Below are 144179 nucleotides of genomic sequence, written 5' to 3' on the forward strand. Positions count from 1 at the left end.
ATTTGCACCCGCCAACGGGACAACGATTGTTGTACAATGCCTCTCGCGGATCATAAAAACTAAAAGCCATAAAAGTGCCTGGCAGGTAAAATCCAACAATAAAAGCTAAGACTGCAAATAAGAACTGGGAACACATAAGAACAAGACCCAAAACGCAGCTTCGCAGAGAATTGCACGTAATTATTCACTGTGTACCTTCATGTGACAGAGCGTCGTTAGCCTGCAAGAATGCGATTTCCAGGGTTGAAGAGATGACAGTCCGCTGCGGACGGACTAAAGTTTTCGTTTGTCATCCACTTCGTGCACCTTGTCGACCTTCGTGGCGGAGTGGTTAACACAGTCAGGGAGTCACGGGTTCGAATTGGGCCCTCGCCATGGATGTTCTTTATATCTCTTCATCAGTTTCATATCACTAATTCTCATCGTCGCGATTAGCCGAAAGCTAAGCCACTATCGTCATCTCTTGAGTGTGTGTGTGTTTTGTGCTGGATGCCACCTTGCAGCCTCACTCTTTTAGTTCTTTGTTTTTTACTGTGTTCTTCATAAGACGTTCATCTCCACAATATTTGTTCCAGTTAAATTCACTGACTTATAGGACAGAACCTTTTATCTTGTTACGGCTTCCGCCAATAAATTATCTATTGCCTGCGCGTGTTGTTGCAGAATATGTTTCGTGTATAGCTGAAGTCTTGAACGCAGTAGCAGTTCGGCATCTTTGACACAACCTCAGAGGAAGCTGACCGGAACCATATCTGGTTTCGAGCCACCACCTGTTTTTCTGTAAAGCCATGTTTTCACTTTTGCCTGCAGTGTTTAGACATCCATTCATTCACTGACAGGTTATACTCCCAAGGTCTTTATATTGTATAAAAAGTAGCACAATACGATAACACAACCTGGCAAAGATAACGCAACCGCAACTTCGTGTTCAAAAATCACTAAAGAATCTGAATTAGCAACATCTCATTTAGTCCACGTGGACTTGACGAAAGCTGTCATTTCTTGGACGAAAGCTATTGGTGGGAAAGGTTTCAAGGGACGATTTATTGGACTCCACATGGACCTGACATGTGGTTGTTAGGGGGAAAACTGATCTTTCGGAACTTTCTTTGAAGTAAAGTGAGGTTGGAATCAGGACGAGGAGTATAAACGTTAGTTCAGGATTAGTTAGAAAGAAGGAGGGGGGGGGGGACAAATAACATCAAAGAATTATCTAAGCCCTTAAGGGCAAATTATTTCTACTCAAGATCAGAAACATTTGCTCCCTGTGTGTCGGTTGCCTTCCCCTCACCTCCGCTGCAAATGTGGCAACAAAATGTTCAAATTCCCCTCCTAGACGGGACGGCGAGCTCTGACTGGGGAGAGAAAGCACGTGCAGTCTCCAGCGTTCCTGTCAGTGGGTAGAAGCGTTCACGTGATGGCTGCCAAGGTCTTCCAGCAGACGTCAGACCACCGAGTGGCGGGAGCGGTGCAAATACATACCTTCTGACGCTAATGGACTTATCACACCGATAGCTCAGTAACTCTATACGAAAGAGACAGATAAATGAATAAATGAACGTCGCAGCTATTTAAGTGACGGCCATTCGGTCGAATGGCTTAAGGGCCATGCTCTCTCGAAATTCAATACGGCCACTTCGGCCGCCCCCGTCGTTGCGAGATTGGATAAAGTGGTTCGGAGTGAATCTTCAATTAGTTCCATTGAGGGGCAAGATACCCTCCGTACCGAATGCTATTGCCGGGGCGGCTGATTAAGAATGTAAATATGGCTCTCCGCTCGGGAGAGGGAGCCGTGAGTACATCACCTGTAACCGAATACGTGATTAAGCTGCTTCGGATTGTCGCTCCGGAATCCTGACGTGTGGGCGTGTTGGCTGAATTATTCGGTGCCACCTAACGAAGTGTCTGCTGAACAGTTTGCATTGTATGGTCAATGGTTTGTTAACGGTTGCGGTCCTGTGTTTGCCTTTTGGACTTGCTTATTATTTCAGTATATGGTGCGAGAAGAGCAAGATTGGCAGAAACAGTAACCGGCCATTCATGGGAGAAAATGGAAAAGAGAGAATACTCAAGTTCTTGCCTATGTGTGCATACGTAGGTAACAGCCGCTAGTCGCTCTCTGTGTGGCGACACCGAAGCAGGAGGGCCTCCCCGATGCCGTAGTGGTAACGTCGTCGCCTTGTAATCAAGGGTCCCAGGTTCGATTCCCGCTGGAGGCACAAGTAATTCGAATCCCAATTTGAACTGTAGATCCGGCCCCGACTAGCCTTGCTGTGCATAAAGTGGACTTAAAACACAAACTCAATAAATCAATCAACCAAAGCAGGAGAAGGCATTTTGTGTCATTGGATTCGAACAGGGGCTGTTGTGACTGTGTCGCAACACTTTCGGACCAAATTCGGCAAGCGTGCACCGCCTAGGAACTGTATTTTGTGTTGGGTGAAGCAGCTCGAATGCATCGCTGGATGAGCTTGCCTCCGTGGCAGCGTGGTTAGACAACATGCTGTGACGCCAGCGTTCCAGGCTTCGAATCTCTGTGTGAGCATGGCTGTTCTTTGTGAGTGCCCTTCATCAATTTAATCATATTATTACTCATCCTCATGGCACGAAAAGGCAGAGATACGTGAAATATGTGAACCTCAATATAATTAAATTTCCTTGTAATCTTTCACATATTTCATTATATTTCTCCGCAGAGTGAATTTTACCCTTATGTGGTAGTTCCGGTTTCGAGTCCCAGTGTATAGTAGTTTGGATCGTATTTAAATATTAGGCCCAGTCCCGCTTAGCCTATTCCAGTATAAAGGGAACTTAAAACTTTTGTCTTTCCGAGATTCGAAGCCAGAGCGTCCGACGCCATAACCCTCTATGCAAACCACCACATCACGAAGGCCGGCCGAAAATTTGTTCATTGGGTTAGGCACTTTTCAGGGCAGTACCTCACACATGATCGACACCGGAGGGAACTGCTGTTCGTGCAGAATCCCTACACGCGAACAATAATCCGCGGAGCTAATCTTGTTCAGCGAGTTCCCTAGAATCTTGACTTCCCTTTCACGTCGTCCTCTAATGAAGTCATTAATGTGATTAATTGTCGGCGGAAACAAAGGAACAGCGCGGAGGATAAAAATAAAGACAACGGATGTCGAGGGTCGGCGCCGGGGGAGGAAGAAAGCTGCGGAAGTTCCTCTCAAAGTTCTTTGAGAGTTTTCGATTTCAGATTGACTCTGGATGGAATTTTCTCTGATGAAGGGGAAGAGCTAGGGAACCACTGTTGCCAACAAATGGATCGCTGAGATCGCCAAATCTCCACGTAAAATACACTAAAATATCCGTTAAACAGATTTCCATGCAAGAAAATATGCTACTCTGCTGGAATTTATTTTCAAGTCAACAAAAATGCTAATCCGGAGTGGATCTGCAGCTTAAAGTGGGATCCGAACCACTGTGCAATGTTCCTCCACCGGTTATCGAACCCGGGACTCAATGATTACAAGGCGACGACGTCAAGAAAATATAAATTGTAATTTTTAAAATACACAAATCAAGATAAAAAAAATCAAACATATCTCCAGAACGCTTGCAGTTAGCTGCTTCATCGGTGAACCTTTTCCCCGCCAAATAATGCTCCAAATACTTAAAAAAGTTGTAGTCGGTTGGGGTGAGATCTGGTGAGTATGGTGTATGCGGAAGAGTCTCATAGTGTAGGGTAATTTTTGCACTCTATTCTGGCCACATGTGGCCTCACGTTGTCGTGTATCACTAAAACTTTATTTCATTTGACCAATCTAGGCTGCTTAAATCGTAATTTTTGATGCATTTACTATATTCAGCAATTTTCACTAAATTATTTTGCTAACTTAGCAAATGTGCGCGATTACTAAAACAAGTTGATTCTGGCTAACAATCCTTTATTTTTTGCCCATTTAAAGAATTATTTTGTTCCGAGAAACTAGTTCTCGGTTGTTCCAAACACACTGTGTTCTCCTGTGTGTTGTGTTTTAAATACAATTTTTTTAAAAAACATATCTAGATACTTACATTTCTGTCTTGTTAATCTCTACGTTGTAGCTTCAAAAAGAAACCAATTAGTATGGCGACAATTAATTTACTTTCGGAAAATTTTAGTTTATTTCAAATAATTACAAAATGATAGATTCTTAGTGGATGATTTCTTGCAAGGTGTTCATGACTTTCAAATTTATTCGAGCCGATATTTTCCTCTGTAAGTTAAGTTGCGAAATTTATTGTCTTCGTATTAAGGAAATCGATCACTCGATACGTGTCTTTATCGAATCCAAAATAGTGGAACAAGTGTGAACTGCCCTTAAGACAGATGATAACATCATTATGAACAGATATAAAAATTCTCAAGATTATTCCGACCTTGTAATCAAGGGATCCCGGGTTCGATACCCGGTGGAGGTACATAGCGCTTCGGATCCGACATGAAACTGTAGCTCAGATCGCCTATTTGTACACAAAGTGAACTTAAAAACTGAAAGCTCCAGATTAGTCTGTAGGAAGCACCTAAAGTAGCAAGTCAGTTCTCTCCTAGTCAACGGGCATTACAGGACCTCCAGATTTAGCGACTCTCGCTTAAGTTGGCAACTGTGTCCGGAACGTGGGATTTCTTGAGCATTTCGCTCAACGGTTGTTTGAGAGGAGGGGTCGTGGATGGTTGGGACTCCACCGAAAATTTCCATTTCATTATATTTTCTTTACATCATCGAAAAGAAAGTGCTTTGAGGGTTCAGGTCAAATAACACTCAAATTTCATTATGGGGTAAGAAATGAGAGAGGAAGAACTTCGATAGATATCTACTTTTTCGTCTCTCCCTCTTCTTTCAGCTTCCTTTGTTAAATTAATTCTCTTCTTTTTGTTTTCTTCGAGCGTTCGGCAATTTGGCCAATTATTCTGTGGCTGTAATTGCATTTGCACCAACTTCTGATGTGATTTCAGGATAATTTGGGAAGAGGAGAAACAGTGATTTTAACATTTGTAAAAGTGTTGGAAAAAACTATTCCTCACTGAACGTAAATGTTTAAAAGTTTTCCTTTTCTTGCTGTATTGGAGAAACATAAACGAATTCTCCAGAAGGAACTTTGCAGTAGTGTGGCTGTCTCCTTCGATTTGCTTGCAACGTCCAGCACTATGTTACGCGTAAAACTGCTCACAGAGGTCACACTAGCAACGTTGTTTGGAAAGACTAAATGCGATGGTTGATTGATATTGATAAGTTCCATTCTAAGGTACAAGGCACGAGATTTGGGAAATCTAGACACTTTTACCGTTTAACATTATTCCCTCCCCTATAAGTAGACAGACAGTGACGGAACACACAGATCTCCCTTTGGAGAAACTGAATGCGAATGGGAATGTGGCGAGCGTTATCATGCTGGAGAAGTATGTCGTTGTTTCCTAACTTGTCTTGATCAAGTGAGAGCCTGATAAATTATTCATTTTTCTTTTGGGGGGTGGAGGGGGGTGGGTGGATGCAAGATTATGCACAAATAGAAGCAATTCTGTTCGGTTATCATCCACAATTTTCCGAGTAATGTAGAAAGATATACATAAAAGCGACATAAAATGACGTCAACAAATACTTTTTGACTCTCAAAAGCAATTTTTGATGTTCCAAGCATAATTATGGGCCTTCAAGTGGTTTCCGAATGTAATATCTTTATGTGGACATTGGACAGATACAGTTTTCTGCTTTTGAACACGTGGATTACCCTAAAGAAGCTTTCAGACCGATGTCAAAAGAGACACGGACTTCATCTTGGGTGTCGAAAACTATTTACTGCACATGCACGACCAACTGATCGAGGTACCCCGCAAGCGACGTGTGCATTATGTCTTGAAAACGTAATATGAAAGATTAATATTCTAGGAATCTTATTGCTTTTGAATTCGGCACAAAAGGTTCCATTTATTTCTGTACGTTCTTTTTCAAGTGGTTGTCAGTCACTTCAGACTTCGTAATACTCTAATTCCACCATATCGATGACTGATAGGTATTTGAAATCCCGCATCTTGTATCGAACTCGTGCCTTATTTCAGCAAGCTCGAGATGCATATTACCGTTGAGTCCTCTCTTTCAGACTGACACCTTGAACTTGTAGAATAACATTAAAACTTTTCTAGTTTGCCAGTTGTGTGAATGGTGCATCGTTTTTCAATTTTGTAATTACGCAAATTCTTTTTAACGTTAGTCAATGTCGTAACTTCGCTGACAAGTGTCGGTAACATAGTTTGTCGTGGTTGTTTGCAGATGTTCATTTCTTTTCAAGATCCCCTTTTCTGAACCGGGCCCCACATTTTATCGAATGTATTGACGTACATTTTCGTTTTTTGTTAGTGAATATTTAAGAGCAGAGGAAGGTATATGTATTGTGTTTGCGAATTTTGGAACTGAAATTAAGCCGAGAAAACTCGAATTCCACCATATCGATGACTGATAGGTATTTGAAATCCCGCATCTGTATGAAAACCGTTAAGATCAGTTTTTCTGAAATATTTCCAAGTTCTCAGTGTTCTGAAATAAGTTACTCTATTGCAAAATCTAAGTTTGTTGTACATTTCTATGTATAATAAATTTCGTGTTCCGTCAAGATGGCCGTCAGCTGTAGAAAGCTGTCGGGTCGCGCTCCGCATAAGATTGGATTTTCTGTGTTCTCAGTTTATTTATCAATTGTGGTACTTTGCACGGGTGTTAAGCTATTGCTATTGAACAGTGCCGACGGTAAAAACATTAACCCGAGTGAGTGGAAATGCAGTGAGAGGTGTTTTGTTGTTCCAGCGGCAGGCGTCCTCCCGACGCTTTTCTCTGCTTCGCCGAGGGAGACACGTGCAACGGACAGCGGCCAAGGTAAGCCCCCGCCTCACCGGCTCTTGAACTTTCTTTTTCTTGTGCTGCTGTGTGGAGACATTAAGTTAAACCCAGGCCCGAGGCCAATGGAAAACAAATTCAGTGCATACTATCATAATGTCCAGAGCATAAAGAATAAATTTTCTGACTGCACTTCGGAATTGGGAGAATTTATGGAGCAGGACTGTATTGCAATAACCGAAACGTGGCTCAATGACAATGTACTGGATTCCGAACTGCCTTTTTCAAAACATTTCAATATGTACAGGAAAGACCGAGGCTCAAGGGGAGGGGGAGTGATGCTTTGCATAAATAACAAATGGAATAGTGTGTTGCGAAGTGACCTGGATCGTGACTGTGAAATTCTGTGGGTTGAGGTGCTTCTCGGCAAGAAAAACAAACTTTTCATCGGTTGTTTTTACAGGCCACACAAAACTTGCCCCGTAGCAGTTCTGGAGGCTTGCTATGATTCTGTGCTGTCGGCATCCTCTATGGGCGACGTAATTCTTTTCGGAGACTTCAATCTCTCAATTTCATGGACAGACCCCACGCATGGCTTTACAAAAGACAAGAACGACACGTACTTCATGGATCATTTCATACATGGCCTCAGACTTCAACAGCACAATATGTTCAATACACGAAAAGACAATAACCTGGACTACATTCTCTCGTCACTCCCTTCAGCGCACATCACCCCTTCGAGAAACCTCATCCCTTCGGACCACGAATCGCTGGACGCTGTATTCTGGCTCCCGGACCACCTGAAGAGTCAACGACCTCCCACCCCTCGACGCCAATACCTTGTTTGGAGCAAAGCACCCTGGGGTGACATCCGTTCGGCGCTGGATTCCATTCCCTGGACAATCCTGGAGAGTGGAAGTGTCGACGAAGCGTGTGACGTGCTGACTGATGTGATTCATGCAGTGATGAAGGATTATGTGCCACTCAAAAAAACGAAATCAAGCAAATACCCTTCCTGGTTCGACTCTGAGCTCTTGCTTGCCCTTGGAAACCGAAAAAAGGCCTGGGATCTCTGGAAACATTTTCCTAATGAATACACACGGAAAACTTTCACCGACTTACGACGTCACTCTAAACAATTGCAGAAGACCAAATACAGGGAACACATCAGTGCTATCACGAACAATATCAAATCAAATCCCAAACGTTTTTGGTCACTAATCAACTCAAGGAGGCAAAATTCCCGAATACCTTTGAAAGTAACACATGACTCAGTATGCGCAGAGGGCCCTGACAAAGCTAATCTTTTTAACTCTTTTTTCTCCATAAATACAACCTCGAATACACCGGCTTCATCCCTTCCCAACCTCCGTCCAGTTTGCTGTCACTCTCTAACTTCTCTCTCCACGTCTCCAGAAGAAGTGCAACACATCTTATCTTCAATGCCTCAAAATCGCGCCAATGGTCCTGATGAAATCCCTTCTATTTTCCTAAAAAACGCTGCTTCCTCTCTCGCTATTCCCTTCTCTATTTTATTAAACAGATGCTTCAATGAGGGTACATTTCCAGATTCATGGAAAAATGCTAACGTGGTGCCATTATATAAATCTGGAGACAAGTGTGCCGTTTCTTCTTATAGGCCTATTTCCCTTCTTTCACCACTTTCTATCGCCTGTGAAAAAATAATAAAGGACCGACTCTACAAATTTACCTCTCCATATATAAATACAGCACAGCACGGCTTCCTACCAGGCAGCTCCTGCTTAACCAACTTAAGCATTTTATTATCTGACGCTGTCAACTCTATATCTGAAAACTCTCAACTGGATGTAATATATCTGGATTTTTTCGAAAGCTTTTGACTCTATAAACCACAATTTCCTGCTTCATAAATTATCCCACCGTTTCAATATTCATGGAAACTTTCTCTCTCTGCTCAAGCACTACCTCCAAAACAGACAACAAAAAGTTGTTATTTCCGGAATGTCTTCTTCTTATCAAGCTGTATCTTCTGGTGTACCTCAAGGCAGTGTTCTTGGACCTCTTCTCTTCATCCTGTACCTTGATGATCTTCCAGAATATCTTTCCGATTCATGCAAAAACCTTCTCTTGTTCGCTGACGATTGCAAAATATATAGTAAAATCTCCAATTTCAGTGACATGACACTTCTGCAAAAGAATTTAGATTCTCTAATAAAGTGGTGTGAATTATGGAACTTAAAACTCAACCCTCAAAAATGTACCATCATGACCTTCTCCTTGAAGAAAAACACATTTAATACTAAATATTTCATAAAAAATAATTGTGTTCAAAGAGTTGCCGCACAAAAGGACCTGGGCGTCATATTTGACGAGAAACTTTCCTTTTCTGAGCACATCTCTACAGTCACAAGGGGTTCAATGCGTATGCTGGGTCTTCTCTATCGTTTCACGGAAATAAACAACTTGACTGCCCTCAGCACCTTTTACAAATCTTTTGTGTCACCTAAAATTGAATACTGTTCTCCGATCTGGTCTATGGCATGCCCCTCAAATTCAGATAGACTAAATTCCGTCCTAAATTTCTTCCTGGCCATTGTTCGACACCGAATTCCGTCCACAAAACACTTGCAAAAGTCCATCCTCCTGCAAATGTTAAATATTCAAACTCCTCAAGAGAGACATAGACTGGCTGACCATATATTTCTACACAAAATAGTGAATGGCAACATCAGAAGTGGCCGTCTTCTTCAGGAAATTTACTTTCGTGTGCCTGCCCGCTCAACAAGAAGCACTCTACTTTTTGCTTCTCAGAAGCCGAGATTGTGCCTCATCCAGCGCTCTCTGTTTCATAGACTGCCCAGTGATTACAATAATCTAGGAAGCGAAATAGACATTTTTGAAAATCTGGACAAATTTAGAAGAAAGTTAGCTAAAAGTATGTAAGTCTCTTAACCACATGTAATTTTTCTGTTATTTTTTTGTTGTATTATGTTATTATTTTTTTTGTCCTTATATTCTATAAAATCGTTCCAATGTAAAATGGCTAACGCTGTATTTGGAATCTTCTATTAAATAAATAAATAAATAAATAAATAAATAGAGGAGGAGTGTTTCTATTGTTTCTCACTTTTTAATGTTCATAATTTCTGAAACTTTCTGCTAAATTTCATTACGGCATTTCTTTAATGCATTCTGACATACGGAGTCGTTAGACAAATAATGAAAGAACCTTTTGGCACTGAAGTATCAATTGAAACTTTAACATCAAGAAAACCAATTGTGGGTCCAACTTTCGTAGATTTCCCCTAAACCTCTGATGTCGCTCACAAATGTCTTCTTTCTCTGTAGCGTTGAGCTTCAGAAACTAATGTTCCTAAATCAAGCACAGCCACCGGTATCGATTTCCGAAGGAAAAAAGGACACAAATCCTCCCACAGCAAGAAGGTAATTAAGACGCTACAAGATACGCCTGCAGTCCCTGCCGGCTTCGCTTTCTGTGATAAGGTCATGTCATTCGGTAAAATCTCGAGGGGATAAGCCTCCGTGGTGGAGTGGTTAGCGTAGCTACTAAGCCTAGGTTCTAATTTTGGCTTAGATGTGGACGTTACACTGTGATTGCAACTTCAGCTATTTCATAAATTAGCCTCGAGATAGCAAAGCGATGTTAATAACAAAAAAGGGGACATCCGTAGCAAGAGAATCCGAGAAATAAAAAAAAATGAACGTTTCCTTTGTAGTTGATATTGTGTCTCATGCACAGTTGTTGGAATTTGTGTATTGAAATATACATTACATTTATACTAAATAGCCTATATTTTCCACATTACTGTTATTTTGAGCAAATATGATCGTTAATGCAAGCAACTTTTCTGAGTAAATGTTTTCTCAATTAATATATTGGTATGAATGGTCGCTTAATTGAAACAGAATCTCTTTCTGGTGGAACGATTGCAGGCACGTTCTGTTTCAGCCGGAAAGTTTGCAGGGAAATTGTATTTCCGGCGGAAAGATTGCAGGAAAATTGTTTCCGTGAAAATTGTGTTTCCGGCGGAAAGGTTGCTGGCAAATTGTGTTTCCAGCCGAAATATTGGAGTCAAATTGTGTTTCCGCCAGAATGTTTACGGGCAAATTCTGTCCGCGGCAAAAAGGTTACGGACAAATTGTGTTTGCGCCGAAAAGGTTACGGGCAAATTGTGTTTGCGGCGGAAATGTTACGGGAGAATTGTGTTCCCTGCGGAAAGGTTACGGACAAATTGTGTTTCCAGCGGAAAGGTTACGGACAAATTGTGTTTCCGGCGGAAAAGTTCCAGGCAAATTGTGTTTGCGGCGGAAAGGTTACGGACAAATTGTGTTTGCGGCGGAAAGGTTACGGGAGAATTGGGTTTCCGGCGGAAAGGTTACGGGCAAATTGTGTTTGCGGTGGAAAGATTACAGGCAAATTGTGTTTGCGGCGGAAAGGTTACGTGCAAATTGTGTTTGCGGCGGAAAGGTTACGGGCAAATTGTGTTTGCGGCGGAAAGGTTACGGGCAAATTATGTTTGCGGCGGAAAAGTTACGGGCAAATTGTGTTTGCGGAGGAAAGGTTACGGGAGAATTGTGTTTGCGGAGGAAAGGTTACGGGAGAATTGTGTTTGCGGAGGAAAGGTTACGGGAGAATTGTGTTTGCGGAGGAAAGGTTACGGGAGAATTGTGTTTGCGGAGGAAAGGTTACGGGAGAATTGTGTTTGCGGCGGAAAGGTTACGGGAGAATTGTGTTTGCGGCGGAAAGGTTACGGGAGAATTGTGTTTGCGGCGGAAAGGTTACGGGAGAATTGTGTTTGCGGCGGAAAGATTACGGCCAAATTGTGTTTGCGGCGGAAGGGTTACGGGCGTATTGTGTTTGCGGCGGAAGGGTTACGGGCGTATTGTGTTTTTGGCGGAAAGGTTACGAGCAAATTGTGTTTGCGGCGGAAAGGTTACGGGAGAATTGTGTTTCCGGCGGAAAAGTTCCAGGCTAATTGTGTTTCCGGCGGAAAAGTTCCAGGCAAATTCGGTTTCCGTCGGAACGATCATAGACCATTGCTGTTTCTCGCAAAACTGCTGCAAGACACAATCTGACCAATGGATATTAGCTGAAGATTTACTGCAACAACCTCATGCCGTTTGTAAGTGATCCTGTGGAACGGTGGTTCCAGAAGTCCTCTCACTGCAGTTACCTCGCTCTCAACCGAGTCGCAGAATACCAGCGTAAATGCATTCGAGGAGAATCCATTGGGGCTGGATGGCACTCAAAGTTCAAATTTCTTAGCCCCCCCCCCCCCCCCAACGTGCGACGTCGTTATGTAAAAGAATCTGTTTAGGAAAAAAATGTTCCCACCGGTGACTTAGTATTCGTATGACGAAGCCGATGGAGCGGGCGGCTTGCCAGCGTGGAACGCAGTTGCTTGCAATATCAAAAGGAATCCAGCGGACTGTGGAATAAATTGGGTGTCCCTCCCCCACCCACTGCCCTTTTTTAGGATCGAACCGGGGAACGCTTTGGTCGACGTGATCAAAGCGCGTTTACGGCGGAGCGAGTGTGGTCGGGTGGACTTCTTTATAGGAAATGCCGGGGAGTATTGCATGTACCGCGCGCGTGACAATCGATTGAGGCGCTCTTCTTTCGGGCGGGGGGAGGGGAGGGGGGCAGATGGGGACGGAATTACACTGTCGGAGAAGCCCCGGAGGAAAAGAAAGAGATAGAAAAAGTAGCTTAATGAATGACGGATGAGGAGTTTTACTTTAGCCAATAAACTCGGAATTTGTTTCAATTTCTTTCAGGCAGTCTCTTCTCTCTCTGACAGAACAAATGAAGTACCGGTCTATTTTTTCCTCCTTGCTCTGGAAATTCCTTTTCTGCAGGCTAACGATACACAGTAAGAGGGAGCAGTCAGTTTCCACTCACTGTTGCAGGGTGCAAGGGATGGCCATTTCTGAAGATACCTAGATGTTACCCGTCTCCCTTCCACGTAGTAACCCTGAACGGCATTTTGCAGACCAACGAGGCACTGGCGTCTGGACTCGCAGCCATTGTGAGGCTCGTGTTGTGTTGTTCACATATGTTTGTGATTGTCCCTTTATCCATTTCATCAACATTCATCCTCATCTTCGCAATTAGTCAAAAGTGATAGAAAAGCGAAGTAAAATAAATAAATCAATAAATCAGTCAATCCACCCACTTAAGGAAAGTTTCCATAAGAGAAAGGGAAATTATTGATATGTTTCCCTCACTCTTGATCTTGACACCAAATATAATTCAGTTTCTTTCTCTCTTGGGAATATTATTGCTGTTAATACAGCAACGTCCAAAAAATTATTACCTCAAAAATTGTCTTCTTACCTCATGAAATTAACCCTGAATGGCTTCAGATTCTTCTCACAAGCTCTAAACCTGCTGCCTCGTCTCACCACGGAGGGCGCTTTCAAACAAGAGTCGCAGAGTTGACGTGACATTAACGTTGCGCGAGATACGAGGGGGTGGGCATTTAACCCCGATGGGCATATTCCCCCGAGTGACTCTACAAGACTAAACTAAACTAAATCTCTATTTAGTACATATCCTGTGTGTGCAAACTCGTAAGGTAATGTAGAGCTTCACACTGGAAGATACTAACCGTCGACGTCACCAATGTTTCAACGCAACAGGTCCCGTTGCGTATCACTGACTATCAGTTTCACATAGGTAAAACATACGAAGCGAGACATCAGGAAAAACCAAGACTGGCTCGGTAGCTCAATTCGTAGAGAAATTGCACGGTATGCCAGACACCTGGGTCCGAGTCCTGAACGAGCATGCATTTTTCGCTTGAACATCTATAAAGTTTGCGCATGCCAAATCATACTATACTCTATTCATTTATTTTACTTCGCATTTCTGCCACTTTTGGCTAATCGCGAAGACGAGGATTGGGGATATGATAAAATTGATGAAGGGACACTCCCAAAGAAAACCCGTCCCCAGGCGGGGATTCGAATCCAGGACCCCTGGCGTCGTAGCGCTCTGTACTAAACCACTCGTCGCGGAGACCGACAAATCATAGAATACAAACCGATACAAACAAGTTCGCATTAAAACAAAAACAAACCAACATTCGTTTGTGCACATTTTATTACATCGATACAATCGCACTGATAAATGGCACCCTTAACTTTCCGGAATAGGACCTCAGAAAATTTTAATATAATTCAATTCTGAATTAGTTCACACACAGTCACTTGATTTTACAAACTTCTCTCTTGTCCTGTCACATCTTGACAGTCTCGATTTTAAACCACTGACCCCATACTATCCACATAGTGTATACGCACTATGTTTCGTTGCCGGACGGATCAATGCCGACGTTTGTGCCGCCCCTTTGTGCGTTTTAATGAAACCCGAGTTCTACTTTGCTGCATACACGCCGACTGGGTTCACCTGTTGCACGGTTTGATTAAGCGAGTGTTTTTATTTCATCAAAAAAGGTTCCCGGAAAAGGGAGTGTCTCTTAGATTAAAGTGCTTTCGCGTACAATTATAGCAGACAAGCTCATGGCTATATTACCCTGCCATTATTCCCCCCATCACACGCTGAGAGGTTTTTTTTGGGTGTTTTGTGTTAATTGAACCTGGTCGTTTTTAGAGAACGAATAGCAAACAACACAAGCACAGATACTTGTTCAAAGTTTGTCCCTTTCACGAAACTAGGTTCAACATCGTTGATGCGCTATAAAAGTCGTTTCTAGCTCGTAGATAAGTACAAAGCATGCGCATTATATATACTGAGAACAGTGTACACCAACACAATGAGCAAGTTTTCAGTAAAATCGTCGTTGTTCCTCAATTCATTTCATGTTTTTTGTTCATATGAAAACACCGGGGAACAAAATTTTTGTTGCATTGATAGCAACACTTGTTCTAACTTAATTTGGATTCGCTGATTTCATATCTGAGTACTTTTGCTCTGTAAGCTCTGTTTTTTATTTTTTTATTTTATCAATTCAACATTTTAATTTTTCAGCTTGATATTCATTTTTCAAAATTCAATTCAACATTTTAAAGTTGGATGCCATCGTGGATACCACCTTGGTGAAGATACTCTTATGTATTCACTAACACGTGGTGTAAGTGCATCACAATATGCATTACAATTGAAAATACGGCAAGATAAAATCACTTTTTGGAGTATTAAATATGTATTCAATGTAATGAAATATGAGTATGAATTTAAGGCCTTTTTTTATATAAATTGACACATATGTCTACATATAGACGGAAGGCAAGGTAAGAAATTTGACATGTAAGGCATGCAAAGTTCAAATAGGTTCTATTCAGGCAAGATTTTTTTGCCTGTAGCTCTTGCTTTGTGGACTTGCTCTGGGCAATCTCGCTGGTAGCAGTAATCTGCCATCATATTATTGTTCCCTCGCCTTTGACATGCTCTCTTATGTCATTATGTTGTTCTCGCTAATGCACTGACTGATAAACGAGCTGATCCATAAACTTTCACTTTGTCCAAGAGAACACACATGATACTATGTTTACAGCTACCGAGAAATAATCGCCATCCTTTGGACCATACGAGGTAAGACCTAATTGGGTGAGAAGACGTGGAATATCATGACAGTAAACTTCTGAAGAGAAGTCCACAAAATTCAGCTCTCACTTTTGGAAATATGACACGTTTGTTTATCAGTGCAGTATAATTTTTTTCTTGCCTGCTTGTCAAAAAATCAACTGCTTTCTAATGTGTAATGATCCGATATGAGAAACCGAAAAAAAAGGGCCTCACCGACGACGCAGTGTGAACGTCGTCGCCTTGTAATCAAGGGGTCCTGGGTTTGATACCCGGTGGAGGCACATAGTGGTCAGATACCACTTTACAGCGGGTCCAGTCTCGATTCGTCTTTCTATACATAAAGTAGACTTAAAACACACTCAGTGAATCAATCAAAGGTGTTTTAGTACGTGGTTAGGGCAAATCTAAGCATCGTTGTCCTCGTATCCCCAATGTAAATACCAATGGGTGTCCTTTTTAGCAAAAGTAAAAATTTCAAATTGCATGATAACTATAGCATATACGGAAAAACCGGTTTCATATTTGAAATCAGTATTGAAATATTATATAGAAACAGTTGAAAAATCAAATGCAACAGAAAATTAGGAAAAAAATGTTTTCCTGTGAAATCGTTCACTCGGGAGCAAGGTCCGGTATGTATGCCACCTTGTGTGCGAACTTATATTACCGTGCAGTGAGCCAGAATCAACGACGATTGACGTTCGCTTGCTTCACGGCAATGCAAGTGCTCACACACAGAGCACGTACAGAAATTTCATACTTTTGGCACAACATCGGTAATTTTTTTTTTTTTAAAAAAAATAGTACACCCAACGGCGAAAGAAACAGTAGGCGAATTGTCCACCACCATTTTCATTCGGTATGAATTACACAATAAGATGACAATGAATTGAAATAATGACTTCAATAAGCAGAGAACAATTGCGTGCTTCGAATTAACTAGTTTCATTCCTTAAAACAACACAGGATGTAGAATAAAAGAGTAATGAAAATAGTGGTGGACAATTTGCCTACCATTATCTTTGCGTTGACTGTACCTTCTTACATGTCCCAATATTATCAGAGTAATTAAGTTAAGAAGTCTTCGGTAGGAGGACAATGCAACAGACACGGGAGAGGAAATAAAGAGTGTGCCGTATCATTGTTGGGAAACCCGATAATAAGATGTCGGTATGAACATCCGATAATTTATTAATCTTAATACGCTGCTTGAATACAGCACACAGTTAACTTCTTTCTCTCCTAGTCTAGTTACTGTAGCTCCTGGAGGGTAACAAGGTTCTCCCGATTGAACTTCAGCGAGGATAATTATTTGTCCGGTAACATATGCCACTTAGAGACACGGCGTTTGACAACACTTGCAAGCAATATTTCCTGCGGGCACCCATACAAACGAGCATCTTTCGCATAATTTTGACAATCTCAAACCTCCCGTAGAGACTGCGAATCTCATAGACGAGTTAGGCATTTCTTTTGCTGCAAATTGGTAATACACCTTTAAAATATAATGCCTAGTTTAGTGCCGCGGGTTAAAATTTTTGTTACTACGAGCACTGTTGCAGGTTTAGAGTGTTTCGTCCTATTTTACCCCTGTTGCCGTATGTGTTGAAGATGAGTGATGATGTGGCAATATGATAGTATACGAGATAGTCATCTTGGTGTACCTTGGAATCAATTCCAGATATTTTCAGTGATTCAGATCCCAAACTGTATAGCAAGCCAGGATTAGCGTATGTGAGCGTGAAGTGGACTTAACAACACACTTTGCTTCCCCTCTTGGTTTTTAGAACAATTACGTACTCTCTCCTACCACCACGTGTCGGTGTAAAAGCTATTCGCGGAAGGGCCAGACACACACACACAAATTTCCTGCACTCGGTGCCCGTTAAATTAGGTCTAGAGTCGCCTTAGGGTGTATCTGTCGTTGCGGTTCGGAATTCAGTGAAGCGATGCTCAAGCCACCTTACTCCGGAAAACAAAAGCTTAAAGGATTTTCCTTTCCTGACGTCGCTAGGAAATCGGATTGAGTAGGTGCGGGAAGCGGGTTGGTATTTTTTTTTTTTTTTTTTTCCTTTCCTCCTCTCTTTCGTGCACGGATGCAGAGGGAACTACTTTCGAGCATTAAGAACCTATTCGATACGCCTGGCAACCGGCGTACTGCGTTAAGTGAAATTCATTATTTACTTCCAGTTTCCTACGTCTGTTAGGATCTTAATAATGCACACGGATCTAAGCTTACGCCACAACATCGATTGTCTATTATTTTGTCGCATTAGCCAGTGTCAAGCGAAGTAAACATCGATTTATAACGGTTAAAAGGCGGAGAAACAGGGTTTCATTCCGTTTTTCTCTCTCTCTGCCTGTCTCCTTACTCGGAATGCGAAGATAATTGCATTTAGACGTTCGTTTAGCAACCTCAAAGGTTTCTGCCACTGTTGGCTATCGGACGAGAAGGAATGATAATTAGGTATCATTGATGATGGGCGCTCACAAACTCCTGTGACCTGGATTCCGACCCGGAACCTTGGGTCTTAGAGTCGACCAATCCACTTGTTTGCCCACTGCAGCGCCATAGCCCAAAAGAAGAGATCCAGTCAGAACAATGTGTGCACGCTGTTACTTAACTTACCCCTAAGGTAAGTGTAAGTAAAGTGAAGGTGCTAGACATCATTTAGTACAGTTACAGTAACCGGTATGTAAAGGTTACGGTTTACCGTGGATTTGATTTTTCTTCGTTCGTGGGAAACGTGTAAAGAATGGTCCGCAATCTTACTTGACTTAGGCGGTTTTACCGACACTATCATTGGCGCAGGAAGGGTTAGGGGGAGGGAGGAACAGAGATACATTGTTCCCCTCTTTAAAAAAAAAAATGACAGACCAAAGGAGATGTCGTTGAAATAATCTCTTTCAGTAGCTCAACGCCAAAAAGTTTCAGTTGGCCACATTTTCTCCCTGTTGTGGTATAATAAGCCCCGCGACAGGTAAAGTTTGCAGCAACTTTTCGCATATATAAACCAAAACGTGCGCGCAGAGTGTAGTTCCGCTGCAATACCGCCGATTTTCTGACTGTCTATGACATGAACAACTCGGCGGTTGACGCAAGACTAGCTCGGAAGATTCTGAGGCCGTATCCGAAAGGTGCAAGACCGTACTTGAAGCGAGCATCCGCTGAGTATGGTCTTACAGTGCGGTCTTCAAGTCGTGGACTGGAAGTGAAGTCCCTCGAATTGCACTTCGACTACAGCGCCAAATACGATCAGGAGATAAAACTGAGTACTCGTTGTTTTCCTCGCGTTTTATACACTTGTTTTGCACCATACAAATCGCATAGCATTTTCAAATGTTCGTACCCATACGTGTCCACACATAGATTTTAAAGAAATGAAAACGAGTGCGGTAATCACGTAACCTAGTCAGCAACCATTTGTACTGCGAGCTGTGCACTTGCGTACCTCTGTACTTGGCGCTTTCGAACTGTACTAGGTGACGTCACTTCCGTCAAGACCGTACTTCAAGTCTGTACTTTGTACCTTTCGGACAGACCCTGAGCGCCGTTCTCGGTGGATTAATACCTGCTGCAAACTTAACCTGTCGCGGGGCTTAGTTACCTCCCTCGACTGTGCTCTATAAGAACTTTATGAGGAAGTGAAAACGGTTTAAAATGAGTTTGAAACTATCGAGTCAGGCCTAGATAGATCTTGGTGTGTCGCAACTGCATATATTTTTAAAACACGTTGAAATCTATCATGAAAATTGACACAAAATTTTATAAAAATAAAAGTGAAAATTGTGTAGAATATTCCTTTTTTATAGGCAGTACAAGGTTATGCGCGAACACGCACACAAATTCTCATTCACTAACACACACACATGTAGGTTGCAGTGGCGGCTCGTGAGAAAAATATTTAGTTGTTCTGCACAAAAAAATATTTAAATACGAATTTTGGTTGTAAGGTATATTCACATCAGAAGTACGTGAACATGCAGTCAGAGGAAGAAAGAAGCAATTTTGATTTTTTTTTTTTAAAAAAAAAGAAGTATTACAAACATACCTTATGGTTTGTAAATGAACTCCATTCGACGTTCCTTTTGCTGAGCAAAATGGTCCGTAACTCTGTAATTGAAGTTACAGATGGCAGATAACACAAAACAAACGGATCACAAACACACTATTTACAAATCCACATACACAAAACATTCAAACAATATACGCACACGCGCCGGACCCTGTGGCCGAGTGGTTAGCACATCGCGCTGCGACGCCAAGGGTCCCGGGTTCGAATCCCGCTCGGGCTTGGTTGTTTGTGAATGTCCATTCATCAGTTTCATCACTCATCCTCATCTTCGCAAATTAGCCAAGAGGCACAAAACGCGAAGTAAAATAAACAAATCGGTGGTACATCTAGTTTCTAGTTTCGTAATTTTACCTCGTTTTTCTATCTATTGAGTTTATCAAGACGATGAATGTGGATAGTAAAAGTAGGTGGTAGAAATTATTTTATTTCGCACCTAAAATATACATTTTCCTTTCCCAGTGGTTGGCAACCCTTTTTTCGTTCTGCAAGCCATGCAGCTAAAAAACTAAAACAAAGCAAGGGAAGCAGCTGGGTAGCCTGATGCGTACAACCAATGATCGAATATCTATAGAGGAAAATCTCTTGCTTCGTGAAATACAAAATAACTAATTTCCTAAGTAAATTATTTTGATAAAAAATATGGTGGTTCTGCATCTCTGCAGTTCTTATTGCAGAGCCTCCCCTGGTAGGTTGTCTCTTTGATCTACACAGAACGAGGTACAAGTAAAGAAGACTTAGAAACAGAGCCGACGAATGTAGTGTCGAAAGTCTTGAGGATAAAATGTAAGCACTTTTCGAACCAACTTGTTGGCTGACGTTTGTAGGTCCCTACTGAAATGTGTGTGTAGTTTCAGCAGTTCACGAGTTATTACAAGAACAGTCGCGGCCGTTACATGAGGTTACTTTGAGAACTCTTGTCTTGTGCAAGTTAATTTGTTCAAGACATTGTCTTCTGTGAAGTTGTAGAGCAGTTGGTGGTCATTCGCTGGTTTACCAGCTGCATTATTTAGCGTTTCCTCGTGAACAGGCTCGTGTTTCAGACGCTAATTAAATTCCAGGAGTGGGTGGATCTAGCTTGCACAAGTTGCACGCAGTGTTTTCGACAGTTGTGCGATTAAGTTTTGCGCCAGTGAGGACACGCTTATGAATCCACTCATAGGACGTTGTCCCTCGTCGTTTCCCCGCACATTCAGGCTTTTATTGCAAAAACGTGTTGATTGCTAACCGTGTTTGTCTTAGTCGAGCTGCGAATCGTGGCTTCGTAGCGAGCTTGTATCGCTTGTAGGCAATTTGTAATAACACGTGGGTTGATACAGTTATGGGACACACCCACTCGCTCTCCTTTTCCTTGTTTAAATATCATTTCAGTGCTGCGGTTCTGTAGGAGGATTCCCATATTAGATATTCGAATGTTAGAGAGAATACAGATAGCCGGCCTAGGGCTAATAGAGTTTAGGATTGTGTGTGGGGGGAGGGGGGTGCTTACTATAGATCGACCACAAGGGAAAAAAACCTTGGGACGAAAAATTCCCGCGCAGCTTTCCCTTCTTCCCTCCTCCTCGGGCCATAAGGAAGCATGCCCCACTCTCTCCCTCCTCTACTTGCGGGAGTACCGCCCACAGGAGTCGCGGGTCTGCGCAGGTCGTTTTGCTCGTGGTTCCACTATAGTCGAGATTCGGATAGCAGGTCCATGACTATTCCGGTAACTGATGTTATATTAGATGAAACTTATTTATTTATTGAGAAAATTTCAGATACAGCACGTAAGCATTTTACACTGAAATCAGTAACAATGAACAGAAGAAAAAAGAACAAAAGTGAAAATAACAAAATAAGACAAAATATTAATATAAATAAGTCAACATATCACAATTAAGTATTATTTAGCAACATATGTTCTGATGGTTGACCTAAAGGCGTACTCTGTGGAAAATGCATCAGCACTTGATGCGAGATCGTTATATTGAGTGGGAAGTCTGTGGAAGAGCGATTTTTTTTTGAATTTCCAGTCTAGGCTTTTTTTGTGTTGTGTGTTGTGCGCATAGGTACGAAGAAAGGATTGGTACCCGGAAAGGATTTGCACGACTTGTATTTTGTTACAAGCATGTTGATCGTTTATCTGCGTATTGTGTTATGGTGGAAAGCACGCCTCTTAGTGAGGTTTCAAACCTAAGCAACAAGAGACAGCAGTGGTTCTTACCAAAGTGACAAGCGACACAGGCCCATTTAGTCTATAAATAAGCATTTACCGCTCAAGGGAAATCAAGTCTCAGGCGGCACAATACACGCCATTGGGAATCTGAGCGACACGTGCAGCTTGTCGTGTCGTTCGGTTCGAAAAATTTCATTTATCACTGAGGATTCACTTTTAAGTGGCACGGAGATTACACCCCGAAGGGACAAGCAACAGCCCCTTTACTCTAAAGGAAACAATTCACCTTGCATACGAGTACAACAGACCGAGGCGACACGTTGCATGGTACTGAGAAAACAACAGTCCAGTCCAAGCGACACGTGCATTTTCTCTTGGTGAATTGGTTCGAAAGGAAGCTTTCAGACTGCAGCGATACGTGTTTCTTGGAAACCAACATTCAAAAATAAACAAAACCTTCCGAATTAAAGCGACACGACAAATTGCAGGTGTCGCTTGGACTGGGCCGTTTTATCAATACCGTGCATTGTGTTGCCCCGGCCTGTTATTTGTGCAAGCGTGACTGGTGAATGGTTTGCTTTAGATCCAATTCTTCTGTGCGAAATCCCTATATCGCTTGTCGCTTCAGTCTGAAAACTCCCTTGTTGTTTGAAGTAAATTCGTGCAAGCGAAAGTGGCATGCCATATCATAGGTTTTCCGTAAATCCCTCAGGCGGAAAGGCGACGTTGAAAGCACATATATTTACTTTAGCATTTGTTATGTGTCATTACTTCTGCAGATTTGTTGGCAAAGATTCACTTCAGCATACTTTATAATATGTATAATAATATCACTAGTTTTATAGAATTATCTTTCCCTCACTTTTCCATTTACAAAATAATTGAATATATCTAAACTTTCGTACGTTTTGAGTTCGTCGTGCGTGTACATGAGATACGTGTATGTAGTCTGCTACACAACTGGCGGCCACAAAGACACGTCATATTTTAATAATGTGCTCTGCAGTTGATCATCCGACGGATTCTAGACGTCCACTCCTTCATAGTAGAACTTGAACAAATACCTTTCTTGACAATCATCGCACAACTGATGAAAACAAGCGCTTATTTCTTACTAAGTTTGCCGGTGAATCTGCACTTGCAACAATGGGGACTGGCCTAAACCGGAAGTTCCTGGGGGGACGTGGCAAGACCTCACCAATGTTTATGTTTACATTTTTAACTGTATAGGAAGAAGCAAGGGTTTTGTTGTCATTTTTCTGAATGGGACTGATGTTAGCTTGCTTCGAAGGGTGAGGAAAGACGCCCTCCGAGAAACATCTATTCAGAAGAATGCAGAGGGGATAAGAAAGGGATTCTCCAGTTTTCTTCAGGAACATGGTGTTGATATTGTCCGGCGCTAGGGCACGGTGAGCTGGGAGAGACACAATAGACTTTTCACTTCATCGGTTGTAGTGGCAAGCTTTGTTAGAGAGGAAGAACAGACTGATCTTACGTTTAGTAACGTTGCAAGGGGGCAGGCGGACAGAAGTTACCGTGGAAATAAGCATTTAAGAGTTCAGCCCTTCGGTCACCTTTCGCACTTTCACTATTGTGTGTAATTTGAAGAGGAATTCTGCTGTTGTTTCTTCTCGAGTTTATTAGACTGAAGAAGTTCTTTGGATTTTCTGGATCGTTGCATTGATATTGTTTATGTATTCTTTGTATTTGTTTCGGAGAAGGTACTTTGAGTGCCGTAGAAGAACAGCGAAAGTATTGTAAGTGTACTCACTCGGGAAGTCCTTCCAAACTTGCCAGGCTCGATTCTTGTTAGCCAGTACATCGCGCACTTCGGAGTCGAACCAACTTGGAAATCGGCGAGATGCTCGCAAGATCGTTCACCGTTGCACGAATGGCAGCTGTAAATAGCTCACCTGTAAATAGCGACTCTTCCATCTTCCAAAAGGCCCCAGGGGAAGCAGTCGAGGGTACGTCTTTTCTCCTCCCACGGCGCCCGGTTCCAAAGTTGGCGATTCTTCTGGATCCAGGGGAGATGACCTCTTTTAGTTGGGGGAGGGATGGAAATGGACACGTCACTATCGTGGTCAGAACTGAGGAGGTTCTTACGCGGCGTAATGTTTATATTCTTCAATGTGGGCACAACATAATCTAGATCACTGTTCTTCCTGGTGTTGAATAAATTATGCTGCCGTAGCTTTAAACCAGAAATGAAAGTTTAAATGAACCATACGTAAGCCATTTGCACACTTCGCGATTCCATGACCAGAGTCTTGCCACTAGACAGGTTAAGTTTCCGAAAAGCGCAACGTCCCCCAGGCCAATTGCTGCTAGGAACGAATCTCGACATTCTTCGAGAAGGTACAGTGAACTATTTTTATTCGGTTTATAGTACGAACCAAGGAGAAGATTTTTTGCATTGGATACTGAAACCTCGACCCACAGTAATTCACAGTTCCGCTTTAGGTCATTGCGTACTTTACTGGGCCATTTTGTGCTAACGCATATCATTAAACCACCACCGCGAGTCGCACGATCTTTCTATACATGTTAAAATGGCTTGCGAATTGTAGTTCACTGTCACTAACATTTTCAATTAATCATGTTTCAGTAAATATCAAGCAATCGTATGTCATTAGTTTGTGAAACGCCCTCCCTTGCCCGGGAAAACAAATGCTACCACTACCTAGATAGAGGCGGCAAAATCACCCTCGGACAAGCGAAATAGCGTTACGGTTCAGGTTAAGTTCGTGTGTAGGAACCGGTGACCAACAGTGCATAGTAATAAGCCATATCGAATAAAAACAAAGACATATATACGTTCAAATTACCACCTCTTTACCTGTAGCCGGGAAGCGGCTAGCTGCATACCTGAAAATCACGGGTAGCGACATGCGTACGAAAATGATATAGCCCAAAATTAACATGAAAATAAAAAGTATATTCTATTCATAACCAACAAAAGATCAGTTTACTACATCTCCCCCTCTTTCACTCTCACTTTCACTCACAGAATCAATCCTCACGGGGTTATCGACACAAAGAATGATACATGACATGTATAGGTGTTATGACGATAAGTCCTAATTATTGCATTCTCAATTAATTTTACCTTACTTTTTGTCTAATCAGGTCATTTGTGATTTTGCTCCAGTGCTACTCAAATCCTAGCCAGCCCTTACTTAAGTTCACCCTTTTTTTTAAAAAGAAACTAGTCGGCGCGGTGACAATACATTATTTGATCAGCATAAACAAAGGCGTCTCAACGGCAATTACATTCACGTGGGCGGACGTTTTCCTTTTACAAGACCTCACGTGGTTCCAAACATAACAAATAACCTCCGTTGAGTGACGCAAACATAAACTCTCTAGCAGGCGGGACTTAAACACTTCGCCGCGACGAGCAATTCATATTACCAGGCAAATACTTTTACCAAATATAACACATGCGGCCTGACATAGCTAGCATTGACACAAAAAATGAACAAACCTCCAGTAAATTAAACAATTAAGTGGGCGGCGCTTTACTCTAATGGTACGCACTTTAAACAAATACAAAGGAGCACAAACAACAATAAATTTAAGACCATTAAAAAAAAATCACAAGGAATAAGAAAAATTGACCTGAGACGAATAGATTACAAATGACAAGCGCGACGGGAGTTTGATATGAAGTTTCGAGTTGTGTGGGCGTTTTCAAAATGTTGACGAATTTCAAGGGCGTTCTCTAAATCAATCGGGCCGTCACGTGCTGACAATCACACAGATGAATACATTACCAACTCTCAGCTTCCGAGGTGCATCCTGGCGTCGTTATGGGCGATTGAAAAACACATAGTATTCACGCGAAAGGTTTCCTTGGTCGCGACGATGAAGATGCGAAAAGTGTTCATACTTCTGGTTCCTCGGTTTCTTCCCTTCGGGATCGGTGAACATCATCGGCGTATCAATAGGGCGGCGTTCGACGTTTCTCTCTCTCTCCATGGCGGCGGATAGGCATCATCGGCGTATCAATAGCTCGGCGTTCGACGTTTCTCTCTCTCTCTCTCCATGGCGGCGGATAGGCATCATCGGCGTATCAATAGGGCGGCGTTCGACGTTCCTCTCTCTCTCCATGGCGGCGGATAGGCATCATCGGCGTATTCTCTTCTGACATCGGGCGAATCGACGTAACGCCCTCATCTCTCTTCTTCCTCTAGCCCGCCATAGTTTCCGGTGTTCCTCGTTTCTCAAAAAAATTATAAACGGCGTAAGGTAATCACAAAAACACGGTCTCGCTTTAACTTCTCCCAGCGGTTGAGGTAGGCGCACTCCTGTAGACTTACTGTCTATCACACACACTGGTGTTCGTAAAACACAACAAAGTCCACTGTACACGCAGAGGTAGCACGGAGCTGCTCTCGCTACAAGGATCGCGGTAAGACTGTGTATCGAAAAACCATGTCCTTCGTTTTATTTAGATTTTGAAAAACGACGCTAAGCGTTCGTTGAAGTGACGCTTCCGAAGGGGTCATTCCACTTTGCTCTATTGTCTCCCAACTGGGACGAGCCGTGCTCGAAGTTGAGTTTCTGCGGATTAAGCCTCAGCCTCGCTGTCGCCCATAGCTCAATTGCAACCGGTGTCCACAAACTGATCAATTACAACAGATTTGATCTGGCGTCCGTAATTGTTGCTTGATCGCGACGAAACCCCACACATCCGTCCTTGCACACATGCCGCTGCGCTGGTATAAGTTTCACGCGAATCTGACCGCTGGAAACCGAGATATTTAAATGTTTGTCACTACGGTCGAATTTCCTAAGCTTTAGACGCATAACGTGACCCTTCAGGTGCTCACCCTTAAGACACGTGAACGTCTCGTTCCTCCCGTCGGCTTGGCAAAATCAAATATGTATTCTTACAACTTAAAACTCTCAACGCTTTGAATCAACACATTTTTTACCGCTATGGACAATAATAATAATAATAATAATAATAATAATAATGACGTCGGTAAATCTGACTGTCACAAGTTCACACCCAAAAGCAGCATAGTCAGTAAGCTTGTTCTTAATGCTCTGTGTATTTTGGTAATGCACAGAGAAATTTGCCAACGTTTTCACAGGTCCCGAATTCACTTGTATGTCCCCACAGATTAAAGCCATGCATAGGAAGTGAAAGTACCGGGCTGGGGTCCCCTTACCTGCCGAGCGCTGCTCCCTGATGCTGGGTGAAGCCATGGCGGAGATACGCATACATGTTGCCGCGAGTGCCGAAAATGAAAAATGTCTCTCTCAGCACATCTCCATCGCAATAGATCGTGAAAATCGTTTGTCATCGGGGAGGAAACACTATAGCGGAGGCACGAGTATAACAGGATTAAAGACAAACTCAGAAAGAACACTGAAAATTCTCGAAAAACGGGGCGACGATCAGCGCAGCTTCTACTTGTTGCCGCCATCTTGAAGCTTGAAGAAGCTGAAACGGTTGGTGGTTCAAGCGATAAATCCTGAAACATGTAAGGGTTTTCCTCATAGTTGCCATTGCGAAGCTAAGTACGATAATTACTGGACCGTGATACAAATCACATAAGGGCTAGGATTTTGATGACCTTAAAATTGCCAAAAAATGACCTTTAAAAAATGCATTTATGACCTAATACGTGCAAAAAAATGCCCTATAAACTTAGAAAAATGACCTAAAAATTCTGAAAGATTTGTAAAACAAATTTATATACTTCCAACAGAAATTCAAATTACGAAGTAACGTTACAGTATCTATCACATGTTCGTTGCGCATGGTAGTACAAGTAAGAAAGTTCACTGTTTGTCATCTTTTACACTTTAAGTACTGAGTTGCAGTACACAACGAAAATCATATGCAAATTTTCAAAAGTGAATTATTGTCGGTTTTCGGACAAGAGAGCCTTGTATACGGAAACATTTCTCTCGACTTCCACCGACACAAGATGAGAATACTTGAAATGAACAATATCACTTGCTGTTAGTCACTTTTAATTCCATAGAGTGCAAATTGCTTCCCTGACAAAATATCCGATACAGAGCACAAAACTTTGTACCCCTTGTTTTTTTAACAATAATCCGTCTGGCGACAATATATTTACTGATAGAGGGTGAAATCATATTGTTTGTGCTGAATTGTTACACAATAGCTTGTGTCAACAATACTGCACAGAATTTCTTTGTTTCTTCAAACACAGTCGTTCAGAACTGGGCTGAAGGCAATGAGACTAGAGACCGGAACCTCTCTCCTTCAAAGGGTTGCATTTGCATGTAAAATGTCCCTTCTTTCACCAAAATGTAGAAAAATGCATAAAATGACTTTAAAAGGCCGAAAAATGACAAACTCTTTAAAAAGTTTAAAAAATGACCTTTACTTCAAAATGGGTCAAAAATGCAAAAGATGCCCTAAAAAACGCATCCCAATTAATTAATTCACTTACGTATAAAACACATTTCTATCTACTTATGCAATGTTTCTGCCTTACCAAAAAAAGATGCATTTGCATCAAAATCCTAGCCCTACACAACCCTTAACGGCGTCTAAAATATTGGTTTTGCTGACAGTTTGAACGATGTACATTCTGCAGTCCACAAATTCTAGTCTTCCTGGAGGCACTCTACTTTTATACATGTGAAAAATGAGAGAGAATGGGAGCGTGGGGAGATTGAGTTGGGTGGACATTGTTTCCTTGATAGCTTCACCTAATGCTGCTTGCTGTCGGTCTTACCTTTGAAGGTGTACCGGTATATTTATAAAATCTACGAGGAAGTTGCAATTGTGGGTTTGTCTTGCAACATTGTGGTTTAAAACCTGATTTCTATACAGAGCAGTGAGATAGTGTCTTCCCAATTACAAGATATTTGCTCGTACTATGGAATTCTATCCACTTCTTTCAATATATCATTACAATAATTAATCCGTAGCATGCGTTGCGTCTAGTAAAGTATGTGCTACTGTTGGCATCTGCGATAGCCATGCCCACAGTTGCGATTTTCACGCAGGTTTTGTAAATACGCGTCCCGGTTTCTATACCCTGTAACAGCACATCGTATACAGCGGTTCAAATTCCATTATAGGCACAGTCCCGACCTGAGTAATATCTTAAAAGGTTCCACGTTTAAAAGTCCACTTTGATATTGCTTGAAGCGTCCCATGTCTAACTTGCGAGATGCTCCATTCTTCATTTGGAGTGAAGACGAATTTTATGAACGAGTGTCTGCTTTTATTTTAAGATTAATATCGTTCCCTTCTTCCCACGTGACGTGGCTTAACTTTATCTCAAAAGCACATTTTGGAAGACCATGTTGAATGCTGCGAATTACGTACATCTTTCAAACTTCTTGGTTGTTTACTTGTTTCTGGTTCTGTCATTCATGGCATTTACCTTGCAGGAAAATTTACCCATCTATATTTGGCACTCTGTACTTCTTCTGAATGGTGTATAAGTTTTGCCGGTGCGCTTTCTCTCAAATAGCTTCGATGTGATGAAAGATATTTGAATGAAATTTAATTTTCATTGAAATAGAGTAGTGCACCTACAGATGAAAAGTAGAGCAGGTTTGCTACGCGTCTGGAAAACATGGAAATGTAAAGGAATTTGGCTTCTCAGGGAAAAATCAGGGAAATGTCAGGGAATTTTGCAGATCGTCTGGAATTTACCTGCATTTTGGAGTCGGCAAGAGAAAAGTTGCAAAATGAACAACTTCCACTTCTAGATTCGGTTCATGTGATTCCACTCTCAAAAAAGGTTCTAAAACTTGCAGTCCAGGTATCTGATTGATAACTAAAGTACATTGATAATATGATCATAATTATCGGAAAGTTGGTGAGGATAAGGTTATCGTCTATTATTTTATAGATCTTAGTCTTGTTGGCATATCCTATAGAATTCCTATATGCAACAAAAAATTCTCCAGATCCTGTGTATTTACAAATACAAGCAAAAAAAAAAAAAAAGCAGCATTTTCTACGACACTATAAATCCGCCAGAAAATGAAAAATTGTGTATTGTTTATGAACCTTTTCTTCTGTTTTATTATTGGGCAGCTATGTTATGGTGAAATAATGTACCTCTGTTACCTTAGCCTGAAGGCTAGATGCATGTGATTGTAGCACCCATTACATTTGATGCCAATTGTAATTTTACATTTTACTCTTCGAATTATCACGTGTTCCTGTGTGTGTAGAATGAAATTTGCTAAAAAGTTGTAAAAGTGAATATTCATAATAATTAAGGGATTATATATTTAATTGAAAAGCACAATGTTCGAAAGCAAAAATCATAATAAACATGTCTGGAAAAATTTCATTTTTGGTCTGGACAACCTGGAAATGTCGAGGAATTTCATAATCAAAAGTTCGTAGCAACCCTGTAGAGGCATTGTATATTGCTGATATCGTCAGTTCTTACCGCAACTACTCACCCTATTCGTGCACAGACGCGTTTGAATGATAGTGTTTTGCTATGTCACCGTTGCAGCTAGAGGCTTGCATCTCAAAGGCCAACTCAGATGGAGTTTTGTCTTAAGTCACCTTTTTTTTTGCAGAGATACTAATCGGAACTGGGCCTATAATTTAAAGGAGATCCGAACCACTACATATGTGTCTTCACTGAAGACCGAATTTGTAACCCTGGTTTTGCTTACTGTATTTGAACCTCTTACAAGTTCAGTTTTTCTTGTTGTTTCCAGGCGGCATTTGTTTTCTAGGACTCAAGTTTGTGTGGCATGCGCCTTCGGATCATTATAACTCACATGTAAATTCCCCATGAATTTACTTGGCGATGAATGAACTGGACGATGACTTGTGTGATAATTTGATGGTTTTAAGACATTGTTCTAGTGCACACCACCATCCCTGAGAGACACTTAAGCCATCCGTACACGATTCAGTTGTCATTGAAACAGAGAACTGATGACACAATAAAATCGACAAGTGAAAATCTTTGACCATCGTTATTATGGGGTAATCTTGTAAGGTGTGTTCGGTAAGAAAAGGAAATAAAGAAATTTGTCATTAGCCCCAACATGATTCCATTTTCCTTCCAAAGGATGGTGTATCAATAACTCGAAAGAAGAAGAGTGATGTATTTTCTCGGCAGTATAGTCTAAATGTTACCTGATATGTTCGAGAAACTGTGATCATGTCATAAAATAATTCTATAGAATATCATTTCCATTGAGATATACAGGTACCTGTATTAAATTTTGTTTATCTAAACTACAATTTAAGATGAACATTTGATATAATATTTTACTGTTGGTTGTAGAATATACTGTAATTTATCACATCACCAATTGCTGTAGAAATATATAATATTTTTTGTGTGATTGGTATTAAATAAATAGACAGGATTGTTTCACCGCTCCTCCTTTTCTTTCTCAATGGAAATAAATAGCATTCTGTACGTTGATGCTTTTTTTCCATAATCGATTTCATGTGCTCTGTGATCGGCAGTTTTGTCACGAAAGTGTTTATTTACAACCGGTCCTGATTAGAAGTTCTTTAACGTTAACCATGAATGCAAGAAGAAACATGACGTATGCTCTGACATCACTTCCTTTAAGCTTGAAATTCAATGTGTCCTTCGTATTTAATTTGATAGTGTACGGATAGCTTTGCGAACGAGTATGGTGCATGCCTCCTCTAGTACAGGCTCGATTGGCTACTGCTCTTTCCTCCCATATACACGGGAGGAAGTCACCCCTTTTGTTCAGTGGAAAACATAGGATTGTTATGGAAGCCTGCGAGCTCTACGTCCACTAAAGGTCTTTTCAACTGTTACGGCGGCCAATCCTAATGCTGGAAATGGAAGTGGGGAAGCACGATAAGAAACGCAGCAGCCAGTAGAACCAGGTTCACGTAGTACTTCTTCCCGCCGCGTCGTAACTCGGGACCACCGCTGTTGTCTGGTTGGTCTGCGGCGTAATCCCCGCTCCCCACTTCCCTTGCCAGAACTAGGACCGGCTGCCCTAAGAGTAGAAAAGACCTATAAGAGATGTGGTATTGGGGTGAGTGAAATAAATACCCACTCCGCATTCATACTTTATTTCCATTCTATTGGATAGTTGGGACGACGGAATAGATTTACGGGAATGAGTCGATTCGGGAAATGGGATCATTTGGTATGGAATTTGGATTTGTTTGTTCAGAAACTGTAAGTCCATAACTTACAAATAACGATACAAAGTATCGTGAAAGAAATCTGTAATTTAGTGAGAGAATTTGAAGATGTTTCCATGTCTTCGTTACATGAAATTTATACGCTCTCTGTAGGTCAGCTTCTTATCGCATCGAGAGATATCAGTTACATTTCACTTTCTTTTTTGTCGGAAACTTGAACACTACGCTTTTCTGTGCATGTAATGTACTTACATTTTTTTGTTACCACCACCTTCGTCGAAATGTTTTATCATCACCCTTGTCGATAAATTTATCTCACGATATGCGAAGATGGTATTTCCTTCCACGCACAGAAAACCCTCACGAAAACATAGAACCTGTCCAACCAGTATAGTTTGTTAGCTGCTTGCTGTCCCTTTTGTTTTTCACTATTGATGCTGGTGAATAAAAACATCCGTGTTCTTCACTTTTAACAGTGTCGTCACGAGTGATGGAATTTTCTTCGTACCTACAGAAGATGTGTAATGATGGATAAAGTAGAATTTCGGGAGTGAAAATGTCTGTAATCTCAAATAGCATTTTCCATTGTAAAACTTCAACTACACTGTGTTTGAAACGTTCAAAACTTCATCCCTTTCTCTCTCTCATTTTTGAACATTACACAAGAACTGAAGTGAGAAATATTACCATTAGTTTTCTAATTTACGTGATTTAAATTTCTAATACATGGTTGTCTGTGACATGGTACTTGCAAAGACAAAAGAATTTTCGACACAAATCATGAATGAATCGTGTGTTTTTGTCATCTACTTCCTTGTTACGATTAACCTAGAAAGGCGACGTAAATTAATAAAAGCATTACAATATAATTGAACGTAATGTACTAAATTACTAATTGTAGTGCAAACAAGCAGCAAATATTTAAGCTAATCGTCATCTGGCAGTCTTGTTAGTCCGTACGAACTAATGATCCTTTACGATACGAATTATTTTCTAAAGATTCCATATGCATACATTGAAACTCGATACTAAGGCTAGACAGAGATAATATGACAACCCTTTTGTCTTTCTTTATCTGGCAATATCTCGAGAAGAAGTACCTTTATTCGAAGTGGGTGTGTCCCAAGTTGAGCCAATTGCTGATACCTTGCTGACTATTTGAATCATGTTGTATCTATTTTTTATTATAATTTGTTGATTTGTTATGTAGAGATGGTGCACAAGCTTAATATAAATTTCATCACGTTTTGCTGGGTTAGAAGATTGATTTCTTTGTTACTGCGGAGGATAACCTTACCTCGTACGTGTCTTTAACCAGAGCTGGTCGGATACTTTCGTGTAAGTTCGGGCAACCGTTCTTCAATACATTTTCACTTTAGAATATCACTTTCCGTGCTCGGGTAGTGAAATGAAGGGCAATCTGAAAGTAGGGACAAGGCGTTGATTAGGGTCAAACGTGTCGACAAATCACAAGAGAAACAGAAGAACTCCTCAAAAGTACGTTTTAATTTTAGTTTGGAAGTTGGAGAGAATGCTGTCTTTTGTTCATTTTTTACTGATCAGACAAGTGAATGTTTTCGTGATGGTGCGCAAAATTATCTCACTACACATATTTTAAACAATATTAACTATTTGCTGTCAGTATTTTTTTTGCACAAAACATAGGTTTCTGATTCAATATAATGTTAACATCAACACTTGTACGTCAGGCACGTGATTCATGCTTTCAGTTTTAATACACATTCCCTGTCAATATGTCACTTGATATTATTTTTCTAAACACAGCATTAACATAACACACACGCGTTTCACAGAATAAGCACATCGGCAGGTCCATAGAAAATAACGAACGCGACACCGTGCGCATGCGGCGAATGCTCCTTTTGCAGTCAATTAGGTTTAACTGAAGCACATACCTCATTTGCTTCTCCTGTATCGACACAGCAGCACTTTCTTGAACGCCTGGCGGAACGCTTTATTGAAAATCGTGTAAAAGATCGGATTCACCATGGAGCTCGCGTACCCAAGCCACGTGACGAGGTCTATGATGGCCGGGTTGATGTCCTCTTCGCATTTCGCGCACACCGCAGGCACTAAGTTCAGCACGAAGAAAGGCGCCCAGAGCACCACGAACGTGAAGAAAACTATGCCCAGGACCTTGGTCGCCTTCTGCTCCAGTCGGAGGATGCGTCCGTGGCGAGAAGACGTTCTGGATACGCTGGAGTTGCGGCTGTGGTGCGTCCGTACCGTGTGCACCGACGCTCTGGAGAGCGCTCTGGGGGAGGTCGACGCCAGGGAGCTCACGCTCGAGCCGTACTTCAGCAGGCACGAGTTCTCTCCGCCCGTGGAGGAAGCTTTGGCCCGCACCGTCGCAGCGCGCCGTATGATCGGAGAGTCCACGTACGGCGAGAGCGTCGTGGTCTTGACCCCCCTGCTCCTGGAGTCCCAGGTCACCATCGCGTCCAGCGGCGCCGACCTCGCCCTGTCCAGGGACGACTTGGAGACGACATTACGTCCCGGCGACGACGTCACGCTCGACGGCGGCGTGACGTCGAGCGGCGAGTCGACGGGGATAGTCTTTGCCATCTCGGACGTCCCGACGATGACGATCTCCGAGGAGACGACCGGCTTGCGGTCGGAAGCTTCGCCGAAGTAAGGGCACGTGCACGGTGGCAGCGGGAACGTTATGTCCTTGTTCGCCTTGGGTTCGTCGTCGTCGTCGCTGTGCGCGGATTTCCGTCCGGTCGAGTCAGCGTCTTCCCTCGCTTCGCTGTCCACCGACGCCACGCCGCTGCTCTTCCTCCTGTATGTCTCGCCGTCAACGTTCTCTCCCGCCCCTTGCTCGGAGATGGAATACTTGCAGGACTTCTCGTGCGCGCGTCTCCGCTTAGGTTCGACGGTCGGGCTACTTAGCTGGAAGAGCGACGTGCGCGAGCTGGCCAGGCTTCCCGGCGCGCTCCTGTCCCCTCCCGTCGGCGCCGAGCGCGTCGGCGTTCCCGGAGTGAGCGAGGCCGGCCTGGACTCCCTTTTTGCCTGCTGGAAGAGGAGCTCGAGCTTCCTGGAGCGTCCCGGGGATTCCCTGAAGGAGCGCACTCTGGAGCACGCGAGCGGCGACGACGCCGGCGTCCAGCACTCGATGCCCTTGGTGAGCCGGAAGACGTCCGTCCCCAGCTGATGCAGCGCCGCCACCGTCGGCGGGGTGTCCATCCAGTCGGAGTCGTCGTGGTCGATGGTCCCGCCGCTCGTCAGGAGGCTCATCTCCGTATCGGTCGCCGTGGACGCAGAGTGCGTGTTGCAGGTGGCGGTCGTGGAAGGCGCCTTCTTCAGGATCCGGCGCCAGGTGGAGCGGCGTCCGCGGAATTCGCCCCCCGCCGCCGATCCGCCGCCCAGCCAGCTGCTCCCCCATCCCCCCGCGACGCCGTCCGCGCCGCCTATGTTCTTCTGCTGGAAGTGCAGGAGCCTCACCGTGAGCGCGTACGTCATCAGCATCACCAGAAGGGGGATGTAGAAACAGATGATCGACCCTATCAGCTTATATAGTGGATCGGGAATTTGGCAGGTCCCGTCCACCAAGACAGAGTCGTGGTCCTGCAAATACAAAACACACACGCAGTTACCCATATATATAAACAAACACCTAATATGATTCACTTCATTATACAGTGTCCCATAAGTCTGGACCCATAGGAGAAAATCACAGAATTACAGTCTGTTCAAAATGTTCGTCATTGTATTGCACACACACACTTGAAGACGAAATCTCCCCTCCTGTAATATGGATCACAGTCGCAGAAATTTGCTGACACGCTTGCACAGTGCGTTATTTGAGGTGGAGAATACTCAGAATTTTGACCTCGTACAACACGGTATCACGAATAACAGTCGAGCGGAGCGAGATCTGGGCTCGTTGAAGGCCACTTCTGTCATCCTCGGCATCCACTGCAATGTCGCACTTTCAGGACATAATGCGGAGGGATATCGTCATGCTGTGAACTCCTATGGGTTCAGACTTATGGGACACCCTGTATTTATACAAATGTGTACATTTGCGCATCGTACTAGAATTTTCCAGAATGGTTAACATGGCTCGAGATAATTTGTAATGATTCCGTGTGCCCTAATTGTTATAGGTTCGATTCGTGCTCGTAACCTTCAGTGCCTATGTTGCCCTTCACAAGAGGAGATTTGAATAATACCTTTTTTACTTATCTAAGTTTGCGTGGCTTTCCTGCATTTTTATCCTATCACCTCGATCAGAATGAATGGTAATTAGGTATAATTGATTAAGAGAACGCTCACAGGAAAGGGACTCTCATGCCCATCTTAGTACTCGAACGCAGGAAGATTCGTGGCGCGATTATGAGTCGAACACTCAACGTAGTCGGCCATCGAGGTGACTGACAATTCATTAATCGCGCAGTAGATTCCTACCTAATTTCCCAGGAAAAATGTCCGATGAACAGATTATTCTCAGAAAGCAAATCACTACTACTATATTGGCAATCAAGGTTCGATTCTCGCTGGAGATACCGTTCCAGTGTATCGAATGAAACGTGAAACTGTTTTCCTTTTTGACTTCTGTTTTTTTTTTATTTACAATTCATAAATTTAATATACTGAAATACATAGCTATTCTATCTTGTTAACTTTTACTCATTCATTCAAATTGTTTTAATGTAAGATCATTTATTACTCATAAGGTTTACGCTTTGTGTCTTCTCACATTAAAATCTCATTTTTAGAATGTAGGCGTCTCATGGAATCCGGTTTAGTAGTAATATATGGAAGCATATATTGCTCCCCTGGTTCTTACATTGAGCACATTTTTTCCATCAAGCGCTCTTTTACTTTTGTTGTTCTGTTGAAATGTGAATTCGCTGAACTTTTATTTCTGTTCTCGCCTATCAAAATAATAAGATTTTTCTTTTTTAAAAAGTTTGGACTGAACAAATTTTGCTAATACGAGTAGTGACTTTGCAATTCCTCCTAATGGTAATTAATATTAGTTAAAAACGTTACTTTCTGTATAAAATAGTGTTAATAATAAGTGTTCTCCTCTAACGTTGATGGTAATGTTCCAGAGGAGATTGCATCTTGATTGAACTAATTTCTAGACGAGGATCGAATTCATGCAGCTATTAGTGTGCCCAATATGCACGTAAATAGAGAATTGGGACCAGAAAGTGATAATTATGAATAATTATTATTATTATATGCAATTTTAGTGTCTTAGTGCTCTGTATTCCCTGTATTTGTGCAGAGTTCTTTTTTGTTTTAGAATATCCGAAAGCGGAAATGTAACTCCCAATTTCAACCTGACTGTTACAAACCAGTTACAACAATACAGACCGTTTAAAGCTTCGGAAATAATTCGAATACGAAAAATTAACACGCACAAACCTAGTTTTAGTGATTTTGCGATTTCCCCTAATGCTAATTAATATTAGTTAAAACGTTAATTTCTGTGTAAAACGTGTTATAACGAGTGTTCTCTTCTATCGTTAATGGTAATGTTGCAGAGATTAAGATTGCATCTTGATGGACTAATTTCGCGAAAGAAGCGCCTTCATCTTCGTAATTAACTCCCAGATGCTACCTGTTCTCTCATCTAAAAATAAACCCATAAAATGTAAGGCAATTATGCTTCTTAACAACGGCGGCTTCCTGAAGGGAGTTAAAAAAGGTAAACAAAAGATAGTCAATATCGTACGACGATAGCTGGTGGAGGGAGATGCTTCGGAAACTACCTTGCTGGTTTTACGGCGGGGTTAATGGTGTTTGTAACAAGATTTTAATTGTTTGTGCCTCATATCGTAATACTGAGGATAGCGTAATGGTGGCCACTATCGCCTCTCGTATTAGCGGACCATTTTGATCATCCGTGGAATCCTACGGCTGCGTCCGAATTTGCATACCGTGCCCATTCCAAGAATCCGAATAGCACCGAGAGAGCACAGTTGCCACTTACCCATCACTTGTCAGTTGGAACACTACTCACCAAACTATGGGACTAAGACGTTTAATACGGAATCAGAAGGCGGGCTCGAAGTAAACGTATTGACTGGAATGTACGGTTGGAATTGGCGTGCGATTTCTTCTTATGTAGTTCTTCACAGTAAGATGTTTCTGAAAAAGTTTTTGTCCGTCTGTTGAATTTACGCCGCCTCTACAACGTTGCAGTATGGCTATGTGCAGTAGCCTACTGGAGTCCAAAATTTTCAGAAGGTTTTACGTAGTTTAGACTGTCAGGGTATAGTGATTATGGATGTTAATTTCAATCACGAAGATGCATTTTGTATGTAGAGGTATTTAGTGTCCGTGTGTGTCCTTTCAAAATCTGTCGCCATCAAATTCGGTAAGTCGATATAATTATTAAATCCTGGACGGTTATATATCGATATAACAAAGTGTGAAGTTACTCATCCGTGATTAAGTTTTGTTAAATATTATGTTTCCATTACCAATTAAGTTTTGTCATTATGAAATCATATAACATCTACAAAAAATTCAATTATTTTAGAATACTTATGATGATATACCCATAATTGGTATAGAAGAGGTATATTGCAATAGAGATGGCGTTTTTTTTAAAAAAATAATATGGTATGCATATTTTAATGATTGAATTTAAACGTATGGGCTATAGTAGTATTTTACACCGTTCCACAGGTTATTTTTATTTTGCTTTTGTGAATTATCATTTTGTGTACTGTTATCAACTTTAATAATACTACTAATTATAGTGAAAATCAAAAACTTGGACAAATACTTAGGTAAAATATGTTTGCTGGGTTCGATCCCCGGCCGCACAGTGGGATAGAATCGAAAAAAGCTGGCCATTGGGGAAAAATCGAAAGTCCCAGTTTAACGTTGCCTTGTGTACCGACCGTTAGTTGGAACCCCAAAACACAAGGAAAACCGGTTTTCAAGTGTTTGATGCTACTCAGCAGTGAGTCAGGTCATTTCAAAGTTCAACGTGCAAGCGGACGCGTCTAACAAAAATACAGCGTGTATATAAAGTGCCGGAGAAATAGTGCGCTATTATCGGCATAATATATGATATTAGTATAAATTGTTTCGGATTCTTTTCTGCAAGGTATGTGTAATACGATAATTAAATCCAAGTTTATTCATAATTAACTGTAAATTAGTTATTAATAATTAAAGACACTCATGTTTTTTTCATTTTATTGAGAACATTTTTATAAACATTGAGCAAAAAGTTAACCACTCGACTTCACTCGATCAATGATTCTCACTGGAAAATGTTTGCTGAACCCTTAACTTTCGATATTTCAAAGAATTGGCTGCTACAACCTGCTACCCTAGTATTAAGACTAATTGTTTAAACAATGTGCAGTCATAAACAAAATATAAAGAGAACGTACGTGGGTGGAAAATCGGTTAGATATTAATGAATGTTGTTGAAAATGGATACTCGGGGGTTTTTGAGGTCGCTGATTACGAATCGGACAATATTTTTTACCAAAAACAAAATGGCGGATCCAATATGGCGGCCAAAAATTCACAGATGTTGATAAATATTAACGAAAATTGTTACCCGGGGGTTTTCGGGACCGCTGATTACGAATCTGACAATATTTTTACCAAAAACAAAATGGCGGATCCAATATGGCGGCCAAAAATTCACAAATGTTGATAAATATTAACGAAAATTGTCACCCGGAGGTTTTCGGGACCGCTGATTACGAATCTGACAATATTTTTCCGAAAAACAAAATGGCGGATCCAATATGGCGGCCAAAAATTCACAAATATTGATAAATATTAATTTTGATTATAATTATTTATAATCAAATAATAAATTGAAATAATTATATTTAAATTTACTGAAGGGAACGTTTGGACTAATTACATTATTTAAAAATAAATATTAATGCTGATATCGTTTATGACGATTAAATTAAGTGAATAACTTAAATACAATTTTGTTAAGTTAATTGGTGACAAAAATTTATAACTTTTACAAATACTATCATAATAAATACTAATATCAATTTTTATTTATCAATTTATCAATATGAATTTTCGACCGCCATATTGCATCCGCCATTTTGTTTTTGGTAAAAATATTGTCAGATTCGTAATCAGCGGTCCCGAAAACCCCCTGGTAACGATTTTCGTTAATATTTATCAATATTTGTGAATTTTTGGCCGCCATATTGGATCCGCCATTTTGTTTTTGGTAAAAATATTGTCAGATTCGTAATCAGCGACCCCAAAAACCCCCGAGTAACGATTATTGTCACGATTTTTCAATTCTGTATCGAGTTATTTGATGATGACCACCTTTTTCGAATTTTATCCCACTGTGGGCCGGTTCAAATCCGGGAACTTTTCTAACGATGGAAGCGGCCCCGGCACCCACCCAGCGTCGAATAACATGGCTACCTGGGCGAAACCCTGGGTGGTAAAGGCGGTCAGGGGCGTGATGCTGATCACATCACCCCCACTCACGACCGGATCAAGAAAGTGTGGGGCGTTACCCCCACACCCCCTATACGCCTTCATGGCGTGGTGCTATGCACAGGGGAGCACTTTACCTTTTTTTAGTACTTTTGTACTGTATGTATGTATGTGTGTGTGTGTGTATATATATATATATATATATATATATATATATATATATATATATATATATATATATATATATATTATATAGTTCATTCAGACATTACTGCCTCGTAGTCTTTATCGAAATGAAATATTTCGAAATGAAGAGACTGAAGTATTCGTTTTATATGCTATGTTCCAAAAATCGTGTAACTCTGACTCGGATCGTTAATACACGAAGACCGAAAGATCACATTCGTTACCCCCATCCATTGACAGCAAGGTACAGAAACTTGTAGGAATCAGTGTAATTTTGTAATCAATATTTTCACACAAATATAAGAATCGCGAAACTCGAAGTTTAGAAACTAGTGCCACAGTGAAGCAAACAGCTCATGTGAAAGACCTAACGTGAACAACATTACATTAGGGTTTATATATATTACATTATGTTGTTTATGAATGTTGTCTGCTGTTTTTAGGTCGCGGATATGTGTTATCATGAAATAATGTACGTGTCTTATCTTAACTTCAAGGCTAGGCACAAGTGATTATAGCACCTGATGCGTTTGATGCCGATTGTAATTTTAGGTTATTCTTAAAATTTTCACATGCTTTTTGCGAGTAGAATAAAATTTGCAACCGATGAAAGCGAATATTCACAATATTAACGAACCTGTATATTTGGTTGAAAAACACAAGGTTCAAAATCCAAAATCATGATTTTATGTAATGGAAATTGGCCAAAAGTTACAGAAAATCGACGTAAAATGGTTACAATACAGTCTCACCAAAAACGTAAATGCTATTCTACCATATGCAATAGATTATAACGAAGGCATTTGATTACATACTGCATCAACGTGTCTTACCTGCGAGTACATGAGGCTGAGGGGAAGGCTCATTGCTATGGAGAGGATCCACACGAAGACAATCTTGAGGATAACCCTTTTCCTCGTCTTGTTCCTCCCGAACTTCATCGGGTAACTGAGGCTGAGGTAGCGATCCACGCTGATGGTGCAGAGATGCATTATGGAAGCTGTGCAGAAGAGGACGTCGAGACAAATCCACGCCAGGCAGTACACGGACGGAAGGGGAAAGAAACCTGAAAGGAATTGTAGATGGTCGATCATATATGCGATTTACACCTTAGTACGGACACACACACACACACTGGATAATATTTGCTCAATAGCATGGAAATATATACAAGGTGTACCGAGAAGTTTCGAATTATTGGCCAAATCCAGTATTTGTTCAACATGTTCTCCGCCGAGTTCCACACCGGTCTCTAGGCTGAACCACAGATAGTTGAGAACACTGGAAGCAGACTCTGGAACCATGGCCACGTCCCCAATTTTCACGCCGTACACCCGGAAATTCAGACACACCCACAGACTCCGGAGTCCAACGGATTCAAGTCCCCAGAACGTGAGGGCCTATTCAACGGCGATCATCCCAGTGTTCCTTAAACGTGGTATGAAGCCAGCCTCACATGATCCTGGTTTATTCCGGTGCCGCGCCGTCTTGCATGAACCCTATGGTATGCTCTCCAGTAGCGTCCAATGTCAGCATTAACTAATCTCCCAACATTGCCAGATAATTTTATCTGAGTATAATATCTTGGGGGGGGGGGGAAATACGGGCCAGTAATATGATCTTTTAAATATCTAGGCATTCAGAGAACAAGTCAATTTAACCATTTGGCCTACCGTGCGAAACTTTTCGTACACCCTGTAGTTTGCAGCATTACAACGTAAACTAAATTCTTAAAAATTCTAAAATCATTTTGTCTGTGTTACATGCCTGTCTAAGGAGCATTTGAAAGTTGCATTAATTTCCGTAAGTTCAGATGTCAAATAAACCATTTACCTATAGTATCATATATTGTGCGATGCAGTAATATTATAATGTAAATTGTCAAAACACTGATGCTTAGGTTTCCAAACGCCTTGATAGAGTTTGATTTCACTCGGTGAACTTTACATTGCACAAAATATAGTGATATACAAATTACCTTGTACTATTTATGCGTCGTACTGTACGACAGCGAAGGAAATCTGGTAACTCCCGTCGCCCATAACACAATCCCGTTTCTCTCACTGTTCATTGGTGGAGCCGTCTCGCGTCACTACTTGCGCAGAGACTTGTTCCGTTCGTCTGGTCTACAGTTAGCTGGTACGGAGTTTAGGATTAATATTTAACCCATAAATGAACTATTTAGTTTTTGTTGCAGTTAATTTATATGGCGACCCTTTACTCCAACGCAAATTTTCATAAACGTTAGTGGAGCATCATAAAAAATTTACGATGCGTTCGCAGCAAGAGAGCAATATGTTTACAGTACAGCCTCCCATGTTATTTGGAATACGGTGTTCTCTCTACTAAGAAAGGAAATTGCAGTGTACATCGTTGAACACAACGTGTCATTTACCTAAATCATCGTTACGTCGTTCATTTTTTTCTTAGATGTCGATATAACAAGCTGTCTCTTCCAAGACGTAATTACAGTGGCGTCGTCCTGGTAACTTCTGCTTAACCCTATTCAAGGACAAGCGAGTGTACAATATTCGAACGATTACTAAAATAAGTACGCGTCCGTGCCTTTAGCAAATTGTACCCATTCATGTTCAGTCACCTGTCCGCAAAATCGCCTTACGTAAATCGTGAATTAATGATGTTCTCATAAATTCGTTCGTCGATAACTGTCTTTTGACTGCGTGCTGTTTTGCACGACAACTGCTTGCGTCATTGCTTTTGACGATCTTTATGCTGTGGAGTGGCGTATCCGTAAGGTTCGAAAATGCAAGCATTACTTCTTGGAAGTGACGTAACAAGCGCGATTCGTAAGCGGCAATTACATTGGCGAGCACTCTGGATTCATTTGTTTTCTGCACTTTCTGCATTTCGCTGGAAATGAACCTCGAAAACGAACAGGTGCAGTTCTTATGCAGATCAATAACAATTGTCGACGGTGTATGCTTCAGGAAGATGAAGATTTTTTTTGCGATGCATTTGAAATAAACTCTGGAACAGATTCAATGCTACAGCTTCGAGCTTGAAGCTTATACGTCGAAAACGTGTTTGATGTGGCGCTACTACGACGCCAAGGTCCCAGGTTCGAATCACGGCCTGGCCATGGGTGTTCCTTCCGAGTGTCCCTTCATCAATTTCATCAATGCAATGCCATGCATTATCTAAATGGACTTACTGACATGAATCCTATCTCTGCATATGCATAAATCTGGCAAAGTTTAAATTACATGAATAATGAGAATGAATGGAGTTAACTAACAAAGACATGTCAAATTGTCCATATGGTTGATATGAGTTTAGGTGAAAGCATCCTAATCTCTGCGATTAGCCAAAAGAGGCAGAAAAGCGAAATAAAATCAACAGAATCAATTAATCAAACGTGTCGATTAATTTTTGTTACTTAGCATCGTTTTTCTGCCACTTTTGCCTAATCGCGACGATGGGAATGAATGGTCATGAGATGGATGAAGGCACAATCACAAACGATAAAATGCAGGCCTCAGCAGTAGCTGGTAACGTGCCCTTCAAGCGCCTACACTTAACTTAACATATAAATAATGCGAATGCTTATATCAGAGTAGGGTATTACGCCCTTTAACTCACTGCTCATCTCGTGCAAGTAACTTCAGCGGAAGATTTCATATTGCTCGTAGAGAGCCCCTGTGTTTCCCTGAAGCGCCAATTCCGACGCCTTCTTCCTAGAGTTTCGCCCTTGTTTCGACGGCCGAATGCTCCACTAAAAATTTTTGGTGCTCGTAACCCGAGATTGATGGTGATTACCCCTTGCGGGAATGTGTCCCCGTGGGCCCTTGTAGCTTCTTGCAAAGGTGAGCCAAGCGAGACCGTTTTTTTTTCCTGAGAATTTTCTTCTCTGTAGATCGAGTTTCATCGCTGGGCACCATAGTTTCTTCTGCAGTGATTGATAATTCGAGAGTAATTGCAATTACGGTACGGCATTGCTTTTTAGCATCAGATTACTGGAATTGTCAGATACTGCAGCAGTATACCATAAATGTTGAAATACTGTTGTTAACTTGTTATTCGTGCTAAGTCTCGGGTCACCGTGGGCCTGTTGAGAATTCTTTATTAATATTTCAGTGTTCCGACTGAAAGTGGTCGACTCTTAGATCGCAACCGAAGTTCCCGTGGTCGAGTCCCGGCCCCTACTGTTCTTTGTGAGTGGCGCTATCTGTTTCGTCTGTCCATCACTCATTTTCGTTGCTTCGACTAGCCACAAGTGGAAGAAAAGCCACGCAAAATACGAGGATGTATCAAAAAGTTTTGCCTGTTGAGGTATAATTTGTTTAATAATGGAAAGATTAAAACAATGAACATACATATAGTTTGCCTGGAGTGTCCTCTACTCAGAGTTACTCTTACACATAGTTCCCATTACGTTCGATGCATTTGAGCGAGCGTTTTATCCAACCCTGAAAACCAGTTTGGAAAAATTCCACAGAACACTCCCTGCCCCACCGTTTAGAGCTGTTTTAACCTCCTGTAGGTCATGGAATCTCATGCCCCGAAGCACAGACTTAGCTCAGACTTTATGGTATGTTAAACTCTTAATCATTGCATGTGCTGACCCATAGGACATGTGCACTGCATCAGAAATTTCCCTGATGGTGATGCGTCTATCCTCTCGAATGAGCTCATCATCCCTGTGGCGGTTGTCGTCGGTCAACGACGTTGATAGCCTGCCACTCCTTGTCATGCCCACACTTTCGGTTTCTCCCACTTTGAACTTGAGTCTGAGCTAAGTCTGTGCTTCGTGGCATGAGATTCGAGGACCTACAGGAGGTTAAAACAGCTCTGAAACGGTGAGGCAGGGAGTGTTCTGTGGAATTTTTCCAAACTGGTTTTGAGGGCTGGATAAAACACTCACTCAAATGCATGGAACGTGATGGGAACTATGTGTAAGGGTAACTCTGAGTAGAGAACACTACAGGCAAACTATATGTTTCATTCTTTCGATCTTTCCATTATTAAACAAATTATACCTCAACAGGCAAAACTTTTCTATACCCCCTCGTAAAAGAAAACAAATATTCGTGGTTCTTTCAGTGAATCTTGTGATTTGCCTGCCCGTTTTCTAAAGTCACCACCAGAGCAAAATTTGTTTCGCAGTTCGCATGCACTTTTAGGAACGATTTCTCGCAAGCAGGTCTGTTCCAGGTCTCGTGTAAGCCATTGGTCACTGCGCCATATACAAAAAAAAAAAAAAGAGGCTGGAAAATGACACTCATTGCACATATGGACAAGAGCAGGACAACAGAGGCTTGTTGATTCGTGCATCAGAGCTTCGTTTGTCTTCAAGCATGCAGTTTTCGGAATACAAGACGTGGAATAGAGATAGGGTGCCTTTCCAGACGGGTCACCCCTTGCACCCAAAGAATTACCTCTTGGCAGCTCCACCGGTAATAAACACTAATAGGTTCGAATCCCGCCATCGGCAAAATATAGTAGGCCACATGAAGACAAGAGAAGAGGCGTTCTCTCCAATCGTAGTACATTGTGTCTGCATGCCTGGGTTCGAATCCCACCTTCGTCCCTAACTTTGTTTATTACCAACCACGATATTGATAATAGGGATGGCCAAATTCGGATAAAATTGACCTGGGTATCGGATAATTTTCTATCCGGATTTCAAACATCTGGATATCGGATAATTTTCTATCCGGATTTCAAACATCTGGATATCGGATAATTTTCTGTCTTGATTTCAAACATCTGGATATCGGATAATTTTATATCCGAATTTCAAACATCTGGATATCGGATAATTTTCTATCCGAATTTCAAACATGTGGATATCGGGTATTCTGATATCCGGATTACACGGATATTCAAATTAGTCAGGGGACTCCTCGATTGTGCAGTGGTAGCGTCGTCGCCTTGTAATCAAGGGGTACCTAATTCGATACCCGGTTGAGGCACATAGTGGTTCGGATCCCACTTTCAACTGTATGTCCAGTCCCGATTAGCCTTACTGCGCAAATCAATCAATCAATGAAATTAGTCGGTTATTCGGATTATGCGAACTGTCCGGATATCCGAATGTGTGCTTTATCCGGACAGTTCTTCATCACATCTGTTATATCCATATATACGAATTGTCAAGATATTTGGATATCCCGATTATCCGAAACGGATATCGGATAATTTGAAATCCGGATATTCGGATTTTGTGGCCATGTTCGTTTTAGTATAAAAGATAAATAAATCATATCATAATAACATACAAAGATATTACAATATTCTAGATGTTCAATAATCCACCCTGTACAGTAGGAGGAACTAAATCGAAATGGTTAATAGAGAACTGATGTTTGGCATTTCGGGACCCCATTTGAAATCTGAAGGACTGTGTTCTAGTCCTTGGCTTTCGCAAACACGTAGAGCTTCCTGAGCGACTCTTGGCTTTACAGCTGAAGTAGTCGTAAACTTATTCAGAGAACTCACTGAGGCGACGTAAGGTACCCGAAGGGGGATGAGGGGCGTTTCCCACCAGGCAAGATCAATACGGCGTAATTGATTTCTTAAAAGCCACATCTGAGAAAGTGTTCGCTTAAACTTTTTTTTTTTTTACTGTGCATAAAGTTCCCGACCGAACGGCGAGGGTCTTTTTGTAAGGGTCTTTCCCCCTTCGGACTGTGGTTTCAGATGAGAAATTAATGCAAATACCGATATAATATGCCTCTTTATAAGCTAACAACGTAATAATGAAAATGACTAGAAATACATTATTGCAGAGAGGGACTGTGTCGTACGGAACTTGAAATATGAATCAGAATCTTGAGGCGTAGGCCACGAGTTCGGATGTCGTTCTCCTTAGTAACTACACACACCCCCCCCACACACACACACAGAAGGGGGAGAGTTGATGGAGGGGAACAGGCAGTCAATGTTGTGACCACGTTACCTGCTGTAAATTCAAGAGATTCGTAATCTCTTGAATTTTTATCGCAGCTAAATATCTTGGAGAGCTATCTTGTAATTGAATATTTACTGTTATTGTCTTTTTTCAAGCGATCCCGGGTTCCATCCCCGATGGGAACTCTAATATGTCGGTGACTGCTTTCAAAGGAGAGATTGCGCCATGGAGTTTATACTGGCTGCCGAACGCTGCTCGCGAGACAAAACAAACAAAACAGACATACCTGATGTTGCCAAATCCACTGTAACGCATATTTTCCTTCCGTGGCGAAGATCGACAAAGAAACTAGACTTCAAAAATTGCTTCGTGAAGGAAAGGTTTGTCACAGATACAGAGCGCACAGTTACGCCAACACAAGAATGCGCTTCGCAACATTGCTTCAGGATAGCTGATGTTACTCGTCCATTGTTTACTTCGCAACTGAAATTTCCCCCCTCTCCCCATCCAAGATGAAATACATCCTCGACGACAATTGGCAGAAGTGAGTGTTGTGAACGTCATCCGTCAGTTGGGGTGGCGGGCATTATGATTTAGATACTTCGAATCACTAGAGTGGCATTGTATTTGGGAGGAATTGCTCAACGTGTCTTTCAAGATGGCGAACGAAAAATCGATTTTTCACTGTGTTTTGAGCTGTGCAAAATCCGCACATACGAGATTAACTCATATTTGTACACACTGTTTCGGGAATCTCCGGAGCAAGACCACTCTGTGGAGCAAAGCAGTGCGTACCGCTGCAAGCTGTTGGTAGCTGCAGCCGCGTTCCTCTCCATAGCTTCACTTCCCCTTTCACGCGTTTATTTATCGAATCATGTCTTACTTGCACGTACAACTTGTTTTCGTTCGCTTGCTCTAGAGCTTACATGGGCAGCGTTAACTGAGAGAACGTAGTTTTATCTGCAGCAACCACTGTGTTGTGAATCACACCACTCGCTTGGTGTGATTATGGCGAGACTTAGGACTTAGACTTAGCAAATGCCCTTTTCCATGCTCCAGCGATGAACATGGAAATCTTTCTGCTCACGCACGGTGTTGCACAGTGTTCCAGGAGGCCACTGATGTTGTCGAGTGGGCACGATGCTCTGCAATGGGATTGTGACCTTGGCATTTGCTAAGTTGGAGCGTTGTTAGGAGCTTTCCGGTACCATTGCCTTTGCGCTGAAGAAAATCCGCTAATCGTCCGAGCGAGTAAGCTCAACTTCCAGCAGGTCGTCAGTGGCAACATCCTTCGCCTTTTCTCCAGAAGTTGCGGGAGAGGCCCTGTTTTACTCGAGTCGCCTCGTGCCACAATGGAGAAATCCGGAATGAATTTTCTTCCCTGGAGCTTTAAGCCCGACCTTATCTACCCCCTGCAGGCTTCGCACCCAGGGTGCCCGGGAGAATTGACTCCCCGTTCCTGAATATGTGAGACTTTTCCAATTTTCGACTTGTTAAAAATCCCTTAATCATTCTTTGAGGTTCTATCCCCTCGTGCGAGTGTTGAATCTTAGATATTTTCTCGGGCGATCGCAGGCTCTTGATAAATCTTCAATGAAGGCAAGCACAGTGTATGTACCTAGCGCCGGTGGTAAAGCTGAGAGTACGTATTTCTTTCTCGGTGTGTGTCCGAGGGCACCAATTGCACTGGTGCTCCTCTTCTTCGGCAGTCTTACTCTTTTAACTCTACCTCTCATTGCATAGAACAGTGGTTCCCAAAGTGTGCGCCGCGAAATATTCACTGAAATAATGTGCTTATTTAGTACTTTTTACATGTAAAATGTTTCTGAATTTGAAATGTGTGTTTATTTTTTACCTTAAGGCAAGTAACGTAATGACACTAACGAAACGTTGCAAGTGTTAGACATTCTGACTTGGGCGCCGTGAAACGAAAAAGTTTGGGAACCCTTGGCATAGAACAAAGCAAATGGACAGAGTGATGGGACTATTTAATGACCATTACGTTTGAAATTAGTTGTGCAGCGCGAAACAGTTTTCACCATATTGAAGAGCGGAATTTAAATTTTCCATCAACCTGTGGTCTTGTTTCGAACGTCGTAACGCTTTGTACCCTGTAATGTTTATGCAAGAGGCAGACAAAATGTAACATGCAGCCTGTACCGCGCGTCATGAAAATGAAACCGGTTTTTTCTTGTCTCCGGGCAGAGGTTCTAGACGGATGCTTACTGGTAACGCTTACTTTTTACACGTTATGTTTAAAAAAAAAATCCAAACAAATTCGGGATGAAATGCCGTTCTTCGAGGGCTCGTAGTGGCAAGACGAGGTATCAAAATGGAAAACTTCGTTCAGAAAAATTGCCTTAATCGCTTCCTTTGCAAAATAATTTTCAAAATTCGGTCTCAAATTTTGGAATTTTTAAAATCCAGTTTCTTTGTTCTGTATTATTATGCTCGTTACTAAGAATACATATTTTACTGAAATATACGTGAATATCTATATGTATGATTTATTATCCCGAGTTAACTCTGGCTACACATACATGCATGAAAAATTGTCATTTTCATGAACAGAATGTAAGAAAACAAAAGGTTTATAATTATAATGTACTGCTTCTAAGTATTGTTTATATGAAATGAAAGTTTAAACAATTCAGTTCACTCACTTAAAAACATCATGTACATATATAATGAAGAAATTTTATTATCCCGAGTATACTCGAGCTAATGAAGGATATTAATTTTATCGTTATAATAAACGTAAACATAATATCTTTCCTTTAAATGTTGTACATATGTTTTTATAAATTGCAGTTCTGATTCTGAAATTATTAGATATTAAATAGGCACAGTGAGGTGAACTCCGGAACATGGAGCTACGCACAAAGACACATTGGAATCTGGGCAGTAGAAACGTGATTCACTGCCAGTCTTCTTTCCTTTGTCATCTCTCACTGCTTCACATTCCAATCATCAAGCTGAGTAAGCTGCTTCCAAGTGGGCATTTACTGTACTTCGCGCCGGAGAACCTCTAACGAATCGTACGGGATAAAAACACTGGAAGTGGGAAAAGTAGTTTAGTCCGATTATACCGGGGATAATATAAAAAGTGCACATAGCACCTGCCCGAGTTTACTCGTGATAATAAGGCATTAACGAGTTGTATACACTGTGAAAGTTCGTGCGGTGATATGTTTATGTTATTAATAGTATAGACACGCGTCTCAATTCTCGGATCGTCTGTGTAGCATCCCTAGCCATGGATTTCTGCAGTTTTGTTTAGGCAAGATAACCCTTACACTACATGGAAGTGGACAGCAACGGCGGCACTCTTAATCCCTGTCGAAGCAGCGTTCGGAGCATCGGCACGCACACGGCAACTGTCGCTATGGATACACCACGTTCGCACCACACACGGGAGGCCTGCAAGACCTTCGATGGCGAGCGTGCCAAGCCTTGCACATATCGCTGCTGTTTTTTCTTTCTTTAAATTGTACTGAATTTGCGCGAACTACGGAATTCTCTTACCGTGGATTTCCCCCACTCTTCAGTTCACTCGGACGAGGATTGCAATTTATCTGCACAGTCAATATCTTGACGACGAACCTTGCTCTGCCTACTGGAGTGATAATTTTGCACCATGTTTTCTAAGGTGGAATAATTGATGAAGTACATGACCTAGAAGGTTTAAATTGAATGTTTACGTTGACCTAGAAACGGCAGCCCTAGAATTGGGTCGCCTTGAGTGCTCGCTTGGGACGCGGCTCTTTTCACGCACGGGTTGGCTTCGATGACGAGTCGCTGAAGCGAAGAGCCCGATGCACTGAGACTGGTATCCGTGGGCGCAGGAGATCTGCGTGAGCAATGGAGCCTGCTTTGTCCTCGCAGGGAATACAGCCGACTTTACCGGGAGTGGGTGTGTGCGAATACGAGCATTCCTGGGAATTGGCCGCCGCAGTTGCCGACTTATCTCTCGAGTTCGTCAGTAACCGCTGCATCGGCGTCCTTTTATTATTATTTTATTATTAATAATATAAGTGTGTGTGAACTGAAAATCTTGGAAAGCCTGAAGAAGTTGATTTAAGATTAAGTAAGTGAATGAAGATATTTCATTGAAATGGAAAAGTCGTAGGAATGTTCTAATTTGTATTCACTAATGTCATAGAAATGTTTGCAACTAAAAGGGGAATACTTGGAAATAAAATGTTTGTTGCAGCATTTTAAATACCTAGGAGAATAAAGGAAGTTTCTTTTGAAAAATTACGGGGCTCCGGAACCCTGTTATTGAAGTTAACAAAACACCGTATGTGAAAACTTCGTGCTCGTCAGATGTTTCGAGTTTGTTTCTCCAGACGTCCCAGGTACACCCAACGGCGAAAGAAACAGTAGGCGAATTGTCCACCACCATTTTCATTCGGTCTGTATTACACAATGTGATGACAATGAATTGAAATAATTATGTCAATAAGCAGAGAACAATGCCTGCTTCGAACCAACATACTTTCATTCCTTAAAACAACACAGGATATAGAATAAAAAAGTAATGAAAATAGTGGTGGACAATTTGCCTACCATTATCTTTACTGTTGACTGTACGTGGGCAACAACACTTTCAAGTGGAGCGACGAGGAAAAGTAAAGTGATTATAGTTCATGGACCTCGAAACGTAATTTGTAACTAAAATGTGCTTTCAGCAGGTAATCTAGATTTACCAAATTCCGTTGGCATACTTTCAAGGGATGGATGGTTTGATGGATGGATGGATATAATAAAGGTAGATAGGTATGTGGGTAAGGTAAAGTTCTCCATTCATTTTGCATCATAGGGGGATGTCGTGGTAGAACCCCACACATTTTCGATCCTTGCCATTTGTTTGAACATGTGATCAGTTCCACGCTCCGACCGCCTTTACCTCCCAAGGTTGCCTCAGGTATTTATTTGGGTTATTTGGGGCTGGGCGAACTCCAGAGGCACTTTATGCAGGGATAAGGCCGGGAAAGTTCCGACGTTATGTCACCCACCTCGGGGATCGAACCTGGCTCTCCCGTGTGGCATTCAGACGCGCTAAGGACAACAGCTCCGTATATATGGAGTTACATGTTTTGTCCATTTTATTCTTTTCAGCTGATCATCAACTATCGTTTGTCAAAATGACAATTTGCGTGTGCATTCTAATATATTGAAGTTGCGTGATAACCCTTAATAAACAGTCTTGGCTTGTTTTTGTTTTGTCATCGCCACTGTATTTCTAGAGTTACTTGCTACGTACATATCAAGGAGTACTAACGGATTCGCTTCACCTAAATCGCCGATGACATGTTCAGGCGTTGTTACTATGCTTGGTATATAGAAAGTGCGAAATGTGTCAGAATTGAGCACCTTTACCTGGGCGTGGCCTGTTTCAGGGGATTTGTTTCGGTCACTCCAAATAAATGACGATTTATTCTCTTAGGCTGCCACGAACGAAGGTAGCCGTTTCTTTCCTTCCCTCCCCCCAACGCCGTCCTCTGCTACCTTTCGTAATGGAATTACTCCGCCCACGTTCGATCCGAAGTCTTCGGCACTCAGGGAGCGCGAGGACGGGTCAGGGAATATCAGGTCGCAGAGCACGTGCTACTCATCCAGATCCCAACCAAAATATACACTATTATTTCTGGTCCTCGGCGAATGACGTAGACGCTGAAGGGCTAGTCAGGCTCTGAAACTGCGAGAGATTGCTATTTTGTCAGCGCTCTCTCGTTCGGTAATTGAATGGGTGCTTAACGTCTAATAACAAACAATATAGGAATGGGTTAATTTCACTTCTTACTACTTCGAGAAACCCCTGTTGTAGCTCAGGCGCTCGTACTGACGACCAGGTTTATCCTTGTATAGTTCATGTCACCGAGTTGTCAGTCGTCTGCAGGCTATTGTTGCCATACGTATGTTTGGCACTGACCGTGCTGTTGTACTAGTCTGTATTTTGTACTTGTTTTATTTAACGTCGCTTTTCATCCACTTCTGGCTAATCACTACGATGAGCGTAAGTGATGACTAGATTAAATTGATGAATGGACACTCACGCCCAGGCCGGAACTCGAACCGGTAATTTCGGTAGCGAGATCGAAAGTCCACCACTTAAGGCAGGCACTCTGCTACCATTTGCAAGAGCCCTTCAAAGGACAAGCAGATAACATGAGCTTTTCAACCCCCTTAACAAGACATACTCTTTTCTCTTCGGCATATGAACTACCTCTTGGAGGGAACATCGAGCTTTGGCTGGTATAGAACAAAGCACATGTGTGCAGCGCTCCTGTCGGTGGCTGGAAGCAAGTCACGTGACAAGTGCAAGAGCTTCCAAAATGTTTCTGGTTAAACCGTCTGGCGTACATGAGAAACCCCGTTGTAGCTCAGTCACATCTCTAAATTCCTACTTGCTGGTCCGCAAGGGAATATTACATTAAAGTGAAGAATCTTTTGTCAGTACGCTCTCTTAATTGATGTTTGCTGTATTTCATCTTGCTTTTCACACAAGTAATGTAACTAATATTAACTTCTCTTTTCGTTTCAGGTATGTAACTACTACAAGACGCACTTCTTGCCTTATTTGCGCTTTCTGTGGTGAGTAACATGTTCAGAAGACTTAGTGTAAATATATACTATATTTTTTTCTTGCTAGATCTCTTGTGAAATTCTGCTATAGTGATGAGGTGTATAGGTGGATTTGGTTGTTTGTTTATTTATTTCATGGAGGAAACTCTTCAACGTTTTAAACTTATAAACGAAACCGGACATTAGGAATAGGAACGAAACTGGATATTAGGAACTGTGGTTTAAGCTACTGAAGGCGTCGAAGACCCTGAGTGTAAAGATGGCCAGATGCTGATCGCACCATTTCCACCGTAACCGAGATTGAAAAGGTGAGGAGCTCTACTTGCAAGGTGCAAATGCACAGGGAAGAACAGACCATGTAGGTTTTTATTGTCACCCTCCCCTTTAAAATACATTTAGGACGAAACTAAGAGATTTCTGGTCTCTCAAACAAGATGTCGAGGCTCTTCACAAGACCCACTGTGTCAATTTACTTATAAAAGAAACAAGACAAGAAAAAACAACAACTTACCCTTTTTCACTTTTACTTACAAGAAAGGGTCGACGTGCTTGTCGCTGATATGTGAACAACATCATTTTAGTTGTGTTTTAGAACATATGAAAGACGTGTAGCCCAATTTGACATGCTGCAGATTGTACTTACGAGTGAAGGCAAGACGAGATACGGAACAGTTTGTTAGTTGTATAGGGTCTATTAGACGCGAGTGCGATGTACTGTGTGCATTGGACACAACGAAACAAACTGTGGTCGTTACTTTGTTGGCGGATTTCTTCGGTATTTTCTAGGACACCCACCGAGGGAAGAACTTGAAGTTTATAAGGCACTGATGTTGAAGAAATTTATAGCGATTTCGGCGATAAACATGCGTTACGAGTAGGAGAGGCACTTCCAGAACGAAGTCAGCATTTTTGGGCAGTCAAGAAAGTAGTAGATCTTCCTACTGAATGGTAAAGTTCAACGACACTTCGGTATCTTTGACATAGCTCGAGAGGAAGTCGAGTGAACACGTATCTGATTTCGAGCCAGTACCTGTTTTTCTGAGATGCGCTCTTGTCACTTTCACCTGCAGAGTTTAGATATCCAACACAGAACTGCGAGGGACGTTACATTGCACATTGTATTAAAATAAGCACAATACAATCACACAACCTAGCCGAGACCACAACCTAACGTTATGAAATCTCTGAAGAAACTGAATTGGCAACATCTCATTTACTCCACGTGGACTTGACAAGTAGTCAGTTCCTAAAAGGGGACAGTATTGGTGGGAAGGGCTTGAGGAGAGAATCTACTGGGCTCCACGTGGACTTGATATATTGTTGTCAGAGGGAACTTTCTTTGAAGTAAAGTTGCGTTCGAAATAGGACTTGAACCATACTGTACTTGGCCGACGCATTCCCGTATAAAGTCTTGAACCGTTTGCTTGTCTGTCTAAAACGTTCACCCGATGGCCTGATCAATATGTAGGCAGATACCTTTCTTGTCACAATTTCTAGGCTTAATGCGCTACTATGCATATATATATATATATATATATATATATATATATATATATATATATATATATACACATACATACATACAGGTATATATAATATACAGGGCGGGCCAAAAGTCACGAAGGGTGTTATAACTGTGAATAACTTTTTTTTATTGGTCATTAGTTTCCAATGAGATTTCACAGACTTGAAGACCAAGGATGGGAGATTGTTTACACTTATGTGTGGAATATAATCTCAGGTAAGTGTCCGCCATGGATATCGAAACATGATTGACACTATTGTGCGTACTGCAGTGGAGAACATGCCTGATATGTTGTTTCAACAAGATGGGGCCACAGCACACACGGCACGTGCCTCAATTGGTCTTCTGAGGACCATTTTCGGCCATCGCATCATCTCGAGAAACACTGACATCAACTGGCCTTCCCGTTCGCCTGACCTCACTCCGCTTGATCTTTGGGGCTTTCTGAAGGACAAAGTGTATGTGAACAAACCACAAACATTACAACAGCTCAAGGACAATATTCGTGCAGAAATACGGGCACTCGGACCAGAAGTGTTGACCCCTGTCATGCATCATGTGCTGCACAGGGCCCGTATCTGTGAGGCCCATAATGGCGGACACCTACCTGAGATTTGAGATTATATTCCACACATAACTGCAAACAATCTCCCATCCTTGGTCTTCAAGTCTGTAAAATCTCATTGGAAACTAATGATCAATAAAAAAGTTATTCACAGTTATAACCCCTTGGTGACTTTTGGCCAACCCTGTATGTATGTATGTATGTATGTATGTATATATATATATATATATATATATATATATATATATATATATATATATATATATAAAAATGTAATTTCGATGCTGTCTATCCAACACACTATGTAGACATCGGAACACTTGGGTCCTCTTCCTTGTGAGTCCAAACGGACTGATAACAACATCCAGCCACAGAAACAATGTTTCCTTTTGGTTTAATTCTCGCACTGCTCTCAGGGTGAAAATAATTTTTAGATTCGAGGTTTTTCTCTGCTAATATGACTTGCAACGCTGACGATGACGTAAGCTATTGAGAGGGACAGATAAGAGCAAAATTGTTGGTGGAATGTAACGTATAATGCATTGCCTGAGTTTTACGAGCAAACTCTCCTTTCCAAGAAAACCCACCCGTGTTAGAGAGAAAAGTCGTCGGAAAATTGTTAGTTCCAGGAATTTGTTTATGCGTTCGACGCGCTATTTCGCCTCTCCTCTCCGTCCCGAACACTCAGACGTGTAATTAGGTGGCGTGACCTGACTCCATAAACTGCGTAATTTTAATCTCGTTCCCCCGCACTTCGCCCGACTAATGTGCCACACGCACTTCTTCATTTTTTGCCGAGGGAGGAAAGTTGGGGAATTCGTGCCCTGAATTCCACTGGGACAATTTGCAACATATTTCCTTTCCTCTTTACTGGGAATGTGGCTCTAGATGTAAGCCATCGTAATTCCATCTGTAAATTATAGGATAATTTCGTTAAGTCGTATTCGAAATATGATGAGTAGATATTTGGATGTTTCAACGACTATTACATTACGTGGCTGATCTATTTACGTATTAAATGTCATTTGTCCGTATTGTTAGTCTAACGTGGGTGAAGATGTTGAAGCATGTTCGTTTATTAGTTGTTTTCGGTAGTTTTTTTTTGGGATGGGGCGGGGGTTGGCTTTTGCGGTTATCCGCGAGAATGAGGATGAATCGTGATATTATGATCCTTCCCCGAAATTTGCTTTCAGAAAAGAAAAATTGATTCCCGTGAATCATCGACGAGTTTTCTGTATGAAGTATATATGTTTCGAGTTCTAATCCCGGCCTTGGCATCGCTGTTCTTTGTGTGTGTGTCTTCATCAATTTCAGCTAATCTTCACTCATCCTAATCGTCGCTATTGGCGAAAAGTGCTAGAAAAGCGACGTACATTACCAAAAGTTAATATGCTTGCAGTTTTTGTTATTGTTATGACAAAAGTGGGCGAATTACAATATTACGAATAATATATCTGAATTTCGTTATACGTTTTGTGGTATATCTTATATGTTCGGTATTTGCTCCATTTGTAGTAGTTTTCATCGAATTAAACAGATATTTGTGGGATAAACATTCTAAGCGTTAATTCTCTAAAATTTCGGTAATTTTTTTCTGATTGTATCTGTTCCGTCCCCTTACTTTCACTTAATCTTGCTTTGAGTTACTTCAATAACCACAAAAGTCAAGGCTCCTTGTGTACTCGTACCTACTGATATGCTAATCGGCTGGATCTAAGTTTGAGGTTTAATACGAACTACCATGTGCCTCAATTGGGTATTGAACTCGGGAACCCCTTGTTTACAAGGTGATGATGTTACGACTACACCATCGGGTAGGCTGTGAAGCTGTATGTACGCACTCAAATTCTCGCTTGTAGGGAATAGCCATTCGATACACTACTGAAGTACTAAAAAATACTATCCATTCATCTCAAGAAGAATTGGAAGTATCTCGTTTCGTTACTTTAATGAATGTAGACCGAAGGGAAAATATGTACATTCATTCGCAATAAAGTAGGACACATATATCCTGAAATACCAACTTTCCTGTATGACTTCATGTGTGTTACCTAACTTCACGTATCCCCGTAGAGGTAAGCATTGCACATAACGTCAAACAGAAAAGCGAGTATTCTAGGATGTAAGTGTCCCATTTTTATTGCTGCTGACTGTACAAGCGAAGTGAAGAACCCGATGAAGCGATACCTTTCTGTTCCAAAATAGGCACAACTTACGAAGTTGCTGATTAATTTAAGTCACTTTTAAATATCTTAGCTTAATCGCGGCGGAGATGATGGATTGGTGCAATGATTGAGAGAATAACATGTAATAGCGGTGGAATGGTTTCGGTAAGAGCTGCTAAGTGTGTGTTCATGGGGGGAGGTAATAGATGAAAATCGGAAACCTAGCCACGCGAACATTTCTGACCCCAGAGCACAAATCTTGCAACTGAGTGAAATGATCCCCTCTACTTCTTTCTTGCCTGTCGATCAGGTGAACACACACACACATACAAATTCCCGATATGTGTAAGCTTCATGACTTAATGTGAAGCATCGACTCCATTGCTGTCCTATATCGCTCTTTTTCTTTTTTTTTCTTTTCTTCGTTTGGCGCCTGTTGGCAAGCGGATTGGGCGATATCTCTGTCAACACGCGACAAGATGCGTGATGCTTATCTCGTTTCTTGCACGTACAGCGGTTTTCAATTCCCCCTTACATTTACTGACACGCAGAACCCATTACTTATGCATTCAACGACGATGAGAGGTGCTTTGTGAATACTAATTGACCGTTCTTGCGGTTGCGTTCAAGAATGAACCCAGAATGAACGATGGAAAAAGTTTGGAAACCTGTGTCAGAAAGGGAATAGTACATTTTACCCGCTGAAGGCGTTGGATTTAAATAATGTCGTAAATGAGACTGTTTCAACTCCTCAATTCATAATTTTGGTTAACATTAGTGTTTATGGCATGTTAATATATTCTTATGTTTTGTGTTTTTGTAGCAAATGATAAAATTCTCATTAACATGTTGTTTACATTCTCCGATGTGTGTCACATTGTAAGGAATATACAGCTCTACGGTCGAAAATACGAGTTAGCGTTGAAGTCATCACTGTTTCATAGACAACAAATTCTGTGGCAGTAGCAATGACTGAGACGATTCAGCACAGGTAAAGATAGCAGATGAGAAAAACAGGTGAGACCAGGGCTGCTGTTGTAGTCCAATTGGTACCGAAATTACCTGGGTTCGAATCATGCATTTTCCGCGTAAATTTCTACGTAATTAGGTTCATGCTAAGTTCTCTTACAATAATTTTAACAGTACTTCCTTGGCGGAGTGGTTATAACGGCGCGCTAGGGTTCCCGGTGTCGAATCCCGTTTGGGCTTTACTTTCATCATATCACTCATTCGTATTTTCGCGATTATCTAAAAATGGCAGAAAATCGAAGTAAATTAAACCAAATCAACGAACCAAACAATCATTTTTAAAGGGAAGATAGACATTTTTTCGCAAGCTAAATTTTATATTTCCATTTTGAAAGTAAACTTTGCAACAAAAGAAAGAGGAATGTATTTCACATTATCCCTGAGCTTGAATTTTATAGGTGTATCGCGTATCTTCAATTTGATACGTTTCTTGAAATTCCTCTTTACCTAAAATTCTCGTAATTTCCCTCCGGCGGCAACACGTGTAGTAGTATTTTTGTTTGGTTCTCATTCCTCTCTGGATCGACCGCTGGACTTTCGACAATTCCAACGTGTTACTAACTTCATATTTTGTTATTACGGAGGCTGGGGAGGGGGGGAGAGGTTGGGTTCACGTCCTGAAGAAATGGGCCCCCGTTACAAACAGTTTCTTCCAAACCCAATTTATGCATAGACAAGCCCATCTAGACTAGATCTACAGCGTTTGGAAGTGAAATTCGAAACATTAAATATGTGTGTGCACCGTGAATCGAATCCGGAACCGAATACTTACAATATTAGTAGCTTTCGAACCTGAAATCCAATGATTAAAAGGCGATCTAGTGGCGGAGTGGTCACCGTGATGTGCTACAAACCCAGAGGTCCTAGGTTCGAACCTTGAGTAATGCCCGAGTCTATATTTGGGTTTTGTCTAGTGATGGGCACCATCGACTAATTTCCACCATCGACTAACTAGTCGTTAGTCGAAACAAAATATCGACTAATTAGTCGAAAAAATTTGTCAATTAGTCGAACTTTTAGTTGATTTCTTTTCCGACTAATTTAATTGGAACTATATTTTTTTTTATTATTTTCAAATTCCTCAACTCTTATGCTGAGCTCTAGGCAGAGTAAATTGGACTGTTTACAAACTACTTTGTAATATATGTAGGCGCACAGAGAGTAAACCCGGAATCTCTTCATTACAAGGTGACCCATGAGAGCCGTCTCGGTTTCCCGAAACGTTGAGTTGTGTACTCACAATGTCACCACCAAAGGTTCCGGCTTCAAATAAAGACTAGACATAGGCAGGCCCGTACACGGGAATTATGTGTCTGGTGTGGGGGTGCGAACAAATCCTAAAATGTGGAACAAAGAGAAGATGCTAAATGCTGTTGGAGTGTCAGATGTGACTGCTAACGTTGTAGTAATATTGAAGTTAAACGTACAATTATAGCACTGCTACATTATAATCCAAAGTAACGGAACAAATTCAACTCAAGACACCTCACACACACGTCGTACAGCTTCATGTTTATTGTTTACATATATTCTTAGAAGTATTCTAATAGTACTGTATTCCTTAACAGTGTTTTCAAATTTCCTTTAATCATCAGTGGAGGCGAGTTCGGGGCGGAGGGGCAGTTCTTGCTCCCATACTACCGTATTTCAACACTTATTCGTCGCATTTTTTATAGGGGTGTGGCCATTATGTGAAGTTTTAAAAAAATAGTTCTGAGCAGTTAAAAGTTATTTATTACTATGTAAACTGCCTTTAGTTTAAGATTGGGATGTACGGAATCCTCCTGAATACGTTAAAATTGAATAGTCTACACCGAGAAACATAATTTCTTTGTGACAGAAAACCTTTTTCCGGTATGAAGCAGAAATGTAAAACATTAGTTGTTATTGATTTGTGCATTATAGTCGAAATATTACACCTGATAAAATTTACTAGAGTATTGCGAAATACGGACTTAAAAATTTTTTATCATCTGTGTCCAAGGATCATGCGCCGCTATAATTGGTTTGGTTATCTAACGCACCAATGAGAACGATTACGAGATGAAAGATTGTAAACCATTTTTTTGGACTGAAAGAGCAGGGTGCGACGGTTATGCGATGAAATACATGTTGTTTTTTATGGCTAAGCCTTGTCTACCAAGAAAAGTACATTGTCCTCCTCTCCCCTCCTTCCCAGTTTTGGAATCCAATCACAATAACCGCTACTGTTTATCTTATCAATTACACTCGCCAACCGTGATAATTTTGTGTAGAAAATAATATATTTTGAAATTAAATTATATTTATTAGCAATGATTCTTATAATGAAGAAGACGTCTGAATGTGAGTTAACCAAGAAAAATGACTCGGGACAGGGAATAAAAAGATTTGACGGCCCCAACAAAATCTGGATGTCTGGTAGACTTGCATCAATGGTTATAAAACTATCTGGGTAGAATTACCAAATATGGCAGACTGGAGCCTGCCTCTCTCCGCGAACAACCCTTCATTTATGCAAGGACGAAATAGAATTCATTCTTCAATTAGTATGATAGGTTTTAATATAGCTTCACATGAAAACCTTTCATAATTCGAAGGGAGAAATGGACTAATTGCCCCGCCCTTTGATTACGCGACTGGACGTTGGTATTCTTTGTGAGTTTCCATTCACCAATGTCATAATCATCGCTCATCCTCATCGTCGTGATTACTCAAAACTGGCAGAAAAGCGATGCTAAATAAGATAAATACAAATTCGAATACTAGGAGGCTTCAATACACCCTTCTCAAGTAATGATTACTTTCCGTTACGAAAATAAGGGCTACGACTTGCAAGCAATAGGCCTATCATAATGTAAATATTCCTATTTTGTGTAGTGGAATAGCAATAATGAAACAACTTGAAAGAACGTTACTCACACCGGATAATTATTTGTTACAAGTTTCTGCAGTAAATAATTTTATTTCTTTCGTTATAATTTTCCAAATTTTAAGTCGCTTTTCTGCCTCTTTATGCTAATCGGGACGAAGAAAATGAATGGTGATTAAAGAAAATTGATGAGTGAAAACTTAACAAAAGAACACTCCCACGCCAGGATTCGAACCCGGAGTCGTGATTGGCGAGAATGTGATTGGGCTACTCAGCGCAATGTGAAAATCAACATACAAGGTTTTTATTATATCGAGTGCAGCAAGTTTGAGATTGTACTTTGCAGCGTAAAGTTTAGTATTTGTTGCCCCAAGAACATAATCAGTGTTCATTTTAATTAAACTAATTTCCCTTTGCCTTGCACGAGAACTGGTTGGTTTTAAACTATATTCTTTTGTTTCACATTAGTTTTAAGTTTAAGAATATTTTTATTACACAATGCTTTTAATATAAGATCACTAATCCATCTGAAGGCCAGACATTGAGATTTAAAAATTGTGATATCTTTCTTGCACCACTAATGATACCTAAGAATGGTCACAGGCCTGTGAATTCCAAGAAATTCTCGAAGTCTGAATGCGTATCCCTTGAGAAAGTACAGCATTGTAAACAAAAATAGCCACATGAGTGACTACAGCAGGGGCACCTTTCGCTTTCAATTTGGCAGCTCTGGCGCGGTACCGGAATTTTCCAGTCACTGACCTTTCCCAGAAATGAGATACCCCCCCCCCCCTTCGTTTCACTTCTTAACGATAAGCCCTCTCTACTTCAGTCGTTCAGTGGTCGGTGCTTCGTCTGGAATCGGAATCAGTCGTGTTCGGTTTCAAGTGAAATTAGTCTGAAATAAAGTACGGCTGATGGTTCCACTGAAATTAGTCGTGCGACTATTTCGACTAATACTAGTCGAGCGACTAATTCGACTAATATTAGTCGACTAATTTTCATTAGTCGATGGTTTTAATAATCGACTATTATTAGTCGACTATTGCCCATCACTAGTTTTGTCCCGTCATCTATTTTGTTAAGGTTTAATTAGTTTTCGTTTCTGCGATCAACTCAACAGGTAGAAAAGCTACGTCAATTAACCGAAATAGACTGTGACACGATTTAACGCTTGGAGGTCCGTACCTCCCTACCTGGGTCGAAACACATTGCATGCTGGGACGGAATGTGGATAGGTAGCATCATGACTGTTGCAATCTGTTGACCGACGTGCAGCATTGAAGCTCATAATCCCACCGTCCCAAAAGGCTCTGATGTGTTCACGTCACGTGATAGAGTTTATGCAGCTTGTTATACGGGAATGTAAACACGATATTCTCATGACGGAAATCCGTTTAAGCTGCCTCCGTTGTTTGGTTCCGAAACCATTTGAGGAATATATTTGTACGTCACCGAGCTGATGTTAAGGGATTACTGCTCCAAATATGGAGAGGCTGGCTAACAATTAATGCTTTTCGTAGAGGTATACATATATGTACACAATACTGCCGTCTAGCGAAACGCGTATTTGTTTCGTAAGGGATAGTTGTTTATTTTGCAACGATGCATTATGCGATTGCCCTACCTCACATACAGGGTGTCCAAAAAGTCACGCAAGCAATACTTTGGAGGTACGTTTCAACACGCACACTTACAGAGTATTATATTGGCCGTATGTCCAGACGCCAGAGCCTCGTCTACCAAAGATTTCAGTTACCGAGATGTACTACGTGGAAGTGAGTTTAATTTTTGGGTACCTTCTCTTGCAGCTCGGCTTGATTGTCGCCTTGTAATCAAGGGGCCCCGGGTTCGATACATTGGGGAGGCACATAGTGGTTCGGATTCCACTTTAAACTCTAGGTCCAGTCACGATTAGCCTTACAGTGCATAAAGTGGACTTAAAACACCAAATCAATCAATCAATCAACAGCTCGGCTGGACTTTCGGCATACACTAGGGTAGGTTGTTTTTTTTTCGAATTTTCCTTTCCTTTTGAAAAACTGCTGTGATATTCTAAAGTCTGAAAAGTTACATCTTTTTAGAATTGCTTCTAGAGCAGTGGTTTCCAACTTCAAAAGGTCCGAGGGCCAAAATTATATCCAGCAGTTGATAGGCGGGCCGCATTTTTTTTTTGGGGGGGGGATTAAAAATTACAAAAATTGTAAATACTGAAATGAAAATGTAGTACTTTCGCATGACCTAAATTTCTAAAATGAGGCAATAAAACGGAATTACAAATCAAAATTGTATAATTACAATTTATTTCACAAACACCCAATACTTATTGATGAATTGAAAGAAATTAAAGACACACCATACAAATAAGAATACTTCATAGTAAGTGTTCATGTGAAAATTGAGCCCCATCTGCTTCACTTATTAAAGTTGTATTTGAATTTCTGTGTTTGAAAGTCTCAGAAGGTGAAGGAGTGAAGAATCTCCCAGTCTGCTTCTGTAGCCGTTCTTGATAAACTTCATTGAAGAAAAAACACTTTTACACGTGTATGTGCTGCCGAACATTGATGTCATTCTTTGCCCAAAACTACGAAGGTTTGGAAAGCGTTCCTTTCAAAGGTATTTGAAAAACTCTGGCCCCTTTTCTTGCCTAGTTTGAAGGAACACATCGCCTTGCAAATCATGCATTTCAGGTTCGAGAGAAGCTATTTTCATTTTCAATCTTACGTTTTTTGGAGATATTGCTCATTTCGATATTTGCACAAACTTTAACAATCAGTCACAATACAATCCGACTTGGAACACTGGAAATCTCTTCGTACTTCGTGCGTAGTGAAACAGATCTCTATAGTGCCGTAGTTTGTTTCTAAACACAAAGAGTGAAGCCTGTGGTGAAGCCTTCGCGGAAGCGGGCGAGTTCATTCCACATAGCGAAGGGGTGGAATGCATGGTGTGAAGAGAAAGTTACGTCACTTTAGATTCTTCTGATGATCATTATTGACTGCAAAATCAATTCTACCTGTGATATGGTCTTTCTTCACAGAGCTTCCGTTCCTTCAGTAGAAATAGAACGAATTTTAATAAAAATAAATACAATTATTATTATTATTGCAAACTGGCTTCGCGGGCCACAGAAAAAGGCAACGGGGCCCGCATGCGGCCCGCGGGCCGTCAGTTGGAAACCCCTGTTCTAGAGCATTCATGTTAATTTTTATGTGGTTTGCTTTTGCTGTCGTCTGGATATTATCAATAGTTTGGTGGCTACGTAAACCCATTAAACTATTGATAATATCTAGACAACAGTGAAATCGAACGACATGAAAATTAACATGAATGCTCTAGAAGGAATTCTAAACATGTAATTTTTCAGATTTTGGAATATCACAGCAGTTTTTGAAAGGGAAAGGAAAATTCGAAAAAATAAAGAAAATAAATTCTTTGGCGTCGACCGAAGGTGCAGACGAACCTTAAGTGCTTGAATATTCACATCAGAATCGAGAGTAAACTGCATACACACACGCACCTTACCAAGGTTTCCATCTCCCGAAGAAAGAGCGGGGAACGGTGCTCCAAGGCTAGTTCTTAGGATGCAAATGCGTTTCTTCAGCACCCTCTTTCCCAGCTCCATCCGTTGCATAAACCCCCGTGTAGTTTCCTCACCTTCTGGAGGAGACATGTGATGCTTAAGTCTCTCCCCTGCGGGCATGATTTGTTCCCAAAGCTTGTCGGCGGGGTTGGGAGTTCCCGGGGGACTTGGAGCAACCGGGAAAGAATTTGTCCAGGAATCCATCGAACCACGAGGCCATAAATTGGAAGCGCGGCGACAGCCTATGGGTGGAAGTGAATGCGGGGCTATATTTCATCACTTTTAGGGTAGTTTCCTACTTTTCTGCACGTTCTGATCGACAAAGAAACCTGGCGTTATGGTGTAAACACCATGTCGTGATAGGAGATCACTTTCTTATTGGTTGAACGTCCGTAGTATTATTTATTAGCTGCAATATATTACACTTAGTTTCACAGTCGTAAGCCTTGCTATTTACGTATTTTCAATACACTATACAGGGTTCTTGCTGACGGGAAAACGTGAAAAAATGTGAGAAATATGCTTAAGATCGAGAAGTCAAGAAATTTCGTAAACATATTTTAAAACCTACAAAAGTAAAGGGGTGCATTGCCAGGATTAGAGATCTTGAAAACAAATGGTACGTTTTCCTGCAACCAGGTTCTTGATTGTAGATCTTATTGGACATAATGGTATCGGGGCCACCTTGTAAGCGATTGGTTTCTCCTTCAATATCCGGTGAAAGCATATAGTGATTGGGATCGAACTTTAAGCTGTAGGCCCGGTCCCGATTAGCTTATCTGTCCCCAAGGTGGACTTAAAAGAAACTCACAATCTAACCTTGTTGAATAAGTTTGATTTGTTTATGAATAGTATGGAAAGTTGTTGAAGAGTTAACAAGTGATGATTAATATTTTATAGCATGACAGAGTCCACTTGGTCCGAGGTCTACTTGGAAATCCAAGACAATACATGGGATTAGATGTAGCATATCGAGTGAGGATCCTTTGTTCGTGCGACCCTGATGGTGGAAATCTGAACCTCAGACCCTGTTTTATGCATCGATCTGGAAGCTACACACTGTTCCTAAATTTCCCTTTCCGTTTTGAGATTGTCTGATAGAAAATGAATCATGAATATTACTTACAGCCATAGAATTAGTACTTTTTGCATCGAGAGGACTATTGGTAAGACAGAGAAAAGTTTGCTTCCGGAAAGTCACCGCCACCAAACTGATTTATGTTTGCATTTTTTGCCTCTTTTTAACTTCACACTACATGTTTTTGACTTCAGTCGTATTTTTGTTGTTACCAACGATGCTTTTATGTACGGACGGGAAGAGAACGCATTTTTCAAAGCTGACTCGCTCATTTCCTGGTTGGGATAGACGCGCGTCACTTGGTTTTTCACCCGCCCCCCCTCTCAATTTCCCCCACTCCTTCCTCGCCATAGAGAGCCACTTATAGCTCAATCATTTTGCCATAAGAGCCTGCAGTATCGATCTGTCTTCAATGCCGTGACGTCATGCCAAGGCGTAACTGTGAAGATACCCGTCCTCTCCCCCCCCCACTATAAGGAGACGTTTCTCCACTGGGGTGGCCGTGTTGACACTTGGTTGTTTGTGAAGGCGTTTCCACGGCGCTGCCTTTTATTGAAATCTACTTTTGATTGTCGGCTTTTCCAGCTCAGTGCCAACCTCCCTGAGCTTGTAGATGTCTCTCTTTGGACAAACCGCCGCGTGCGTGTGATCTTATCCAATTATCGTCTGCCTAGTTTGTCTCTCGCCGATTGCTAATCAGCTGTGGCCGGTGCTTTTGACATTTGAAAAAAGTGTCATGGCTTATAGGTAGAATATACAACAAAGAATACACTACAGCCTTGTTTCCATGCTTAATGAAACACTCAAAATGCTGATCAAGGCAGAATTTATTGTGAAATAACACACTGTAAACGTCAAAACGCTAAGAATCTCTCCAAACATTCTCCCAAAAATCGTTCTTGTTCCTGCTTGTGCACTTCCTTCCACTTCATCGTTGTTTATTTCTTATCAGCCTTGTAAAATGTCCAAAGGTAACATTATTAGATTTTTTAGTGTGAATCTTTGTCTGAAGAAGACTGTTAGAAGGTGGAAATGTTTGGTTTATAGTGTGTTATTTTACAATAAATTCTGCCTTGATCTGACTTAATTATACAAAGTTTTTCACTTTATGCTCTGCAACTAATCGGGACTGAAAGTATAGTTAAAATTGCGATCCGGAAAGCTGTGCAATTTTACCTCTACCGGGGATTGAACCCTGGACCCTTTGATTATACGGCAATAGCTTTTGCAGTTTGTCATACAACAGGTACGTCGTTGTGAATGGTATCTTGCCACGGAGAGAGAGGGGGATGGAGGGAGACGGGGTATGGGGATAGCAGTAAAACCCTACCCCTACACATTCTTGGCCTCGATCATAGTGGAGGTGATGTGATCAGCACCGCAATGCAGCCACTTTTACTCCCCGGGTGCCACCAACTTCTCATCCGCACCGAGAATCGAACACGGCTATCCCGCATGGCAGCTAGACGCAATGCCGACTGGACTACAGCAGCTTCAGTACACACCGTTAATAGAGGTTAGTGTTTCAAATTAGCAAGTCCAAAATTCAACTCTAATTTTTAGTTTGGAGTCTCTCTGAGGTAGGAAGTCGCCATTGTTGACAAACCGGTTGGGATTCTTACCTGTTCACATTGCAGCATGCCAGGAATACACACAGGGGACGTGGAGGTAGGGTCCCACATATTTTCTAAGTAATTATTTGTGGAGGCGATGTGATCAGCACAACACTCCGGCCTCCTTTGCCCCCAGGTACTCATTTATTCGAGGCTGGATAAAGCCCAGACCCTCCCACTGCCGGGACAAGGCCATAAAAAATCCGCCCTTATATCACCCACGCCGGGAATCGAACACAGGTCTTGCGCGTGGCAGTCGGACACCCTACTGGCTAGACAACAATGACCATAAACGGCTTGTTGAATGGCACCTCGATTTCCCGCACCTTTGAGTTGTTTCCTTATTCTCTACAAAGGAAGATTTTGGGTTTGAATCCCGTCGTCGCCATGGTGGTTGTATCGTGAGTGTCCCTTTACTATCTCATAATTAAAGACCGCCATCGTGTTAGCGGTACTGGACAAAAAGCGCAGGGGGATTAAAACGCAGAAAGATCTACATTTCGTGGCTTAACTCTCTCCAACTTGAAGATTTCAACTTCCTCCCTTGTCACCGTCGCGTGGTTATTCCGTGACAGCTTTTGAGCTCGTAATTCTCTTGTGTCTTTATAATGGGAGGGATTATACTTTCAGGCGTTAAAGACAAAAGGTCGGAACATTCGCCAAGTCAGAAGTGCGATATAGTTCTTCTGACGAAATATATCTCGTGAAACAGGATGAGAAACAAGTTGTTTACAACACCAGGCAGCAAGGAAATAAGTTGGCATCGCGTAAATATTGAACCCTTGGAAGAGAGTTACGTTTTGCGACTTTGTATGTGTGTGATTCCATATACTATATGATGGCCTATTTGTACTGATGAGAAGCGCGAATTTTTTCAAGGATAGGGAACGTTTGACAAGGTTTAGGAAGGAAGAGAAAAGTGAATGAATAAAAATTTATGCCTGGTCTGTGCATCTTACAACCTGAGTATTATGCAACCCATTTTACATTATTGTGTGTTTGGTTGCATACAATACAGGTTACATCAGTAAATCGTTCTGTGCTATAGCTAGTGTTGGGCGATATATCGCGATGACAAAATATCGTCCAGACGATATCAACTTCACGATACTTTAGTGATATATATCGTGTGAAAGATGTGAAAGATATATCGTCACGATATATCGTGGAGACTATATATTGCCGATATCACGATACGAAAAAATATCGTATCGTATCGTCTGTGACGATATATCGCGATATGAAGCCAGTTTTGAAGCCTCGCATTGATTTATTTATTTCTACCACATTATATTTTTCTTTCCCTATGGTAACAATAGTGTTCTTAGACACGCGCTCAGAACAAACCATCTCCCGCGTTTGGCCTTTGAGAAGAATTCCTTTTTCTTTTAGTGCATGGCCTCTTTGGTACATTGTCATCTCGAGTATTGCCTCCTGTGCTTGACATTCTTCACACAAGCACACGACACACTCAAGCAGAACACAGAAAATTATGTACACAAAAATAACACACTAAATCAACACGCTATATACAACAAAGAATACTCTAAATTCAGTAAACACTAAACAAACGGATCGGTTAAAATATCACAGCAACGCAACGCAACAAACAAACAACACGTCCTCTCCCAACATCATTAAAACTGATCGCAGGAAGAATCGCCCGATAAGCGGCAAAACCGTGATAAGCGTTTTCTGTTGTTAGGTAACCAGGGCTTGGGTGAAGCACTGGGAAGATTTTGATTGGCTCGCATGCCAGCAACCCACCCTCCCGCAGTGACGTAGACCCGATTTCTCCACGTGCTTCACAAGCGTCAATACCAAACTAATTATGCGGCAGGTATAGTGTCGTTGGTACAATCTTGTGCTTGCCTTTATACCCAAAAGGCAGTTGATAAAGAGTTTTAGATTTGGGGCTTTAATATCAGCTGGTAACTGCCATCTACACAGGCGACAGCTGTGTGGGACAAACCAAGTAGCATCAGCGTTAGAGTGGTATCACCACCTCGTGCCATCCTATATCCTTCCCATTTTTCCATCGCAAGTGCTATACTTTCTCCCCGCATAACAGCTGACAAGAAGGGGTGAAATCGAATGGGCAGAGAAAATCAGAATACGCTGTTGCGAAGGCTGGTAGCGGCAGTCACCCCCCTTTCGCAGTCCTGTTACATCTCACGTGTTCGTTGGTGGAGGCGACTCGCGTTACTACTTGCGCAGAAACTTGTTTTCGGTCGCTTGCTCCAAAGATGCCCGGGATAGAGTATAGGTTCGTGTCTTTTGTCCCTTCATCAGTGAAATCTAACCCCTTTATTCACTCCCCCTATTGATTGATAAATTTGCTTAATTTGACTTCGCTTTTCTGCCACTTTTGGCTAATTTCCGAAGATGGGATTGAGTGATGATATGATGAAATTGATGAATGGACACTCACAAACATCCATACCCAGAACCCTGGACCCCTGGCGTCGTAGCGCGATGTGCTAACCACTCTGCCACGGGGGCGGCACACTCCCCGTATTGAACTAACGCTTATTTACAAATATCTTTGTAGTAACCCCCAAGAGAATCGAGCAAGAGTTTGCCACGTGGCAGCCGAACGCCTAGCCGTTCCAGGCCTAGAGGATTGGCAGATAAAATGATATTTACGCAGTTACGGTGAGTGACTTGCAGCCATCCTCGAAGATGGGAGGAAAGAGAATGTCCTTTTTCAATTCTCGTAAGCATGTTCGCATGATGTAATGCATGTTTCCCAGGCAACCCTTCTGACGATGGAGCTCACCGGGTTGCATAAAGATCAGGTTAAGGTAGGAAGTGGAGCGCGAAAGCGGCAGGGCCGTTGCGTTGAGTAAACTGTGAAATTAGACAGAAGCTGGCGGAGGAAAACAACAATGGGTTGCCTAGCCGATGGCATACGCTGATGTCCACTTTATATAAGCATGCTCTGAACGTGATGTTGAGGTATCTGCTATTAGGATTCGGTGTGTACCTGAAGTTCACTACCAGGTACACCTTACGCAACATCTTGAATCATTGGAAACGGGATATAAACAAATAAATCAATCAACTTTCTTCTCATGACTTGCAAGTGGCAAAATTCATTCTTTTGATCGTCTCTTGCAGTTTAATTTTTAAGACCTAAAAAAATCTCTTTCAAATCCCTCAAGATGGCGGAACTCAGTTTATAGACACAATCTCGGTACAAATTTGCTTAGATATAAACAATTTTAGTTTCATTCGTTGCATTTTTGCTTGCTTGTACGTTACGTTCCCCTCTTCGATATAATTTTGTTTGTGTTACCTCTGTCGTTATTTTTTTTAAATTGTCTTTTTTGATATTGCAGAAGAAACCCCTGAATGTTGCAACCTGCCGTGAATGCATACGGCGCATGGGGATTTGAGGGTATGACTCCACACGTTCACATCACAATTTAGATCATTTGTGGAGTAATTCGTCAGTACCACGCCCCGCCCGATTAGCCTATCTGTGCATAAAGTGGACTTCAAACAAATCCTGGTTACGCCTCTTTTCGCGTACTGTACGGCAATTCATCCTTATTTTTTTAATGGAAATTGTTCTTCACTTTTCGCTCTCCATGTCTCTACACAATACCAGCCTTAAGACATGTACTAAATAAACTTCCTGATACGTTATGCATTCATTGTTCGGAATCACGCAGATATATTGCAGAAATGTCTACACATGTTCAAGATGTGAAATCTCACTACATGACCTTCACTCAAAATACTTGAGCGCAAAACCCCCAACAGGGAAACACTCGACACAATAGACCCAAGGCTTTTGTATATTGATCGGATCCATGCACTACAAAGTTGTTGAAAATCTCAAACTATATAGCCATTTCAGCTTCTACTCGACTTTTGTGTTGAATGCATTGTGCATAATGTATGAATTAATTATTTCTGCCCTTTGGTCATCTTGCTTTATTGTTTCGTTAGTTGTTGCGACTTCCCCTGCTGTTATCTGCGTACTATCATTACTTTCTAGTCACATGGTGACCCTTATCTGTTGGTCACTTTAACTACTTTGTACAAGGCTAGAAATTCGTGCCTTTCCCACTCGCTAGTGAACTGTTTTTGGCAACCAGACCGTGTTCGCCATCATTACTTTTTCTGAGCTTGATGCTGGTAGAAGCCAGTTAGAACCAATCATCAAGCTCAGTATAGACTTGGTTTATCGTCGTTCTTTGTAGTCCAAGAAAATATAGAATGAGAGGATCACTCGAAAGGAATTTAAAATGTAGATTAAACGGAACCGAAAATCACTTATTCTGCACAAACTACGTATATATATATATTTATTGTTGCGTGACGTACAGATGCGAACTAGGATCGCAGGTCACGTAGGAATGTAGCTCAAAGGTACAGCGATTTGGAAACAGAATGGCGCCGTATGTGTTGCCGGCGGAAGGAAGTATGAGGTAAATTGAGTGAGCACTCTCTCGTACTACTTACCTGGCCCAAACTGCCGCTGGCTGACTGGTTCGTCGATAGCCCCCTTGGCTTGTTGTTCGTGAGTCAGAACGACACCCCACGTGCCTGGTAATGTGGCTGGAATCAGACTGTTCGTTTCCCCAAAGACTGGGTCTTTTATTTACAATTACAAACGACACTTATGTGTCATTCTTGCAGGTTTGTCTCCTTCGTTATTACCGAGTTGCACTCCTCTATCAGGAAGACGAACCCGGTAGTGTCGAAGGAATTTCCTTGTTTCCGTGATGATGTTTGTTTCAATGGGTCAGCGTACTGTACAGAGAGAGTGATGTATTTCATGATTTTCGAGGTTCACCCATTATCCCCATCAATATATATATATATATATATATATATATATATATATATAATAATAGTGAAAGAAGGAGGGGAGATATTGAGACCAAGAGATCCTTCTTTCTCTTCCTGTGCTTGTGTGTGTTTGTATCTTTGTCTTTTCTCCTCTCTCTCTCTCTCAAGATGGAGAGAGAAAGAAGATCTGCCATTCTTATTTTTCGCTTTTCTTCCCCCCCCTCCTCTGCGCGTTTGTGTGCGGAGACGACTTTTGATTTTTCCTCTCCCCTTTTCTCTTGCCGCCTTCTCTCCCTCCCAGGACCTCCCTTTGTGGCAGCCTTTGTGTTTCTAGGTCACACACACACACGTTTCCTTTCTCTGTCCTTCGCTCAACATGGGGAAAGAAATTCTTAAATTTTCTCTTTTCCCCTTTCCATCTCCTTCCCTCTGTCTGTGTCCGGATGCTTGCTGTGTCACGCAGCGTATACACGAAAAACCAGTAGCCCTTTAATAACTTGACACTGAGTTAAGCTCTAGGTCCGTGAGCAACAGGCTTAAGACGTACATTGATTTCGTACGGCAACTGGAAAACTTGGAGATAGCGACGAAGATGCTTCCCTCGTCCCTCTTCCCCTGTGGTAAACGCTCCGATGGAAAACAGACCCCTTCCTTGATCAGTATCGCGAAGCCCCGTAATTTCAACGATGCCAGTAATTGACGTGTTGGAAGTTGCGGTTTGTATCGATTTGGGCGTCTTGGTGGCAAACTTCTTGGTCCCCGGTCAACCGTCTTTATATCTTTTTAACTAGAGTACAGATATTTAATTACCACAATATTGGATTTTTGTTATGTACATGGAACGCACTGAGACGAATTGGCCTCCAAGCTAGATGGTTAACACTGTTGCCTCGTAACCAATGGGTACCGGGTTAGAATAGCGACTCGGATTTCCCCTTGAAACTGTACGTCCAGTCTTGAGCAGCCTTGAGTATCTTATTTAATATGAGAATAAAGTGGACTCCCTTTTTAAAGTAATTTTTTGTCGCTTTTCTACCTTGTTGGTTACTGGCGACGATGAAGATGAATGAAGAACTGATGAAATGAGTGATTGGACATTACAGTGATACATCCATACCGTTAGCACGGTTCGAACCTGTGATCTTTGGTCTCGTAACGTGTTACGCTTACCACTCCGCCAAGGAAACCTTACAGAGAATTCACACCGAAGCCTCGGGCGACAATCGAAAGCAGACTTGTGCGTTCTCTCGTGCCGCTACGGTTGGATTGGATTGCATTGATTTGTTGTTTTAAGTCCACTTTATGCAGTAAGGCTAATCGAGACGACCTACAGTTTAAAGTGGGATCCGAACCACTATGTGCCTCCACAGGGAATCGAACCCGGGATCCCTTGATTATAAGGCGACGACGCTACCACTCCGCCATCGGGGAGGTCTCCGCAACGTTTGGAAATGTTGCTGGTGTGTTGTTTAGTCAGTGACTGAAAACAGTTTTTTTATTAATTTAGATGCCATTCACTATTCATGATCGTCTCACCTGGTTTTTGGAGGAAAACTGCTTGATAAGTAATTTTCAATGTGGTTTTCGCTCCAACCGTTCCACACTGGACCATCTGGTTCAGCTGGAAACACACATTCAGGATGCATTCCTCAACAAGGAACATTTAGTTGCAGTTTTCTTTGACCTCCAAAAAGCATATGACACAACGTGGCGTTTTGGCATCCTAAAGCAGCTCCATTCTTGGGGCGTCCGTGGCCATATGGCGTACTTTATTAAAAACTTTTTATCTGATCGTTTTTTCCGAGTACGTGTTGGGAACTCCTTTTCGGATCTTCAAGAACAAGAGAACGGTGTCCCGCAGGGCAGCGTATTAAGTGTGACTCTGTTTGCCATAGCAGTGAACAGTGTTATGGCGAGCATTGTTGCCCCCGTACATGGTCTTCTGTATGTAGACGACCTCACGATCTTTTGTCGCTCACGGAATCTCGCGTCAACTTCTCGTCAACTCCAACTGACGATAAACCGTTTGGTTGAGTGGTCCTCCCAAACAGGTTTCACCTTCTCATCCGAGAAATCCGTGTGTGTTCACTTTTGTCGTCAACGTACATGTCATTTCGATCCTGACCTGTACATGGGGAAATCTCCCCAGTGCTTCGTGAATGAGGTCCGCTTCCTGGGCCTGGGCCTCATTTTCGATAAGAAATTAACATGGCTACCTCACCTTCGCCAGTTAAAGTTATCTTGTCTTCGAGTTCTCAACCTTTTACGTGTTTTATCCCATACTTCCTGGGGTGCTGATAGGACGGTATTGCTTCGCCTATACCGTGCACTCATCAGGTCGAAGCTAGATTATGGATGTGTTGTGTATGCTTCTGCTCGCCCATCTAGACTTCGCATCCTAGACACTGTCCACCATGCTCGTATACGTGTGTGCACTGGTGCCTTTCGGACCAGTCCAGTCGCCAGTTTGTATGTAGAGGCATCTGAGCCGTCGCTGTCTCTGCGAAGACAGCGACTGGTCGTTAACTACTTCCTCCATCTTCGCTCGATGCCTTCACATCCTTCATTCCACACCATCTCAGACGAGGGTAGGCTGGCAAGGTATCGGCTCCACCCTAGTGTCACTAGACCATTTGGTGTTCGTGCAGACGAGATCCTGTCAGCACTTGGTGTTGACAGTGATCTTCCTGGCGTCTCTCCACTCATTTCGCCTCTCCCTACCTGGGAGTTTCCTGCACCTTCAATCGATTTCTCTCTGACTGCTCTTCCAAAGGCAGAAACAACAATGGTTGTATACCAGCAACGGTTTTTAGAACTTCGTGCGAAGCACCCCAATTTTAATGTGTTTTACACGGATGGGTCCAAGACATTCGAATCAGTTGGTTGCGCCTTCGTCCTAGACTGTAAAAGTTCCAGTTACTTGCTACATCCTGCCTGTTCCATCTATACGGCAGAGTTGTACGCCATTCTAAAGGCACTGGACTTTGCAGACGTGAATGGGCTGAAGAAAGTCCTTGTGTGCTGTGATTCGACCAGCGTGTTGCAGTCTCTGGATTCGCCGTATTCCCGGCATCCAGTAGCGCAACGCATATTCAGACGGCTTGTGTCCTTATCTGCCAGCACAGATGTACACTTCTGTTGCGTCCCTAGCCACGTGGGCATCCAGGGGAACGAAGCAGCTGATGCTGCCGCCAAGTCTGCTGATGCAGATGGCGACGTTCTCGTCCACCTTTTGCCAGCTAGCGACCTGCAGAATGTGTTCCGTTCTCGCCTTCTTGACACTTGGCAGACCGAGTGGGATGTGGAAACGGGGAACAAGCTTCACGCTATTAAGCCCACCATAGGTGTTTGGCGTTCCTCGTCTCGTCCCTCTCGGCGAGAAGACGTTATTCTTACCCGCCTGCGTATAGGACACAGCCGTCTCACGCATGGTCACCTACTGCAAGGGCTGGACCCTCCGTTGTGTCGTACTTGTAATGTTATTTTAAGCATCCGACACATTCTCGTTGAATGTGTCGATCTTGCTTACCTCCGGCAGACTTTTAACCTTTCCGGCTGTTTGTCATCCCTCTTGGGTGATGACAGCAGTATTTTATCACATGTTTTTAGTTTTTTGCGAAGAGCTGGACTCTTCCACCGTCTGTAAGGAGGTTTTTAGTTTATTCTGACTTTTTAATGTGTTGTGTTTGTCTCGTGCAGGTCTTTTTACAACCTTGCACTTTTAGTTTTTCCCAAGGGGCTCTTTACACCCCTTTTTTAAGTTCTCAGTCAGAATTTTAGATAAGGGATATTTTCCCGTATAAATAGAAGGGTGCGAAATGGCCTTAAGTGCCGACGCACCCAGAAATTTTAACTCAATTCAATTCAATTCAACTATTCATGATCCAGCTGCTTTCTTAAATAATTTATAACTCTATTATAGAATCTAGTGTTCATACACGACAAAATATTTATTATTGCAGCTGTTTGTCTTCATTTCCTTCCCTACAAGTATGTTGAGGAGGGCGGGAACCGCCACAAATCGCGGTTCGCATTTCGCTATTCACGTGTTTTCCTTTTCGCCGACGCATATCCACTTTTACGTTTTCGGGCTGAGAGGTCTATCCATCGCGACGTTGTGTGGCAGTCATTGCCCATTCAAAGCGAGATAATGGGTCCTTCGGGAAGAGAGGGGTCTCTCATTGTCTTCCCGCGAGACAGCCGCGTCGTCGTCCGCTGAAAAGCAGCGCCGGCGGAAAAGCGTAAATCATTCCCTAAACGGTAGCATAGACAGAAGCAGTGCCGCGTTGTCTTGGTATTGGATTTCTCGATTGTCCTCTATTTGCTTGTTGCCTTTTTTCTCTCTCTCTTTTTCTTGCTTCGGTTCGATACTTCGACCCTTCCTTATAGCAGCGTCGGAAAAATAACTTATCCAATTATGTTGAGCGACGTGCAAGGACTGGACAAAACAATCTGTCCTCCGGCAGTCGATATGGCACTTGTGCATAATTTAGCAGTGTGTGTATAGCCACAGGAAAATGTATGTTCGTCTCCGCAATTGGGCTGTAATGGAGTGACTTCCTTCTCCTTGCAGAGGACGCTTAGGTGACTTCTTCTTTCTAGTTTTTACGCGAAAAAGGGCATGGCGCTCTGCGTAGTGGTCGGAGTTGTATTGTATCTTATTATAATTCTGACCAGTTCCTGACACCTTACACCTAAGAGTGCCCACTCGGTGGCCGAGCGCGTTACAAGGTCCCGGGTACGAATCTCGGCATGAATATTTCTTCATCAATTTCATCATCACTCACCCCGATTGTCGCTAAATGTGGCGGAAAATGAGGACAAATAACAAATATATGCACCACTCGGAACAAAATCCGCCCTCTGATCTTGACACTGCTTTCACAACTATTAAATGCATATATCTTGCTAAAATCAACTCATTCCCATGGTTCTTTCTTTCTAATTTCAGTAAGTTCTGGATTTCTTACAACAAAACAACTGTCTTTAGCTGACAGGTTCCTAAAAACAATGCCAGCCATTTTCCTATAAACTCATGCTAGTCTGTAAGCGGAATCATCTATTTTCAAAAATAGTTTTCTTAGAGGATAAATTTAAAGCAAAATCATTACGTGACAAAAATTCATGCTTGGGTCACACTTCCCTAAAATGTGTGACACTATATAATAACGCACATGTAAAAAAGAAAAATAATGCAAGTACCTGTTTGAGCTTCCTTATGACACTAATTAATACATTTTTACAATAATATTCACAATGTTTGTAAGATATAAATGATTTACCCAAACATGTTACTATAGATTTCACGTAATATAAACTAAACTAGACTCTATGGGACAGCAGCCCTCTGAGGACCAGGACCTGCGAAGCGTATTTTCTTTGGGTGACGTGTGGTCGGCGCATTGAGTCCCATCGCTGCCTTTCGAGATCGGAGTTCGCTACTTCACCTTTTAAAGTAGCTCCCCAGTTGCCTGTCCTCACGATGTAGGATCAGTACCGAAATTTCAGGGCTCCCACCGGGAATCGAACCCGGCCCGTTCGCATCAAAGGCGACAGTGTTAACCATTTTTTTAAAAGTAAAATCCCTAAGCGATAGTTTTCTGCACACAAGAATCTCATGTCAATTAAACCCAATTCTCTAGTTTTTTTTATTCAGGACAGACAACCCAAATATCCGTGTCTTAACCGGGATTCGAATCCTGGACCCCTGGCTTTTTACCACTCCGTCACGAAGTTAGACCACTTGACTACACAACAATTTTTAATATAACAATTATTGGTTTTAGCGTTGACGTGGAAAATTCACATCGAAAGAATTTGATCCAGGCCTTAATAAGCTAACAACCATACCTGTACATTTTATGCCAAGAGGTGTGAACTTCCCTGCCTGTGCATTTTGCAAGCGCATTGCTGCCTGTCGTGGGTACTTCCCGAAGGCGAAATAACGGATCGTGAATTATCGGGAGGCATTGCAGAATTAACTTTGCCAAGGTAACGTCACAAATTGCCGGACATAAAAGCGAAAATTTATTGTTCAGTGACTGCGGAGGAAAGAGCAACAGGTGCTTCCAATGGGTGCGGAATCGATTTCCACAGGGCGAACGTGAGGAAGAACGCTACGTGTCCTCTCCCCCTCCTACACTCTTCCCCCCTCCCGAATAAAAGTACTTTCCGTTTACGGCTTGTGATGCTGTAACGATCCTCCGTGCGAAGGCGAAATGTGAGATAATCATGACGTTTCCTTGCTCTCGGATGCGCCCTGGAATTTATCGACTCGACGTTTCCACGTTTGCCGCGAATCGTTGGGGGCTAAATTATGGCTTGTTAAAAGAGATTATGCGTTTGGTTGTTGGCGCTGACGAGAGAGCAACCGATGTTCTCACCGACGCAGGTGTGGGCAGGTGCGTTGGCGTTCCTAGCCCGGACGAAAACGGCCCTTGAAGAGGCGAAACAGAAAAATTCCATTTCGGTCGGCTTCCGTGGTGCTACGATGGCACAGGTCCGAAGTTCGAACCCTGTCTAAGACATCTGTGTAATTGTCGCAACATGTCTGTGTATATGCGGAATGTTTTAACGTGTCCAAATCCCTCTAGTTGCTTTAGTAAATTTTTTTTGCGCTAATTTTGTAATCAAATATTACAAACATCTTAATTTTCATAATATCACGCTATTTGAAAGTTATATCAATATCATAGACACATAGCGGTAGTTGTAAAAATAGAAGTCTAACTGTAACTAAGTTAAATGTAAGAAAGTGTATTAATGTATTGAGCCATATATATATATATATATATATATATATATATATATATATATATATATATCCATCCATCCGAATTGTTTAGAAGGAACATTTTTGGGTTATGATTTAAAAATGCTTAATAAATAGAATCAATTAAATTAACTATTAAAATTGTACCAGCCTTCGGCTTCTGTAATTTGATCCTCTTCCTTTTTCACTCGCTGTGTGTGTGTGGGGGGGGGGGCGTGTGTTGATACACATACACGCGGTTATGTACCTGGTTCCCATCATTCAGTTCATCCGGTAAGAAAGCAACGTAAATAATTTAAATAGGAAACAACTTTCCTCCTGTATGGGATACATCGGCGTGTACCTGCTGTACTAGCTCCTGTGACCTCCCCCCACCAAAAAATGAGGGAAATGGGAGTAGATTGAAATTGTGACACTTAATCAGCGTAGGTAATACAAAAGTGGATGATACACATCTCAGATCAAATGGCAACCGACATCGAATCATTTACAATGTTTACATCAGATTCGATTAATCGAATTTTGATTATTTGTTGTGTTGCCACTTTTTAAAAGGCAGGCAATGGTCTTCTCCTTCATTTTAATTTATTTTGATTTGGAAACTCTGCGGCTGATCTCCGTGGCGGAGTGCTTAGCAAAGCGCGTTACAACACGAGGAGTCCCAGGTTCGAATTCCGGCCTGTGCATGGGTGTTCTTTGTGAGTGTCCCGTTATCATATCATAACTCATCCTCATCTTCGCGATTAGCCAAAAGTGATAGGAAAGCGAAGTAAAATAAACCAAATCATTGAATCGAAACACTGGCCCAAAGACAAAATGGAGTGTCACCTTCCGTGCAACCCCTTTCCTCCTCCAGCCAAAGAAAGTTGATGTGAGCGTGAGACAACTCCCTTTCCCAAGCGATACTCTGGCTTCGTAATAATCCAAACAGAGTCCCACGTGAGCGTAATGGATTCGGCCTTGAGTGCCGAAAAGAAAGTTCCTTCTGATCTTCGTTGATGTTGACGTTCTTTCGAATAGAGAGCAAAAACTCAAATTGGAAACGAAACGTGCCGTATATTCTTCGAAAGTGCGCCGAGCATTATTGATTCCGTAAAGACTTTTGCGTTCGACAGCCGGAAATTCAGAAACGTGCACGAGGAATTAATTGTTCGCGTTGGAGGTTGGCGAATTTGATGGAAACAAAAGGAGAAAGAAGTAGTTTTGCAAAGAGAAAAGTTGATTTATCTCAGCGGTCTCTGAACGATGGCAGGGTATGAAGGATTGTCGGTGAAGATCAGAGGATTTGTCCAGGGACCAGGTCACACGCGGAGCTTACAAAGGAGTCCAGGCACGCCAGCATGTCTGGTGGTATTACGCAAACCGTTGAAATTCTCTTCGTGGATTGGCGAAGTAAATTTGGGGCATATTTACTACTCAAGGTTTCCTTTGAACTGGTAAAGTAGTGAATATCAAATGTAAGAGTAAAAAAGTCATGGAAATGCCGACCGATTCTTTTCTCCTTGCCAGGATGAATAACGAGAAACGACATTATATTTTCCCCTCCAACCAGCTTCGTGGTTGAAGGTATTTTGCACCAAAGTGATCTTACGTTTCATTTTTGAGAATTTATTTTCAGCTTTGGTGAATAGCATAAAACGTTGGTGATTTAGTGCTTATTTCTTAATATGCTAAATCATTGTAGACTTCTCTGGAACGGTATTTCTAAAGTACAGTAAAACCTCATTAAACCGGACTAATGGGGGATAAGTTTCCGGTTTAACGAAAGTCCGGATTAACTGAAATAACCTAAAAGAACAGTAGAAAGTGCATTAAAACTTCTTTTATAGCAACAAAACACCTTTATTATGGTGTATTTAAAGGGCATAGGCCTAAATACACTATACAGTACAAAGTATGCGGGAAACAGAATTCCATCAGTGGTTGACTGCCTTTTCTTTGGGAAGTTCTCTTGTGGACTTCTAACCACATTTAACAACTTGTATTCTGTTCTTTTTTTGGGTGGGGGGCTTTTGCTTGTCCGGCTTTACTGTACTTGAAAAACGTGGAAAAGTTATCAGCAAACTTAGTCTGAAGTGATTGTCAAGATAGGGCCCCGCATTTTCACAATCTCGGTCATTTTGCAGGTGACGTGATCCGCACCACGTTCCGGGCTTATGAGAAACTGTGAACCCCTATACCTATTCAGTACAGTATATGCATTTTGGAAAAGTTACTTAACTAACTAACTAACTCTCTAGCCTTCTTAAACCCGAAGGTTCATGGTTGCAGCAACACAGGCCTTCCATCTGTCCCTATCTTGAGCAAGATCTATATACTCTTTTCCATCCCTACCGATTTCCTTTAGGTCTATCTCAACGTTGTCCCTCCATCTTCGTCTTGGCCTTCCTACAGGCCTCTTAACATCAGGTTTCCCAACAAGAATCCTGTAGACTCCTCTTTCCTCGCCCATTCGTGCCACGTGGCCTGCCCACCTAAGTCTTCTTGATTTAATTATTCTAATAATATCTGGTCATGAATACAAATTATGTAGTTCTAAATTATGTAACCTTCTCCACTCACCTGTCTCCTCATCCCTTTTAGGTCCGAAGATTTTCCTAAGGATCTTATTTTCAAATACTCTCAATTTATGTTCCTCTTTCAATGTAAGGGACCAAGTTTCGCATCCATATAATAATACAGGCAAAATTACTGTTTTGTATATTTTAACTTTTAGTTTCTTAGATATTAAACGAGAAGACAAAAGTTTATGAAGAGAGAAGTAACATGCATTTCCTGAATTAAGCCTACTTTTTATTCCTCTTTAATATAATTTTCACTTGTTAATATTACTCCTAAGTATTTGAATTTGGAAACTGGTTCAAACGAGTTGTTATCAATAATTATATTGTGATTGTTACCTAACACTTGGTTTCGGCCTGTAAGCATATATTTAGTTTTCTCTTTGTTAACTTCCAAACCTATCTCTTTAGCAGTTTTGAAAAATATTTTAGCATTATTCTTAATTGTATTTATATCATCCCCTAATAAGTCTACATCATCTGGACTAAGGATAAAATCTACATTAGGAATAAGGATATTAAATTAGGTACCTGGAATGTTCTGAGCCTTTACCGGCCTGGGGCATTTCAGTGTATAGTTAATGAGATAGTTAAGTATAAATTAGATGTAGTAGCTGTCCAGGAAGTTAGGTGGAGTTAAGTTACTTAACTCTCATGGTAATACTCGCCCCCGCTACACTGGTTGCCGTGACTGTACTAATCCTCCTGTCACGACAAGACAGGTTAGATAGAATATTTTCTTGGTTAGCGGAAACAGATGTGGTCCCATCAAATTCGAATAAACTAGTTTGTTTTAACATACTTTCCGCTTAAGCAGATTTAAAAACGCCCCGCCCCACTTCATATTCCAAGTGGTGATGGCAGTATAAATATTACTCACATATGTCCTCCTCCACCATACCACCACTGCAGTGCTACATGATTTGGAAAAACACACTCAAGCGTCCTAAAAATAACTGCAGAGAAATCCAATACTTTACATTCAGCACGTTGCATGATTGTGTGTAAACATCGCCGGCCGCGTACTGGATATGCTGCATTGGCGTGTGAGGAAAATAGATTGCCGGGACTATGTACCCGGACTCTCTGTTGTCCATTTTTTTTTGTTTCGGTGGATGGAATACTGGGAGATTGTTTGAACGGTGAATTCTAATGCTAGATTATAAACGACTCGTCGGACGAGTGTCCCATGATGTGGACCCTGTTTAGGCTGCAAAAACAGAATGCTTTTCCCGGTCGAGTGAATAAATCGTCGAATGCTATTGGAAAAACCTGAGGTATCTCAGTGTACTTTTCGAAGTTGGTAAAAGCTAATGGTTAATACAAGGCAGAGTACATTTATTAATAAAGCATTATGAAAGTATTACCGTACGGATTTGAAATATTCATAAATTAACCTTTGGAAAAAAAAAATGGTAAAACTTCCCAACGCACGTTGTAACGCATGAAGACATTTGGGAGAATTAAAACTCACATATTCACAGGTACCCAGTTAGAGAGGCAAGATTCTGGGTGAACCCCAGAGCCGCTTGATGTGGCGGCTTGGCTGGAAAATTTTCCACCTGAAATCACCCACCGTGGTATTCGAACGCGGGTCTCTCGCGTGCCAGGCGCGCTACCGACTGACCCACCGCGGCTCTAACCTTTTTGTGTATTACTCCAAGAATCTAGTATTTTTCAAAAATGTGCATAGATCTTTGATTTTTTTTAAATCTATTTCTTGTCCTCTTCGATGGTGGATCGTGTTCAATTGTGAATTCGCCGCAGCGCTGCTCAAGGTGTTTTTCTACTTCCTCAGGTTCCACCAAATAACCAGTGTTGGGGAAGTTTCGGTTTACTAACCTACTTTTTTAACAGTTACTGTATTCTAGCTAATAGTACGAGATCTTCGGCACGAATTAAGATAGAAAGTGGAATTTCATAAACATGTGAAACTGCACGTTTGAAGAGAGCATACGAAGCCACTAAAAAATTCTCGTTTCAATCCATGATGGCGGAAGTTTTTCAGAAATATCAACTCGTAACTTCTAATTTCAGCTTATCAGCAATTACGTATAGTGTCCAGTCTACTAGGTTCAAATATATAGGAACCTTTCTTGTATAAGTGCTAATTTCATTACTGGTTATTTTTTTTTGTGGGGGGGGGAACTACTGGGTTACAGTTATACATATCAATTTCAAAAAGTAACTTTACACAGTTATCGTTAATCGAGGAGAGTAACTTTTACTTCCAAATACTGGCAACCTCATTCATCTTGAATCGTTGCGATTAATCAAAAGTGGAAAGGAAAGCGAGGCAAAATTAGAAGAATATAAACCTGCTTCCAAAAATTAAGCACGCGTTGGTAAAATCAACAAAAATGGAAAAAGTACTTTGATTAACACAAAATTCCAAGTGAAGGTACCAAATGTGTTTATGCATTAAAGAAAACAAGAATTGTGTACAAAGATAAAAAGAAAAAAAAAAACTTTTCGGAAGTTATATGATGACGTCACATTTGGGTCATTAACATGATGTTTAAAGGCAAACAAACAAAACAAAACTTACAGTAATATGGTATGTGACCACCCCGGACCTTCACACAAACTTTACAACGATTTTCCATGCTTTCAATGAGGTGATCAACCATCGCAGTTGCGAGCAATGGTCATTTCTCCATTAGGGTAGTTTCCAACTATCTGAGACTGGCTGGAGGAGGTAAACGTGCAGGGACAGCACGCCCGAGGGCATCCCAAAGGTTTTCAATGGGATTAAGGTCGGGGGAATACGCCGGCCACTCCATACGAGAAATGCCCTCACTTTCCAGGTACTCGTGAACGATGTTGGCTCGATGGGGACGGGCATTATCGTCCATAAAGAGGAAATCAGGACCAACTGCTGCAGCGTAGAGTCTCACAATGGGGTGTAGGACGTCATTCCGATACCGCACAGCCGTCACAGAACCGCCTTTAAAGATGTACAGCTCGGTGGGATATCCCATTGAAATTTCAGCCCACACCATGACGCTGCCACCTCTGAATGCGTGATGTTCGATGATGTTCTTGGCGTGATTGCGTGTGCCTCGTTCTCTCCAGACACTTACACGCTCATCTGATTCCAGGGTAAATCTGGACTCGTCCGTGAACAGGACGTTGCACCAATCTGAGACAGTCCAATTGACATGTTGACGACACCACTTTAATCTTGCCCCTCTGGCTTGGACGGTTAGTGCAACACGAACACGTGGTACTCTGTCGTACAATCCCTTCATGTGGAGCCTTCGGGGCACAGTATTGGCAGATATTGTCTTACCAAGTGTCGCTGCAACCATGGGTGTAGCAGTTGTGAAGGTCGCTCGTCGATATATCGATAGCAATATATCGATCATCAGATGGGGCGGTAACCCTTGGACGACCGGCCACAGGTCTCCGGACAACTGTTTTACTTGTTTGGAATTGTTTCCATAATCGATAAATTACAGAATGATCAACGCCAAAGAAAATAGCGACATCTTTGATTGACTCTCCTGTTTCAATGCGTCCGACAGCACGCCAGCGCTCACCATCTGTTATTCGTCTTCTTTCAGCCGTAGAAACACGAATATTATCAAAAATAATCCTACAAAAGTTATAAACACTTTGTATCAGCTTTCAAATGCACCTCAAATCCTTTAGAATGCCGGCGTCTTCAACGAAAGTGTGATGATTCTTGCACGTAATCTTCGCTTTTATGATATTTCAAGAGCACAGATTAATCACCTAGGTACATATGATTCACTCTCTACTTAGAAAAAGGAAGCTACACATAAAAACTGACATCTACATCCGAAGCTATTTTCAGCCACTCAAATTCACATACGCTTTCGAAAATTTGCATTGCGTGCTTAACTTTTGGAAGGCAGTGTAGATAAGATTATGCAGTTCCTCTTAGCTTTAAAACCAGCAGGTGCAGACCTCCGTACAGTTCCGGACAGACTTAAAGAAACTCAGACGTTACATTCCTCACAATCTTGACGAGGCGTGTGATCACGAAATGGGTGTCCTTACAAGAATCGGCAACATCCAAGGGACATGTGGTAACCAGACTTCTCTTGACGCCAAATCAAGATGGTGACGATGGTAAGGCCAGATTTGCTTTAAGTTTGTCCGGAACTACAGATTATTTTCCTCGACCGATTTGGTTCTTAGTCGCATTGTGGTCACTGAACTTACGATCTGCTTTCCTATTTCAAACATACAACGACGGCTCAGGTCTTACTCGAGGAATCTGAAATAATGCAATGAAATTGAGTATCTACCCACGGCTCCGTTTCTCAATCCGAGAGACCTTCGAAGTAATTTAGTGGATGATTCGGAACAAACAAGAAGTTCGAAATGTGGTTAGCAACCTTGGGGAAATTGAAATGAATGTACCTCCCCACCGCTATCCCCGGTGCATGAAATATTCTGTTTGGATCGAGGGGTGAGGGGGGGTATTGGAAGAAGGCTTCGCATTTGCGTTTTGTATAAGATAAAGACAAAGACAGAAGATGCAAAAAAAAAAAAAAAAAAAAAAAAAAAGATGGAGGAGAATTCGAGACGCATTTTCTTCGTTGCCAGGGGATTTGCTGTCAGGGTTCTTGAAGCAAGAGTTTCTCCGGCAAGCGGGAAATGGAGGAGAGGCTCTATATCATGGTGGATCCCCTGATCAGATCTCCGAAAAGATACCAGTGGTAGCTTTAATGCATTGCTGAATGTATTATTTAAAATGTGTTAGTTTCGGTGCAGCTGTTTATCCAAGGATTTTATTCAGAGATTGAATGTTCACCGTTGGCTGGAGAAGGTAGAGTAACTTGTTCCTACCCATAAGTCCATTTGAGTGAAGTGTGGGTTAGCTTTTACATTTAAGTACACTTTATGCACAGATAAGCTAATCGGAACGGGATCTAAAGTGGGATACGAACCACTGAACCCGAATCCTCTTGATTACAAGGGAACTACGTTAACACTGCACCATCCAAGAGGCTCCAGTGTTAACTTGCAATTACGTGAAAGTTCCCTTCCTCACCTTACACACAAGAACTAAACGCATCAAATATATTTGATGCACCAGTGGCGTTTGACAAGAGTCAGTTCAGAGGTTGATATATTTTTGGATATCAATTGTAAAGGTAACGCCAAAGTGCACCATGTGATGCAAGTGTGTATGTCTTTTTATGCCAACCTGTACTTTAATGCATCAGTTGATGCACCTTCCTGCATCTTTCTCGATAATGCCGTTAAACAATTGGTCTAAGTTACAGTCTATATGTAATTTTTCAATTGTGTACACTGTTAGAAATTACCGTTAAAATTGAACAGTCTTCCGTGTAACAATTTTTATTTAAATTTGAATATTTTATCATGCAGAAAGATAATGCTTTGTCAAAACGGTCATTGCCAGTTTTTTACGGTAATTGACGGTCTTGGACCGTTATACATCCAGTCAACCTTTTTACAGTGCATTTGGGTGTGTCGGCGCACATTCATTCTGATATATATCCCCCGAACATCTCTATTACGGCCATCTCAAAAGTTTCTGTATAGCATCTTACGTCGATATCCAGTCTATTATGATAATAGGGGAAAGACCAGGTTAGCCATCTTTCGTCAAGTTCCGAAAATGTAATTTTTAATTGCAAAATGTTAGTAGGCATGTAAATAAAAATGTGCAAGAATGCACATGATTCAACGAATGGAAGTTTGAAATGCATGAAACGAAAGAAAGCGTGTTGTAAAGTCCAGCACAGCATCAACATGGCAAGAAATGACATAACTACGTCGCTTACGACAGAAATTTGACTTGCCTAGTCCCCCCGACCCTTCAAATGATGATTAGATGAGATTGGTGAAGGTGACACTCGCAGAATCCTATGCTCAGGACGGGAGTCGAAGACAACTCAATAGATTTCTTTCACGTTGGTAATTAATATTAAGGAAATCCTATATGCATATGCGTTTTTCAGATTTAAAAATAAATACGGCCGCCAACTTGAATATGGCGGAATTACAAGTTTCGCCAGAAAACCTTACAACTTTATAACTAATAAAGATAGAGCGATGGTCCATCGGTTGCGGGGCGAGAACGAGACTGGTTCGGTCCTCGTCTTGCTACGTCACTATTCTTAGTGGCCGCTTTTTCCACGAAGAGAAAGCCACCTCTGCCCCCCACTCTTCTGCCTACAGAAATAGTGTCCACATGCATTCAATCTCTCACGCTTCTGTGAACCCGAAACGATGATTATAATGCACAGTTCCCGACTCTCTCGCCCGGAATATCGTGTTAATGCATTTGTTTTTTCTCCTCGGAACGTCATAGCCTGATAAATGGAAGTGCTCATTCTGCATTCTTTAAACGAACTTCTTTTTTTAATTTTTGATGTCGTTCAGGCTATTTTCCAGCCTTTTTTTCAGTCATTGTTCCCGTTCTAATCATACAAAGTACCACTGAGAATGTTGACATCATGATGTTGGTATTCTCGTGATGTTTTCACAAAAGTAGATGAAATTGTCGTTGGTGGTTCATTCTTAAAAGTGAACGTGAAGATCGATCAGTGAGAAATGTATCAACATTGAAAGAAGGATGACAAATACGGATAAACTGTTATTGGTTATTGGATATTTATTTGTCCGGATATTCTATTGTTTTTCAAAACAAATGATGCTTAATTTGGAAGTGCGTATATCAGTCATCCGTTCGGTTAAGTGGTCGACTTTCAACCCTGGGCTTAGAGCCCTTCTTAGGCATGGGTGTTTTTTGTGTCTGCCCCTTCATCAATTTCATCTAATCATCACTCACCAGCGTTGCGATTAGCCAAAAGTGGACGGAACGCGACGTAACATAACAAAAATACATTACTACTAACTTGTGTTTCTTCTTTCATTTTTTTCATCTACTTATCATTATTCCCATGCATTTACGAGCAAGTACTGGAATTGTAATACTTGAAGAAAGGAAAATATGATAAATATAACTGCAAGCATATTGGAAATTGTATGTACTTGGTTCTTGTGCTATTTCAAACGCATGTGTAAAGATTTGTTCATTTCGATGCCTCCATGCATCACGTTCAATTAGGTTTATGCATTGTTAATTATTCGGTCTTTATATCTCCAGACTGTTTGTGACGATGAAAGCGTATGGTGAATTGGCGAAATAGAAGAAACTCAAATGAAAATCCAATCATTTGTCAGGATCGAAGGTAGGACCATAACTTCGCGATCTGGCCAAAACCTTAACATTTGATTACAATGTAGTCTAGAGAATGGGTGAACCAACGTGTAATGAAACCGCGAGTTCATAAAGTAAAAGACGTTCCCTCCCAAGAACTTGAAGCAGTGGAGGACGAGATATTTGAGACGAAGCAATGTATATGAAGAAGGTAAAAAGAGATAAGCCTTGCCCTCGCTTTCATCAAGCTTAGCTTATCTTCGGCCCATTTGCGCGCAACCATTCCTCGCACCCTTATTTATAGGAGAGGGCAAGAAGGGAGAGATGAGAATGCTATCTCGCAAGGGAGCTCGTTTTTATTAATCTCGCAACTTGAGGCGAAATTCGTTTCTCATATTCTAATCTCCCTCCATTAATTCTCCACTCATTATCATAACATGTAAATTGAATTATGAACAATAATTATTTGTCCGAAATCCTCCCCCTTCTCTCCGTCGCTCTGAATATTAAGAGCTTGGGTTAAGGGTTATGCTGTTTATTTCGGACTGTTTTCCTCAGATCGTAAATTGCTAACAATTGTTTTATGCAAGTATAAAAAAGAGGAACAGTTACAGGCTAGACGATTAAAGAAAAGAGGTGAAGGCACATTAATCCAATTCACCGATACCTTTCTTAACCTACGTCATTGGTCTCGCTAGGTAGGGTTGTTTTATAATAAAGGTGTAATGTGGAAGCAATATTGATGGATAACTTGTATTCACTCATCTTTGAACTTACGTATACATGTCCGTCGCCGCCGAGCGAGCAAGGGTTGGTTGAGCTCGCTGTTTTAGCCCACGTAAAGAGCCTATATCAACATTTTATATATAGAGAGAGGAAATAGAAAGAGTTATGTAGCAGAAAAGTGGAAAGAGAGGAACAAAGAAACAGAGGAGTAAGCGAAAGAAAGAAAAAAGGAAACTGAACACAGAGAAAAAGTGAAGGATACAAACTGAGAGAAATTGAGGCGAAACGAACGAACAGAAAAAATAAACTAGGGGAAACGAACGAATGGAGATAAGGAACGAGGTGAAACGAACGAACTGAGAGATGGAACGAGGTGAAACGAACGAACTGAGAGATGGAACGAGGGTAAACGAACGAACTGAGAGATGGAACGAGGGTAAACGAACGAACTGAGAGAAGAAACGAGGAGAAATGAACGAATTGAGAGAAGAAACGAGGAGAGACGAACGAATTGAGAGAAGAAACGAGGAGAAACGAACGAATTGAGAGAAGAAACGAGGAGAAACGAACGAATTGAGAGAAAAAACGAGGAGAAACGAACGAATTGAGAGAAGAAACTAGGAGAAACGAAGAATTGAGAGAAGAAACTAGGAGAAACGAAGAATTGAGAGAAGAAACGAACGAATTGAGAGAAAATACGAAGAGAAACGAACCAAGTGAAACAAGGAACGAGGAAACGAACGAACGGAGAGAAGGAATGAAAGGGAAAACGAACGAACGGAGAGAAGGAATGAAAGGGGAAACGAACGAACGGATAGAAGGAATGAAAGGGGAAACGAACGAACGGAGATAAACCACGAGAGGGGAGACGAACGAACAGAGAGAAACAACGAGAGGGGAAATGAATGGACGGAGAGAAGGAACTAGGGGAAGCGAACGAACCGAGAAAAGGAACTAGGGGAAGCAAACGAACCGAGAAAAGGAACGAGGGGAAACGAACGGTCGGAAATAAGGGACGAGGGAAAACGAACGAACTGGGTTGGGTGGTTGAGCAGGGGTGGAAGGGAACAAACGAGCGAAGGGGCTGAGGGAAACAAACGAGTGGAGGGAGGGGAGAGAGAGAGAGAGAGAGAGAGAGAGAGAGAGAGAAGAGGAAGCAATTGAACTGATAAAGAACAGAAAGAATGGGTGAAACAGAGAATGAAAGAAAAGGTAGAACGCGCAGAATGAAGTATGAGATGGAGAAATAAAGTGGGCAAAATAAAGACTTTAAGTAAGTAGCCATGACCACCTTAATAGAGCCCACTTGAAAATATTTTCCCCAATTTCGAGCCCACCCAAGCGAAATTCTGTGTCCACGCTAGTATACCTATAAAACAATTCATGCAGGTTATATTCTGCCCACGTGTGTTTTCCCTGCTACTGTTTCAAGCTCCACCCGACGCTTCCTTAATATAGCCACGAGCATAAGAGATCGATACAGGAGTAGAAGAATCTACGTGGACTCTCGCTAATTATGCCTGTGCGCGCGCTTTTCCCCAAAGTATGTCGTCCGTGACTTTGAATGAGTAATTGCGCGTGTCGTGAAGCTCACCTGCCGCCCTACCCTTTTTACCCGTTATTTTAGGAACCACCTGTTTTTTTTTCTGCTCTGTGAGTAAGTGGCTTTACATTCCGCCGGCTCCGGTTTCCACTGCGTATTAATTAGTCCTCTTTTTCTCCCTTCGTGTTTCCGAGGTGGAGGATTTAGCCGGGTCTTGCTACTACTGTAAGTCCCATGTATCACGGTCAGATATTAACGCGTTCTGTAATTGGTTAGGTGTGCATTGCTATCGGGTATAGCTTTTTTGTGCAATCATTTACGTGAAAAGGCGATTGCTGTTCAGCGAAAAGGAAAATGACCGCTTAGCAGGAAATTATATCCTGAAATGATATGCAATCCGATGTGTTTCGAGTGCTGAATCACTGCCATTTCTGTTGACGTATGATGGATACTTCTGGGCTGTATCCCATTGAAAGTCAGTGGGATTGTTGCAATCCAGAAGTGTCCGTGACTGTACAGTCGCATCGTGTACAGACATTCGCAGCGGTAATCTAATATTGCACTATCGTCTCTGATATAGTCATTTGATTAAAGTGCTAGGCTTACCACTGATGTTTCTTTGGATTTATATTTTACTATTATTATTAATGTTGTTATAAGTCGTTTTTGTCTTTGTAAATGGTCGGTTTGCAGGATGTTATATTCTAAAATGCCGTGATATCCGATATCCTGAAATGCTATGCAATCCGATATATTTCTAGTGCCGAATAGCTGCCACTTCTGACGCCGATTGTACATTTCTATCGCGTACAGAGAATGGGAGAGACAATCTAATGTATTGTCTTCTCTGACGTAGTGATTAGCGTGCTGATCGTAACTCTGATGTTTCTTTGGATTTATGGTTTATATTATCTGGATATAGAATCCCAGGATATCTCAGGACATTAAGTTGATTGATCGCATTTTGTGTGAAGTTTTACTTTCGATTTCTCTAATTAGATAATTGCCGTATGTATTCGGCTCGGTAGCCGAACACATTAAGTTCCGGGGTTGGAGTCCCACCTGTGCATAGGTGTTCTTTGTAAATCCCCTTCGTCAGTCTCATCACTCACCCTCATTTTTGCGATTAACCAAAAGTGGAAGAAATGCGACACTGAATAACCAAAATACAAACATACTTGAATGTCTAACTACAGGGTGGGCGAAAAAGTCCATTTACACAGGCTTTATAAAATTATTTCACTTTTAAGTCCTTTTTCATATGTCGCTTTGTTGTTCTTGGGATGCCTAACCCTGCAGAACGTTTGCGTGGTGAGTTTATTGGTGATAGTTCAATCGTTGCCTCCACAGCGGCATAAGTTTCGCCTCGAGTGCTCGGTCTCCCACTCCGAGGAGCATCAAGAACACTTCCCGTAGCAAACGCCTTCTTCTCCCATCCCAATAACGTTGGTCGTGGTGGTGATGGTTTGCCAAAACGAACCTAAAAGTCGTTCATTATATCCTGCAATGTTTTCCCAGTGATTCCACGTTCATGCACCCACACACAAGCCGCCAAACGCTCTTCCACAGTGAAAGCACGCGTGTGCTTTCCTTCTGCCACCAGGAGGCAGCACGGTAGTCAGTAGCACCAGGCATAGCTCGGGGAAGGTTGCACGAAGGGTAAGGGTGATTGTCCGATAAGATTATATAGCTGCAACCGGATAAAGTAACTTTATATTATTTTATGATAGTGTAAAGGGACTTTCCGCCCATCCTGTACATAGTTCTTTGTATCACAAATACTTAAATTGCGTGGATGATTTATTTATATATATATATATATAAATGTAGATGATTTTACTTGATATCATGAATCACTGTCTTGTTAACATACGTGTGTTTTCCTTACGATGCGATCTATTTTGGAAAACAAAGCGTTCGCGTGGTCGTGCTCCAAGACCAGCATCTGAGTGAGGCTTTTAAACTCCGAGTAAAGTACCAGTAAAGATTGACGTAGCGGTATTCTCGGCGACTAATTCATGAGATGCATACACGCGACCCCTAACCCACATCAGTCTTTATTACGCCGGTGCAGCGTTTTCCCGCTGCCTAACCATGAATTTAGCCCTAGTTTAAAGGGGTTTTGTCCTTCCGAAGCCAGCTATTTTGGTACCCCCGATCGTGATTTTTGATAAGCGCAGAGAAATGATGTATTGTTTTGTACTCACGCACACACACACTAGCAAGAGCCTGAAATAACTCTTTGTATTGACTCGACGGATCAGCGGTACCGTTATTTCATTGTCGTGCCCACGGATGTCATACATTTGTCATGTCAGTAGATGACCAATGAAATTATATAGACTATAAATCAAGTAAAATGTTAGCTAACACACACACAAAAACAGGGAACTGTCGTAATATTGGTTTAATCTTTCATATAAGTAAAATTAATTTAACTCAAAATAATGTCCAAGTCCATGAATTTACTAAATTTTTACAAATCTAAAAAATAGCTGGAGCTAGAAAAGAGCTGGACTTCCCGGCTAGTAATGAAGGAGAACCATAGGACGGGAATACAGCTTTCCTATTCATCGATATGTATGTTCCAATGAATGATTGAATGGGTGAAAGGGGGGGGGGGGGCAGGCATGACAGGCAGTGAGATGCCTGATTGAGAGATACGTTAGAAGTACCAGTAGAGGTAGGTAGACAGTGCGGTAATGTTGACAAAGTATCACTCGCTCTGATACTGCTTAGGCAAACACCACACCGATAAACATATCACACCTACAATGTTTTTCCACATTTGCCTGTGGAGCATCACATTGGACCTATCGTGAAAGCTCTTCGCATCGGCAACTCAAACACTCCGCGAACATCTTGATGAGCTCAAGACTAAAACAAGCTATTTTCTTTCACCGTTTGAATACACCGTACTAAGGCATCAGGCTTTGGACTCAGTCTACGGGACGCGCGTAGAATAATTCCCGAGTTTCACGCTGGTTCGAGTCTCCTCCGGGAAACGTAACAACTTGTCTCCTGTGATTTCGGCCAGTGTATGGGACCGGTGCCCACCCACCATCGTGAAAACCTACAACGACTGGTTTGTTCGGGGAGACAAAAGTATACTGATGTAAAACGCTCCTCTACTGATGTATGAATTTGAAGGTGGTACGATGTACAATAATTAAGGCGCATTGTGTTTCATCCCCCCCTTGTGTTTACTGAGGCAGGAAATTCTACGATGAGAGTGGAAAGTTCACAATGGACTTAATCTATGGTAATATTTTTTTCTTTTTTCCGGGGGGAACATTTTCCGTGGGGGTCGTTTCACAATGTGACACCGGCAGTCTGTAGGTTGGCCCTTGCTCTCAAGGGCTGTTGAACCACTTGTTATGTTTGAATACAAAAGTAGACAATGATAGGTAACAAGAGAATCAAGGAAACAAAGAAAAGAGTTCTGTCGTGCATCAGGTGAGGCATGGGGTATGAATGGAGTTTTACCTAGAGACAAGGTACCCTCGTCCGGCGGGACTTCGTTGAGAGGATCCCCAAACTCTGGTTTCTCTGAGTCTACATCATCGTCCCTGCGGGAAGATCTCTTTCCTTTCTCGCTACACGCTTTTATTCCAAATCCTTTCCGCCAACCTCCGTTGCGGAATGGTTAGCACTGCGGTCTACGACGCCACGGGTTCCGTGGACAGAGACTTTGTGAGTGTGGTGTGCCTTCATCATATCGTCAGTCTTCATGTTTACGAGTAGCCAAACCTGGCAGAAAAGCGAAGTAAAATACATGTGAAATCAATCGATCCAAATCTTCTTCCCTTTACTCAGCGAGAATCGTTACGGTCTTAACCAAGCGCTGGACACGTTCTCAAAATTTGCACAATTAGTTCCACATTGTAATCGAATTCCACTGCAACCGACATCAGTGCTAGCTTTGCCAAAGGTATTCTGTAGTCGCACCTTCCTGGGATGCTAGAAATTTCACCGAGTGCACTCCGTGAAGATCGAACCACGAGCTGTCCATTGACTCGGTTGACATGTAAAACAAGCCAGGAATGCTTCAAGCGCGGCGGTCCACAAACGTTCCAAGTGGCTGAGGCTGCCCGGAGCTTGAGCGCGGTAACACGGCCCTGCTTTCCGGAGATAAATTTCTGCTGATGCCGGGAACCTTTTCTTTCCCACGGGATTGTTCCTTTTTTCCTTGTTCGCAAGGATTAATGGTTCTTGTGTCAGCACGCGGTTGACGTCTTCAGCTTCTTAAGCCGGTCGCCTAAGTCTTGCGCTTGCTTAGTAAGAAAGCAATAAAGCCAGGGCTCGTCCGGGAGGTATCGCAGAGACGCGTTAAGCCTCCGGACGCTGTCAGGAAGAGAGAGAGAGAGAGAGACAGAGAGAGAGACAGAGACAGAAAGTGGCAAGGACTAGAATAGATTGCCCTCAGTCGTTAGCATTACAAATTCGGATTAAATCTAGGTTTTGCTGGTAAATTCGTTTGTTTTTTCTCTTTTGTGTTTTTTAGAGCATCAAGTGAGGAAAAGTCACAAATATTGTGATTACGAAAACTGCTGTAAATTGAGAGATTTTGAACTGAGTTTCTGGTAGTTCCTGGATCGCTCCAATGACTTGCCTTGTATTGCGTTATGGCGTCTACCAGTGAAGAAAGTAAACAAATTATTCTTGTAGTCAAGAATTTTCACTATCACAATGATTGATTCATTGTATTTTAATTCGGTTTTGTGCCACTTTTGGCTAATCGCAAGGATGAGGATGATGGGTGGTAAGATGAGAAGGATGAAGGGCCGATCACAAACATATGTGGACGACACAACACGAACCTCACGGAGGATTATATTGCCTGTTAATCCACATGCCAGAGCTTCATTAGTCTGCCAGATGAATGTCTTCGGAATAGGTCACCCCTCAACCTCGGCCATCACAATCGTGACCATTGCTCTTATTCTTAATTTATGATGGTAATTTGAGCACTGGACTGAGTAATAGCTGCTTTGCTGTATTATTTTTCAGGTCTACACCTATTCTATCATATGCAAGCTTTCACTGACGGTTAATTTATAAATATTTTGAAATCTAAAATTGTTTTGAGATGTGGATAACCCTTGTTCAGCTTTTTTTCTTAAGAACTACATTCTTTTATGAGGGAAGTTTTGTAAAAAAAATATTAAATAATGTGGCCATTCCCCATCCAGGATGAAGTCTGAAGTATTCATTTTTACATGCATTAATAGATAAAGCAAGTCTAATGCTCTTATTAAAGTATAGCTTCGGTTTTCATCTTAACCGGCCTTTTGGTAGGAGTTATTCGTTAAATAGAAAATATTTTAGTTACTAATTTCAAACGTTATGTAAGTAGAGGTCGTATAAATAAAGGTTAACATAAACAAGAAAGACCAAGAAGAAGTCAAGAGTTTTGGATTTGTTATTGTAGACACCCTGGTCTGAGAGAGAAATCATCGTGTTTGAAGATGGTGAACGAAAAATTCACTTATTTTGCCGGCGGGTCAGATTCTACTGATATTCTCGTGGTGTAAAGGGGTTGTTCTTTCTACACACACATCTTAATGTCAACCTTCTTTCAGCCTGGACTGCATTTTGCAGACTAGCGAGGCTCTGGCGTCTGGACTCACGGGCAGCGGGGCCCGTGTTTTGTCCTGTCCTTATGTGTTTGTGCGTGTTCTTTAATACATTACATCTTATCCTTCATGCCCATATTTGCGATTAGTAAAAAGGTGGCAGAAAAGAGAAGTTAAGTAAACCAATCAATCTACCTATATACTCTAATCACTGTCTCTCTAGGCTACATTTCCGGAAGTTAGCAAAACGCTTGGAGTAAAAGTTGATGAACGCCAACATGTTGTGCCTGGTTGAGGAGGGGTGAAGGGCAAAATTATGTATGTGTGGTACATTCACAGATACTTTCTGGTTGTAACGAACCTATTTATTTTTAGTGTGTTTGTTGCAAGCCGAAGAACTATCTATGACTGTACCACCTCCTCACCAACTGTATTAAGGCGAGGAGTGACAGTTTCGCAGCAGACGTACGTTTATTCCAATATCGTCGGAAAGGGCAATGCTACTGGGTGAAAATAAAACATTCTGCACGAGAGTATGAGTTTCTCCTCATGTTGCAAATGGAAGCGGTTTTTAAAGTTGATTATTAAGCTAGATACGATCTCTAAAATATAAAATTGGATAAATATTTACAAAATCCCATGTATTCCTTATTGAGACACAACTTCACTTCAAGTTACTGCTAGTGAAATGGAAGTTTCGACTTTTCCCCACCACAAACATAATCTTCAATCTGTTCTCTTTCCGTTCATGTATTTTTCTACGCCATCGGTTCCCAAGAAAACAATAAAGTACTACTGGCATAAGCTTGATGATAAGCTTTCTCCCCTCCTACAACCATCCGGCACGCAGACCTCTTTTTCTCAATCTCGCCGCAGGGAACGGTCGGTGGGGAAGGAGCAGTTTCGGATCCTCGTGTCTGATTGGACAAGGAATTTTTTCCTCATGGCCTTAATGCACAGCTAACGAAACAAATTCGGAAATTTCCGTGGCCCACCCTTATAACTAAAGTTATATGCAATAATATAAACCTGCGTAAGTACTGAGAAAAATACCAATAACTAAGAAACTATTAAAAATTATATTGTAAATAAAACTAGTGTTATCTGATTCCGACCATGGAAAAGCCTTTAGCATTGTCTTGAAGCCCCTCAACAAGCACGAGTTTTCATAGATCCAGGGGCTCTTGCTTATTAAATAGTAAACTTATAGATGAGCTCCTTGTACCCATTCGGGCCTTCATATTGCTAAACTTCTGAATCTCCGTCCTGCGGAACCGATCCTCCAGGTCAAAGGTCAAAGTTCTGTTCACAATTAGGTACATTCCATTGAGTTCACCAGTAAATGCCGCTGCGAATTAAAAATTTGATCGAAACTACTATATTCGTAATGAGTTCGTGTACGGCCGTTGCAGGGAAAGAACGATTCGGCACGTAAAGACACTTGTAACGCACGCATCGCGAGTTCGGGCGTCGCACGTGGAGCATATGCGAGACGATGTGACGCCTGTGTGCGTGACGCATTAGAGCACATGTGCACGTATGTTTTAATGGAGCGCTATCTTTTATTATGATTATTTGTTAATGCTTTTAGATAGTGAAGTGGAGGAGACTTCTTAGGTAACTGGCAGAGAGTGATTTTATGTCTTAATTTGCCTTATGTTGCCTGCTTTAATAAACGTCTTCGTTTGCTTCCTATTATGTTGGTTACAAGATTATTGTAATGATTATCAATTAGGCAAAACGGTAACTAAGAACATCATTTATTGTAACTTATAACTCCATTAAATACATTAAACAAAGACAAAACTCAATCTATCTTCACATAGCAATATCCACAGCCTATCTTCACATATTATTTATCTTCTTCTCAACCTGTGTCAATTATCATCTGCTGCACTTGGTTTGCCTAATGTTCTAAGTTTGTTTAAGCTTTGATAGGCTAGTGTGCAATGTGTCTCCACCGGGGATGGAACCCGGACCCCTTGGTTACAAGGAAGCAGCTTCAATACTACACACATCACGGAAGGCCTCAAGTACCGGGTGGCCACAATTAAATTTTCTCTATTCAGAGCCCTCTGCGGAGTCCGATTGCGATGGATATAGAGGGTATAGATACTATGAGGAAGCGAATGCTGATTAAAAAAAACAAAGTTCAAATTTTCACCACCAGGTGGAAATATGCGCGTCGTCACCTGGTCGTGAAAATGGTCTCCATAGCCTCAATGGCAAGTTTCTCTGCAATCCGATACTTCGAACGAGCTCCAGAAGGTTGTGAGTAGGGGAACTTTAATTATGACCACCCGGTATGTTATAGTTTGTTTAATTAGGGAAACTTTAATTATGACCACCCGGTATGTTATAGTTCGTTTAAGTAGGGAAACTTTAATTATGACCACCCGGTATGTTATAGCTTGTTTAAGTATGGAAACTTTAATTATGACCACCCCGTATGTTATTTTTTAAGTAGGGAAACTTTAATTATGACCACCCGGTATGTTAGCCTTTGTTTAAGTCCGCTTGATACTGAGATGGGCTAATCAGGACTTGACCTACAGTGTTTAAAGTGGGATCCGAAAGACTGCAATTAGTGGTGCCCACGAGACGAGACTTTGCCCTGTCTCGTCTCGTGGAAATGCTGTCTCGTCTCGAAAATATTCGTTTGTCTCGGGACACATGATCAATCTCGTCTCGAATTTTTAAAAGCCTGTCCCGTCTCGGCCCGTGGGCAACACTAACTGCAATGTATGTCTGGATCGAAAGGATCCCTTGATTACAAGACCTCAGCCTTAAGACTAGTGCGTTTGGGAGGCCCATTTACCTACAGTTGTTTGCAGTATTTAAATATCTGCGATTTGCTCTTGTGCGTGTATTGTTAGCGTATACTCTTTCCCTTGCAGTGCGGTGCCTCCATGCACTTAAATTTGAAGGCATGGGTAGGTTTTTCCACGGAGAAAACGTGTCGTGCCTGCAGTGGATGGAAACAAAATTGCCAACGTGAATGGCCACCGCTTGCCCTTTCCCCTGTCCCCATGCCGTGTGGTATTTGTGGCTTTTATGCTACGTAAGAGATACTTCCGGTTTCGTGAGGCACGGGTGTTTGGAGTTCGCCTCACGCAAACATCGGGGGGCGACCGCATCAATTTCTGTACGGACAGGGGAATGGAATATTTAAACCTATGAGGTAATGCGGTCGGAACATGCGGCCTGCCTTCATTTTTTTCCCCCATTCGTGGCGTGCGTCCAGGTTTTCATCTCTGTTTTAAACGCCGGGTCGCTGGTAGAGAGCCTCAGGTGGGCACCTCCCAAAGGGCATTTTACATGGGTCTTTACTTGTCCTGAGAGCGCCATATCTTCTTAGTTTTACTTATTCACCATTTCACTCCATTGTCTAAGATAATCTAGGATTCGGAAAGATTGGGCGGTTTGCTGAGTTTGTTTGACTTGAGCATACATGAGCACTTCGCTTGTACAGTCACAGACATTTCTGGCTTGTAACGATGTAATTACTAGTCAGTGATGTAATTATCAGTGTAATTACAACCCAGAAGTGTCAGTGACTGTACATGTAGAGGTAACGAGAGCTCCGTTCTGTGCGAGATCATCGCCTGCACACGGCACTTCAAGGCTGATGAGTAGGGATGCTGGGGAAGCGATACTTTCCAAGGAACAACCTCCGGTTTCTTGAATCAGAAGACGAGAGCTTTCCCATTGCAGGAACGCAACCGACGAAGCCTCCCTCACCCTCCTTTCTACACCTCTTACTATGCTACAGTAACGCTGCTCGATCTCCGGCCCACATGTGCACACGAGAGCGTTATCTTACAAATACGGCATGTTCACCAGACTTATTTTAGCAGTTCAAGCTTAGGTGTGATGTGTATTTGAACAAAAACATAGACATTTATATATTAAATATCGTACATAGCGGCCCAAGGCAGCACAGAAAGGGGGGGGGGCGCTATAGTGGCAAATAAGAGAACACAAAATGTTAAGTTCCAAAAAAAATTGCCATTATATTTTGGTCATAAATATATTTTTATGAGGCAAACACGTATTAAAAATTAGTCATAAATAATTTCGTTATTTGTGTACATAGGAACGTTCCCCCGTACATGTAGAACCGTGCCATGAAGGCACAATTAGGGCATGTGTGTGTAGGACCCACACATTCTCGAACTCTGCCACATTGGAGGTAATGTGATTAGCACCACGCTCCACCCCCCTCAGGCACCCATTGATTTGAGGCTGGTAGTGCCCCAGAGACGCGTTTTGCTAGGACAAGACCGGGAAAATTCCGACCTTAGATCTTCCACCCCGAAATCGAATCCGGGTCTCCCGCTTGTCAATCAGACGCCCTACCGTCTAGACCACAGCGAGGCTAACTGAAACTGGAAAAAAAGAAATAATTTATATCTACGTGGATATAAATTATTTTTAATGGTAGTTAAATAATATAAATAGTTTTGCACAGTAGCCAATGGGGACCAGTGTGGAGATATCCATCCTCACAGAAAATCGATGCACACCGCTTGACTGCACTATACCTGTATAATATATATACACATTTCCTTGGATTATTATTTGTTATTATTGAGATCTAAGTGTTAAAATGGTGTGCTGGGTTTAAAACAGAGGGAGCTTCACCACTGCATCACGTCCTCATGGCGCCACATATACTCTCGAATCGAAGCCTAATTTACGCTGTGCATACTACTGGTACCTCAGAGGATTGCTTCACTCAGCCTTCGCGGTTATTTCATTTGCCCGAACACCCACAGAGCGCTGCCGCTCCTCTACATCCGTCAGTAATCGAATTTGGGAAGTCTCCGGACGTCCATAGTTTAGTTTCCTGGCGTCAGGAGAAATTTTTGGTACCTGTGGTATCTCTGTTAAGCAGGCGAAAAAGCACGGTGAAGTCCCACGAGTAATTTGTCAGCGGTGTTCTCGTACCGCTAGATGCTTGTAGGATGTGCTTCCGTTCCACATGCAGCACTTGATGTCAATATTGTCCCCCTCTTGACATGTAAAACTAGCTGAAACGTCGTTTGAGAAGTGCTAGTTTGTGTCTGTGTGTGTGATGTTTCAAGGTCCGTTGACACGTTGCACTTTGTATCGTGTCGATCTGCTACTGGGACCGTGTTCGTCTCACGATATCCTAACCGTCACGGTTAGCCAAAAGTGCAGGAAGTCGACGCAAAATAAATGAAAGTAGATCTTTGCTGAAAGAGACAAGGCTGTAGATCCGAGGGCTTATCCTGGTACAGGGGTCCCGGGTTCGAATCCCGGTATGGGTGTTCTTTGTCAGTGTCCCTTCATCAATGTCATCATATCAACACCAATTTTAGCAATCAGCCAAAAGTGATGACATAAATGCGAAGTAAAATAAAGCAAATCAATCAATCAGTCATCTTGGTACACTTCCGTCTCTCAGCAGTCTACATATGATTCTTGTTAAATGTACTAGGTCATTCAAATATGGCCGGAACTGATTTTTTTTTTTTTTTTCAAACAACCTATCATGCGCAGAAGTTGTTCGTCCTTGGGAGAATAGAGCCACAACCTCCACCTGCACCCTCCTTCCGGTGCATGTTAGAACCTGCTCAGTCGTGTCTGAGAGAGTGATGACCGAACAGAAGGCGCCGTGGAGCGTGGAACAACGCATTGTGATTAATTTCTCGTTGGAGAAAACTTACAGCCATCTGAAATTTTGCAGAGACTCGAACAACAGTATGGGGAAGAGTGTCTCTCACGAACCCGTGTGTTTGGGTGGTGTAAGTACTTTAGAAAGGCAGGAGAGCGCGTGGAGAATGAACCGCATGATTGTGGGGCACAAACCGGCCGGTCTCCCAGACACAAGAAAGCGCGGAGGACCCGTTCGGTAGGGGGTTATCCATGTAGACTTTCTTACAGATGCCAGAACAGTAACTGCAGCTTATTACTCAGAACAACAGAAGTGATGGAAGAGATCCGATACAAGCGGGTAACCTTCCTTCAAGACAATACACGGCCTCTCCCGGGTTTGATACCCGGTGGAGGCACACAGTGGTTTGGATCTCACTTTAATCTGTAGGTCCAGTCCCGATTAGCCTTTCTGTGCATAAAGTGGACTTAAAAACATCAAATCAATCCAATACACGGCCTCATACTGCCAAAACAACTATGGCAATCCTCTGCAAATTGAAATCGGACCTTCTGCCACACCCGCCATACAGTCCCGATTTGGTTCCAAGTGATTTCTACCTGTTTGGAAGGCTTAAATCAGACTTGGAAGGCATGCAGTTGCGGATAATGACGCCGTCATTGTTAGTGTTCGGGAGTGGATACGCAGCCAACCGAAAAACTTTTATGAAAAGTGCATTAAGATGCTTCCAGAGCGGTGGAAAAAATGTATGGACTCTGGAGGGGAGTACTTTGAAGGGTGGCATGTGCAAATAAAGGATTTGGTAAAATAATATCAGTTCCGGTCATATTTGGAAGACCTACTATGTTCAATGCATGCGACTTACTGGACTGTTGCATGATCCTTCGAGAGGGAACCAACGACGCTAGGGGTCCCGGGTTCGAATCCCGGGCTGGGCATGTGTGTTTGTGAGTGTCCATTCATCAATTTCATCATATCATCCATCACTCATCTGCATCTTCGCAATTAGCCAAAAGTGGCGCAAAAGCGAAGTAAAATAATCTAAATCAATTAATCAATCAATCAATCAAGAGGGAAGCAAATAATATCAACGACTTCAAGCTCTTTGTATTCTCTGCTTGTACTGAACCCTACAATTCTGTTGCTTTCCCTTTCTCACCGCTGCGAACGTGGCAACCAAGTTTTCAAATTTCCCTCCTGGAAGGAACACCGAGCTCTGGATGGGAGAGAACACGTGCCGTGTCCTGCGCTCCTGCCAGTGGATGGAAGCAGTCACGTGAAAGCTACGAAGACGGGAACTGTTTCAGGATAAAGCTTCTGGCTTATACGAGAAACCCCGTTGTAGGTCAGTCTCATCTCTTGCTGAACACCCTTGAGCGAGACATCAAGGTGATTTTGTTTTGTCAGTACGTTCTCCCAATTGATTTTTTACTACTTGTATATTCCATCTTGTTTTTCACACAATTAATTTGACTAATGTTAAATTATCTTTTCATTTCAGGTATGTAATACTGCAAGATGTACTGTTTCCCTTCTTTCCCATTTGTGTGGTGAGTAGCCTATTGAGAAGATTTTGTGTATAAATATGTACATTTTTTGGCTAGATCTCTATTGTGAAATCTCTCAAGTGAGATGTGATGAAGTGTATATATAGATTTGATTGTTCATTTCATAGAGGAAAATATGATAATATACTCTATTCGATTTAACTTTAGCAGACCGCCTAGTAGCGGGAAGTGTTCCAGGTTAAACTTTCTGGCTTATGAAGAGAATCGTTTGTCTTTAAGACAGGTGGTTTTAAGAGGAGAGGGGACATGCTAAAATCCGTCGTCTGTTGTTGCATATCATTAGAGTATTTCGCGGCTGCAACAAAGATGAAAACAGAGAGCCACCCGAATTTCAGCATCACGCATACAACCTGTTGTATTTGTATGTTCGAACTGGTGATATTTCAGCCTGGAAGTGAACTCCCGCGTAGCCAAATGGTTAGCGTTCACTTCTTTGCTGCCAGCGATGCAGGGTTCATTCCCCGATGAGTGATGTATAATTTGGGCGTTCACTCAGCATTGTGAGGACACTTGGGGAGCTACTTCAGGACCATGGTAGCGGACTCCGGTCTCGAAATCCAGATAACAACGGCAATGGGACACGATATCTCACCACGCATCACCCAACGGGAAGCTGCTGTAAGAGCTCAGATTCTCTGTCTTCAAGTGTTCAGTTAGGTAAGAAAGTAAGACGATCAAGGAACGGTTGTAAGATTGATTTAAGCTTCCATTTAAGTCAAATTAGTTTACCTGGAAATAATGCCCAAGGCCATGAATTTACTAAATTCTCGAAGACGAATCTTTCAGTCTGTGTCGTCTCCATTTTACAAACATATCTCATTCAAGGTCTCGTCTCGATGTGTTGGTCTTAGGCCAATCTCGAACGAGCCTTTGTTGCCGAGATTGCCATGACGTCATCTCATGGAGAGGATTGGTATAATGCTATGTTATCAAGAGGGAATCACGACAGGAATCACCAAATATTTTCGTCTGGAACGAGAATCTACTACCCAGTCATTTCCTAGTCCAGACCTGGCCACCTGTAGACACGAAACTGGGGTAGAAGCTACATTGGTGGCGGTGGTCAGAGTCTTGATGTAGGAGGAGTCATATATGCTTCGACCACTGTTGAGTTAATCACGTGACAATGTAACCTCGATGTTGGTCTAATACCTGTGAAGATACCTGCTGTGGCTTTTGGCGCGATCATCCGTTCTTGTAGCACACCAAGCTTTGTGCTCCGTTTCGGGCGGAAAGGCAAACACAGGCGGCGACTGCAACGCACAACAACGCCTTTGGAGTATACGGAGGAACATAGCCGGGTATTTTTGTTCGGCTTTGGCATGTTAATTTGACCGGCCGTCCTCTTGTTTCAATGGCAAAGATGCATCGTCGAGGTTGGCATGCGGTTGGAGGTACGTAAAGGTACAAAGTAACATTCACCTCAACAAAGATACTAATTGAAATACCGATTCTTTGTGGAAATGCCGCAGCAGAACCCGCCAAACGAGCAGCATTTCTTTTGCAGGCTCATCTATTGGTGTATGTTAACAACCAGCGAACGGAATCCGATGACGTTATAAACTTACATTAGATATTAGAATCGTATGAATTTTTCATCAATAGCAAGAGCGCCACATACTTGTGAAAGTACCTGAATAGTTCGAAGCAAACTGATGTTTCGTGGTTTAAGGTATTGAAGCTAAGAGAGGAAGGCAGCTAAGTGCTGTTTCACTTTTAATGTGCAGCTACGTGCAGCCGGTTCAAGGAATGGCTATAATGTATTTTAGTGAACTACCAGAACCATTTTTGTCAGTTCAGGTTCTTAGTTTAGTTTTCTTGTACTTCATTCATAGCTTCTACAGGGATCAGAGACGCGATTTGCATGAATTTTTAAATCATTTCTAGCCAATCCACTGCTCTAAATGTCGCGGACTGTCTCTTCGAGTCCTTCCTGTATCTGTTGCTATATACGAGGAAGCAGCAAGGAGACAGTCTAGTCTCTCCCTCACACACACACATTCACACACCTTGAGTGGAAGTACAGAATGGATTTTGGAAATAAACTTGGAGGAATAAAATGAACAAACCCGCGAGAATGGCCAAATATGTAAAATGAAAACAAAGTTTTCTGGTTCTGACCAAAGATAAATTGACTACTATTATTTTAAATTAGAGAAAACAAATTAATTTTCTTCAGCTTTCAACCCCTGTCCATAAAAGTCAAAGATTAATGTAGTTTCCTCTCGTGAAGTGGAGAAGTTGTCATAGTTGTAGTAAATCCGCATGTTCATTGTAGGTTCGATTCGTACAGCGACAAAATTAAAATTGTTCGTCTGAAGACGATAGAACAAGTCTCTCCCCCCCCCCCTTCCCTCTACATAGTTTCTTTTCTGGAACGAGTAAAGCACTAAACTATGGACAATATCCATTTAACATTGCAAGCAAGAATAATTCAGTTGTTGAAATTTGTCTCGGTAAGCAATATGAAGAAGTATATCCAGCCCCCTCGGTATGAGACCGTTAGTTGTCGATCACGCTTCGCCTCCAAATTCACAGGTTCGATTCCTGACCTGGACATTACTCTTGCGACTGTTCTACAGTTTCATCTAATCATCATTCATTCTCGTTGTGATGATTGGCCTAAGGAGACATGGACTGTGTGCATTAATAATGAACACTAAACATCTTGTTCCGGAAGGAGTACCTTACATTACAACAAAATGTCAGATTTTTAAAAATAAATGTAAGATCTGGTATGTAGTATGGCGTATCATACCATGTTTTGAGATAATTGCTAGGCGAAAGTTTTTCTGATTTCCAAATGATATAAAGATATCCTCGAAATTGAAGTAGGCTGATGTATCTGTCTAGGCAAAGAGTAAATATATGACTGGCTCATAAGATGAAGCCTTGGGGTCAGTTCCTTCGATCCGTATTGCTCTGGTTTTTATTTAAGGTTTATTTTTTATTAGGATTTTTTTTTTAAAAAATGAAGGTTGTTGATCAGTGGTGAAGTGAAGTTTTATGGGCAACGAACTTATAGTTTCTTTGGAGCTTACATCAGCTCATTCTAATTATACGTACATACTCGTACACTCCTGTTCTCATAAAGTTGTACATTTTATAAGGTTGGACAGCCACTTTATCTAAACAGGACTGTACATACATGTTTATATTTTCGTTTTTGGTGGTGCTGTTACATCAAAGTATGAAAAATGTAAATGTAAATACAAGAATTATTTTGCATTCCTATAAATAAAACGAAAGCCTTTGTAGAAGAAGCTTTTATTATTATCGTTCATGTTCGACCCTGCCACAGCCACTCACGCACCCTGCCACCTTCCAAGAATCATTGCAACACTCCATTCTCCGGTAATCGTAAATATAATGCGTGGAAACCAGTATCACAATTTCGCGGGACTTGGGCGACAATTACGTTACACAAATTCCCTTGCCTATCGTACGGGGAGGCGGGGGCGTCTCTGAGAACACGTAGTGAACGTTTACGTGTTTCGGATCGATGGGGATAAAGCAACCCTTCCTCCCCTTCTTTTCCCAGCTAGCGTAATGGATTTCCTAGAAATTAATCCGTCGGTTACCCCTACCCTCCTGTTCGGAGAAATTCGATTGGGCCGCGAGGGCAAAGAGGCACTCGCAGTGGCCTGCAGTGTACTCCGGTGGAAATCGTTGCTGGGAACAAAAATGCGATCCGATTTCATTAGAAGGTCCTGCATTGGAAAACTGAGTACCCATGTTGTGGTTTTATTGCGAAAAAAAGGAAGGAAATTGCATCCTTCGGGTTCCCGGCATCGATACCCCGGTAAGGGGCATTGCATAGTTTTTCGAATTCCATTTTAAACCGTAGATCCCACCCCGAGTGACCTATATGAGCATAGCTGAACGTACAGTTCCGCGTCGTCGTTGATGGGAGGGAAGGGTGTGGAAGTAAGGCTCCAGACATTAACTATCTCCGCCGTTTTGAAGGTGATATGATCATCAGCACGCTCCGGTCGACTTTACACCTCTCTCAGGTATGCATTATTAGTGGCTGGGTGAACTCCAGGGCCACTTTAGGCAGGGACAAGGTCCCTCTAAAGGTGTGCAGTGCACTAATTTAGATCTTGATTTGCTATTCTATATCGTGATTTAAAGATCAGAATAACGAATAGTCACTGTTGGCGCGACATGCTGCATCAAGTATGAACAGAACTTGAATGCCTATTCAAGGCTGTACATGCCATTAAAGGTGCACGTCAAACAATGGAAGTGACAAAAACACTTATTGAGTTATTACCGTATGGCATACCATATAAGGAGATGTACAGGGTGTTCATTAAGGTTGTGTTCAATATTACACCCAATAACATCAATTGAAATTGGCACACAAGAGCACACTGTGTTGTTATGATGATGCACGAACTCGAGTGCGTTTTACAACAAGACAATGCACCACTAATTGGTTTAGGATTGTGAGAGAATGTCCTGTGTGATCAATTGCTTGGCTTCCTAAGTCTCCTGACATAACACCCTTAACAACTCTTTTAGGGCTATATGGAGAACAAGGTGCACCATACCCCTTCGATTAATCTTGATGATTTAAAAATCAAAGTAACCAATGCCATTGCCACTGTTGACGCGAACATGCTATGGCGAAAACTGACAGAGTTGGAATACCATTTAGATGTTATACGCACAACCAGAGATGCACATTTCGAACTGGACGGAACACCAAGAAAGCTTTTTGAGTTTGTGCATTATATGAACCATGCGTCTGCATGTCAATTAAAATTTCGGACATACTCGATGGCCTATAGATAACGCTGTCGTCTAATGATGAGAGGTCACGGGTTCGACCCCCGTTGGACATACAGTGGTTCGGATCCCACCTTAAACAGCAAACTTTGCCTTTGAAACAATGATGACATCGACAGTTCCTAGAATCTCCCATGGATATGTACAGTCACCGGCAATATAAAATGGGACACCTAGATCCTGAAACAACCTCTTGCTTGCAAGGCGTTATGTGTGTTGATTAATTCTACGGCGCGGCGGTGGCAGAGGTCGCTGTTGAAAATTTGGTATTAAAATGCAATTATCGCCATAAAGGTAGGTAACACACACAACACCTTGCAGGGATGCGGATCTAGGTGTCCCATTTTTATTGCCGGTGACTGTACATTACCTTAATATTGACACATACAGGAGATGTACTACGCGAAGAATGAAAAGACTACCAGGACTCGAGCATTCTTCTCTGTTATAGAATTGTATTTGGCATACCAACTAAACCATACAATAAATTTGTATGTCAACTAGAAGTCTTATTAATAAATTGATGTAGTTGTAAACAGCTTTTATATGCAATCTCTACAATGGCACGCTTTTCACACCTTCACATATTTCTTTTATTCTACAACGTCGTTTTCTCTGCTACAGAATGAAAATAAATTGCATTGTCTCTCGATGCTTTGTTCGATATCGATTTCTTGATTTGTCGAGTCTTGAGTTGCGTGGATTTGTTCAGAAACACTTCTACATAAGGATTCTCGATTGTTAACAAGCTGAAATATGACGTATCCTCTGACGTCACTTCCTTCGAACAAATTTCAACGCGATGCTTAAGACTGGTTTTATCGTGTACGAGTAAATGACGAAATTGAACCCGAGGCAATCGGCGTCGGTTGAAAATCCGTTTGATTGAAAAATAGCCTGCGGTCGTCAGGAGATGCAAAGCCACCGGGTAGGCCCCAGAGCCATTAAAAGTGCGGTCCGGCGGAAGAATATGGGGAATTGGCCTGGTTGGGTTGGCGACTAACGAACGCCCATTGAACCGAGACATAATGTTCATGGTTCCGCAGTGTCCGAGGATATTGGGTCGGTTGCTGCTATGTTGACCACGTATCGGAAATTGTTATTTGTCCTCTTGACTGTATGTAATGTGAACATTAGACCAAAAATGTATTTTTTTTTGTTGGAAAACCGGCAATATTAAATTAGTAATGGCTGTTCGTTTACGAATTCAGAATGATGGCTGGGGTGCCAGTGATCTGGAGAACATGGAACAACCAGGAAAATTGGTCAATTTTTGTGCTTGTCGTGATTAGAAAAAAACTTAGAGCCATGGCGGTCAAGTCAGATGGTGTCAGACTTGCACACGGGGGACCCTGGTTGAATTCCGGACTGTGTATCTCGTCTCGATTTTTGCAAGGCCTCCGGTATCAAATTTCAACACGAGAAAAATACTTGTCTCGGTTTATTCATTGATTGAAAATAAAATTATGGATGCGTCAGCACTTGGGCTCCTTGCACCCATCAAATTATACGGGTCTACCCCGTTACTTAGTTAAAAGGTGAGGCGTTAATGGAGTACACATAAGGACGAAACAACCCTACAAAGGATTGATTATGAAGGCCGTTTTGTCCAGACGCTAGTGCCTCGTTGGGCTGCAAGCTTGCAGTTACCGGTTGGAACTTTAGTACAGTAAAACCTCGTTAATCCGGACCCCTATAAGCCGGACTTCGCTTAATCCGGACAAAAAAAATGCAAGGTATTAAATGTGGCTAGAAGTCAACAAGAGAACTTCTCAAAGAAAAGGCAGTGAACCACTGATGAAATTCTGTTTCCCCACACTTTGTACTGTACTGTATAGTGTATTTAGACCTATGTCCTTTAAATACACCATAATAATCGTGTTTTCTTGCTTTAATGCACTTTCTACTCTTCTTTTAGGTCATTTCAGTTAATCCGGGCTTTCATCAATGTCATCATTACTCATCCTCGTTGTCGCGATTAGCAGAAAGTGGCAGAAAAGCAAAGTAAAATTAACCGTATGTCTCGAGCGGTCTGCCCTTGTTCTTGATTGTTTGAAGCCCATCTCGGTACCATCGTTCCTAATGAATCAGAACTATAATAAAAAGGAAAGATGTTCAGGAAACCGTCAAGACACCACCAAATTGGAGTGTGAAAGAGCTTGATTGGTGCTTCACCCGACCACGTGACTGCAAATCAATATCATGTGCACCTGCTCTAACCTAATGACATGGTTGGAGCAGGATTCTCCATGTCCTCGGCACCCGCTGCTCGCTCGTTTCCACCCAGCCTTAATTGCTGGTGGACGATTCCGTGAACCTCTGCGCCGAGCGCTTCTCGTGATCCAAGCAGATCCTTCATTTAAACTCGAAGACAGCTCTCGTGCAGCGGAAGAATGGGAAGGAGCGACTTTCTGGTTTCTGTTGGAGCGAAATTAAGTCCGCAGAGAAACTGCCAAGTTTCGGATTGGTCGTAACAGATTGCCCTTAAACATTGATTGCACGTAAGGCGGCTTAAGGAATTCACGTTACCGAGTTGCGGTTGTTCTGTTCGCTCGTCATTTCAGTTGTGATTTCAAGGTTGTAAGGGGTGACCTTGTCTGAAGATACACCTGACCTCATTGTTGCAGACTAACGAGGCTCTGACGTCTGGACTCGTATCCAGTAGATTCCTCTGTGGAACTTGCATTGTGTGCTATCCATCTGTGTTTATGATTTAGTCAATGTTATCTTATAACCATTCATCCACATCTTCGCGATTAGCCAGAAGTAGCAGAAAAACTATGTAAAATAAATCAATCAAGCTGCGATTTGAAGATCAAGATTTCAAGATCACAGCAGGAGAACGTCATGTGTAGTCTGCCTTTGTGACGCGTTGTCAGCCTAACAGTCTACGAGATCAGAGCTCTAAGGCTCGAATTCTGGTCAGGGTAGATGTGTTTTCCAGGCGTGGCGTTCATTTTTCTCCGTTCATCCTCATCGTCGCGATTTGCCTAAGAGGTAGAAAAGCTAATTAACATTACCGAATTAGAAATACTGCAAGATCTATAGTTGCCGCCGTTTCGCATTCAATTTATTCGAGGCTCCGGCGTCTGAACCTGGAGTCAAGTATATAATCCATTGTAGGGCTGTTTTGTCCTTTTTTATGTGCTGACACCGCTTTACAGCCTCAGCTTTTAACCTAGGTAAGGAGACGCGTTGAATGTAGTTAGAGTAAGAGGCTTGTCCCGTATACTGTGACTGGTGCAAATAGCCTAATTGCTGACGCACCCAAAATTTTCATTTCTATCCATCAGTCAATTTATTCGAGCAGAAAAATGCTCAAGTCAAAGCAGTTGGTTCAATAGCTATATAGGATTCCGCATTAAGCACTAGAAACATTTACGAACCGAACTGGTTGGATGTGGAGATAATATTTCACATATTTTGCGAACATCTCGGTTCACTCTTGTATCAAATCCCTATAGTTTTCCGCCAGAAGACGAACGACTTTCCTCATTTTGCGTTTACCTCGCGTTGCAGCCAAATATCTCTTTAATGAAGAGTGTCATTTTTCCGGCAAATATTAATTAACGTGATACCTCTCGGCCGTATGCTTACACCTGACGTCACTCAGCTTAATTGCCGATTATAATTCGCAACGGATGACGTATCGATTGACGCCGTCGGGTTTTGAACCTGTTGAGCTACGTTCCTGTAATGGCCCAAATAAGGCGAAGGTCGTGTTGAGACACACTGAAGGAAAGGTAGAGATGATGTACCGAGACGAGACGATATTTGCCGATCTCATCTCCAGTTGTAAATGCCTACCTAGTTTTCCGGTTCGCCTTTAAATAATTGATGCAGAGAAAAAACCAACAAATGCTAGAAAACAAAGGTTTCTACGCAGTCGAATAACACTCATATCCTACTGTACTTACATAAGGAAAAGATCAGTTTTTGGTATTTCGGAACTAGTGATGCTTTGAAACAGTTTTATTTAACCTAAGTATTCATGCAAGTTGCTTTATAATTTACAATAGTCTTGAACGAGAAGAGCATAGTGTAGTAATTTGTGGGTTTTGGGTTCCACTGCTCTTGGAAGTACACTGCCGAGTAGCTGAGATACCAGTTTCAAATGATAGAGCCAGTGTTGGTAGCCTTTCAAAGAAGCTTTACCGAACTTATCAGACGAAGCTGTTGAATAAGTTTCTGTCTCGTCCCGAATCTACCGACCTCTGTCCTGTTCTCGTCACAATATTTAAGCTGTGGTCCCTATGCATATTCAAAGTAAGAAACACTGCAGATTGTGGGTCTCAGTACCTAAGGGAGAGATTGCCAACAGCGTTGCTTTCCTATTGGGTATTAAAGAACTGGAGAAAATAATAGCCAAGTATAGTGGACTATAGGTTAAACAAGAAAATAAAATATTGCAGCTCAGCAACAGAAAATGGATAACACGGTTTGCTTTGTGGGACTGTATATCCTTGCATGCTATGCAACCCGGTATGTTTGGGTGTAACCTGGGTTGCCTACCCTTCACGGTCGAGCTACAAATAGCTTCTATTCTTTCGTCGATTCACAGTGATATTAGATTGTACTTTACAGTTACGGGTGAAAGTGGGTTGAGGTTCAGGTATAAATTAAGCAGAAAATGTTACTGTTTTAAATTAATCCCTTAAGTCTTTAAATCTAAAATGAATGAATAAAATAAAATAATGAATTTCACACCGATGATTGTGAGCACCGATATAGTTTCATACATATACGTAGTATATACTATACTATAATTAGATTTAATTACAGTAACCATTCAGCTTTATTTGTGAAAATGATAAAACCACGAATTTGAGTAAATAGCAGTTGGAAATATCAGCGTAATCAATTTTTACTAAGTCATTTGTTACTAAACCTTTTAGTCCTTTCGAAACACCGATTTGATATTCGAAATTCTGAAAAATTACTTCTGTTTATAATTTCTTCTAGAGCAGTGTTTCTCAGGCCTCGGTCCGATACCAGACCCCGAGAGGTTTTGTAACTTATCATTTTGATTTGCTGAGTTTTCATTAGCAGATATTTTGCAGTGGAAATATTCTCAGGGGATAATATTCTTGAATGAGTCGAAAGCTCATGTGCAGTTCACTCAAATAAATGTCGAAGCCACTTCGTTCGAAACATTGAAGTTACAATCCATAGATATTTTCTCACTGCAGTTTTTCTCCATTAAGATCAAATTAATAATATCGTTATCAGTTTTTTTTTATAGTGATATAGTCATCGATTTGCCAATTAGAATTGATTGGAGTTTTTGGGTGTTCGAAATGCAACACTTCCATGATAATCAGCACTTGCGTAAGAGAAAAGTTTAAAATTTAGAAAGGTACTTACTAGTAAAATTGTAGGAGTTGGGGTGGGTCGTCTACATTTTAAAAGAAGAATTATAGCGCCGCGGTCTGATGAAGGCTGAGAACCACTTCTATAGGATTCAAATGAACCTTCTTGTGCTTTGTTTCGCTATTGTCTAGATAGATATCTGTGATAGTTAAAAAAGTGTCACGACAGTAACACAAATATCCATCAAACAGCGATTCACTGAAATGATTCTGATATATGATTTTTTTTCTTAGAATCTTGAATATCGTAGCCCTGAAAGGGAGGAATTTTCTAATGCTGGAAAGGTTCACCTCGGTCTTTGGTGTTAAAGTTTATCTTCTGTGGTAAGGGTTTTCGTGTCGTTGCTCTTTATTCTTTATTAAAGCGACCGTACGCCGTGCGAACTTACCTTTAACTAACGTAAGTATACCGAGCGGCATCACAAGAATAGCCACCATGAGGTCAGTGACTGCCAGAGACATTAGGAAGTAGTTGGTGACGTTCTGCAGCCGCCTCTCCCACGTGATAGCCAGGCACACCAGGATGTTCCCTCCCGCGGTGGCCACCACCAGAACTACGGCGAGCAGGGCCCACCAGTTTGACTCCGTGGGCAGGCCATCCTCGCACCACTCACTGACACCGTTCACACTAGCACCGTCGTCCAAAAGGACCACACTCAGATTCTCGCCGCCAAAGCAGGAGATGTTTCGGAGGGGATAGCTGCTCATGCTGTCTCCATCGGGGAGAGATCGCAAGCGGTGACCGGGCACCGACGGGGGCTGCCACGTGGTTTGCGGGGGGGAGGATCACATGGTTCTGCCTCGGGACAGGGTTGATTCCAGACTGGCCGCGCTCGTCGGAGCAACAAGCTGCGAGGCGGGAACTTGGCCGGCGGTGCGCGGGCGCTTTCCTTGTCTCGGAGTCCCGAGTCGGTCCGTTCGATATGGATCGTGTGTGCATGTGTGGGATTAGTATGTTGCAGGTGATCTATTTGTATTTTCGCGTGGGAGCCTTAGGCTGTACTGTTCTGGTGCATGGTTCTGAGTTCTCTTTTGTAAACAATGTTTATTGCCGTCCTCCGTGGCGATGTGGTTATCATACCGTGCTACGACACTAGGGGTCTCCAATTTCATCGATCGTGATTAGCTAAAAGTGGCAGAAAAGCGACGCTAGATAACAAAAATCAAATCAGATATTTTTATTATTTCTTTCTACCTCTCTACACATACTTACCTTATATTATATTAATTGCTCCTCTAAGCCACTACACAATATTGCACACTTGATAATTCATTGACCCACAGCCGGTCTGTGCCTGTACGTTAATTTGTCCATGCATAAAAGCGGCAGCGCCTAATAAATGGCTACTTGCCGGCTGGCCGGAGCGTGGTGCTGATCTCCACGTACAAAATATATTGCCAGCATCGTACGTCCACATCTCCCAGGGCTTCCCCGTTGATGTAATTGTAACGTAACGTAGCCTTGAATTAGAGGGGTCCCAGGTTCCGACACCCGCTGGAACACAGTGGTTCGTATCACTAAACTGTAGATCCAGTTAGCCTATCTGTGTATAAAGTGGTTTAAAACTTAAACTCCATGTCAGCCATGCTTTCGTGGCACGGTGTAATGAGCAAAGGAAACTTTACCTTTACCTATGTAGGGGCCCCGGGTTCGAATCCCGACGTGATTCTTGTCTCATGTCATCCTTGAACCTCATCTTCGCGATTAACCAAAAGTGTCAGAAAAGCGAAGTAAAATGAACAAAATGAATCAAGCAAACCTTACTTTCACGTTTTTTATGTATCATCCTTACGTTACCGGTATTTGCCTCAAAGTGCAGATTTTTTCCACATAGAGTAGACCGGGGCAAAAGCCCCCGTGGGGCAAAAATCCTAATTCGTAATAATAGTATGATAAAGAAACACAGTTGGCACCACTGCAACCCACCAGAGGACAGTGTCATGGCCGCCTTGTATTGACGCAGTTTGGAACAGAAGCAAATAAAAATCAACTCAACTATGAGGTAAGATACGTTTTTTCCTTGGTTGATGTAATATTACATAAGCATGTAAACCTGTAGAAACATTATTTAACTTAATGAAAACAACTACTAACTGTAACGTATAAAAGACCATTAATTGTTTTCGATGAGTGCAACATACTTCCCAACGGCATCGCTAGAACACCACCAATCATATTGTACGAGTCAGACACTCAGGGGTAAGAGTCCCCATTCACTTACTGTCAGACACACAATCGAGCGACGAAGACGAAAATTCTCCAACATCACAATCGTCACACCATGTTTCACCAAGGGAAATGCGACCGCTCCCACGAATTACAGAAAAAATAAACTAAGATGTGTAGGTAAAAAATCTGAAATTATCTCCGGATCACGTATAAATCTACTCTTGATAAACAAAAACCCGAAAAGGAAAGCATGCCAAAAGCCAAGTCCGGTGAAAAACTACTTCGCAAAACGAACACAATAAAGGTAGTCAAAAGGTCCCATCAGATGACTCGAATACGACACGTCCTGGTTGTGGTGAAGCATTTTCAGATCCCCCTGTTGAAGATTGGATCCAGTGTCATCGCTGTAGGGATTGGTGGCATGAGGGCTACTCAGCATATGAAGGTAGTGGTGAATTCACACGTGACCATTGTTAGCCTGATTGAAGACTTGTATGTCTGTTTAGATGTGGGGACATTTACCCCAGGCCTGGGGCAAAAATCCCAAAATGCAGTACTATGTTTTTTTTGCTTGTATTACATATACATTTTTTTCTTTGTGTATAAGTAACATTCCACTGTATTCTACTAACTCCAATTTATCTCGGTTAATAAAAGTTTGATTAGAAAGGTTTCACACATTTTGTCAAAAATTCAAAATCCCTTAGGGGAGGGCTTTTGCCCCGGTCTACTCTATTGCTTCCTCGATTGTATGAGTATCTTCATACGTAGCATAAGCATAATTTTCCTCCAAATTGAACAAGTTTCTCTCTCTTTTACAATACCATAATTTCAAACACTACAAGTTTTTAAGAGTTTTATGAAAATATAGAATACAAAATAATAGCACAATGTTCATATTATAAGATCAAAGTGACACACATTCTCTTCCCTTATGACGATCTATCGTCAACCTTTTCCTCACGTTCCATAAAGCACAGCATAGACATGGTACCCATACAAGTGACGAGCCTTGCCATAGCGACATCTCCGCTGTCGAGTTCCAGATGTCTTGTGTTTTCTCTTTCTGGGTCTCGAATAGAAAATTTCGATTTTAACTTTGCCTCGAAATAATACGCAAGAAAGTACTAGTAGAAAAAACTCAGTTATTTTAGGTCCTCTGTATATGCTAGTGTCGCAGAGTGCTCAGGCTAATGTTGCTGTTAGTGTGGTTGGAAAGCAAGAAGAAATGGAAGAATATTTTACTTCTGGTGGAGAACGTGCGCTTTTGGGGGCGGATATTACATTAATTCCCGAACCTAAAACGCCCCAGACCCCAACTTTTTAAGCCCTCGTTTGTAATGGCGTCTTCAAAATGGCGTTTATGACCAAGATTCTATTCCTGTTCATTGCAGTTATTTATCATTCATGACATCTTATGTTCACCTAATTTGCAGTTTATAACTGTATTATGATGATAAGAAATTAGAGAGACCGACTTTGTCAAATATTATTAGATATGGCGGCCAATATGGCCGTGAAAAGTCTAAAAATAACCCTTTCAGCTATGTGATCATGTTTGAGATCAAACCTTATGTTTTGGAGGTTCCAGAACTTAACGGTGGAATCAAAAGAGTGTCATACTAAGCCCACGAAATAATATTAGTTCATTTTTTTTATAATCTGTATATGTACAGAGTGTTTCAAAAGTCTGACATCAAAGGACAAACTACGTTATTAGTACAGATGGCGAAAAATGGAAAGAGGGGAAAGTTGTTGGAAATATGAGGTTTTAAATATAATGTGCTTGAATTTTCAACGTAGCATGCACCATTGAGGCTATACGTTGGTACGAGCCTCATTGAGAACTGGCATTGCCTGGCTGCCACATACATGCTTCGTCCTTAAAGGGAGCATTTACGTGTTTGCAACACCGTAATGTACTCTGTAAATTGAGAATGATGGCGCAAAATTAAAGGCAAAAGTAAGAAGTGCATGTCTGTGTGTGTGTGTGTATGTATGTATGTGTACAGAAACACAGACACACACGCACACATACTCACAAGCACAACTACAAAACCAGTAATTGTCGCTAATGTTTTCTGAAATAGAGTTTGTTCATTAGGGTACAGTGATATGAACAAAGGATAAAATTTCGAAACGAAAGGGGATCTTAATTTTTTCCCATCTAATCAGGGTAGATCACCACTGAAATATATTTGCGCTCAGACAACATCTTCTGTTGGCACATACCGGAAATGCCATCAATAATGACGATTAAGGGTTCACGTAGACTTTTGTCTTCGGTTCCCTAGCTTCGCCGTATCGAATAAGTTGTGTCTGGTACCGTTCATCAAAAGGAAGGAAGCAGTGGACCAAAACCAGCAGAAAGGAATATTAAAAATGTAATGATTCGTGGCGTCTTTATATTTATAATATGAATTCATGCGTGTATTACGGGTTGCTATGTTCATCACACTGCTTCTCCTCCAGACGCCTCTGGAACACAGCCAAAAGGGCCAGTGGCACGCATGGAGGGCGTCGATATCCGTATCCAATCTTTAGTTTCATTTTGGCGATACTCTGGAATGGTCATGAACGCCATTTTGAAGACTCCATTACAGACAAACGAGGGCTTAAAAAGTTGGGATCTGCGGCGTTTTAGGTTCAGGAATTAATGTAATATCCGCCCCTCAAAGGGCACGTTCTCCAACGGAAGTGAAATATTTTCTGGTGTTCCAACCCCACTATGTACTTCACAGCATTCTTGATAAATAATAGTACTCTGTAGTTACAAATATCAAAACTCCTTTTTCAAATCGAAAGGGGTTAGAACAAAACTATTTTTTTTGTTTTCATGGTCGCACTTTTAGGAGCTGCACTTTGAGGAAAATAATGCTGTGTTCTCATGGTTTCGCGCATGTTATGTATCCAACACAGTTTGAGAGTAACCTACACCTTCTCGCCACCCAAGCGCCTAGGTTAGAATCCTGGATTGGAACTTTATCAATGTTCACTTGCATCTAATCACCACCTCATCGTTGTTACGAGGGTTGGGGCATAAGTCTATTATTATTATTATTATTATTATTTCGCGAGAATGCAGGACCGGCTCAAAAATGTGAAATATACAAATGGAAGAGGACATTTTATGGAATTGAACAATGTATGAACAAGGCAGGTCATGTGTACCATCGGTTGAAAGAAAGAAAACATTAAAGAAAAGTTTCGTTCTACATGCGTGTATTAGTTACAACGCTACATGGTCAGTACAAAAACAAAACAGGCGCAATCAAGGCGCCTCAAAGTAGTCTCCTCGCGCTGCGACGTCAAGGGTTCCGGGTTCGAATCCCGCTCGGGCTTGGTTGTTTGTCAATGTCCATTCATCAATTTCATCACTCATCCCCATCTTCGCAAATTAGCCAAGAGACACAAAACGCGAAGGAAAATAAACTAAATCAATCAACCAATCAAGGTAGTCTCCGAAAGCGTCCAGATCACGCTGCCAACGATTTGGGAGTCGGTTTCCTGTATGAAGCGTCAAATTCCATCCGCTCATCAGGCGTTAATCGGTACATCTCATGTTTCACGACAATGGCAATTTCCTCTCAAACTTTTTTCCCCACCTCTATCAACCAGTGGTAGATATGACCTGCCTTGTTCATATATTGTTCAATTCCATAAAGTGTCCTCTTCCATTTGTATATTTAGGATTTTTGTGCCGGTCCTGCATTCTCGCAAAAACAATAGTTGTCATGACTTATCCCCCACCCTCGTATTATCCTAAAGAGGCAGAGCTGTTTATCAAGAAATTGTTTCAAGTCCACTATGCACAGAAAGGCTAATCGGAACTGAAACTACAGTTTGAAGTGGGATCTGAAAGTGCAATGCGCCTCTACCGAGGATCGAACCCGGGACCGGGATTGCAAGGCGACGACATTACATCTACGCTGTAGAGGAAGAACTAAAGAAGCAGGAAAGGGGCATAAGATGAATTCCAAACTTCCAAGGTGCCTCACTTCTCATGGGTTTTGTACCTATTCCTTCCTTCCAATTCAACAACGCGGGTTCGAACCTGACACCTCTTGTTTCGTAGCGCGTTGGAATGATCGCTCTGCCCCGAACTCTCCCACAGTACTTGCCTCTAACCGGCACCATTCCTACCACACGCACCCAATTTGTTAAAATTTGGTGTAAATTTTCAGGAACGCCCTGTATATAACGATTTAAAAGGACATGCTAAGGATCAAAGTATTATATGACGTAGACGCAAACCGAAATTATCTCGTGCAGTTGAAACAATACTAGGTCCTGCAAGAACAAATTTTCGGTCGTGCAGCGTATTTCGCTCCGCAAGTTTGTCCTCTAATTTGCCACAAGTTTGTGTCAACTAATTAACAAATAGGTCGGTGTTATTCTGCAAACTCCCTCTCTGGCGAGGCTGCCTCAATTAACAAACAAGTTATACACTGCTGAAGGGAACATCCAAATAGTTCCCTGCGCTAATCTGTTTCCTTATTAGCGTGACAGGAAACAGATGGGGCGGTGGTGGGAGGCGACGTCGAGAAGCATTCGTCAAAGATTCCAGCCTCCTCTGCTCCTCCTCCGATGTGAGCTACGGTCTCCTGTTCGGATGGCACTGTTGGAATTTATTTTAGCTTTGTTTTGACGTGAGCCGTCGGTAAGGAAGGAATGTAAATTTTGTCAAGGTGCGCCTCTGTGCGTTTCAGTGGAGATGTTATTCAAGAGATAAGTTTCGTATTTCTTAATCTCGTGTAGTTTAGTTCGGGAAAGAAGCTGTTTCGCGTGCTGCGCTCTGATTAGGTAAATCAGAACTGAAAGCTCGGTGGCGCTGTTGCTCTATACGGATATGTCTCCCTATCTCCGTAACGGGATTGATTAGCACAACGCTCTGTACGACGTCAGGGGTCATGGGTTCGAATTTTGTCTCTGATATAGGCCTTATTTGTGATATTTCAATCAACATATCATCACTCATTCTTATTTTCGCCAATAGCCAAATGTGGCAGAATGCGAACTAAAATAAGCCAAATCAAATCGAATCGAGAATATATGAACTACGGGTGGCCAAATTCGTATAAAATTTTATCCGGACTTCCAAAAATTTTCTATTGGACTATTTCATATTCGGATGCACTAATTATCAGATATTTTTACATTCCGATATGCGGATGTCCGAAATTTTCGTATGTGCGCATTATCCAGACAGTTTAATCCTTCATCCGTTTTACGGGCTGTCCGCATCTTCTTTTATTCGTCATGTTCGTATTTCTACCGTACAGATTCCCGACAAATCCGTTATTCGATCTCTCCTTTTATCCTTTTGCGGATTCTCGCCATATTCCTTTAATGTTTAACCTGTTCTTCTAAAACCGATCTCTCTATTACAAAGTTCAGTATTTATCTCGCTTGTTTGTTTATTTTGAAATATGGATCATTTGTGTAGAGTAATCTCGAACCTTTAGTTGGTAATTATTTCATTAATAATTTTAGCAACCATTTTTACCGGAGTAACTTCCTGCACTTGAAAAAAGTAAATAGTGACATACGATTTTCAGAATATCCGTGTTATCCGTATTTCCGAATTATCCTGATACCATTATTCAGATATCGTTATTATGGGATGTCCTTATTATCCAGATTGATTATCCATTGCATCCGAAAGAGGATATCGGATAATTTGAATCCGGATATCCGTTATCTGGATTTCGTAGCCTTGAACAGAGCACTGCAAAGTCGGACTTTTGCCTACCCGTGCTTCTTGCCCCGCGAAAACAGGTTTACCTGCTCGCCGGCCCACGGCAACGAGTCGACTTGCGTCTTTACCCGGGTTCCTCGTCTTCAAGGCGCTCTGCGCTTACAAGTAAGTGGGCATTCAACAATACCCGGGCGCCTTCAAAACCTGCTGGAAGGAAACAGCCCTCCGGCAGCGTGTCGCTCCAGGCGTTTCTTCACCACGTGGAGAGCTGCAGCCAGTGTTGCCTACTTACGTAACTCCTAAATCCTTCGAAGTCCTTGAAGGAGCTCTCTGCTCCAAGGAGAATTGATATACTTAGCGATGTCAGTTCAGTTTAAGCAGTTTTTATCTTATTGCCAGGAAATGCACGCAATATTACAGCTTCATTTATTTAAATGAATGATCGGGCAAACAAAAAGCTCCTCATCGAAAACTAATTGTTTTTCATTGCATGGTGTCTTAACCAGGCACGCATGAAGTCTAGCCTGGTTGGGCAAGGTGGCAAATATTAAAGTACAAGAAAAACTAGGCTAAAGGATACTCAAGATGGAATTAGTTTTCGTATTCTTCTTGTATTTTTCTTCCAGACGGCAAAGGGCATCTGCAGAGGGGAACGGAGGGGCAATTGCAACCCCTTGATTTCAAGTTTTATGAAAGTAGAAATATATTATAATACAGTCTCATCAAGTTCAATGCCGTAGCTAGGGGGTAGCGGGAGTCGGCCCTGGGAGCCAAACGATCTAAATGAAAAACGTTTTAAAACAGAGAATGCCTTGGCGGCATTGCTATCAATGCTGGTTTGTTATGAGATTGATTAATTGATTATGTAATGTATTTAAATATGCATTAAAGAAAATTTGAATACGTACACAATTTAGTGTTAACATGTTGCATATGTGAAAATAAAATATTGTACATGAAAATTTTGCATGCCATATGAACATTCGGAATGCATTTATCATGCACTTTCATTCAAAAACAGTTTGTGTGCTTGTTTTCCATTATTAGCTAATGTGAAATTAACGTGCTGGAAAAACATTTCAAATCCTTTGTTTCAACACAAATGCGTTAGAACTGACATCTACCCACCCCCTTTTTGCATGATTTATGAGAATAGTAATGCCTTTGATGTTACTTTATTACTATTATTGTTGGCATGTTTATCCAGGTACTTAACCCCTTCAAACGAAAATTCGTGGTTGCGCCTCTGCAGGCCCGTAGCCAGAATTGATTAGCGGAGGGCGCTCATATGTTATCAGGGAGGGCTTCATAAACCAAGTCTATTTTCAAAGGGTTAATAGTATTATATGAAAGTAAATTATGTGTGTGTGTTGTGTGTGTAATCATTAAGTTAATATAGGACACACAAAATCTAGAAATATCGTTCAAATACTTACAATATATTTTCAATATCTTCCCATTCATAGCTGAAGCCGAGAGAAAATATTGTAATTACTACCTGCTACTTTGACTTCGGCTCGTAAATCAAATGAAATAATTTTACGCTTACCTGTTCTTTGTATTCTGTGAATTTAACCTTTTTTCAAGTTTTGAGTAAAATAATATCTGCAGTCTACATTTTCACTCGTCACTGCAAACAAATTTTACAAAGTAGTTAAGCAAACTTCAGAAACGGGAGAGGAGGATAACTGCAATGCCCCTGAACCCTGCCTGGCTACGGCTGTGGTGTTCGCAGTAGAACAGTGTGTTGCTCTACTAGCGACCTCGGCGTCGAACGTGACATGTTCCAGTAGTGCCCTAGATTATTGGTTGTTTTCGACATATTCTTATGGAGCCTATTCCACGAAAAACGTTCGATTTCTGGGTGGGTGGCCTAAGGTCGGAAGGACCTTGTCCCTGCATAAAAACGGGCTGTAGGTGTCCCGTAGGCTCTTATAAATGGGATGGGTAAAGGCGCCCAGATCATGGTAATGATCCCGTCACATTCAAATACAATATATAGAAAATATGTGGAGCCCTACATCGACATCCCATAATGGCGCGGTGCGATGAGAACAGATAACTTTCGCTTTTACCTACATGAGCATATTTTAAGAATTTTTCTGGAAGTGATTTTGAGTACAAGTCTTTGTTACCTGACAAATACACTATCATTTAAATTTGGAAATTTACACAAGCCAGTGCATAAAGAAATATACGTTATTGGTATTTGGGAGAAAATAAATACTGTAGAAATAAATTTCGTGCTTGTCACTCTTTTTATTATAACAAAAATTGCTCACTCCAGGAAGTATGGTATGAGAATACAAAATTTATTAATTGGAAATTTATATATAAAGTTAATCGAAAATTACGGCTACTTTGAAGTTACAATTGCAAATTTTATTTCCACGTTTTGATGATTTTTAGGTTATACAAACAGTAGCGTTAAAATATTTTGGAAACAAGGGTAGTGTTCTGAGACATGCCAGAGGTCTAGGGGCACTTAACTTCATTTCCTCGACTTCTACTACAGGTTTTCAACGCTCGTGGGATTAGGGTCGGAAACTAATTTAAATCTCGCCCAAGACGTGTGCATTTTAATTGAGTGCTTAAGCTCCACCTTTGTGACGTTCTGCCCTAAACAATTTTGATCGACAACAATAAACCTCGCTCTTCTATTATAATACATTAATGAAGTGCCCTTTTTGTTCATCGAGAAAGGTACATTATTTATACGGATAAGCGCAGTGTAACAGCTTAATTGGGATATTTTTTGCTCTTGGGGACTACATTAAACTGCAGCTAGCGCTCGATAAAATGATTATTTTTGTTGTATATCCTCCAGGTAAATTAGAGCCGGATTTAATGTCACGCTAATACTTGATTTTCTTGTCATATGAAATTGCTATTCATCCTACTGTGCCGTAGCAGTGAGAGGGGGAGGGGTCGCGGGAGAGAGAGAGCGAGCGAGATCCACCCACTTAACGCTTTTTCTTCTACATCGTGTGCACATTATATGTTGTAAAAAAAAAAAAAACAGCTCTATCCACTCAACGCTATTCGTTCTTCTGCGCAAGCGTAAGATTTTTAATCACATGTCACTTCGCATTCTGCTATGGCGGACACAAGCTCGGCGCTGTTCGTTCTTCTGCGCAGGCGAAAGGGGCTACATATCATGTCTACGCATTCTACTATAACGTAAGAAGTTAGCTCCGCCCACTCAACGCTTTTCGTTCTGCGCAGACGCAAGAGGCTACCTCACACGTCACCGCGTATCTTCGCATGCATAATAATAGTATCGCGTTTATCTGAATGGCATGACATGCTATTTCGGAACAAATGTCAGACATTAAAAATGTTCTTGTACATTTGTATATGATTTATCGCTTTTCTACCTCTCTACGTGAATCGCGACCAAGAACTGAATGATTAAATATATGATGGCGCACCCCTTGCCTTGCTCAGGATTCAAGCTTTGGGCCCTTGATGGTATAAGTAGATATTAACCACTACATGTCAAAGGCTGGCAAAATATTGCTATATCTGTTCTTCTTAATACGGCTAGTGTGGGAAATGAATTGTAATTTCAACGCCTATATCACTTAATTATCGTACGTACAGTCACGGACACTTCTGTGTTGTTGTTATCCCATTGAACGTCAATGTGGTAGATACAACCCAGAAGTGTCTAACTGTACATACAACGTTAGGTTTCAGTATTCTGCATACTTGCGGATTATTCTGTTAATACCATGGTTTTCATAACAACACAACACGAGTTTTCCGCAAGATTATTGATTGATATGTTACACGTGTTGTTTGATGTGCATATACGTATATGCTGAGGGCCTGCACGCAGCGTAGTGGTTAACGCTGACGCCTTGTAATTAAGGAGTCCCGGGTTTCATATCATAATGGAGGCACGCTTTGTTTCTAATTCAATTTTAAACTGTAGGTCCAACATCCATTAGCGTACATGTGCGTGTAAAGTGGACTTTGACTCACTTTTTTAACTTCCGTTTTTAGTTTGTTCTTACCATTATTTCAAGGCCTGATTCAGATTTTTCCTTTGGCGACCAAAATCGTCGACCTGAATTCTACGAAATCCCAGTCTCCGCATCAAATATCACATCAATACCTGTTTATAGGGCGATGATTTTAAAGTTAAACAATAGCAAACTTTTAGACGCTGCTGTAAGTCGTAACCCAAGTGATAGACGACATAAAGGACTCTAACGGGCGTCATTTTTCCTCATTGTCGTCTTACTCGTTAGATGACTGCTGGAAGAAGTGGATGCTGTAACTTTTCCTCGCGAGGCCCACTTGAGGTGGTCCGGCGTTTGCTCACCCCACCCTGCCGCTCGGAAGGGTGAGAAATCACTGTTATTACTGTCACCCCGACGCTGTTCGGAATGCTTGAAGAGGCCGTTGAGAGGGTTATAAAGTGGGAGTAATATTCTTTGAGAGTAATTAATGTTTGACGGGGCGTTCGTTGCAGGACGCTGCGAGTAGTTTCTTAGACGCGCTGAATGATTTCGTAGAGTATCTTGTGTTCTTATTAGTTTTGAATTGGTATTTTTTTTTGTTCTATGTTTATTTCCAAAGAGAACTATATAAAGACGAATGTAGCTCACATTAATGTAAAATATATGATGGGCTCAACCTTCAAAGTTTAATAAATTCTCGCAGTATGGTCCTGTCACGAGGGATCCTTTTTTTGATCCTTGTTTCTCGTTGTCTGTTAATGTTCCCGCGAAAGCTGCTCTGTGGCTCATCCTTCGAGAGACAGCCGTCGGGTGTTACAGGCGGGCAGAACGTCCTGCTGATCACGTCAGTTCCAACCATGGCCAGCATCGAGAATGTGTTGAGTCCTTCCATAATGCACAGGAGTGAGAGCTTTTGCTCTGGTTAGGCCTATGTATTAAGCGGTGTGCTAATCTTCGTTTTTCGAGTGAACATGGAAACAAGAAAACGAGGAACAAAGAGAGCTGCGTGGAAAATAAAACAGAATTCTCAAAATCTGTTTTCTTTGTTAGTCCCGGGTGTGATACCCGGTGGAGGCACATAGTGGTTCGGATCCCACTTTAAACTGTAGGTCCAGTCCCAATTAGCCTTACTGTGCATAAAGTGGACTTATAACATGAAATCAATCAATCCTTTGTTAGTGTCCTTTGTAGAACAATCTAGCTCACAGACGGAAGAGTATTGCAAGGTAAGATATCTTGAAGTATATTAGCTAAATTTGAGTTCAAAATTCTTATACAATTCACATTTTTTCGTAGATTAGTATATACCGCAACATTTGGGACTTGCGTTCGTAGATGTATTTCGAGTCTTAGTGAACACACCACCTTAAATTAAATATTTTAAATGTATATGTACTGTTTAATTGGATTGAATTAGAATATTTGGGTACATTGGAATCACACAAACCCTTTATATTGTTAATTTGTTTGTGTGTGTATGTGTGTGGGTGGTTAGAAGTTGTATTACGTAAAGGTGAAACAGAGCATCTGAATGTACGCTTGAAAAGTTCGCCTTGAAAAGCGAGAATTATACTTATATGTTATCATGGTCCTAGCGTGGCCACCCTGTGTACACATGCATACCAAAATGTTTATAGTTCATGTATTTTGTCGTACGATCTCGCGAGACACACACAAAAGTTCAATCCTACACCGGTCCCAACTAATATCTGTTAGAAAATTCACAATAGGTGTGTCGCGTGTGATAGAACCCTCGACTTACAATAGCTTTATCATGCCCGCCTGAAACGTTACAAATTACGGTTGAAGATCATAACCCACGAAATCAATATTAGCCTATGGAAAAAGAGAAAACCAATTACTGTAAAATAATACGAAGCTTAATGGATCGAGAATTCATTCTGGTTGACGAGGTTTCCCATGGAATCAATTTAGCTGTGTAAACGGCCCCTGGTATCACTTCCGGTCATTTCTATTTTAAAATTTTAATCGTTGCCGTTTTTAAGCTCACGAAATAACCTCCTAGCGAGTTTTTGTGTGCTTAACTAACCAGATATTTGTTCTTCGACAGACTGTTGTTTGAGCGTTCGTGCTCTATTAACTTTTATATAGTCTATATATACAAGTGGCATACATAGATTAGTTTTATCAAAACAAAGTATTCATAGTAATATTACTGTTCACGTTCACGAGATAAGTGCACACGTGTATGTTGTGAATTTCCTGAAAATTGTAGCATCTTTGTTAGTGTTCCTAGATGTTCTCTTTTCACAGACGTGTCCTAGTTTTTGTTACGTCCGGCATGACAGTCAGACTGTTATACTTTAACGACAGAATACGGAAATTTTACTGTAACGTATAAGAAGGGAACGGATTCTTAGGTGCTAAAAAAGAGGGATTTAGGACTTTATAAATTCCATTTTAGAACATTTAGGTGTTTACAATAAATTAATAATATTAATTAATAATAATTTTATGAATATCTAGTTTTATGTTCAATGTGTATACAAAAAGTCACTATTTTCAGTGCAATTCTATTTTTAATTAATATTAATTTTATGAATACCTAATTTTAGGTGCAATGTGTGTACAAAAAATTAATTAATTCTGTTCTTTGATTATTGAAAAGATACAATATTGTTTAGCAAGGCAGGTTCGCAGTGGTCTTCTGTCCTCAATGAACAGCAACTAGCAACTATGTTTGGTATGCTTTGGTCCCTTTATCCGCTTTCGAGGTACAGCGTTCAACAACAGATGGAGCCGGCCCCCGTGGCGGAGTGGTTACCACATCGCGCTACGACGCTAGCTAGGGGTCCCGGGTTCGAATCCCGGCCTGGGCATGGATGTTTGTGAGTGTCCATTCATCAATTTCATCATATCATCACTCATCTTCGGAAATTAGCCAAAAGTAGCACAAAAAGCGAAGTACAATAATGCAAATCGAATCAAACAACAGATGAAGCCTCATCCAGTGTCAATTCACGTTTCCCCAATTTGATGGTGTAGGCTGGAACATAGTGGACATTTGCACAGAGAGAGGTCAAGGAAGCTGACACTCCTTGCTGTCCCATTGCTTCTTTTGCCGTCCTAACTGATTGCTCTTTGGATTCATTCAAGGTCTCAAGCATTTGTGGTGGAAATTAGGGTATCGTTCTTAATAAAAGTTGCGCGAAAGGTTTAAAAGGCGTTTTTCATATCAAAAGAGGGCCTTTAGGCATTTATAGCAATTTATAGCTCATTTAGATGTTTTAGATCCTACAGAATTTCAGTAGAGGGGTGCTGTGTACATGAAACGCAAAGATCTCTAAATGCTGTTAGAATACGTCTAGCACGTAGCAAGAAGTAAGAAAAGTATGGATCTAGAAATCCTTTCCCTACTTATAACAGTCTAGGTGCTGATGCATTCCGCGATCACTTTCCCACCCAGAGAATCTCCGTCGAGAACTTGTTTCGATTTTGCCACCCAAGAAACCTGACGTCTTTGGAGCCATCCTATATTATTTATAGTCGTCAGATTTATCACCCGTGGCAATCAGCGTTTCATCGCATTACGGATATTAGTCCCGGCAGCCGCGCTCTCCAGAATTAGGTTATGAAATCTTGGATTTTGAATGGGAGCGGCGGCAACAATGCATCTGAAGAGATTCCAGCATGCAAGCGTGTTCTTCAGCGCCAGTCGTCGTCGCCATATAACAGCTCGCCCTGAATTGATGAAAGGGGAGGAATCTGCTGGCAAAACGTCATTAATTTAGCACTTTATTTAACGAGGTAGGCTGCGGATCGTGTTTCTTGAGATCGCTCCTGGAAGGAAACAATAAATGCAGACGGGAGGAAATTGGATTCTTGACGATCCGGTTCGTGCAATGACGAAACGGATTGGAAACCCAGTTTTTTTGCAAATAAGCTCTCCTTGGGAGCAATTGTCTCCTCTGCTTCTCTAAATGAATACTGAAGTAATCTGTTACATTTTTCTTGTTTCTTGTTTTCTCTGATGAAAGAATTTTGATTGTGTGGGGGAATTTTCAGCTTGGTGTGACGAATCTCATCAGTATTTAAACTGAAAAATGGACCAATGGAATTAGACCATGCGTTGCGTGACCTTATATTTTGCTTTGATGCGAAGGAAAGGTTTGAACGCAAGAGTTTCTGTGTTAGCGTTGTTTCTTAAGATCTCGTGAAAACTTTGGTCGTAGCTGGTCTCTCTTGATATTCCATATTGTGAAAAAATGCATCTCTTCAGAATTTCCAGCGGTTCGCTTTCGCTGTTGTGTAGTTATTTGTTATCGTTTCGTGACGCCAGGAACTTATTTTCTGTTACACATACATACGAGGCACGTCCAGAAAGTTGTCCACATAGGAGAAGCTGACACCTCTTGCTGTTGCATTGCTTCTTTTGCCGCTCGGATTCATTCAAGGTCTCAAAGTTCAAGGGTTTCAGACCTTTGTGGTGGAAATTAAGGGTCGTTCTTAATGTTCAAGCCAATATAGGGCTTTTAGGCATTTATAAGAATTTATAGTTCATTTAGGCATTTTTAGATCATAGAATTTCAGTAAGGGGGTGCTGTAGACATGAAACGCAAAGATCTCAAAATAGCATGCGTCTAGGCTGTAGAAAAAAAGGCAGGGAGCTAGAAATTGGTTCCATAGTAATGACTACAAAGAGCTCCAGTCAACGGTAAATGCATATGTCAGTAGACTGGCGCCGGAAGTGTATGCAAAGGGTATACAAAAACACGATAATGTCTCCCGTTACGATTAGTGCCTGAATGCCTATGTAGAAAAATATTTAACTCTATGTACTTTCAGAGTAAAAAGATTTTTTTTGTTCTACTAACTTATTTCGTTCTTTTTTTGTCATTATTATTATCAGACGGGTCTTACTTTTTAGACGTGCCACGTATATAGACAAGACAGTGAAAGATTTTTGAGCATTTGGGATATCAGAGCAGTTTTCGGAATGAGAGGAATTTTAAAAAACTACGTGGCTGGCGCAGACACGTTAAGCAACTGCCTGAACAGTCCTACAGGATGTATGGCTTCTGCTGGGTTCCTAGAGTTCCGTAAAGGAAGAATCTTTGCCTCCTTCTCAGTCAGTGTTCAATTCGCCTCAGTTACAATCCTTCTCTTGCAGGCCTGGGCATGGGTGTTCTTTGTGAGTGTTCCTTCATAAAGGTAATCGTATTGTCACTCATCCTCATCGTCGCGACTAACCAAAAGTGTCAGAAAAGCAACGCTAAATAACAAAAATAAATCAACCTTCACCATAGCTTCCGGGGGTGTTAAGAGTAATCCTTCCACGTAGTACGCCCAAATGTCAACCTCACTTCCACGAGACACACCCTGGACTGTATTTTGCAGACTAACGAAGCTCTGGCGGCTGGACCTTCAGCCAGTATTATCCTCTGTAGGGCTGTGTTTCTGGTGTCATGTGTTTTGTCCTTATATGTGCTGCCCTTTTACAGTCTCATCTTTTAAACCGGGTAAGGGTACTTTTACCCTCAAACATGTGTTTATATTAGTTATGGTAAGGGGATGGTCTCCGTATAATGTGACGGGTGCCAAATAGCGCAAGTGCTAACACCCATAATTTTGAATTCAATCAACTCTGCAGCTTCTGATGATCATATCTCTCCCTCATCCCCTCTCTTTCTCTCCCTCTTCCCCTCCTCCTCTCTTTCCCTCTCCAGCGCCCTCCCTCTGTGTGTGTGTCTGTGTCGCTGCAGCCTTTGGTGACCCTTGGCTTCCTTCCAATTGTCTCCAATCCCACAATCTTGGTCCTCGGTTGCTTTGTTTTTCTCGTATATGGCACCACTGCTCCCCAGCAGTTTAATTCTATTGTTACGTAGTTACATCCTTCTGTACTGTGGAGGATAATACGATGGTAATGAATTAGAAGAATTAAAATTTACGGCCTTGCCCTGTACGTAATTCCTCACTGGGTTATAAAATGTTGCAGTGTTAGCCGAAGGATGTGTTTAAAGCTGGCAGCTTGAGATATGACAAACGGGACTCGACAGACGCCAAACACGAAGCGAGGGATGACCATAATTGCTTTGTTTCGCAACACGGGCTCGGCTTTTCTCATCCTCGCAACGAGTTTCCAAATCGAGGAGACATTCTTCCGCTTCGGGTTTTGCGCACGAAGTACGATATACGGAAATACGATCGTACATTCTGGTGCTAGGAAACTAGACGGAAATTTCCAAATTATGTTACGAGATTGCCTCCAGCCGCGAATTCCTGGAAATTCGGAATTTGTGTTTTAATTATTGGCTGTACTTCAGATGCGCCGCTACTGGCCACTTGGCCAGAACAGGTAAACGATATTGTTCCATATTTCTGTCAGGCATCACCGGACTCCCAGCGTCAGCAAGCGAAGCTAGGCGACACTTGGACTACCACACTGTTAAGATGTTCCCCCGTAAAATTTACAATAATCTACCGTTAAAAATTTTAACAAAGTGGTCCGTTTTTATTTCAATTTGGATATTTTATCACGCATAATGATGATTATGATAAGAGTTATGAATTACAGTTGCTTACACAATAAATATATTCTCTAAAACTGAATCACTCAAATAATTACATTAATTTAGGCAACAAAGCCACGGTTGTTACTACTTGAAAAACAGTCATGATATATATATATTTTTTAACAGTAGTTGGATGGCTGCGAAAATTGACGGTGTTAGACTGTCATTCCTTCAGGCCTGCACATTCCTGCACATGGGAAGAGTACGAAGACTTGCGGATATGGATAAGGACTGTTCTTAGCTATTTTGACTCCGTGGTAGTGTGAAGGTGGGACTAGGATGTGCTAACCGGGGTTTGTGGTCCAAAATAGCCATAGATCTGTGTGGCCTAGCAACCCCACCAACAAACATTGAAAGATGAAAACGGGGAGACTAGATTTTGTGTTTTCAAAATTTCTGAAGATGTACCGAGATTCGCCCCCGTCTCATTCCCAATATCTAAATTCATCTAAATACACAAGGAATAATTTGTAAACTTCTCCATTTCTCCAAACATCTTTCATGTGACATTCCCAAAATATGCTTCCAACATAGCGATTCGCTTTGTGCGCGTAAAGCTTAACACCCACTGAGACGCGGCAACAGAAACGTTTCCGGCGTCTCAATGGGCGATAACCTTTAAGATAAACTGCAGAATTCTGGTACGAAAATTCCGTACTTCGGTTCCGCGTGTTTCCCTATAGTGGGTGTTACATAATTTGATTTCAGCAGAAGTTCTGTTGCTCTTTTTTTGCCGCCTTTCTCCGCGTCTAACAAGGGAGGTTATCTAAGTGTCCCACTCCGATTCCCATGAAACTTGACAGGTGTATAGAGGGTCCCAAAGGAAGAAATACGTATTTTTTTGTTTCGGCTAAAAAACTGTGTTAGGGGGAAAACCTCCCCTCTAATGTCAAGATGAGGGCAAATTGAAGTGGGGATCTGACCCCTGTGTCCCCCTCCGATTTCCATGAAACATGGCAGGTGTATAGAGGGTCCCAAAGAAAGAAATACGTGTCTTTTGTTTCGGCTAAAGAACTGTTTTATGGGGCAAAACCTCCCCTCTAATGTCAAGATGAGGACAGATTGAAGTGGGGATCTGACCCCTGTGTCCCCCTTTTGTATCCTTGGCTATGGATATCACCTATATGATATCTAGGTGAAGCTTGATAGGATTATGGTTCCCGTGTGCGGCTATTCTGATGCTCCGTTACCCTGCTTTGGTCCGTCTATTGTTATGCCCATGCCTATCCGGGAACAACGGTGTCTATGAATTCGGCATCTCTCTACAATTGCACTGCGTTTGGTACCGACAATCACACAGTTCTGTGCTGTGTGTGTGTTCCAATTATAATTATATGAGCGTGTTGTTCCTATGCCAGATTTACATGGTTTCGGAGTCAGATCCCCACTTCAATCTGTCCTCATCTTGACATTTGAGGGCGGTTTTTAACCCCTAAACATTTTTTTAGCCGAAACAAAAAAACAGGTATTTTTTCCTTTGGCCTCCTCTATACACCTGCCACGTTTCATTAAAATCGGAGGGGGACACAGGGGTCAGATCCCCACTTCAATTTGTCTTCATCTTGACATTTGAGGGGGGTTTTGCCCCCTAAAACAGTTTTTTAGCCGAAACAAGAAAACACATATTTCTTCCTCTGGGCCCCTCTATACACCTGCCAAATTTCATGGAAATTGTAGTTGGACACAGGGGTCAGATCCCCACTTCATTTTGACATTTGAGGGAGGGTTTTGCCCCCTAAAACAGTTTTTTAGCGGAAACAAAAAAATCGTATTTCTTCCTTTGGGCCTCACTATGCACCTGCCAAGTTTCATGGAAATCTGAGGGGACACAGGGGTCAGATCCCCACTTCAATTTGTCCTGATCTCGACATTAGGGGAGGTTTTGCCCCCTAACACCGTTTTTTAGCCGAAACAAAAAAAAAACACGTATTTCTTCCTTTAGGGCCCCTCTATACACCTGCCAAGTTTCATGCAAATCGGAGGAGAACACAGGGGTCAGATCCCCACTTCAATTTGTCCTCATCTTGACATTAGAGGGGAGGTTTTTGCCCCCTAAAACAGTTTTTTTAGCCGAAACAAAAGACACGTATTTCTTTCTTTGGGACCCTCTATACACCTGCCAAGTTTCATGGAAATCGGAGGGGGACACTTAAATAACCTCCCTTGTAAGTTGACGATGTGATTAAATGGGATTGTTGACAAACTGTGATTGTAAGTCTCACACCGATGACTGTAACAGCGGCACTGTTGTAAATATAACATAAACTCGTACTTCAAGGTTATACCAATTCTTGCTGGTAAGCGTACCAACTCGTACAGATGAATGCCTTAGTAGCTTATTTTTAAAGTATGAGTGCGGGGACTTTTGGAACGCACTCCACTATACCGTAAATTCCTTCACCCAGGAAATCCGGGTTCGATTCCAGGGTTGGGTGAAACAAGGTGTGGCCTTCATGGAGCTGTTCTGGAGTTCACCCAGCCTCAAAAAAAATGAGTACCTGGAGGAGGGTAACGTCGGCCGGAGCTTGTTGCTGGTCACGTCACCTCCATCAGTGTCCGAAATTGTGAATGTCTAGGGCCGTATGTTCACGGATGTTGCAGTATGCATGGTTGGCTATAAAGAGATTAAAAAAGAAAGTGTGCCAGAAGAATGTATCACCATGCCAAATTGATCAGTCTAATTTATTCCCGGGGCACGCGTCCGTCCCTGCTATCTGACGCAAGAAATAAAGCTAGGATTCAAACTCTTTAAATTTTCATCGCCCCCAGTATAGAAACCTATGTCATGGACTTGTGGCATGGGAAATTTCGCAAGCCCTTTCTTCTTAAGTGCGGCGCGCTGCACCTTTTGATTTAATAAGAAGCAGGCAAGGACATTTCTTATCTGCGTGCCTTTCCTCGTTCCGAATCGTGAGGGGAAGTCGCATGGAGACTCGCTCTTGAAACTCTAATTGAGACGTGGAACAAGCATTGCGGACGTTCCGGTTCGCCGATTCTATTCCAGACGTTGAAACTTCAAAACTTCTCACTGCAATCGTGGGCGGTTTCTGTTCCATCCATTCGGCGGACGATACAAGGTGATTTCACGGACAACGCCGAGCTACAAAGTTAAACAAGTTCAAGGTCTTGATTCTGTGAGTTTCTTGGAATGTTCCGGAAGAGAGCACTGTTTCCGTTCTCGGCGATTCGTGTGGGCAGAAACACCATCAACACTGACAGTGAGCGAGCGGAACTTGTTCGTTTTAATAACAGATGTCGTGCCTTGAATTATTACCGACTAGCTGTAAGCTTGTATCGTGTGCTAACACCATATTTGGAAATTGTACTTTAATATTCAACGTACAAATAATTGAAGGGGTCACCCCCATTCTCCAACGAAAAATGAGGCTCGTACTCAGATTGGAACCTGACACCCATCTAATATTTCGTGTGCAAACTACAAGGTTATGGGATTTTCCTAAGATCTATATTCTTTTGAAATCTGTGGATCTATGTTGGGAGAGTTGTTTTCTGACTTGTACTAACAAAGACTGCCGAGCTCCTTGTCGGAGTAGTTAGCCTAGCCTAGCGCGTTACGACGCCAAGGGCCCCGGGTTCGAATCCTGGCCTGGGCAAGGAGTGCCCTTTCATGAATTCATCATATCATTGCGCATTTTCGTCGTTGCAATTTGCCAAAAAAAGTGCCAGAAAAGCGACACTAAATAGCAAGAATAAAATTTAAATATATTAGTGCAATAAGTATCTTTACTGTTATTGTTATCCGTTTCTTAATAAAATGTGGAATAGGCTCTGCTTGTGTTAACCCCGTCAGTTGTAGATAGACCGTGTATGTATGTATAGTATATATATATATATATATATATATATATATATATATATATATATATATAAATATATAATAACAATGTGTATAGAGCATTCTTTATATATTCTTTAACGCACTAAAAATCACGTAAAATGGTAAATTTGCGAGATATCACAACAGCATTAATGAAAAATGTGTTTATCATAATCTTTAATCTAAGTATAAGGAATCAGTACATCAATGAACGCTGAAGATAACTCGCCTAAGCCCCGCGACAAGTTAAGTTTGCAGCAACTTATCGCATACATAGACCCAAACGTGCGCGCAGAATATAGTTCCGCTGCAATACTGCCGATTTTCGCACTGTGTGTGATATGGACAGCTCTCTGGTTAAGCAAGACTGGCATGGGAGACGCTAAGCGCTGTTCTCGAGTGGATTAATATATAAAACCTGCTGCAAAGTTAACCTGTCGCGGGGCATATATATATAGGCTTTTTCCTTCGTGTTTCAGTTACGTCCTGCTTCCTGGACATGAAAACAAGCCCGAGCCAATGAACAGCATTTAATGCCATTTTCGAATTCAGCGCCCCAAAATGTACAAAAAAGTCTACTTTTTTTCTGTAAATATTGCATTGTAGAACAGTGCTGACATTTCTGGAGAAGTCCAGACATTGTAAACCTGTGATTTACAAAATGTTCTACCTCGGTGATATCAAACACGTATGGTTGATTTTGCATAAGTGAAGGACGTACGGTGTCTTAAGATGGTTCATGTCAATCGTGAGTCTGTGCTTGGTTCGTCCTTGCTCCGTTTTATACCCCGTTGCGTGTCTTCTTTTTGTTTTTTTTTTCCTGTTTGATCATTCTTGTGGAAGGGCGACCCGCTGATGGACTTTTCACGAGAGACAGAATGGTGGGCGGAAGGCCATGCCTCGTGCGTCAGTCCACCGACGTCGCGCGATCAAAGAAGGCAAGATGTCACTCGGCGTGGAATGCTGCGCGTGGGGGAGGCATGGAAAACCTTATTGAATGCCCGATAGATACTCTCTCTGTGTTGGTTTCCCACACCACGTTGAATTATTAATAAGACTTCGTCGCGGAGGTATCTTGCGGTGGGTTTTCCTATATCCACTACACAGAAGGCGAATTGGGAACTGCAGTACATCTCGCTGGAGGTGTGGGAGGTGACATTTATATGTTTGTTCTTTGCTCCTGAGAACCAGTCAAAATTATTTTACTTAAAACCCCCCAAGATCTGACATTCTAACGAATAAAGTCAACACACTGTGCAACAGATATAACAATTTTTGGTTAAAAGTTAACAGCATTCACATATTTTATGTGAGCCTAATGGAATCAGAAAGAAAAGCTGTCACTGCTTTCCTGTGTGACCTACATAAATCAAGGAAATCTTTCACGGATGAGCCACCCCTTTCCAAATGCCGAAATCCATTCTATTAACACGACAGTCACCTTAATCCCATCGGACCACGAACATGGATAGGAAGCAGACCCCTCGCTCACCTTACTTCCAAATTCCTCTACTTCATGTCCTTCAATTGCAACCTCTTCATACCAGGGTTGTTAAAGTTCCAGGAATTTTAAATGAATTCCATCCCGACCAGGAGAGAAAATCTGCAAGCGTAAATGGCTCTTGACCGTAAAGAACGTTTTTATCTGTAAAGTATTTCAATTCAGTCCAGGAACCTTTTTTTCCGCTTGAATTTAAATACGGTCCAGAAACTTTTTTACGGATGAATTTAAATACGATCCAGGAACCTTCTTTTCGGGTGAATTTAAATACCGTCAAAGTTCCGTATTGAAATGAAACAATACGCAACTTGGACCGAATTTAAATGGTGGGAGAAAGAAAGGTTCCGGTCCTGTTGCGGAATCCAATGGAACCCATTAGAATTTATGGGTTGCTGGACCTTTTAACAACCCTGCTTCATACACCACTCCTCAAAAGCAATTCTCTCTCAACCGCGACATCCTCACTGTCAGTGTCTTGGAATTTCACGACGAAGCAAGGCGTTGACATATTGTAATTCTACCAGCGCATCGGTTTTATTCTGTCCACATCTACATCGGTATCGACACAGCTCTAACTACAAACATTTATCTCTGTAATTTTAACGCCACTGAGCAAAGTGTGGTGTGGATCACTGTGTGTGTGTGTGTGTGTCGCTTTAACATTTTTTGTAGGGTACGGCTTCTCGCTAAAGTCATCAATCTCAATTGTGCTTTAATCCCATCTTCATTCCTGCCCACAAAACAACAACAACGAAAGCCGAGAATAGAATCAAATCCATATCATTTCTGTCGCTGCACATTGCATTCCCTACTTTATTCGGTGAAGCATTTATTTCCGCCCGTGGGCAAGCTAGTAATCTTGAATTTACAAAATAATTCGTGCATATTTCAAACTCATTTCTGCAAATGGAGTATTATTCCGGTCACTAATAAGCACAATATGTCGATAACCGATTAGCATATGCTTCTGGAGTTTGTGTTCCCGTCAACCGCGTGGAAATCTCCACGGTTTCCCCCGTTCTTCGTGCCCATTTGCACGCATCGCGTATGCTTTAAGCCTTGGGTTTGCTTTTAACGAGACTGGTCGAGGTTTGATTGGGCCCCAGCTACAAATTACGAAGCTCTTGGAGCTTAAAGGGGATCGCCCAAGTTTTGCGGCTAGCTGCGGGGAAGAGTGTGAATTTGAGCGACATTCCATCTGTATCAGCACACAAGAAATTAGAATCAGATTTATTTCAGGTAATGCATGTTACTTTTATATTCATTCACTTTTATCCTCGTGTCTGTCATAGAAACTAAAGGTTAACATATACAAAACTGCAATAATACAGCTCACCACTCACGAGAAGATCCCCAAACAGGGGGGGGGGGGGGGGGGAGCGGGGCTGAAGGGAAGGACTTGTCCATTTGCAGATTTTAGGGGTAGCAGAAAGCATTCTTCTTCGGTCTAGTATCCTTTCGAAGTGGGTGGGAGTTGATTTGCGTCAATCACGCAGAGCGTGTGTCCGCAACAACAGTTTGCTGATTTTCTTTCAGTGGCCAGAATAGTTTTGTATTGCTTGTCCTGTGCATTATGTAGACTGTATTTCAAAGAATTTTAAAAAGAATATGCGACAAAGACTTTAGGGTTACCAGATGACAAACTTTAAAAAAGATGGCATTTTTAGATTGCAAAAAGTTAACTACTTTCGAGGAAGCTGCAGCAGTTCAAACACACGTTTTGTGCTTACTGGGGATTTGGTGACATCGTTTCCGTATAACTAATAATAGGCCTCATTGCAAATGTCTGAATACTCTAATATTTATTCACTATGCCCGTAATATTATACGGATGTGAAACTCTGTCTCTTACTTTAAAATAATAACATAAATTGACATTCTGCAAGACATTCTGCCTTGGAGTTGTTTCTTCCAGGTCTAAAGTCAGGAAACCGTTTTTGTAAGGTAAGTCGTTACTAAAATCACATTTGCGTTTCGGCATGGTTCAGATCGCTGATCCACAGAACTTCACTTCTCCACTGCAATGTAACAACTAAGAGTACAGCAGTTAAAAACTATTTTTTATTTCTGAATTCTGATGCAATGAAAATCAAATGAAAGAAAGCCGGCGGGTATCGCATACTCTTACCTATTGTTAGAAACTTGCTGATCACCATGAGCCGCTGGAGATATCACAAATGCTTTGAAATCAATACCTTACGCGACGAGCAGCGACAACAGAACAGACGCAAAAGTCCAACAATTTTTATTTGTTGAAAGAAAAATTTGTTGGCTTTCCGCTTGCAACTGAGAGTGTGATATTTCTTTACTTTGAAATTGAAGACGAAAATAATATTAACAATAACATTTCCAAATTTTCCTAAAAATCTGACCGGACCATTTTTAGGACTCAAAAAATAGGATTAGTCCAGGTAAAACAGGACGTCTGGTAACCCTAAACGACTTGTCGCTGCACCGGTTACAGCGAGCCCACATGTGTTTCTCACTCAGCAGGGTGCACTCCCCCAACCCTAATATTCAAGTCGCCTGTCGCTACGTCACTGCACTTCCGTTGGGGATCATCTCCTGAACGGTGAGCTGTACCTGTAGTTTGTATGGATGTGCAACGTAATCCCGTACGCTAAAAGAGGAACATCAATATTTGTTTGATGTAGTTTTTAAGTTCCATTTTATTCACAGAAAGGTTAATCGGCAACCGACCTACAGTTAAAGTGGAATCTGAACCACTATGTAGCCTGCATCGAGTACCGAACCTTGGACCCCTTGATATACAAGGCGACGAAGTTACCACTACATTATCGGGGACGCCCAGAAACATGATGAGTTTATACTGAACTGCGTCATAATCTAAGTTCATTCCCTTGATAAGAGAAATGAATCGTGAAGACTTTTGTGGTCAGGCAATGCAGCACGCATAGGGGAGGAAAGAAATGTTTACAATATCCTAACTCGGAAGCTTGATGGCAAGAAACCTGTTGGAAGGCCAAGATGAAGATGGAATTTCAATATTTAGAGGAATGTAAAGGAAATTGTTAAAGATGGGTAACAGTGGATTGATTTTATCCATGGTAGGGACAGGGATACTCTATCCCGGGAACATCTGGACCGTGCAAACGAAAGCAAGGCTCTGCGCAAGTAGTGATTCGAGAGGGAACTACCAATGGACGTGTGCGAGGGAACGGGAATGCGTGAAGGCAGAAAAGGGACTGCCGTTCCCAGCAGTTGTAGGGTCGCCGCCTTGTAATCAAGGGATCCCTGGTTCAATATCCGGTGGAGCACAAGTGGTTCGGATCCCACTTTAAACTGTAGGTCCAGTCCCGATTAGCCTCACTGTGCATAAAGTGGACTTAAAACACCAACTCAACTTTCCAGCATGTGTACTGCTTCGCTCCAAGCCCTCGCTTTCTTTCCTTTACGCACGCCTTGCTACAGCGATTACCAGAATATGTAGTTGTGGCAATAAATCTTCAGGTTTGCGTGCCACTGATGAAGTCAAGGAATATTATACATGACTGTTACACTGTGTCACACATATTTCCCGATTTGATTCAACAAACATTCAACAGTAAAGAACAAGTACAGTACTTTAAAATATAAAAGACAAATTCACTGTAAAGGAAAGGAAATATCTAAAACGCACGTCAGGGAATTTGTTCTTGCGAATTGTGTGTGAAACCTGGCAAGGAATGTTAGAAAAGTTTTGATTCAGCTCAGCAGAGAAACTCGCAAGAAGACATAACTGCATTACAAACATCGTTAGTGTCTTCAAGTAGTTGTTTACATTCTCAGAGCGGAATTATTGGAGGGGCGTCGGGGATACGGGGAGACAGTGGACAAACATTTACGGTATATTTGCTAAAAAAATCTGAGAATCTAGATCAATAAGTTCGAGGACGATGAACAAGAAAAAGGGATGGATTGTAACGCTTTTGTTCGAAGTTCGAACTTGTTACACGCCCACGACTTCTCTTTGTGTCTGCGTGAAGGTCGCATTCCATCGAAAGGCGATCTCCAAGGACTTCCGAGCCGAAGCGTCATCAGCGGTGAAAGGCGTGTTTAAAGTAAGATATCCCGTCATGAACGGTTGGCGCGGCACGGTTTGTCACAGCATAGACTAGTATTGACTAATTGAGTGAAAGGAAATCAAACTGGAAGTATCAAAGAGCGGATCGACTGGAATGCCTATCCGAGAATTAAAACAGGTCACAGGCCTTGAGTTTTATTTCTCGGCACAGCACAGACGAGCATAGGCAAATTTATTTAAAGGAAATGTAACTGGATGTTTCACATGGGCCGGAATGCCTCGTTAGACTGCAAAAATACAGTTAGGCTGCACAACGTGGAATGGAGTTTGACATTGCTTATCTTTGGAAAAGGCCACCCCTTAGGGAATTTAAACATACGCTGGGCCTTTGTTCTGGATCGTGGTGCGGATTTTTTTTGTTTACTGTACAACGTTCTTGTCTCGTTTGAGCAAATAAGCAAGATAAATGAAGACGCTTCTCTTCGCCAAACCTATTATGCACCTGACATCTGTGTTTCCATTCGCGCCCTTTCTGTTCCTCTCGTTCTTGAATTGTCCAGTTCCGGTCCATACAATGTTCGGATTGTTAATTATCCAAAGATCTTGTAACAAGCACTTGATAGTTCGTTCTTAATGGATAAATAATGGATTAATGCATGGTTGTATGAATGTGCTCTTGGATGACATGAACGTCATAATCATAATCTTGATTAATCCGTTGACCCATTTTTTCATGGGTATGGATTTCGTCCAGATACATGAAAATATAAGGTATGGTATACAAGCAATTACAGTGTAAGAACAAAAGATTTTTACATGCTGCACATATGTGATAAAAAATAAAAAAATAAATTGTTACATTTCTGTATGGCAGAAATTATTATACATTATACGCGTATCGAGCATCCGAGTTTCTAGTTTCTTCAAGCTAAGTTATATATTATTTTTCCTTGTTTCCACCTTCGGGGCGGAGTCAATTTCAATCCCGAGACCATTTATCTCACCCCCGCCCCCCTCCTCCCCGCTCTTTCATCCTGTCACTTCGAATTTTTTCCTCCTCTTTTTCAAATTCATTTTTGTTTGTTGTTCGAATGGCGAGGGCTTTCAAGAAAATTGCACCCGTTTTTCTGCTCTTTATAGATTATTGATTCCCCCTTTCACGGTGTTTTAATCAGAAATCCTAGCTGCCGCTGTTATGCGAAAATTGAACATTTTCTTTTCTTTCTTCGCCGTCCTTCCATCATCATCTTCGCTTCGTTAATTTTTAAGAAATCGCGACGTGAATGGATTCTACATTACCGAATCATTGGTTTCATTTCCTTCCCATATATATAAACAAATTGCTGAATGTCTTAACCGCCTTGATGGTTATTTTTTTCAACTTGCAGGTTTTGGACTTCGGCTTGTCTCTTGAGTTCCAACAACGTTATACTTTGAAAGGGAGCCTATCCGATCCCTTCCTTGTAGTCCTTCGTAGCTGGTGTGATCGATATTGTTTCTAAGCTCGAGAACGTAATCTAGTTGTCGTGAGATGGAGTTGAAATTTTCGTTTCTCTCTTGCATATTCTGAGACACCTGACAAGATACGAGACTTTTTTGGTGCAAGGGCGGAACTGGGCCTTTCTCAGCTAAGGGAACTGAAACAGTTTACGTGGTAGAGTTTAAGGTTTTGTTAATTTTATTTCTAGGCATGTTGTTAGTAAG

The 144179-nt window shown here is 41.7% G+C and overlaps 1 protein-coding gene across 1 annotated transcript; it reads right to left on the minus strand.

The window, feature by feature from the left end:
• Positions 1-32590: 32590 nt before the first annotated feature.
• On the minus strand, positions 32591-115325 carry 5-HT2B (5-hydroxytryptamine receptor 2B). The gene is made up of 3 exons (XM_083130443.1): positions 115133-115325; positions 41188-41420; positions 32591-35329 (listed from the first exon to the last, which is right to left on the minus strand). Exons 1-3 carry the CDS (start codon positions 115203-115205, stop codon positions 33659-33661), a joined length of 1977 nt encoding a protein of 658 aa, XP_082986569.1. The 5' UTR covers positions 115206-115325; the 3' UTR covers positions 32591-33658.
• Between the last annotated feature and the right edge of the window lie 28854 nt (positions 115326-144179).

This window comes from Lepisma saccharinum, chromosome 10, assembly GCF_977018435.1.
Source record: "Lepisma saccharinum chromosome 10, izLepSacc3.1, whole genome shotgun sequence".
In the NCBI taxonomy this organism is placed as follows: domain Eukaryota; kingdom Metazoa; phylum Arthropoda; class Insecta; order Zygentoma; family Lepismatidae; genus Lepisma; species Lepisma saccharinum.

Bases quoted from the DNA above. Each gene is read 5' to 3' on its own strand.
- 5-HT2B (XM_083130443.1), bottom strand. From the start codon at position 115,205: ATGTCTCTGGCAGTCACTGACCTCATGGTGGCTATTCTTGTGATGCCG. The intron at 41,421-115,132 runs GTAAGTTCGCAC...AATTCCTTTCAG, and splicing joins TATACTTACGTTAGTTAAAG to GTTTCTTTCCCCTTCCGTCC. The intron at 35,330-41,187 runs GTAAGACACGTT...TTGTATTTGCAG, and splicing joins TCAGCCTCATGTACTCGCAG to GACCACGACTCTGTCTTGGT.